The sequence below is a fragment of the Bufo gargarizans genome, chromosome 1 (genome assembly GCF_014858855.1).
Source record: "Bufo gargarizans isolate SCDJY-AF-19 chromosome 1, ASM1485885v1, whole genome shotgun sequence".
NCBI lineage: Eukaryota > Metazoa > Chordata > Amphibia > Anura > Bufonidae > Bufo > Bufo gargarizans.
Window position 1 is genome coordinate 190,349,075 of NC_058080.1, and position 144,179 is coordinate 190,493,253.

Here is a 144,179-nt window from a genome sequence, read left to right on the forward strand (position 1 = left end):
ATATATTTGCTGTTTACTGGTGCAGTTATATGTTCTAAAGCCTTTTGTGCAGTGTATAAGTGGAAAAAAGAAAAATATATTTGCCGTTTAGTGGTGCAGTTATATTTTCTAAAGCCTTTTGTGGAGTGTATAAGTGGAAAAAAGAAAAATATTTTTTCTGTTCAGCGGTGCAGTTTTATGTTCTAAAGCCTTTTGTGGAGTGTATAAGTGGAAAAATGAAAAATATATTTACCGTTCAGTGGTGCAGTTATAGTTTCTAAAGCATTTTGTAGAGTGTATGAGTGAAAAAAAGAAAAATATATTTTCCTTTCAGCAGTGCAGTTATATGTTCTAAAGCCTTTTGCGGAGTATATAAGTGGAAAAAAATTAAGGGCCAATTTGTCGTTCAGCGGTGCAGTTATATGTTCTAAAGCCCTTTTTGTCGTGTATTAGTGGCAAAAGAATAATATATTTGCCTTTTACTGATGCAGTTATATGTTCTAAAGCCTTTTGTGCAGTGTATAAGTGGAAAAAACATAAATATATTTGCTGTTCAGTGGTGCAGTTATATTTTCTAAAGCCTTTTGTGGAGTGTATAAGTGGAAAAAAGAAAAATATTTTATCGGTTCAGCTGTGCAGTTTTATGTTCTAAAGCAGTGTTTCCCAACCAGTGCGCCTCCAGCTGTTGCAAAACTACACCTCCCAGCATGCCCACACAGCCAAAGTTGTAGTTTTATAACAGCTGGAGGCACGCTGGTTGGGAAACACTGTTCTAAAGCCTTTTGTGGAGTGTATAAGTGGAAAAAAGAAAAATATATTTGCCGTTCAGTGGTGCAGTTATATTTTCTAAAGCATTTTGTGGAGTGTATAAGTGGAGCGGTGCAGTTATATGTTCTAAAACCTTTTGTGGAGTGTATAAGTGGAAAAAATAAATATATATTTGCCGTTCAGCGGTGCAGTCATATATTCAAAAGCTCTTCTTGTCGTGTATTAGTGGCAAACGAAATATATATTTGCCGTTCAGCGGTGCAATTATATGTTCTAAAGCCCTTTTTGTTTTGTCATGTATTAGTGGCAAAATAAAAATATATTTGCCGTTGAGCGGTGCAGTTATATGTTCTAAAGCCCTTTTTGTCATGTATTAGTGGCAAAAGAAAAATATGTTTGCCGTTCAGCGGTGCAGTTATATGTTCTAAAGACCTTTTTGTCGTGTATGAGTGGCAAAAGAAAAATATATTTGCTGTTCAGTGGTACAGTTATATGTTCTAAAGCCTGTTGTGGAGTGTGTAAGTGGAAAAAAGAAAAATATATTTGCCTTTCAATGGTGCAGTAATATGTTCTAAGGCCTTTTTTGTCATGTATTAGTGGCAAAAGAAATATATATTTGCCGTTCAGCAGTGCAGTTATATGTTCTAAAGCCTTTTTTTTGCGTGTATTAGTGGCACAAAAATTTATTTACCGTTGTGTGGTGAAGTTAGAAAAGTATAGCCCTTTTTGGCATGTATTAGTGGAGAAAAAATGGCTTATTAGCCATTGTGTGGTGAAATGAAAAAATTATAGACTTTTTTGGGGTGCTTTAATTTCCTTTTTATTTTTTTATCTGATCTAACAGTATGTCAGACAGAGAAGTGACAGGCTCTTCACAGGGGAGTGGTACAGGCCTTAATGTTTCTGGCGCAGACACTGGTCACAGAAGAGTAAGGGGGCGTGGCAGGAGGAGTCTCAGTGAGAGACCTGAGCTCCCTGTATCATCTAGCGGTCGTGTCTTGACCAGCACCCAGCGGTTCTTGAATGGTTGACTCGGTCATCCACTTCATCCCAAGTGACATCAGACACTCCCAGCCAAGAGGTTGGTTTGACAGACACAACCCTTAGTTGCCATGGCCCGGGATCAGGCCCTGTGCCCTCACCTGAGCCAGAGAAGTACCATATGCTGTGTGCTTACATCCACTATATAGCAAGGACGAGCTACTAGAGGACAGTCAGCAGCTACTGCCCAGCCAAGATTTGTAGGAGACATCTGCTGCTTACTCTGGAAGGCGGGCAAGTAGTGGTGAGGCTCCTGACCCAGAGACCGTTGAGGAGGATATCATTGACGTACAGACAGTACTCGATTATGATGATGTAGCTGATTGCACTTGGGAACCGGGTGACATACTAAAAATAGCCCTGAAACTTTGCATGCACTTCGGCAACTCGTACACAGCAAAGAACAACCTTCTGGAGCTGCAGCCGCAGAAGGGTATCCCCCAACATAGGCTGATATGTGAAGTTTCCATCTGTTGGAATTCCACCCTCCATATGTTGGACCGACTATACAAACAGAGAACGGCCATAAATGATTTTGTTATGATCCAAGTGGACAGGAGTACTCCCCTGTGTAACTTCGATGTCAGCCAGTGGCAGCTCATGCGTTTTCTCAGGCCCTTTGAGGAGGCCATGTTATTTGTCAGTCGCCAGGGATGAACAACGTCATTCCACTGCTTTATGTTCTGGAACAGAGGCTGGTAAATCTGGATGGTCAGGGGACTGGAGACATGGCGCCTAGATCTCATGGCCACATGAGGCCTGTGGGGCTGAAATGGAGGAGGAGGACATTGAAGCACTAACAATGTGTAGCGAAATTGGTGGTTTTTCTACACAGGTGACAGGAGAGGAGGAGCAGGAGCAGCTGGAGGAGCAAGAGGAAGATGAGGAAGATGATGCAGGTGACCCAGGCACACCGTGGCAGTATGCAGTGTCGATGGAGGCAAGGAATCCCTCAGAGTCACTTGCACAAATGGCCTGATGCATGCTGCTGCCACCTTCACACTATGTCACCTTGCCACTTTGTGGTCTCCTGATGCTGCTGTTACCTCCACACTATGTCACCTTGCAGTTCTGTGGTCTCATGATGCTGCTGCCACCTCCCCACACTCTGTCACGGGTCACTCTGTGGTCTCCTGATGCTGCTCCTACCTCCACACTATGTACACTATGTCACCTTGCCACTCTGTGGTCTCCTGATGCTTCTGTCACCTCCACACTATGTCACCTTTCCACTCTATGGTCTCTTGATGCTGCTGCTGCTGCCACCTCCACACTGTCATTGTGCCACTCTGTGGCCTCCTGATGCTGCGGCCACCTCTACACTCTTACATTGTTCCGCTCTGTGGCCTCCTGATTCTGCCACCACGTCCACACTGTCATTGTGGCACTCTGATGCTGCCACAACCTCCAAACTCTGTCATTAGGCCACTTTGTGGTCTCCTCATGCTGCTTTTACCTCACCATTATGTCATAGGGCCACTCTGTTCGCACCCTCCCCACTTCATGACTGGGCCACTATTTTGCCTTTCTGCCTGGCTGACATCATCATTTATTTGGCCCTTATTATGATCTGTCAGAGGGAAGGAAAAATGAGACACACAATGGATCCTGTCTGTGTAGCAGCTCTAAGGCCTGTATGTTTCCATCAGAATTGGCTTATGATTTGGTTGCCAAAATCAGGAGTGGGTACAAAACACAAAAGACATGCAAATATTCTATTCATGTGTCATCTCTGTTTTGGATCCACTCCAGTTTTTTTTGGGCATTAGCAATACTGATGGATGACTGACCAAATGCTGACCGAGTGAAGGCAGATGCTCAACAGACAGGATCCGTTTTTTGGGAGTTATTGTTTTGACGGAAAATAGGAAGGGCAAAATAATCAGTGACGTCAACACAAACTTACTGCTGACACCCTCTCCACTCTGTTGAGGGGCTCTACTTCTATAAGCGTTTAATAGGACAGGTTCTGTAGACATCTATGTGGAGTCAGCTGATGACGGTGTAAAAGGAGTGCGCTTCTTCTTGACGCTAACATCAACCTATAAGGCTGAGTTCATAGTTATTTGGTCAGTTTTGGCCCATTACTGCCCAAATAAGTGAAGTGTGCAGTGATTCTAAGAGCGACGCCTGTCATCTGCATGTCATACTGACTCTTAGTATTATTTTACTACTATAGCAGACTCCATATCCGTGTTACTGCAATGCACAGTGTTATACAACACTATAAAGGATCTCTGCAGCCTGGAAATAGCCATTTTTTTATGCGATTCGCTGCAAATAAATTTGGATCAGAACAAATTTTTTAGAGAAGTATGGAGAACCATCCGGGTCGAATTTTTGAGAAATTCGCTCATTTCTAGTAACAATCAAGTAAAATTTTGCAGCAAACAATTGTTTTAACCAATCATCGATAAACCATCATAATTTGAAAATAAGTGACAACAAAACATTTTTTTAAAGAAAAATCTCAGAAATATATTTTGCCCTGTGTTATTGAACATGTAAAGACAACTTGAACATTTGTAATGGACAATATGGACTAAAATTTGTGTGACTGTGAAACAAAGGTTCATCGGGTTGTTCAACCATTCACCTATTTCTATCTAATATGTTTGACCACCCTATAAGGTTGCCGAACGCTCATTTGACAGAAAGCTATTACTTCTCATCCCCTAATACTTAAGCCTGCTTGGCAATGGCTTTTCTCCTGGAGAAGAAAAGGACCTGGCAGTTGAAATCCAACATCTGCTGCTCAGGGAGAGTTGGAAAGACCCCATACACATTAAATGGTCATCAGGTCAGTCCTAAATTGGTGAGTTTGGATGGCATGAATCTAATGTGTATGGCCAACTTAGAATGACAAAACAGTACAGTGAATTTTATCAGGAAAATTCATATACTGTATATAATGCAAGTCATACCTTGGACAGTACAAAATAAAGTAATGTAGGACATGTTTATTTCCAGGATTTCTATTCATGCAATGCACATTTCCTGTCATTTCTCTAAAATGGTAGAAGCATCAGCTGTAAGGAAGAGGCAGACTTGTAGACTACATAAATCTGTCAGAGAAGTTTATCCACTGTGAGTTTGTCTGGTGATGAAAATGCTGGCTTTACACATAAATAAATCCCATGACAGTGCTGAACTGAGCACTAGCAGCTCACTTGTATATTTGTTCATGTCTCTCTGAGATAAAAGCGGCAGTGTCAGAGACAGGAGGTTACCCTGTATACACATTTCACTTAACAACTAGGAATCATGGATGTACAGAACACTGGTGACTGCGGTGCAACACACAGCTAAATTTGTCATTATGACAAATCAGAGCAATTTTATTAAGTTATCTTTGCATTAATGCAGTATATATGCAGTATATAGAGCTAGGAAACATAAGCATACAAAATAAAGGGCTGTCAACAGCTAAATAATACTATTTGCAGCTTTAATCCCACAACAGGAAAAGTATAGGGAAAGGCAAGATAACAGAGGTGTGTGATTTTAGAAATGACCACAAAAAAACTAAACACATTGTTGTAGAAAAATATGCCTGTGCTTTATTTGGCCACAATCAAGTAACAGTCATGATTAAAAGCAATTAAAAAGTACACAAGGGGACACAATATATAAACAAGAGCATTGAGTACCATGATTAGACCCAAAAGCCCAATTTCCCCACTCTACCAGACAAAATAATGAGTCCCTGTGCCGATACGCGTGAAATCTCATTCCCATTCACTGTGGACTATTTTGGTGAATATCCGTCCACCCACTACACTGATATCTCTGCCCTGTGCCAGTCACTTCACTGGTTGCCCATCCACAACAGAATGCACTGCCCGGATAATCAGGTTACTTCCCAACTCCCTTAGCTTTTAATGTGCCTTAAAAACACAGCTTTTTATGCAGGCTTGTCATGTTCCTAAACTGACTCTTCCCCATTTACCCTCCTGACCCCATTCTTCAGAACTGAATGCCATTTTCTGACAGTAATCTCCACACTCTGTCATGGACTGTCATGCAGCACAATCTGTACTACTCTATTCAGTATTAGGATGGCTGAACCCTTTAAAAAACAATTTGTGTCACCCCCATTTCTTCACAGATTGTAAACTCTTGCTTACAACACTCCTAGTGCTTCATTTGTGTATTAGCCTGTAATGATGTCCATTTTGATGTGTCATCAGAATTGTAGAGTGCTGCAAAATCCTGAATGATCATGATCACTGATCACTTAAATGTTTGGTGAAATCAAATCGAAAAAAAAAAAACAACAGTAGAACTCAGGGCTATGTTAAATAGTGAAAGTAATAGTTTCCACACTCACAATGCAAAGGGAACTCAAGGGATTGGGACTGAACAGCTGTGTACCCGTAAGAAAAACACTAATCAGTGAGGCAAACCAGAAAAAAAGGTTTTGATTTGCTAGGGAGATTAGACTCTGGAGCAATGGAAGAAGATCATGTGGTCTGATGAGTCCAGATTTACCCTGTTCCAGAGTGATGGGCGCATCAGGGTAAGAAGAAAGGCAGATGAAATTATGTACCCATCATGCCTAGTGCCTACTGTACAAGCCTGTGGGGGCAGTGCTATGATCTGGGGTTGCTGCAGTTGGTCAGGTCTAGGTTCAGCAACAGTATGTGCTCCAAGAATAAAGGCCAGCTGACTACCTGAACATACTGAAGGACCAGGTTATTCCATCAATGGATTTTTTCTTCCCTGATGGCATGGGTATATTCCAAGATGACAATGACAGGATTCATCTGGCTCAAATTGTGAAATAGTGGTTTAGGGAGCATGAGACATAATTTTCACACATGGATTGACCACCACAGAGTCCAGACCTTAACCCCATTGAGAATCTTCGGGATGTGCTGGAGAAGGCTTTGCGCAGCAGTCGGACTCTACAATCATCAATGTAAGAGCTTGGTGAAAAATTAATGCAACACTGGATGGAAAAACATCTTGTGGCATTGCAGAAGCTTATCGAAAAACAATGCCACTGGGAATCTGTGCCGTAATCAAAGCAAAAGGCGGTCCAACTAAATATTTAATATTTTTTGGGACAGGCAGTGTATCTGTGTCAACATCAATGGATGCACCATTACTTTTCCACTAGTGCAATGATAAACAGGAACGTTAAAGGGGTTGTCTGAGAGAATAAAAAAATCTCAGACAGGCCCCCCAATTGACAAGAAAAATGAAAAAAATTAAAATCATGTTATACTTACCCTTTTCTACATTGTTCTCTATATCAGTGGTGTGGTCCTCTTGACATGCACAATGATGCGTGGGTGTGTGACACACATGACCACTGCAGCCAATCAGTGATTGGTTGCAGCAGTCATATAAGGAATACGAGCATGTCACTACTGCAGTTTGTAAACAAGCAGCTGGAGAAGAACTGGAGAACCCTGTAGAGAACAACACTAGAGAGTGAGGTAAGTGTAAGATGATTTTCTTAGCTCAGGCTAGTGGGGGCATGTCCGAGACATTTTTTAATCTCTTTTATCACTTTAAGCATGAAGCAACTTCTCTTTCACAGTGTCTTTGCATTGTCACATGCTCCTAAGGGTCATTTAACACTTGGATACTTATTATGCATGAGAGTTTGTAGAAATGTTTATTTCCAAAAATTTTCCAGTCTAAATGTGCCGCTGATCATCCAATGAATGAGCAAATGATTGTTAGTCACATGGTTGTATCCTTCCACCATCACCCAAAATCATTGTTTCTGGTCAACACGTTTTTAAGTGTAAATAGGGATTTGCTGCCCAGAAGCAATGAATGTGTATGGGAATGGTTGATCACAGTAGCCATCACTTCCCCTTATACCGATCACATGATTGCTGCATGTAAATGCAGTTTTGAACTTCTCTGATGAGCAGGCAATTATCAGGAATGAATGGGTCATTCCCGATAATTGCCTTTAAAATTATCCAGTGTAAAAGAACCTTAAGAGAAGTGATCAAGTCTTCAATTTGTCTTCCTCTCCATAAAGGATCAGTTTATGGAAACTTTTACAGACTGACAATAATACGCACCAAACCGAAGATAAAATCGATTTTAGAGAAAAAATTGTTAGGAAACATTCTATCCTGTATATTTAGTTGTATATAAAGTGCAAGTGATGACATAAATTACAAGGGCCTGCTGATCTGAACATCTAAAACATTACGGGCAAGGGCCTGCTGCCGCTTTGGTGAGTCTAGATAACCTGGGGCCAATCACACGTCCCCGTAATGGCGACTGTGGCAGGCGCAGCACTATAAACTGCCTTTTGTGCTGTGGCATTAGAAGAATTTTGGATATTTCTAACTTTTTAGTCCAACCAGACTGTCTGTTACTCTGCTTTAATTCTTCTAGAGCCGTTCTATGGAAACAGTAGGTTTAAAGAGCACGCCAAATGCTTGAAATAACATCTTTATTAACTTCAACTTTTCTTCATATATAACACTTCCACCTCCGCAGCAGATAGTCCATGTACAAAACAAGTGTTGAATAAAGTATTACAAAATGACAGTATGCATAAGATGGTGGTTCAACTGTTTAATCTTGTCATTCAACACAACATGGTGGACATATTTCTCTCTTCAGCATCTGTCCTCTCACTTTAAGTTATTTAAGCGCTTTATGATCTCTCTATCTGAGGTCTACATAATAGTTACCTAGCTGAATTTGATCACAATTTGCTATATGCAGTTTAGCAATAACTATTTGCTAGAGTATAATCTTGTATGGTTGTATGCAATTTGGATTACAATATGGAACTTGAATTTGGATTGTGAACTTTGTAGCAATTGGTGGAACTGTAAGTAAACACACATATAACTGGTTCAGCATACAGTTCTTATCACTATATTAACAGTAGGAACATTATATAACTGTTTTAAATACAAATTTTTGCCTCTCTGCTTCCATAAAACACAGCTGTTAGTGGGGTGAATGTCTGTTCAGCTTCTATCTCTGGTGAATTATAATTTCTAACAGCTCCTGCTAGGGAATTTCCCACACAGGCTGTGTATGAGGCTGGCTGTCATTGGCCAAGACTCCTGCTGTGTGTGAGGCTGGCTGTGATTGGTCTAGACTCCTGCCTAGCAACAACAATTTAACTTTATGCTTTCTGTTGTTTCTGCTGTGTCATTGAGCTTACCTCACATCCATGTAATGAATCTTAAAGGCATATTATGTTTTCTGCTTCTGTGAACACAATATTTATAACAGTTATATGACATCCAAACATGAAGTCACTGTAAACAACTCTGTTTTTGTCTTTAACATGCAAACATAGGAACTGTATTAAGGTTATTGGTAGGTCTAGCTGTATAAACATATAAGCTATGTTAGTAACCTAGGACAAGTCTTAGCTTGCCAGCTACAGCGACGATCCATTCAGATGTCTGCCCTTTCAACTTTTAATGTTATTTGCAGCCCAAACGATGTAGACCATGGGTAACTGGGGAATTATGGTTCGATTCTGGAGATGGAGCCTGAGAAACAGCTACCACATCCAAGCAAGGCAGCCTACGCGCAAATTACCTATTAGGTATAATTAGGTCAGGGCCTGTAGGTGAGATAACCTGTAAAATATTGTAGGTGAAGGTCTGCTGGTGACCCTCAAAAACATTTGGAGCAAGAGCCTACTAATCTGTCCACCTAAAACATTATGGGAAAGAGCCTGCTACCGCTTTGGTGACTCTAGATAACCTGGGGCCGATCGCACGTCCCCCTGACGGCAACGATCCATTCGGATGTCTGCCCTATCAACCTTCAATGTTATTTTCAGTGCAAACCACAGAGACCACAGGTAACGGGGGAATCATGGTTCGATTCCGGAGAGGGAGCCTGAGAAACAGCTACGGCTACCACATCAAAGAAAGGCAGCATGCGTGCAAATTACCTATTAGGTATAATTAGGTGAGGGCCTGCAGGTGAGCTGACCCTGTAAAAGATTTTAGGTGCGGGTCTGCAGATGAGCTGACCCTGTAAAAGATTTTAGGTGCGGGCCTGCTGGTGAGCCGACCCTGTAAAAGATTATAGGTGCGGGCCTGCTGATGAGCTGACCCTCTAAAAGGTTGTAGATGAGGGCCTGCAGGTGAGCTGACCCTCTAAAACATTATATGCAAGAGCCTTTAGGTGAGCTGACCCTGTAAAAGAGTGTAGGTGAAGGCCTGCTGGTGAGCTGACCCTCTAAAAAATTATAAGCGAGGGCCTGCTGGTGAGTTGACCCTGTAAAACATTGTAGGTAAGGGCCTGCTGGTGTCACACCGGTGACAGGTTTGAGAAGGTCTGAAAGATTATCTGCACATTAGTGATCTGACAGCCTCTTTTGGTTTCACTTTGTCTGTGTGTTGCTGGTATGTCCACACCTCCTGTTTAAGTGTGGATCATGTGACCTTTACCTCCCCCTATTTAGTTTGACTTTACCCATCACTCCTTGCTCTGGATAGCTTAATTTGTTTTTTGTTTTTTTTGTAAATTCTTTATTTATGAATATTTTTCATAACAAGAAAAAGGGATGACAAGTACATATGACAAGAGTACAAATATGTATAAGGCACTGAATTAGATAGCATGAAAACTGAGTGAGCAGTCTCGATACTAATGGACCTAAGCATAAAATAAAAGGAGAAAGAGGAGGTCGCACACAATATATGTATAACCCCTCACCTCTCCGGTCTAGACACAGAGGCACATATTAGAGAAGTCAGATGCCTGTTAATTACTAGGATCAAGAGTACTGTCAGAACAGTAAAGGACAATATAAATCAGAAAACGGGAAAAGAAACACAATAAACACAATAACCGGATGGGTCTGCGATGGAGTAAGTGATCCGGGAGCATCTTTATAATGCAGATAGCATATTGAGTGGGTGAGATGAGAGATCTGCTGGAAACTAAAGTAACCTTGACAAGAGCCTGGTATTATAGTAAATGGACACTGAAAGTAATAAGTGAAAAGGGAGTGTAAGAGGGTTATAATCTTCTCTATAAGGACGATCCTTATGGGCTAGGTCAGGAGGAAGCGAGCGAGCACTATAGCATACCTTCTTTAACAAAGGCGCGTGGATTTTAAGTTCTCAGGTAATTTCCATGAAAGTCCAACCATGGTTGCCAAATCTTTAGGAATGTATGTCTATTACTCTTATCCCAACCCAACATTTCTTCCATAAGACATATCTGGTGAGTTTTCTCTATCCATTCTTTAATGGTAGGGGGGTCTGGGTTCCTCCACTTGGTAGGGATAATATATTTAGCTGCCGCTATCATGTGTGTGGCCAAATTATTAGCAGAGGGCTTGAACTTCTTCTGGGGCAGCCATAGTAGAATAAGGGCAGGGGACAGGGCAATCCGTAACTTGCACACTTTATTAATAATTGCCTCCACCTCAGACCAAAAACTCAAGACTTTCCTACATGACCACCAAATATGAGTAATGGAGCCTCTATCTTCTTGGCATCTCCAGCACTCATCAGAAGGCGAGAGGTGGGCTCTGTAAAGAAAGTCTGGGGTCCTGTACCACCTTGACAATATTTTATAGGAGTTTTCCTGAATGCGTATGCATCTGGAGAAACCATGGGAGTGTTGTAATATAGTTTTAATCTCATCGTCTGCCAGGGAGACCTGAAGTTCCTTCTCCCATACCCTCAAGTATGTGGGTATTTCCGTGGAAGAGTTCAAGATTAGTTGGGAATAAAGTTTTGAGAGGATTTTAGGGGGAGGATTGGGCAGAAGAGTATAATTTTCTAGCCATGTGGGATCATTATAGGGCACTACACAGGTCTTCTTAAATTTTTTGCAACATAAGTCGAAATCTAATTCCATTAAGGTGGACCATAGATGACTAGGTATATGGGTTTGGGCTAATCTCAAGAGTTCTGATATGTCAGTGGCTTTAATCAGGTCAGCTACCTTGAGCACATTTAGGTATCTCCAAGCTCCATGAAAGTCACCTCCATCTCTATTGAGGTAAAACGGGAGAACAGACAAGGGAGCTATGGGGGAAAGTCTGTTTGTGGACATTGAGAGGGCTGCGGTACTGTCACAGACCTGAAGCATACCTCGTGTTAGGGCACTTAGAGAGGTTTTCCCTTTTTTGATAGGTGCTTGAACCCATAGTCGGTGAAGGGCATTGTCCCCAAGTAAAGCTTTCTCCAAATCAACGTGTAGGGCTTTATTGTGAGGTCTGGACATTTCTATCCACCTCTCTAGCTGTATAGCGTGAAGGTAAGTTTTTAAGTCTGGAAGGGACAGTCCACCTTTGTTATGCTTCCTGATAAGAAGGGAGTAGGCTAGGCGTGGTTTTTTGTTGGACCATAAAAAACTACTGAATAAACTCCTGAATTCAGAAATGTATTTGTTTGACAGTGGTATAGGCAGACTTCTCAAGGTATATAGGATTCGCGGTAGTACATATGTGGAGAGTAGGTTTTTCTTACCTAACCAGGAAAGGAAGGGGAGCTTAATGGATGTCAAATAAGATTTAATCTTGCCAAATAAGGGGACATAATTAAGTTTAAATAGGGATGAGGGGTCTGCTGGGATCATGATCCCCAAATGTTTGATAGCCTCTCTCGGCCATTGAAAGGAGGTGCTAGTTTTGATGGCTGACATGTGTTTCTCTGAGGCAGTGATATTAAGAATTTCAGATTTGTCATAGTTGACTTTGAAATTTGAAACCTCTCCAAAGTCCGAAAATATCTTAATCACCTCTGGGATTGCAACTTTAGGATTCGTTATAATAAGGAGCAGGTCATCCGCAAAGGCTGCCAGTGAGTGGGTTCTTCCATTCACTTTCAAACCCTTAATAGCCTCTGATGTTCTCAGTTTACAAAGGAGCATTTCCAAAGATAAAATGAACAATGCAGGAGAGAGAGGGCAGCCCTGTCTCGTTCCATTGGAGATGTGGAAAGGAGGAGATAAAGTTCCATTAATCAGGACCCTAGCTGAGGGACTTGCATAAAGAGAAAAAATGGCTGAAATAAACATGGGCGGAAATCCAAAGTGGCGTAAAGCATTCTCTATAAAAACCCAGTTAACCCTATCGAACGCTTTTTCCGCATCCGTTCCCAAGAGCGTCAGTGGGACTTTGTGTTGTTTAGCGTAATATATGGCATGTAGAACTCTGCTAACGTTGTGCTTACCCTCTCGCCCCTTCACAAAGCCTACCTGCTCCTCACCTATGAGCTTAGGGAGTAATTTTGCTATCCTAAAGCTTAAGAGCTTGGCCCAGAGTTTGACACCCACGTTAAGCAGAGAGATAGGCCTGTAGCTGCTACATTTAGTGGGATCTTTCCCTTCTTTAGGGATAACTGTTATGTGGGCGATTAGTGATTGTGGCGGAAGGGAGCTACCATTTAGTAAAGAGTTACATAAATTAACTAGCTGCGGGGCCAGGGTATTTTTAAATTTTTTATAGTATATTATGGGTAGGCCATCTGGTCCTGGGCATTTCCCTGAAGGAGTACTCGCTAAAACATTTAAAATTTCATCTAAAGTCACCGGGGAGAGTAACATGTCCCTATCCTCAATTGTTAAAGTTGGGACTTTGACCGTCTCTAGGAAATTGTTAATTTTGTTAATCGTAAGAGCAGGGTCATCAGATTTTAGATTATAAAGGGCGGAATAAAATCCAGCAAATTCCTCTGCTATGGCAGGAGTATTAGTAAGATGCAGACCTTTGTCAGATTTAATGTTATCAATAAAAGCTTTTTCTCTTTGGCCTTTAATCATTTGCGAGAGTAGTCTGGATCCCCTATCCCCATGAATATAAAGCTTATATTTGGCTGACCTAAGGGCTTTAGCTGATTTGATATTTAATAAATCTTTCAATTGGCATCTCAGTTTAACAATATCATTGTACTGGGTGTCTGAAGGGTTACTTTTGTTGATGCTTTCCAAAGTAGAAATTTGAGCTAATATGGAATCTACTTTAAATGACCTTTGCTTCCGAACCCATGATCCCAGGGAGATGAGCTCGCCTCTAATGAAAGCCTTATGGGCTTCCCAAATCATGGCCTTGTCCATAAGAGGGGTGTTATTCAAATCAAAAAAGGCTACTAGCTTTTCCTCCAATCTAGTCCTGTCCCTATCATTTTCCAACAGGGTTTCATTTAATCGCCAGGACCAAGCTTTAGGGGGGAGACCTTTCAGCTGAATCACCAGAGAGACAGGGGCATGGTCTGAGATAGTAATCTGACCAATGGTGGAGGCTATTATCTTATCCAGTGCATGATTGGACATAAACAGGTAATCCAAGCGCTGGTAGGATCCGTGAACAGCGGAGAAGAAGGTAAAGTCTCTGTCCCTGGGGTGAGCCAGTCTCCGGGTGTCTGATATCTGGTGCGCAGCTAAAGCTCTACGTAACTTACACATTTGTGCAGCGGAGTATTTCGGGGTATTAGAGGTAGAGTCCATGGGGTGATCAAGGGTAAGGTTCAGGTCACCTCCCAGGATTAACACTCCTTCTTTAAAGTCTTGTAGTGAACTTAACAACTTAATTAGCCAGGGTATTTGTCCAGAGTTGGGAGCATAGACGTTGGCAAGGGTCAGCTTAGTGCCATAGAGTGTACCTTTAAGGAACAAGTACCTACTCTCAGGGTCAGTATATTGTGCTTGTAGTTGAAAGGGGGTATTGGCCTTAATCCCGATGGAAACACCTCTAGAGGCGGAAGAGTGGGAACTGTGGAACCATTTAGTATAATGTTTATTGAAGAGGGCCGGAATGCGGTTATGTCTAAAGTGTGTCTCCTGTAGAAACAAAAGGTCTGCCCTCTCCCTCCTTAGCATATGGAAGACCTGACTCCTTTTTTGGGGGACATTAAATCCATTTACATTTAGTGATGTTACCTTTATAGGATCCATAGGTGAAAGAAGTTTGTATAGCAGAATAAGACGTTGCATCCCGGTGAAGCAGATGTTTTCGAATGTAGGACCCATTTTGACAAACTATATACAGGGTACATAATAACACAATTGAGCATGTTAATATACAATTAAAAGCAACAAGGTAGAACCTCCTGTGAAGGAGGATATAACTGAGAGAAGGGAAGAGTAAGGTCGGGGGACCTCAGGAGTAGAGCAAAACATAGGAAGGGAATAGAGAGGAAGAGAAGAGGGGGGGGAGGGAAAAAAGTATCTTGTGAAAGACGAAAAGAACAGAAATATGAATGGGAGTGAGAGTAGGGTAGAGGGAGGAGAAGACTGTGGAGTACACCAAGCCTAAGCGAGCCCCCACAGCCCACCTCAGAAAGGCTGGCCCGGAGAGGGGAGGGGGGACGCTGAAAACACGCAATACCATATCTCAGGACAATGCCCCCCCCCCTCTCCTAGTACCAGAAACCGTGAGTTCCCACCTTAGTGGCAACTGGGATAGCCCATTTCTCGCATGGGACATCCCACAGAAATCCAATAACGGGGAAGAAAAACATGGGAATCAATTAATAAAATCATAACACATATAAATTCCTCTGCACATGGAGAGTAGGGATGAGCGAACTCGAACTGTATAGTTCGGGTTCGTACCGAATTTTGGGGTGTCCGTGACACGGACCCGAACCCGGACATTTTCGTAAAAGTCCGGGTTCGGGTTCGGTGTTCGTCGCTTTCTTGGCGCTTTTGTGACGCTTTCTTGGCGCTTTTTAAAAGGCTGCAAAGCAGCCAATCAACAAGCGTCATACTACTTGCCCCAAGAGGCCGTCACAGCCATGCCTACTATTGGCATGGCTGTGATTGGCCAGAGCACCATGTGACCCAGCCTCTATTTAAGCTGGAGTCACATAGCGCCGCCCGTCACTCTGCTCTGATTAGCGTAGGGAGAGGTTGCGGATGCGACAGTAGGGCGAGATTAGGCAGATTAACTCCTCCAAAGGACTTCACTTGATTAATCGATCGATCTGCAGCTGTGCATCATTGAGCTGCTGAAATTCAAATGCTCACTCACTGTTTTTAGGCTGCCCAGACCGTTTGTCAGTCACTTTTTTCTGGGGTGATCGGCGGCCATTTTGTGTCTTGTGCGGTGCTGCGACCAAGTGCATCCAAGCTGCGACCAAGTGCATTTAACCCTCAATGGTGTGGTTGTTTTTTGGCTAAAGCCTACATCAGGGTGAAGCTGTCACACCAAGTGCATTTAACCAGCAATAGTCTGTTCATTTTTTGGCCATATACTAAATCAGGGGCAAGCTGCGCCTGTCACCAAGTGCATTTAACCCTCAATGGTGTGGTTGTTTTTTGGCTAAAGCCTACATCAGGGTGAAGCTGTCACACCAAGTGCATTTAACCAGCAATAGTCTGTTTATTTTTTGGCCATATACTACATCAGGGGCAAGCTGCGCCCGTCACCAAGTGCATTTAACCCTCAGTAGTGTGGTTCGTCAAGCTGTGACACCAAGTGCATTTAACCAGCAATAGTCTGTTCATTTTTTGGCCATATACTACATCAGGGGCAAGCTGCGCCCGTCACCAAGTGCATTTAACCCTCAGTAGTGTGGTTGGTCAAGCTATCACACCAAGTGCATTTAACCAGCAATAGTCTGTTCATTTTTTGGCCATATACTAAATCAGGGGCAAGCTGCGCCCGTCACCAAGTGCATTTAACCAGCAATAGTCTGTTCATTTTTTGGCCATATACTACATCAGGGGCAAGCTGCGCCCGTCACCAAGTGCATTTAACCCTCAGTAGTGTGGTTGGTCAAGCTATCACACCAAGTGCATTTAACCAGCAATAGTCTGTTCATTTTTTGGCCATATACTAAATCAGGGGCAAGCTGCGCCCGTCACCAAGTGCATTTAACCAGCAATAGTCTGTTCATTTTTTGGCCATATACTACATCAGGGGCAAGCTGCGCCTGTCACCAAGTGCATTTAACCCTCAGTAGTGTGGTTCGTCAAGCTGTGACACCAAGTGCATTTAACCAGCAATATTCTGTTCATTTTTTGGCCATATACTACATCAGGGGCAAGCTGCGCCCGTCACCAAGTGCATTTAACCAGCAATAGTGTGGTTATTTTTTGGCCATATCCCAGTCTAATTCTGTCACTAAATCCATACCGGTCACCCAGCGCCGTAATACTAGGCCTCAAATTTATATCCCGCTAAATCTCTCGTTACCGCTGTCCTGTTGTGGCTGGGAAAGTTATTTAGTGTCCGTCAAAGCACATTTTTTGTTCTGGGTTGAAGTACAATTCCCAATTTAGCAATTTCATAATTTAGTGGTTCCTGCTATATCAGAGCTATTTGAAATCTATCCCTAAAAGGGTATATAATATTCAAGGTGCACATAGGGTCATTCAGAATAACTTCACACACACGCTACTGTGCATTTCCAAGTCTAATTCTGTCGCTAAATCCATACCGGTCACCCAGCGCCTAAATACTAGGCCTCAAATTTATATCCCGCTAAATCTCTCGTTACCGCTGTCCTGTTGTGGCTGGGAAAGTAATTTAGTGTCCGTCAAAGCACATTTTTTGTTCTGGGTTGAAATACAATTCCCAATTTAGCAATTTCATAATTTAGTGGTTTCTGCTATATCAGAGCTATTTGAAATCTATCCCTAAAAGGGTATATAATATTCAAGGTGCACATAGGGTCATTCAGAATAACTTCACACACACGCTACTGTGCATTTCCAAGTCTAATTCTGTCGCTAAATCCATACCGGTCACCCAGCGCCTAAATACTAGGCCTCAAATTTATATCCCGCTAAATCTCTCGTTACCGCTGTCCTGTTGTGGCTGGGAAAGTTATTTAGTGTCCGTCAAAGCACATTTTTTGTTCTGGGTTGAAGTACAATTCCCAATTTAGCAATTTCATAATTTAGTGGTTCCTGCTATATCAGAGCTATTTGAAATCTATCCCTAAAAGGGTATATAATATTCAAGGTGCACATAGGGTCATTCAGAATAACTTCACACACACGCTACTGTGCATTTCCAAGTCTAATTCTGTCACTAAATCCATACCGGTCACCCAGCGCCTAAATACTAGGCCTCAAATTTATATCCCGCTAAATCTCTCGTTACCGCTGTCCTGTTGTGGCTGGGAAAGTTATTTAGTGTCCGTCAAAGCACATTTTTTGTTCTGGGTTGAAATACAATTCCCAATTTAGCAATTTCATAATTTAGTGGTTTCTGCTATATCAGAGCTATTTGAAATCTATCCCTAAAAGGGTATATAATATTCAAGGTGCACATAGGGTCATTCAGAATAACTTCACACACACGCTACTGTGCATTTCCAAGTCTAATTCTGTCACTAAATCCATACCGGTCACCCAGCGCCTAAATACTAGGCCTCAAATTTATATCCCGCTAAATCTCTCGTTACCGCTGTCCTGTTGTGGCTGGGAAAGTTATTTAGTGTCCGTCAAAGCACATTTTTTGTTCTGGGTTGAAATACAATTCCCAATTTAGCAATTTCATAATTTAGTGGTTTCTGCTATATCAGAGCTATTTGAAATCTATCCCTAAAAGGGTATATAATATTCAAGGTGCACATAGGGTCATTCAGAATAACTTCACACACACGCTACTGTGCATTTCCAAGTCTAATTCTGTCACTAAATCCATACCGGTCACCCAGCGCCTAAATACTAGGCCTCAAATTCATATCCCGCTAAATCTCTCGTTACCGCTGTCCTGTTGTGGCTGGGAAAGTTATTTAGTGTCCGTCAAAGCACATTTTTTGTTCTGGGTTGAAGTACAATTCCCAATTTAGCAATTTCATAATTTAGTGGTTCCTGCTATATCAGAGCTATTTGAAATCTATCCCTAAAAGGGTATATAATATTCAAGGTGCACATAGGGTCATTCAGAATAACTTCACACACACGCTACTGTGCATTTCCAAGTCTAATTCTGTCACTAAATCCATACCGGTCACCCAGCGCCTAAATACTAGGCCTCAAATTTATATCCCGCTAAATCTCTCGTTACCGCTGTCCTGTTGTGGCTGGGAAAGTTATTTAGTGTCCGTCAAAGCACTTTTTTTGTTCTGGGTTGAAATACAATTCCCAATTTAGCAATTTCATAATTTAGTGGTTTCTGCTATATCAGAGCTATTTGAAATCTATTCCTAAAAGGGTATATAATATTCAAGGTGCACATAGGGTCATTCAGAATAACTTCACACACGCGCTACTGTGCATTTCCAAGTCTAATTCTGTTAGTAAATCCATACCGGTCACCCAGCGCCTAAATACTAGGCCTCAAATTTATATCCCGCTGAATTTGAATACAATACATTGGGCCAAATAATATTTTTGTTGTTGTGGTGAACCATAACAATGAGAAAAACATCTAGTAAGGGACGCGGACGTGGACATGGTCGTGGTGGTGTTAGTGGACCCTCTGGTGCTGGGAGAGGACGTGGCCGTTCTGCCACATCCACACGTCCTAGTGTACCAACTACCTCAGGTCCCAGTAGCCGCCAGAATTTACAGCGATATATGGTGGGGCCCAATGCCGTTCTAAGGATGGTAAGGCCTGAGCAGGTACAGGCATTAGTCAATTGGGTGGCCGACAGTGGATCCAGCACGTTCACATTATCTCCCACCCAGTCTTCTGCAGAAAGCGCACAGATGGCGCCTGAAAACCAACCCCATCAGTCTGTCACATCACCCCCATGCATACCAGGGAAACTGTCTCAGCCTCAAGTTATGCAGCAGTCTCTTATGCTGTTTGAAGACTCCGCTGGCAGGGTTTCCCAAGGGCATCCACCTAGCCCTTCCCCAGCGGTGAAAGATATAGAATGCACTGACGCACAACCACTTATGTTTCCTGATGATGAGGACATGGGAATACCACCTCAGCATGTCTCTGATGATGACGAAACACAGGTGCCAACTGCTGCGTCTTTCTGCAGTGTGCAGACTGAACAGGAGGTCAGGGATCAAGACTGGGTGGAAGACGATGCAGGGGATGATGAGGTCCTAGACCCCACATGGAATGAAGGTCGTGCCACTGACTTTCACAGTTCGGAGGAAGAGGCAGTGGTGAGACCGAGCCAACAGCGTAGCAAAAGAGGGAGCAGTGGGCAAAAGCAGAACACCCGCCGCCAAGAGACTCCGCCTGCTACTGCCCGCCGCCATCTGGGACCGAGCACCCCAAAGGCAGCTTCAAGGAGTTCCCTGGCATGGCACTTCTTCAAACAATGTGCTGACGACAAGACCCGAGTGGTTTGCACGCTGTGCCATCAGAGCCTTAAGCGAGGCATTAACGTTCTGAACCTGAGCACAACCTGCATGACCAGGCACCTGCATGCAAAGCATGAACTGCAGTGGAGTAAACACCTTAAAACCAAGGAAGTCACTCAGGCTCCCCCTGCTACCTCTTCTGCTGCTGCCGCCTCGGCCTCTTCTGCTGCTGCCGCCTCGGCCTCTTCCTCCGCCTCTGGAGGAACGTTGGCACCTGCCGCCCAGCAAACAGGGGATGTACCACCAACACCACCACCACCACCTCCGTCACCAAGCGTCTCAACCATGTCACACGGCAGCGTTCAGCTCTCCATCTCACAAACATTTGAGAGAAAGCGTAAATTCCCACCTAGCCACCCTCGATCCCTGGCCCTGAATGCCAGCATTTCTAAACTACTGGCCTATGAAATGCTGTCATTTAGGCTGGTGGACACAGACAGCTTCAAACAGCTCATGTCGCTTGCTGTCCCACAGTATGTTGTTCCCAGCCGCCACTACTTCTCCAAGAGAGCCGTGCCTTCCCTGCACAACCAAGTATCCGATAAAATCAAGTGTGCACTGCGCAACGCCATCTGTGGCAAGGTCCACCTAACCACAGATACGTGGACCAGTAAGCACGGCCAGGGACGCTATATCTCCCTAACTGCACACTGGGTAAATGTAGTGGCAGCTGGGCCCCAGGCGGAGAGCTGTTTGGCGCACGTCCTTCCGCCGCCAAGGATCGCAGGGCAACATTCTTTGCCTCCTGTTGCCACCTCCTCCTTCTCGGCTTCCTCCTCCTCTTCTTCCACCTGCTCATCCAGTCAGCCACACACCTTCACCACCAACTTCAGCACAGCCCGGGGTAAACGTCAGCAGGCCATTCTGAAACTCATATATTTGGGGGACAGGCCCCACACCGCACAGGAGTTGTGGCGGGGTATAAAACAACAGACCGACGAGTGGTTGCTGCCGGTGAGCCTCAAGCCCGGCCTGGTGGTGTGCGATAATGGGCGAAATCTCGTTGCAGCTCTGGGACTAGCCAATTTGACGCACATCCCTTGCTTGGCGCATGTGCTGAATTTGGTGGTGCAGAAGTTCATTCACAACTACCCCGACATGTCAGAGCTGCTGCATAAAGTGCGGGCCGTCTGTTCGCGCTTCCGGCGTTCACATCCTGCTGCTGCTCGCCTGTCTGCGCTACAGCGTAACTTCGGCCTTCCCGCTCACCGCCTCATATGCGACGTGCCCACCAGGTGGAACTCCACCTTGCACATGCTGGACAGACTGTGCGAGCAGCAGCAGGCCATAGTGGAGTTTCAGCTGCAGCACGCACGGGTCAGTCGCACTACAGAACAGCACCACTTCACCACCAATGACTGGGCCTCCATGCGAGACCTGTGTGCCCTGTTGCGCTGTTTCGAGTACTCCACCAACATGGCCAGTGGCGATGACGCCGTTATCAGCGTTACAATACCACTTCTATGTCTCCTTGAGAAAACACTTAGGGCGATGATGCAAGAGGAGGTGGCCCAGGAGGAGGAGGAGGAGGAGGAGGAGGAGGAGGAAGAGGGGTCATTTTTAGCACTTTCAGGCCAGTCTCTTCGAAGTGACTCAGAGGGAGGTTTTTGGCAACAGCAGAGGCCAGGTACAAATGTGGCCAGACAGGGCCCACTACTGGAGGACGAGGAGGACGAGGATGAGGAGGAGGTGGAGGAGGATGAGGATGAAGCATGGTCACAGCGGGGTGGCACCCAACGCAGCTCGAGTCCATCACTGGTGCGTGGCTGGGGGGAAAGGCAGGACGATGACGATACGCCTCCCACAGAGGACAGCTTGTCCTTACCCCTGGGCAGCCTGGCACACATGAGCGACTACATGCTGCAGTGCCTGCACAACGACAGCAGAGTTGCCCACATTTTAACCTGTGCGGACTACTGGGTTGCCACCCTGCTGGATCCACGCTACAAAGACAATGTGCCCACCTTACTTCCTGCACTGGAGCGTGATAGGAAGATGCGCGAGTACAAGCGCACGTTGGTAGACGCGCTATTGAGAGCATTCCCAAATGTCACAGGGGAACAAGTGGAAGCCCAAGGCCAAGGCAGAGGAGGAGCAAGAGGTCGCCAAGGCAGCTGTGTCAATGCCAGCTCCTTTGAGGGCAGGGTTAGCATGGCAGAGATGTGGAAAACTTTTGTCAACACGCCACAGCTAACTGCACCACCACCTGATACGCAACGTGTTAGCAGGAGGCAACATTTCACTAACATGGTGGAACAGTACGTGTGCACACCCCTCCACGTACTGACTGATGGTTCGGCCCCATTCAACTTCTGGGTCTCTAAATTGTCCACGTGGCCAGAGCTAGCCTTTTATGCCTTGGAGGTGCTGGCCTGCCCGGCGGCCAGCGTTTTGTCTGAACGTGTATTCAGCACGGCAGGGGGCGTCATTACAGACAAACGCAGCAACCTGTCTACAGCCAATGTGGACAAGCTGACGTTCTTAAAAATGAACCAGGCATGGATCCCACAGGATCTGTCCGTCCCTTGTCCAGATTAGACATTAACTACCTCCCCTTAACCATATATTATTGGACTCCAGGGCACTTCCTCATTCAATCCTATTTTTATTTTCATTTTACCATTATATTGCGAGGCTACCCAAAGTTGAATGAACCTCTCCTGTGTCTGGGTGCCGGGGCCTAAATATATGCCAATGGACTGTTCCAATGTTGGGTGACGTGAAGCCTGATTCTCTGCTATGACATGCAGAATGATTCTCTGCTAACATGAAGCCAGATTGTCTGTTACGGGACCTATCTCCTCTGCCTGTGTGCTGGGCCTAAATATATGCCAATGGACTGTTGCAGTGGTGGCTGACGTGAAGCCTCATTCTCTGCTATGACATGCAGACTAATTCTCTGCTGACATGAAGACAGATTCTCTGTTACGGGACCTCTCTCCTCTGCCTGTGTGCTGGGCCTAAATATATGCCAATGGACTGTTGCAGTGGTGGCTGACGTGAAGCCTCATTCTCTGCTATGACATGCAGACTGATTCTCTGCTGACATGAAGCCAGATTCTCTGTTACGGGACCTCCCTCCTCTGCCTGGGTGCTGGGCCTAAATATATGCCAATGGACTGTTCCAATGTTGGGTGACGTGAAGCCTGATTCTCTGCTATGACATGCAGAATGATTCTCTGCTGACATGAAGCCAGATTGTCTGTTACGGGACCTCTCTCCTCTGCCTGTGTGCTGGGCCTAAATATATGCCAATGGACTGTTGCAGTGGTGGCTGACTTGAAGCCTCATTCTCTGCTATGACATGCAGACTAATTCTCTGCTGACATGAAGCCAGATTGTCTGTTACGGGACCTCTCTCCTCTGCCTGTGTGCTGGGCCTAAATATATGCCAATGGACTGTTGCAGTGGTGGCTGACGTGAAGCCTCATTCTCTGCTATGACATGCAGACTGATTCTCTGCTGACATGAAGCCAGATTCTCTGTTACGAGACCTCCCTCCTCTGCCTGGGTGCTGGGCCTAAATATATGCCAATGGACTGTTGCAGTGGTGGCTGACGTGAAGCCTCATTCTCTGCTATGACATGCAGACTGATTCTCTGCTGACATGAAGCCAGATTCTCTGTTACGGGACCTCTCTCCTCTGCCTGTGTGTGTGCTGGGCCTAAATATATGCCAATGGACTGTTGCAGTGGTGGCTGACGTGAAGCCTCATTCTCTGCTATGACATGCAGATTAATTCTCTGCTGACATGAAGACAGATTCTCTGTTACAGGACCTCTCTCCTCTGCCTGTGTGTGTGCTGGGCCTAAATATATGCCAATGGACTGTTGCAGTGGTGGCTGACGTGAAGCCTCATTCTCTGCTATGACATGCAGACTGATTCTCTGCTGACATGAAGCCAGATTCTCTGTTACGGGACCTCCCTCCTCTGCCTGGGTGCTGGGCCTAAATATATGCCAATGGACTGTTGCAGTGGTGGCTGACGTGAAGCCTCATTCTCTGCTATGACATGCAGACTAATTCTCTGCTGACATGAAGACAGATTCTCTGTTACGGGACCTCTCTCCTCTGCCTGTGTGTGTGCTGGGCCTAAATATATGCCAATGGACTGTTGCAGTGGTGGCTGACGTGAAGCCTCATTCTCTGCTATGACATGCAGACTAATTCTCTGCTGACATGAAGCCAGATTCTCTGTTACGGGACCTCCCTCCTCTGCCTGGGTGCTGGGCCTAAATATATGCCAATGGACTGTTGCAGTGGTGGCTGACGTGAAGCCTCATTCTCTGCTATGACATGCAGACTAATTCTCTGCTGACATGAAGACAGATTCTCTGTTACGGGACCTCTCTCCTCTGCCTGTGTGTGTGCTTGGCCTAAATATATGCCAATGGACTGTTGCAGTGGTGGCTGACGTGAAGCCTCATTCTCTGCTATGACATGCAGACTAATTCTCTGCTGACATGAAGACAGATTCTCTGTTACGGGACCTCTCTCCTCTGCCTGTGTGCTGGGCCTAAATATATGCCAATGGACTGTTGCAGTGGTGGCTGACGTGAAGCCTCATTCTCTGCTATGACATGCAGACTGATTCTCTGCTGACATGAAGCCAGATTCTCTGTTACGGGACCTCCCTCCTCTGCCTGGGTGCTGGGCCTAAATATATGCCAATGGACTGTTGCAGTGGTGGCTGACGTGAAGCCTCATTCTCTGCTATGACATGCAGACTGATTCTCTGCTGACATGAAGCCAGATTCTCTGTTACGGGACCTCCCTCCTCTGCCTGGGTGCTGGGCCTAAATATATGCCAATGGACTGTTGCAGTGGTGGCTGACGTGAAGCCTCATTCTCTGCTATGACATGCAGACTAATTCTCTGCTGACATGAAGACAGATTCTCTGTTACGGGACCTCTCTCCTCTGCCTGTGTGTGTGCTGGGCCTAAATATATGCCAATGGACTGTTGCAGTGGTGGCTGACGTGAAGCCTCATTCTCTGCTATGACATGCAGACTAATTCTCTGCTGACATGAAGACAGATTCTCTGTTACGGGACCTCTCTCCTCTGCCTGTGTGCTGGGCCTAAATATATGCCAATGGACTGTTGCAGTGGTGGCTGACGTGAAGCCTCATTCTCTGCTATGACATGCAGACTGATTCTCTGCTGACATGAAGCCAGATTCTCTGTTACGGGACCTCCCTCCTCTGCCTGGGTGCTGGGCCTAAATATATGCCAATGGACTGTTGCAGTGGTGGCTGACGTGAAGCCTCATTCTCTGCTATGACATGCAGACTGATTCTCTGCTGACATGAAGCCAGATTCTCTGTTACGGGACCTCCCTCCTCTGCCTGGGTGCTGGGCCTAAATATATGCCAATGGACTGTTGCAGTGGTGGCTGACGTGAAGCCTCATTCTCTGCTATGACATGCAGACTAATTCTCTGCTGACATGAAGACAGATTCTCTGTTACGGGACCTCTCTCCTCTGCCTGTGTGTGTGCTGGGCCTAAATATATGCCAATGGACTGTTGCAGTGGTGGCTGACGTGAAGCCTCATTCTCTGCTATGACATGCAGACTGATTCTCTGCTGACATGAAGACAGATTCTCTGTTACGGGACCTCCCTCCTCTGCCTGGGTGCTGGGCCTAAATATATGCCAATGGACTGTTGCAGTGGTGGCTGACGTGAAGCCTCATTCTCTGCTATGACATGCAGACTGATTCTCTGCTGACATGAAGACAGATTCTCTGTTACAGGACCTCCCTCCTCTGCCTGGGTGCTGGGCCTAAATATATGCCAATGGACTGTTGCAGTGGTGGCTGACGTGAAGCCTCATTCTCTGCTATGACATGCAGACTAATTCTCTGCTGACATGAAGCCAGATTCTCTGTTACGGGACCTCTCTCCTCTGCCTGGGTGCTGGGCCTAAATTTATGAAAATGGACTCTTACAGTGGTGGGTGACGTGAAGCCAGATTCTCTGCTATGGGACCTCTCTCCAATTGATTTTGGTTAATTTTTATTTATTTAATTTTTATTTTAATTCATTTCCCTATCCACATTTGTTTGCAGGGGATTTACCTACATGTTGCTGCATTTTGCAGCCCTCTAGCTCTTTCCTGGGCTGTTTTACAGCCTTTTTAGTGCCGAAAAGTTCGGGTCCCTATTGACTTCAATGGGGTTCGGGTTCGGGTTCGGGACGAAGTTCGGATCGGGTTCGGATCCCGAACCCGAACATTTCCGGGATGTTCGGCCGAACTTCTCGAACCCGAACATCCAGGTGTTCGCTCAACTCTAATGGAGAGAAAGAAAAATGTGGCCATCACCCCACCACCACCACGCCCACAACCAAGTACCTTCTGTTAAACCTATATATCAAACAGGCTACCAGGGCAATGGCGTCGGCGGAGCGAAACGACCATGACAAGTATGCGGTCAAGACATGTAAGTTAATACAATAGATGCGTTGAGACATATTAACACCAGGTATAGTTCAATTTGAGAAGAAGTCCAGCACAGTAGCGTTGCAGGTTGATTTCAAGTGTCCTGGAGTTCTGCCTGGCGCTTCTTCGTCTGAGGTGATTTAAACTTCTTGACTACCCGCCAATCTTCAGCAGAAGGTAAGGGTGGCATCTTCATGTCACCGGACATCGGCAACCACGAGGGGATGTCCAGGGGCTCAATTTGCAAGGCAGACCACATTTTAGTAAGCTCCTCTGGATGGCGGACAATGATCTGTTTTCCGTTAATAGTAGCGCAAAGGCCGAATGGAAAGAGCCAGTGCAAGGGATGGCGTCTCTCCCTGAGCAGGTCCGTCAGAGGCTTGAGTTGTCTCCTTTTAGCTAGGGTGCTAGCTGCTAGGTCTTGGAACAGCTGGATTTTACAGCCGTCCAGCGTTACATCGCCCTTGTGTCTGGCGGCTGTTAAGATGGCGGACGAGTCCACATAACTGAGCAAGCCGCATATAATGTCCCGCGGCGGGGCTTCCGGTGGCGGTTTGGGCCTGAGGGCCCTGTGGGCTCTTTCTATAATTACAGACTGTGCCTGCTCTGGGCCAATAAGGGAGGAGAAAATTTGGCTGACCGTATCAAGAATGTCATCTCTCTGCACACTCTCCGGTACACCTCTTATGCGGATGTTCTTCCTCCGGCTTCTGTTTTCCTGGTCTTCCAGGTGCAGGAAAGCCATGTTCATCTGTTCTCGTACCTCCTCCACTTTAGATTGTAGTGCCCGGCTATGTTTAGTTATGGCAGCCTGAGAGTCTTCCAGGGCCGCCACTCTGTGTCCCGTCTGCCTTATCTCCGTTTTAATGACAGAGAGCTCTTTCATGACGGGGTCGAAAGCGAGGGCAAGGGCTTCTTTGAGGAAGGCTCTGGTGATGGGATTCGAGCCTCGCTCACTGTGTGTCTCTGACAAGGCACAGGAGCCCTCATCATCTGAATCTTCTGTGCAGGTCAAAGCGGCGGCAGCGCCCTGCGCCATCTTGGATCGTGCTGCTGGGGAGGATAACTTCTTTTTCAGGTATTTATCCAGGTCGGATTGTCCCCTGGCATGTCTAGGAGTCATCAGGGTCTCCTTAGGCTTGTCTTTGTTAGGTTTCCCCATCATGGAGCTGGGTGGGAACCCGTTATTAAGCTATTTACTGGTGGTGCTGTGAGGAGCTCTCGGTTCAAGCAGCCATTTCCTGATGCGGCTAGCTCCGCCCCCCCTTAATTTGGTTTTTGGAAGAGCTGGAGTGTGGTTCTTGGTGAAGTCCTGTTCATCCATCGTCCATCAGCCTCAGAAGTTAAGTGTTCCCCTTGTTGTGTTTTGTATTCCCCCCACCTTTGTTGTTTACTAGGCCTCAGCGAGATGCTGGTTCCTTCACCAGGAAAGGATCGGGTTGTCTCTGCCCTATCATTACCATTAGAGCATCTGAGGGCCACCAGGGTTTTCTAGGTTCCTGTGTATGGGCATCTCTACCATTGAGAGGTGCCCATACGGATAGGAGTTAGGGCCAGGAGCAGGGTTTTATATGTAGTGACTCTTTTCCTTCCCTAGCGGTGAGGCCTAGTGTCTTTTCCCTTCCTTCTTGTTGTCTTTTGGTGTTCTCCCCTACTACATCCGTGACAGCTGGTGAGCTGACCCTGCAAAACATTATATGCGAGGGACTGCTGGTGAGCTGTACCTGTAAAACATTGTAGATAAGGGCCTGCTGGTGAGCTGACCCTCTAAAAAATTATATACAAGGGCCTGTAGCTGAGCTGACCCTGTAAAACATTATATGCAAAGGGCATATATGCAAGGGCATAAGCATGTGTTGAAATGATGGAAGAGGAGAAGGAGGATGAGAAAAGGAAGAGTCAACCATATACCCTTGTTTGTGGTGGAAGGGGTGCATGGGAATACAGTGTATTCAGTACATTATAAACAACACATTTAAAGTGCCTTTATGTTCATCACCAGCTTTCCTCTGATGGAGTCGAGAAGTCATGGTCAATCCAGGCCTTGTTCAAGAGCCAACCTGTAAGCATTTTCAGTTGACCGACAGATGCGCTTATCAGTTATTATGCCTACAGCAACACTATATACCTGCTCAGACAAAACTTTGGCGGCAGGGCAGGCCAGCACCTCCAAGGCGTAGAGCGCCAGTGATTAGCTTGGACACCCAGTAGTTGTAAGGCACTGAGGGATCATTGAGGACACTGACAGGGTCTGCTATGTACTCTGTCACCGCCAGCTCTCTGAGAAGGTCTGGCAGACGTTCTTCTGTACCTCTTGCATGATGTTCTTTGTTTTGGTTTCACTTTGTCATCTCTTTTCCTTCTCCCAGCTGTCACCTATTCCCACTAATTGCCTCCCTTTATATTCCCTCCCATACTGCCTCACTTTGCGGTTTATACTACTTCCTGGATTGAAGTGATCACTGCTGGAGACTTCTGTTACTGCTTGTTCAGATAAGTCCTTTCTTGTATTGTGTTTCTTTGCTGGCTTGATTCTAGGTGACCCTGACTCCCTCCGTATTAAGTGCAGGGAGCCGGTGGTCGTGTTCCCTCACTATTATAGGGTTTTCAGGTGTCACACAGTCTAGGTACGAGGCCATGCAATTGTCTACCTCTGAGACCCTTGTATGTGCTTAGCAGTCAGGGTGAGCTCTTAGGGTTTTACAGGGGTCACCTTTATGCTCCTTAGTTTGGGATCAAGCCAGTCGGATGTTTATCCATAACTTCCAGCTATCTGCAATATCATCCGTGACATACTCCTTCACCATCTTCCAAAATGTGGAAGTTTCCCTCCTTGTGACACTAGGTCGCACATCAGGGTGAGGGTGCTGGCTGGGTGTCATGAAACTGTCCCAGGCTTTGAAGAGTGTGGCCCTGCCTCTGTTGGAACTGCTGTGTGTTCCCCTTGTCTCCCCTCTTTGGTTGGCCAAGGAACTATGACTCAGCTGCCAGCGTTGTCAGATGGAAATTTTTGGAGCAATATTTTAACAGGGATCTTCTGGTATTGCACCATTTTGCTCATCCTCTCCCCCAGAGGAATCAGAGATAAGAAGTTCTCTTTGTAGCGGGGGTCGAGAAGGGTGAACAACCAGTAATTCATGTTGTCTAAAATGCGTATAATGTGTGGGTCGCGGGAAAGGCAGCCTAACATGAAGTCAGCCATGTGTGCCACAGTACTAACAGGCAAGACTTTGCTGTTGTCATCAGGAGGATCACTCTTAATCTCCTCATTCTCTTTCTTCTCATCTGCCCACCTACGCTGTACAGATGGAATTAAACTTCCATAGGTACTACCCTCTGTAGCGTAGGCAACCGTCTCCTGCTCCTCCTCTTCCTCCTCCCCTTCATTGTCCAATTTGCGCTGAGAAGACGAACTGAGGGTGGTCTGGCTAACACTCTGTATAATGTCTAGCCCCATTTCCACCTCTTCCACATGCAAAGCATAGTCCTTAATTGTGAACAGTGAGCGTTTGAGTAGACACAGAAGTGGGATGGTTATGCTGATAATAGCGATATTGCCGCTCACCATCTGTGTTGATTCCTCAAAGCTTCTTAAAACCTCACTGAGGTCAAACATTCTGCTATTGAGAATAGCGGAAGCTGACTGGAAAGGCGACGACCATGTTGCAGATGCTATTCCACTACTGCCCTCAGCTGCTCACAAAGCCTGGCCAAAATGTGGAACGTGGAGTTCCAGCGCGTGCTCACATTGCACAACAGCCAGTTATCTGGCAATTTCAAGCGCTGCTGCATCGTTGATAGACTAGCTGAAGCTGTTGATGACCTGCGGAAATGTGCACACATGCTGCGCACCTTCACCAGTAGCTCAGGCAAATTGGGGTAGGTTTTGAGAAACCGCTGAACCACAAGGTTGAACATGTGGGCTAGGAATAGGATGTGTCTGAGCTTGCTGAGCTCCAAAGCGGCCACCAAGTTGCGGCCATTATCAGACACAATCATGCCAGGTTCTAGGTTGAGTGGCAAGAGCCACAGCTCATTCTGGTCTCTTATCCCCTGCCATAGCTCTGTGGCGATGTGCTGTTTATCCCCAAAGCATATCAACTTCAGCACGGCCTGTTGACGCTTCCCCACTGCAGTTCTACACTGCTTCCAGCTACTGACTGATGACTGACTGGTGCTGCACGTGGATAATTCGAAGGTGGAAGGAGGAGGTGGAGGTGGAGAAGTGGGGGTTTGGAGCCACTAAAGTAGGTGCTGGCGGAAACCCTGATCAACGTAGGGCCCGCAATCCTTGGTGTAGTTGGCACCTGTGCCATCCCAGGGTACGACTGGCTCCAGCCTCCACAACTCCCGGCCTGTGGGTGGATGGCTGGTTATTTTCGCTTGCAATCAAAGGCCTGGGGTAAGGACATTTGGACTCTGCACTGGGACACGGAAGTGGATGTGGTCGCTTATGGTGCTTGCGAAGGTCCAGGTGCAGGGCGGGAGGCATCTGGGCCTGCGCCTTCGACAGGGGTTTGACCAGCATGTAACATAGGGGAAGAGGAGGCAGTGGTGTGACCCGCAGACACAGATTGTGGACCCAGGCATTCATCCCACTTATTACAGTGCTTGCATGCCATGGGGCGGATCATGCCGGTGTTGGTGAGGTTGCTATTGTTCACGCCCCGGCTCATTTTCGTATGGCACAGGTTGCAAACTTCTATTCTTTTGTCGTCTGCACTTTCCTCAAAAAAGCACCATACTGTGGAACATCTACCCTTTGGCAAAGGAGATTTCTGCAAGGTGGTGCTCCATGGAACAGTTGCGGGCCTATTTGGTGTGGCCCGCCTTCTCCCTTTTGGTACCCCACTGCCTCTTTCAGCCTGTTGTGGGGCTGCATATCCCAGATCCCTCCCCCTCTGTACTGCTGTCCTCGCTCGGCTTTCCACCTTGTCAGGTTGGGTCAGTGACCTCATCGTCCACCACCTCCTCTTCCACTTCCTCACTCTGATCATCCTCCTGATTTGTTGACCTAACCACAACCTCAGTGATTGACAACTGTGTCTTATCCTCTTCATCAACCTCTTGAGACAGTAATTGCAGTTGACTGATTGGCAACTGTGTCTCATCATCATACATCTCATTAAATACTAATTGCCATTCCCCACCATCATATTATTGTGACTGTGGATGCTCAAGAGGTTGGGAATATGGGCACAAGATCTCATGCACCTCTTTAAGTGTGCTGGGCGAGAGGGCCAAATCAAGTAAGGGCGATGAATAGAGGTCCCCAGACTATCCAAGTGTGGGATCACTTGTTAGGCCAGACTGTACATGGTGGGAGGAAGGAGGATCAGGGTGAGGATTGTGTTGACCAGACTCCTGGCTACTGAGACTGGACTTGGTGGAAGACAGGGTGATGCTTAACTGACTTGAAGCATTATCTGCTGCAATCCAACCGACCACCTGCTCGCACTGGGCTGACTTCGTGAGCGTTGTCCTGTGCCACCCTGCAAACTGGGACATGATGCTAGGTATCGTGGATGATTGTTTTTCTCTTGCTCTGGCAGCAGTCACAGTTTCTCTGCGCCCAGGGCCATGGCCTCTGCGTGCACCATCAGCATCACAGCCACTTCCCCATCACTTACTGCTCGCCATCTTCATTTTAAATGTGATATATGCTTGAAAGTATGTCAAACGTACAGTAGTGTAGGATTTTGAAGTGTATGCGCAAAAAAAATTTGAAACGGTATTTGTGATGAGGAAACGTTATACAGGACAGGTACCACAGGCAATGTCACTGTTCGCAGTGTCTATGGAAAAAGTACACTGGATGTCACTGATATTTTAGGGATGCGCACAGTTTAAACAGAAGATGTGGCGTGGAAAATTTAACTGTCCGCAGCGGACACCGTCTACAGAAAAAGTACACTGGATGTTGCTGATATTTTAGGGATGCACACACTTTAAACAAGAGATGTGGCGCGGATAATTTAACTGTCCACAGCGGAAACCGTCTAAGGAAAAAGTACACTGGATTTCACTGATATTTTAGGGATTGCACATTTTAAACAGGAGATGTGGCGCAAATAATTTAACTGCCTGCAGCGGCCTATTACATGGTATTTAGTGCGTGATGCATTAAAAATATATATTGCCGTTGTTACACACAATAGTCCTTAAAAGGACTTTTGGGTCTCTGAATAGTTTTTTGTATAAAAATCTTCTTATTACACTCCCTACACTGTCTGTCCCTTCCTATGCACAGCTCTCCATAACACTCAGCAATTTAGCGCAGGTTGAGCTACAAACATACAGTTGCATGAAAAAGTATGTGAACCCTTAGGAATGATATGGATTTCTGCACAAATTGGTCATAAAATGTGATCTGATCTTCATCTAAGTCACAACAATAGACAATCACAGTCTGCTTAAACTAATAACACACAAAGAATTAAATGTTACCATGTTTTTATTGAACACACCATGTAAACATTCACAGTGCAGGTAGAAAAAGTATGTGAGCCCTTGGATTTAATAACTGGTTGAACCTCCTTTGGCAGCAATAACTTCACCCAAACATTTCCTGTAGTTGCAGATCAGACAAGCACAACGGACAGGAGTAATTCTTGACCATTCCTCTTTACAGAACTGTTTCAGTTCAGCAATATTCTTGGGATGTCTGGTGTGAATCGCTTTCATGCCACAGCATCTCAATCGGGTTGAGGTCAGGACTCTAACTGGGCCACTCCAGAAGGCATATTTTCTTCTGTTTAAGCCATTCTGTTGTTGATTTACTTCTATGCTTTGGGTCGTTGTCCTGTTGCAGCACCCATCTTCTGTGGAGCTTCAGCTGGTGGACAGATGGCCTTAAGTTCTCCTGCAAAGTGTCTTGATAAACTTGGGAATTCATTTTTCCTTCGATGATAGCAATCCATCCAGGCCCTGACGCAGCAGAGCATCCCCAAACCATGATGCCCCCACCACCATACTTCACAGTTGGGATGAGGTTTTGTCCAAACAACTCAACTTTGGTTTCATCTGTCCACAGAATATTTTGCCAGTACTGCCGTAGAACATCCAGGAGCTCTTGTGCAAACTGTAAACGTGCAGCAATGGTTTTTTTGGACAGCAGTGGCTTCCTCTGTGGTATCCTCCCATGAAATCCATTCTTGTTTAGTGTTTTACGTATCGTAGATTTGCTAACAGGGATGTTAGCATATGCCAGAGACTTTTGTAAGTCTTTAGCTGACACTCTATGTTTCTTCTTCACCTCATTGAGCAGTCTGCGCTGTGCTCTTGCAGTCATCTTTACAGGACGGCCACTCCTAGGGAGAGTAGCAGCAGTGCTGAACTTTCTCCATTTATAGACAATTTGTCTTACCGTGGACTGATGAACAGCAAGGCTTTTGGAGATACTTTTATAACCATTTACAGCTTTATGCAAGTAAATAATTCTTAATCGTAGGTCTTCTGAGAGCTCTTTTGTGCGAGGCATCGTTCACATCAGGCAATGCTTCTTGTGAAAAGAAAACCCAGAAATGGTGTGTGTTTTTTATAGGGCAGGACAGCTGTAACCAACACCTCCAATCTCATCTCATTGATTGGACTCCAGTTAGCTGACACCTCACTCCAATTAGCTCTTGGAGATGTCATTAGTCTAGGGGTTCACATACTTTTTCCACCTGCGCTGTGAATGTTTACATGGTGTGTTCAATAAAAACATGGTAACATTTTATTCTTTGTGTGTTATTAGTTTAAGCAGACTGTGATTGTCTATTGTTGTGACTTAGATGAAGATCAGATCAAATTTTATGACCAATTTGTTCATAAATCCATATTATTCCAAAGGGTTCACATACTTTTTCTTGCAACTGTATATTGCTGCTGTCACATACAATAGTCCTTCCAACGACTTTTGGGTCTCTGAAACATTTTTGTACAAAAACATAATTCAATTATACTCCCTACACTCTCTGTCCCTTCCTATGTTCAGCTCTACCTGACTACGAATGAGCCGAACATGCGTCATCAGGTGCTATATTGCACCCGATGATGCGTTCCGGCCAGCCAATCACTGTAATGCCAGTAGCCAACATGGCTACTGGCATTACAGTGAGGGAAGTGCCTACCTGCACGTTTATTGGCTGAGTACCGCCATGTGCCGAGTATCGAGATGCTCGAGCCGAACAGGTGTTCGGCCGAGCATGCTCGATCAACACTAATAATTATTAAGGGATCTCATCTTTCATCATACTATTATTTTTTACATCCAACAGAAAAGACATTACCATTGCTAGTAAGTAGTTATAGGATATATATACATACACACACATATACACACATTTCTCAGTTCTCTCTTTTTTGCCTATCCTGCACTTAAAAAAAAATGTATCTGCCAGTTAAAACCAGATGGCAAAACATAACCTTTTTTCAAATATATTTTAATTTTCTGATTGCAGATTTATTTTATTTCCTGAACAAAATTATGGGGGTGGTCATATTGCCTGATCTGCTCTTAATAGACACAATGGTCAGGAGGGGACCCTATTGACTTCTATGGGAAAGTTTTCTAGGCATGCTCTGTGCCCTGTACAGATGTCATTGTACAAGGAAAGAATAGATAAGCTTTGACAGCTACTGGATCCTTATCTATAAACAGAGGTAATATCTTTAAAGTCAGGATGAATGACAGGTAAGCAGAAAACTGCAGTAAAGTGATTTATACAGACCAACAAGGCTTATGTCACGCTCGTGTGTGTCACGCTCATGTTGGTAAGGAAGATGGACTCCTCCTAGAGAAAACCCTAACTCCAGTCCTCAAAGACTACCAGTATGAACAGGCCCCAAGGTAGGCAAGTTCATATACCAGATACCTAGAGCTTCTAAATCAAAAATTGATAGATAGTATTGAATAGCACAGTCCTTCTAACAGGAAGGGGACTTTACCAACAAAGAGAAACAGCTTCAGAATATCTTGGAAAAATTCCATTACCATCTTAAGGAAAGGAAGCATCGCCAATTTGTGAGGGATCTAGCTGATTTCAAAGAGAATATAATGTATTCCTTCGTATCTAATACTAAGGAATCCACATCTCGTCATACTGGCCTATCTTCAGCAGAAACAGATCTTTCAGATTCAGACAGGGAAGGATCTAGAACCAATAAACATCCTACGTGGGGAGGATCACATCGGGGTCGGCAGCGATGTGCTTTTAGGGGGTGTGAGCAATGTTTTTTAGGACAACTCAACCCGGGACAAATAGGCCTACTCAATCAAGGGCAATTCAGCCAGGCACCATCATTACCTCCGCAGCCGGGCTCCACCTCCACAGAGTTAGTCTTAGGCCCCTAGGTTGTCAATTTGTCAGCCCGTCTATTGAGTAAGATTGAAACCGAGGTTCTCGAGCTAGGTCTCTCTTTTGTGCCCACACCAAATTTTGATAGGTTCAACTTTGAACCAAAATTTGAACCAATTTTTTCACAAGCTTTGGTGGCACAAACATTTTCGGCATCAGGAGAGAAAGCAGTGTCAAGAACGAGGGATACCGATATAAATTTTACCGGATGTCCATCTTTTGCATGCCCTTGAATCAGAAACATACCGTAGTGAGGGAACGGGACCATTCACTAGGCTGAAAATAAAAAGTAGCAGGATGCCACCCCAGACAGGAGAAGTTTCATGCATTGATGTCTTTTTAGATCTGGTAACGAAACAGATTGAGGGGATGCGACTTCAACCCTCTGTACCAAACTGTGTTCCTGCCATGAAGGCTGCTATTGCTGATTTGGAGAATGATAAGTCAGTGGTTATTAAACCGTCAGATAAGGGCGGCAAAATGGTCATCATGGATGTGGATCAATATTGTACAGTCGTGGCCAAAAGTTTTGAGAATGACACAAATATTAGTTTTCACAAAGTTTGCTGCTAAACTGCTTTTAGATCTTTGTTTCAGTTGTTTCTGTGATGTAGTGAAATATAATTACACGGACTTCATACGTTTCAAAGGCTTTTATCGACAATTACATGACATTTATGCAAAGAGTCAGTATTTTCAGTGTTGGCCCTTCTTTATCAGGACCTCTGCAATTCGACTGGGCATGCTCTCAATCAACTTCTGGGCCAATTTCTGACTGATAGCAACCCATTCTTTCATAATCACTTCTTGGAGTTTGTCAGAATTAGTGGGGTTTTGTTTGTCCACCCGCCTCTTGAGGATTGACCACAATTTCTCAATGGGATTAGGATCTGGGGAGTTTCCAGGCCATGGACCCAAAATGTCAACGTTTTGGTCCCCAAGCCACTTAGTTATCACTTTTGCCTTATGGCATGGTGCTCCATCGTGCTGGAAAATGCATTGTTCTTCACCAAACTGTTGTTGGATTGTTGGAAGAAGTTGCTGTTGGAGGGTGTTTTGGTACCATTCTTTATTCATGGCTGTGTTTTTGGGCAAAATTGTGAGTGAGCCCACTCCCTTGGATTAGAAGCAACCCCACACATGAATGGTCTCAGGATGCTTTACTGTTGGCATGACACAGGACTGATGGTAGCGCTCACCTTTTCTTCTCCGGACAAGCCTTTTTCCTGATGCCCCAAAAAATTGGAAAGAGAATATGACTTTGCCCCAATCCTCAGCAGTCCATTCACCATATTTTCTGCAGAAGATCAATCTGTCCCTGATGTTTTTTGGGGAGAGAAGTGGCTTCTTTGCGGCCCTTCTTGACACCAGGCCATCTTCCAAAAGTCTTCGCCTCATTGTGCGTGCAGATGCGCTCACACCTGCCTGCTGCCATTCCTGAGCAAGCTCTGCACTGGTGGCACTCCGATCCAGCAGCTGAATCCTCTTTAGGAGACGATCCTGGCGCTTGCTGGACTTTCTTGGACGCCCTGAAGCCTTCTTAACAAGAATTGAACCTCTTTCCTTGAAGTTCTTGATGATCCTATAAATTGTTGATTGAGGTGCAATCTTAGTAGCCACAATTTCCTTGCCTGTGAAGCTATTTTTACGGCTGTTTTTTTGATGGCTGCACGCGTTTCTTTGCAGGTCACCATGGTTAACAATGGAAGAGCAATGATTTCAAGCATCACCCTCCTTTTAACAGGTCAAGTCTGCCATTTTAACCCAATCAGCCTGACATAATGATCTCCAGCCTTGTGCTCGTCAACATTCTCACCTGAGTTAACAAGACGATTACTGAAATGATCTCAGCAGGTTCTTTAATGACAGCAATAAAATGCACTGGAAAGGTTTGTTGGGGATTAAGTTAATTTTCATAGCAAAGAAGGACTATGCAATTCATCTGATCACTCTTCATAACATTCTGGAGTATATGCAAATTGCTATTATAAAAACTTAAGCAGCAACTTTTCCAATTTCCAATATTTATGTAATTCTCAAAACTTTTGGCCACGACTGTACAATGTGTGAGTCCCTCCTGAGCGATTGTGATACATATCAGGTACTTGGTCAAGACCCCAGTCAAAGGTTTAGGAGTTAACTTAAGGGCATTTTGGATGAGGCCAAACAATCTGAGGTCATCACACAAGATGAATATAACTTTTTTCTACCGACACATCCACGTATGTCGACATTTTACTGTCTTCCCAAACTACACAAGGGTGTCTTGCCTCTTAAGGGCAGACCGATTGTTTCAGGTGTGGATAATTGATGTCAGAATCTGGACATCGGTATCGATCAGATATTGGCCCCTTTTGTGTCTGCCATACCGTTCTATACGTGGGACACGATTGACTGACGCATTGAGGGGTACATGTTGATGAGGGTAGTTGGCTCTGCTCGATTGATGTTGAAGCATTGTATTACAGTATTCCACATTCTCTGGGGCTCCAAGTAGTGGAGCATTTTCTAAGGTCACGGGGCTGTCAATACTGCGCCCATAGCCGCTTTGTCCTCCACATTTTGGAGTTTACCTTATCTCATAACATCTTCTCCTTTAATAACAAATTGTACCACCAGCTCAGGGGCACCACAATGGGCAGTTCATGTGCCCCATCGTATGCCAATCTGTTCCTGGGCTGGCGGGAGGAGGTGTTTATGGAGGACAGGGGTAATCTTTGTGACTCAATAGGACTATGGGCGCAGTACATTGATGACATCTTTATCATCTGGAATGGGCAAAAAACTGCTTTTGAATCCTTTGTTCAGGGGTTGAATCAAAGTCAGATCAGCCTACATTTCACTTATGAATCTGATAGGCAGTCATTACCATTCTTGGATGTTTTGATCACCAGGAACGTGGGAGGGAAACTTGATACCATGGTATATTGAAAGTCCAATTCTACCAATTCTTTTCTGAGATGCGAAAGTAGCCAACCATTACCACTCAGAAGAGGAATTCCCAAGGGACAGTACCTGCACCTTCGCAGGAACTGTTCCACCAAACGGGAGTTCATATTTCAGGCCTTGGACCTAAGAGCCAGATTCCAAAAGCGGGGCTATCCTGATAAGGTTCTTAGATCTGCATTTCGGTCAGTCCTACAGGAGGAAAGTCTGATTCATCTGGTCACCACATTTGCCAGAGTGGTACCACAGATACAGCAGATAATGACCCAACACTGGGGAATTATCACTATGGATCCAGATCTGCAACCCATGGTGGGGGTATATTTACATATTACCTACCATCGGGGCGGAGTTTACGTGACAGATTGATCCATAGTGAATTTATTCCACCAACTCCCCTGGGCTGCTTGTGGTTAAATCAGCAGACACGGACAAGGGGCTGCTTTAAGTGTAGGGGGAGTGTGGCCTGTAGATACATCAACACAGGTCAACAGTTTACAAGCCATAACACGGGAAAAATGTACTCCATACAACATTACATTAGTTGTAAAACCAGAGGAGTGATTTATATCCTTACTTGTGAGTGTGGCATGGAGTATGTTGGTAAAACCATTCACGAATTCCAGCGCAGAGTAGGAGAACATCTGAATGATATTGCAAATGGAAGTGATACACCAGTAGCCCAACATATTTTATGCCATCATCAGGGCAGGGCAAGGGTATAATTCAAGGGCATTAACAGGGTCATACCCCCCCATAGAGGTGGTAACTGGGACCGCTTAATTCTTCAAAAAGAGGCTAGTTGGATCTATTATCTGAAGACTATGGCCCCGCTTGGTTTGAACGAACAACTTAATTGCAGCTGTTATAAACATATTTTTGAGTATTTTGCTTACCATCAGTTCTAGTGTGTTTATTTTATTGATCTTACACAGTCATAGAAATAGTTGTATTTTGCTATGGGAATATTTTTCTGCATTTTTTTATGTGAAAATATCTTTACCTACTGGGGCTCCCCTTGCCTTTATGTTGACCTTTCTTGGGGGATCTTGCAAAAAATAAAAGTTATCGATGCAGTTATCGATGCCTCAGCCCCCTAGCCAGAATGTCCTTTCCTCCAGTTTCGGGCACAACCTCGGGCACAACCGACTGGGGAGCGGCGCTGCCGCTGTCCCCACTGTTTCATTTCCACATCATGTAATTGTCGCCTGCGTTCCACTGGACGCATGACGTATTATGTTGGCATGCCTGTGGTCGCAGCTCTGGCATCACATGACCGAATCACCTGACTTGTCATACTGATTTTACATACTGATTATAATACATAAGGCCGCGCAGCAGCGCCATTACCGGGCCACCTAGCGTCAGAATGGACGTGGAGTGATGCGGCCCATGCCGACTGGTGGTCAGGCTATTTTAGCTTATAATAGTAAAAAGATACTGGGCACTCTCTGACTAATGGAACCTAATAGTTTAATTAAAATACAACATATACACTTCAATAAATTAAGATAAGCATAATATTACATACAATTACAATAAAAATAGATTCCTCAACCTGTTGGTACCAATTCAGGTCAAATTGATAAAAATGAATAGCCTCTGGGTGTTCAGGGTAAGCAAAGTCCTTGAAAAAAAAAGTCCTTTAGGGGAGAAAAACCTTATGATAAAATCTCTGCAGAACAGGTTGTTTCAATCAGATAGTGGTGCAGTGGTTTTATAGAGCGGCGTCCCGCTATTACTCACTGTTTTGCTACAGCACTAAGCTCCGCTGCTGTATTGGTCCTTTGGTTTTCAGGGATTTTTCCGGCTATCCGCGGTTCCCTGGCTGTCTTTCCGGCGCCGCTCCGTAGATGTAAGAGCCGGCGCTTGGATAATTTTGCAGCCTCCTTTTCTCGCGCTAAGCTCGCTGTGCAGATGAGCGTGTTCAGCTCTTGCAGTCCGTTCTCAGCGAGTGCGCGTCGGGTCTATTGTTGAAACAGAAAAGGTTCCAATGCCAGCGGTATTTTAGTGCATGGCGTCCAAGTATATCAAGGGGTCCTGGCACCAAACGCGTTTCGGGGTCTATTGTTACCCCTTCCTCAGTGGTAATGCCTCCCCTTTCTGAATCTCCTTAAATAGTCTTTGGTGATTAGGTTACAATCATCAGCTGGGTGGGTTGGTTTCTTTTTTCAAAACCTGGTGTGGACCCGAAAAACACCTATTTTGTAAAGCGTATGTCTGTATTCGCCATAAGTCATTTGTTCTCATATATATTCTCATATCAACCTTTATGGCATATTGACTATACTACTTGCTGACCAAAAAATGTTTGGTTTGTGTCGAACATACTCCAAAATCTGTGCAAGTCTAGTACAACCTGTCAGGCTTTGTATGGTATTTTCTCTCTACCGCAATCTGACCTGCGGTATTCATGCGGTTTTGGTAAAGGTTGTAGTTGTCCCCACCTGACTATGTCATTATGAAATTCCACCCGAACTTTCTTTATACCCAATAAATTCCATATATATGTACATCAAGAGTATTTATATGTAAATAAGAACTTTTGTTAAAAATAAAAATAGAAATAAATATAGACAGATAATAAAAAAAATCTTTTTAAATACAATATTTTTATTAAACTTTATTTCATCCCTAAGGTGTCAATTTTTTCTTGTTTGTATTGTTTTCTCATATATTATCCACTTTGTATTTTCTTTACATCTATTACTTGGTGTAATCTTATATAATTTTGTATGGAGTGGGGCAGATTATTGATTCTGTTGTTGTACGAATCTATATTAATATCAGCATGGTCAAACTTTCATAGAGACAGGGCAAAGTTGTGGATCCACAGAGCGCACATGGGATGTGTCGGATAATATGACCGAATGACCGGTGGAGGACCGCCGCGGAGGACCGGACCCCCCCAGAAATAAAATCACTGGGAAGGATCCCAACCCCCGCCGCGGCCCCCCCCTATCTCATAAGAATCCGAATAATTCAAATTCTGAATTCAGTCCTCCCGGCACAAGGGTGTTTAACTCATATATTCTCTGTGTCTCCACCCTCGACATCCTACCTATATGATCCCCTCCCCTCCATTCTCTGGTCACCTTATCTATTGCAGCATATTTCATCCCTGATGGGTCTTGGTTGTGTGTCGTTTTAAAGTGTTTGGACAGTACGTGTGTTTCCAATCCTTTTTTGATGTTAGCTACATGTTCAGATACACGTTTTCTCAGAGTCCTTTTTGTCCTACCGACATATTGTTTCCCACAGGGACATTCTATAATGTAAATTACACTTTCGGAACTGCAGGTTAAAAAGTCCTTTATGACATGTTTGTGTTGATTAACAAAGGAAATTATTTCTCCTGTTTTACGGGGGAATGTTGTTAATTTGCAATTACTGCATTGCCCACACCTATAGAATCCCTCCATATGAATCCAATTTTGTATGGAGGGTTCAGTTTTTTTTTTACTTTTTTTATAGTTGGTGCCACCAAATTGGCCAAATTAGGGGCTTTAGTGAATGTAATACATGGTTTTAATGGAATTAAGGCACCTATAGTTTTTTCTTTCTTTAATATATGCCAATGCTTGCGTATGATTCCTTGGATTTTTCTATATTCATTATTGAACGGTAACATAATCCTAATTTGTTCAATTGCTCCTTCTTTATCTTCCATTTTTTTTGTCTCAAAAAAAATCTTTCCTTTGCATTCCTCTTACTTTGTCTAGGGATCTCTTAACTAATTTCTCTGGATATTCTTTTTCTTTAAACGCTTCTACCATTACTGCTGCTTCCTTTTCAAATTGTTCTTCCATAGTGCAATTCCGCTTAATTCGTTGAAATTGTCCCTGTGGGATGTTCATCAACCAATTGGGGAGATGACAGCTGCTGTATAAGATGTAACTGTTCCTAGTGGCAGGTTTGATGTATGTGCAATTTTTTATACAGCTATTTTCTACATATATTTTTAGATCTAAAAATTCTAAAATTTCCTGACTAATATTATGAGTAAATTTAAGGTTAAAATCGTTCACATTAATATTAGTTAAAAAATCTTCCAAACTGCTTTTGCCCGATTTCCAAATAAAAAACACGTTGTCTATATATCTTTTCCAGAGCACCAGGTCCGTCCCCAGTTCATTTTATTTTAGCTTATAGTTACCTTTTAAGTCCCTTATTACTATAGGACACCTTACGGATTACTCCCGTGTCCCGGCCACTTGCATCTGTAGCACGGGATCTTGCCTAGATTGGTGGTAATCCCTTATTCTTGGTTGGAGCTATCCCCTGTTATATTCAGCAATATTTAGTGCTTAGCATTTCATGCAATTAGCAATTTGTGTATTCAGCAATTTGTGTATTCAGCAATTAGAAATTTCTGTATTCAGCAATTAGTGTACTCAGCATATTCAACCTAGACTGCATATCCCCTGATGAGTTACTGCAACAAAACGTGGCACGTCGGGAACTTCTTTCTAGGGTGCATTAGGGATTCTGCCCGGGCCTAGGGACAGGTATCTGGGTGGGGTTGCCCCTTTCTCGGTGGGTGCTCTGCATAGGTAGGTAGGGTTTTTCCATCTCCTTTTCCTTCATAGGGCATTAGAGGGATAGGTGTTTCTACTGCCACCTCTGCATAAACGTTCAAGAGTTACCCTGCTTCGTTTGTGTGATATTGGAGTACTCCTATTTTTCGCTTGGCGGTATATGGACTACGCACCTGAGCTGGCACTGTTGGCAACCTAGAGGCCTTTGAATGATCCACATCCGAAGTAACCATTCATCGCGTCCAGACCAGTGAGATTCCTATGGTCCAAACTCTGCCTGGTGGCGTATTTTACAAAGTTGTAGCCAAAGTGTGGCTTGTTGCACAGAAGTTATTTATATCCATTGTATGTCTCTAAGGTGTTGAGATATTTTAAATAATTACCAGTAAAGGTTATGTTTTAAATTTCCCTCTAATTTTCAGTATGAACAAGCCCCAAAGGTAGGCAAATTCACATACCGGATACCTAGAAACCTATCATGCCCTATAGGACCATGAAACGAATGTCAGGACTAAGTCTACCTGTTCCTCCAAAGGGAAGAAAGAACAGGAGTCTCCCTCAGGCCTAATGACAAACAACAGGGAAAGGCAATACACAAATATATATAAACAAAATACAGTAACATCAAGAACTCAGTCGAGAACTGAACACAAGCTAACCACAAGTCCAAGCCATAAACCGCATAGCATAGTGGGAGAAAAAAACTATAAATAAAGGTTAATAAGCACAATAGCCACACCTGGGGAAAGAAGGTGTTTGGTAAGCACCAGAAACAACACAGACGTCATTTGATCCAAAAGTAAAACGTGTCAGATCAAACCACATGATGCCAGTCTCACAGATCTCCTGTCACCTGTCGTGGGGACGTCCGTATGTCTCGGTACGTCGTTGCCAGCTTAGTAGCCAGTGCCAAAACTGCAGAATTGTATTTGTTGTTATTGTTTAATTATAGATATTGACACATAAAATTTTTAATAACCTCATAAAAAATTATTGGAAAATATGTTTAACATGTTTCTGTCATCCAAGAACAGAAGGCCCCCTTCTCCACAGGTATTCATTGGTACTTGATTCACTTACTGCAGTACCACACACAGTCCATGATCATTTGTAGTGCTGTTTATGAAAAACTTTCTTTATTCACAATTTCTACGATACCCTAGAATATTTAAGCCCAGCTTCTGGGACTGCTGTGCCCCAGAACCACATCAAAAAGCCAGGAAACTCCCATTAACCAACCGCTTCGGAGTAAATTTGCTAAATCTCTACCCCTCCCTTTGTGGTCGGCCCCACCCTTTTCCCAGGACATTCCCAGTATATTCATCATTTTTTTCCATCTGAACATATGATTCCTGTAACGCTCCAACGGGTGTGGACCCGCTGTGCCACTTACTGGTTTGGCTTTGGGCCAAACTTGGGAGCGGAATCTAAGTGTTCCCCTGGTTTTTACCATTTATCGCGCTCCAAGATGCGGAAGCTGGTCTTAGCTGGAGGGGAGACACCAGGTCGCTACTCCACAAGTGGTCCCGGTTAAGCGGCAGCTGGCCGAGCAGGCCAGAACTCCCCAGTGCAAGCACTGGGGATACAGGCAGGTGGAGCGAGCTGACACTGGATGGAAGGAGTGCAGCAGCAGAGTCAGATGAAGCAGTGCTGAGTTAGTGATTTAGCAGAGCTGGAACTGTTAGAACAGTAGAGCTGAATAGCTCAGGTGCAGCAAGTGTAACAAGCTGAACAGCAGACAGAGGCGTGGTCGACAATCCGAATCATACACTTGAGAGCAGCGAGGTACAGGAAGATCATGCAGAGACGAGGTCAGTATACAGGCTAAGGTGGGAAGCAGGATAACAACACAGGAACAACAAGCTGGAACCTTTGCTGTAGAAAACTACAATATTGCTCAGGTATCACAGGAAGGGGGAAGCACCCTTATGAAGGTGTTGCCTGGCTCGGATTGGAGAGAAGGCGGAATCAGGGGCACGCACGAACCCTTAAAGAAACAGGACGCGTGCGGCTCCTACAAGGTGCAACTGAAGCTGTCGCCACCCGCGACAGTGCAGGAAAGCGGGTCCGGAGCCTGCACTGGAGAAGAGGAGCCTTGTGTGCAGTAGAAATGTCGCGAACATAAAATTTTCTGTTCGCGAACGGCGAACGCAAATTTCTGCAAATGTTCGCGAACGGGCGAACCGGCCGAACCGCCATTGACTTCAATAGGCAGGCGAATTTTAAAACCCACAGGGACTCTTTCTAGCCTGTCACGGCTGAGGATGGGGAAAACCCTTAGCCGTGCGATGCCAGATGATGTTAGGCTGCTCGGCTAGGAAGACAGGATTAGGGAGCAGGTCACCTCCTAACGCGTCCCTAACCTGACCCTAACTCCTAGCTGCATGGGCCGACCTTTAAGGTAGGAGGACCCATGCTCCGGAACCTCGGATCCCTAACTCACCCTCCGTCCGGTCCCTGGACTAGGAGTCAGGGTATAACGATCTACTCCTCCTAGGCACGGAGGAGCAGGAGTCTCAATGGCCAAGCTGCTGGGAAAAGGGGAACACAAACAGACTTACGGATATGGCAGGCGAACTAAGTAGTTCCACCAACCTGCCACAGCCTTGCTGACTGGATCCCTGTGCACACAGGAATCCAGAACCATAAGCTGCACAAAATAATAAAGGAAGGTCCCAACAGAACATCACATGGACATCACACACAACAAGACATAAACATAATGTGACAATATCTTTATGACCACAGGGGTGGCTCTCACTGGCAGGTAGAAAACATAGGAGGCTGCTCCAGCTAAGCATGGCTGAAGCAACCCTCAGACCTGTGCTAACAGTGAGGCTTTATAGGCCAAGAAGCCACACCCCACAGTCGGACACACCCAGTGACACACACACACACTGGGAAGGGAGTTAACCCTTCCAGCACCAGGGAAGGGAAAACATAACTTAAAAGGAGAAGTGTCCAAAACACGAAACACACTGTGGCTGTTGCCGCAGGCAACGACATGGGTGGCACTCATGTCCTGGGAGTCAGCCCGAAGGCCGGGACACTGCCACTACATGTACACACAACGACCAAACGTTGCCACGGGCAACCACAGTGAGGGGAAGATGTAAGTGCACATAACACAGAGTGCACACAGACATACGAAAGTGCATACAAACGCGCACACAACTCCAAGGGAACCGCACACATAACTGATGACCGCGGCAACCGCACCTGAGGCAAACAGCAAAATGCCTCCAGCTGCGGTTGACACAACAACCCAAAAACCACGGGCAACTGTATGCGGCTCCCAAGGAGTCACGGTCGTGACATAGCCACAGTAGTGATGAAAAAGTTGTTTTAAGGGGACTAACACCTGGACTGTGGCATTCCGGAGGGGGATCCATGGCAAAACTCCCATGGAAAATTACATAGTTGACGCAGAGTTGGATTTTAATCCATAAAGTGCATAAATCACCTAACAATCCTAAATTTTTTTGAACAACGTGGTTTAAAACAAAAAATGATGGCTCCCTCACCTTTGTTTGAATCCACACCATGGTCACTACGTCTGCGCCGTGCAATTTACTGTCACACCCGATATGAGTGGTATTTTCTGTAGTACTATTCTCATCAGTTTAATCCCTGTTACGTGACATCCCCAATCTGGGGTCCATTTATTAAATAGATTTTTCGAACTGGAGATGGTTAAAAAAACGCTGGCTCCCTCCCCTTTGTGTGAATCCATGCCACGGTCACTGCGTCTGCGCCGTGCAATGTACTGTCACACCCGATATGAGTGGAATTTTCTGTAGTACTATTCTCATCAGTTTAATCCCTGTTACGTGACGTCCCCAATCTGGGGTCCATTTATTAAACAGATTTTTCGAACGGGGAGATGGTTAAAAAAACGCTGGCTCCCTCTGCTTTGTTTGAATCCACACCACGGTCACTGCGTCTGCGCCGTGCAATTTACTGTCACACCCGATATGAGTGGTATTTTCTGCAGTACTATTCTCATCAGTTTAATCCCTGTTACGTTCCATATCAGGGATTGCCTTTTGTAAAAAATAAATTTTGGCCGGGTACCTTCGACTGCCTTCACAGTGACAGACCAAACTCTGATACACCAAACTGAATTGATTTTAGGAACTGGGAGATGGAAAAAGCAGCTTGGTCAGTCCTTTTACTCCCAAGTTGGGGCACTGCGTGTGCACGGAGCAATGTGCTGTGACACCCTATATGAGTGGAGTCTTAACTAGTACTTGTTACGCTGAGCGCTCCGGGTCCCCTGCTGGCCTCAAAGCGCTCACACCGTATGCCCCCAGGCAGCACTCCAGTGTCTCGGCGTGTGCGTCCTCGCTCTCTAGGGCGCGTGCGCGCCGGGACTCTTAGATTCAAAGGGCCAGTGCACCAGTGATTGGTGCCTGGTCCAAAGGGGTTATTAAGGGTTAAGGTTTGTGAGAGGCAGTACAGACTTAATTAGGCTGCACCTGTGCACTGCCCATGTATACCTTCTCCTCCCACAGCTTCCTGCCGGATCTTTGTGCCTTGTGCCTCAGAGAAAGCGTTCCACTGTGTTAGTTTGCCTTGCCTGTTGCCGAACCCGTTGCTACCGTCTACTCGCCTTTGAACCTTGCCGCCTGCCCTGACCTCTGCTACGTCCGACTACGCTCTTGCCTTCTCCCTGTGTACCACGCCTTATCAGCTGCCAGAGAGGTCGAGTTGTTACTAGGGGACACGACCTGGTAGTTACCACCGCAGCAAATCCATCCCGCCTTGCGGCGGGCTCTGGTGAAGACCAGTAAGGCCTCTTTCACACGGGCGGCAGTTTTTTTGCCCGGATAAGAGCCGGGTGCGTTGCGGGAAAATGCGCGATTTTCCCGCGCGAGTGCAAAACATTGTCATGCGTTGCACTCGCGTGAGAAAAATCGCGCATGTTTGGTACCCAAACCCGAACTTCTTCATAGAAGTTCGGGCTTGGGATTGATGTTCTGAAGATTGTATTATTTTCCCTTATAACGTGGTTATAAGGGAAAATAATAGCATTCTGAATACAGAATGCATAGTAAACCAGCGCTAGAGGGGTTAAAAAAAAAAAAAAAAAATTTAACTCACCTTAGTCCAATTGATCGCGAAGCTGGCATCTCCTTGTGTCTCCTCTGCGCTGAACGGCTGAACAGGACCTGGGGTGAGCTGCTCCATTAAATACAGGTTAAGGACCTTCAATGACGTCACTCCGGTCATCACATGGTACGTAACATGATCTTTTACCATGGTGATTCACCATGGTAAAAGACCATGTGATGACCGGAGTGACGTCATCGAAGGTCCTTAAGCGATATTTAATGCAGCAGCTCACCCCAGCAGAGGAGACACAAGGAGATGCCAGCTTCGCGATCAAGTGGACTAAGGTGAGTTAAATTTTTTTTTATTTTTTTTTAACCCCTCTAGCGCTGGTTTACTATGCATTCTGTATTCAGAATGCTATTATTTTCCCTTATAACCATGTTATAAGGGAAAATAATAATGATCGGGTCTCCATCCCGATCGTCCCCTAGCAACCGTGCGTGCAAATCGCATGGCATCCGTACTTGCTTGCGGATGCCATCCGATTTTCACACACCCCATTCATTTCTATGGGGCCTGCGTCACGTCGAAATCGGACAATATAGAGCATGCTGCGATTTCAACTGAACGCACAAGTGATGCGTTAAAAACAACGCTCATGTGCACAGCCCCATAGAAATGAATGGGTCAGGATTTAGTGCGGGTGCCATACGTTCGCCGAACGGATCGCACCCGCACGGAAAACTCGCCCGTGTGAAAGGGGCCTAACTGCTTAGAATCGGTCCTTTAGTACAACCCGCGCCATCGCCTCTCTGGTCCAGAGGATCCACTACCTGTCCTGCCGGTACATGACAGTAAGATCCGGCCATGGATCCCGCTGATGTTCCCCTGCCAAGCCTAGCGGACCTCACCACTATTGTGGCCCAGCAGGGTCAACAGCTGGCCCAGTTGACCGCTATGTTGCAGTAGCTCCTGCCTTCTCAGCAACAGCCAGCTCCTCCGTCTGCTCCTGCTGCATCACGTCCGCCTGCAGTTGCCACCGGTTCCAGAATCCGTTTGTCCCTACCAGACAAATATGACGGAGATCCTAAGCAGTGCCGTGGGTTCTTGTCGCAGTGCTCTCTCCACCTCGAGCTTCTGTCCGACCAGTTTCCTTCTGAGCGAGCCAAGGTAGCATTTATTCTCAGTTTACTGTCCGGGAAGGCCCTGGCCTGGGCTACATCACTATGGGACCGCGCAGATCCTGCCACCGCTTCCGTCCAGAGCTTCTGCCTAGAGTTCCGGAATGTTTTTGAGGAGCCTGCCCGGGTTACCTCTGCAGAGACTGCCTTACTAAATTTGACCCAAGGAGGTTCTTCGTGGGTGACTATGCCATTCAGTTCCGCACCCTGGCCTCTGAGCTGAACTGGAACAATGAAGCCCTTTGCGCCACCTTCAAGAAGAGACTTAACAGTGAAGTAAAGGACGTTCTGGCTGCACGTGAGCTTCCTTCCACTCTTAGTGACCTCATCTTGCTGGCCACTAGGATAGACAAACGTTTCGCCGAAACACAAGAGAACCTCCTTGAAAAGGAAAAAGCTCGTCCTAGACGCTTTCCTCGTCTGGCTCCCGTTTTTCTGCGTCCACCTCAACCCGCTACTGGGTTTTCCGCTGTGGAAGCCATGCAGGCTCACGCCTGACTCCGCAAGAACGAAGCCGCCGCAGAAACGAGAACCTGTGTCTGTACTGTGCCAGTACCGAGCACTTCGTTAGAGATTGTCCTCTCCGTCCACCGCGTTCGGGAAACGCTCGCACCTAGTAAACGTGGGAGAGGCGTTGCTAGGTGTGGATTCTTCCTCTCCACGTCTCATCATACCCGTGCAGTTGATCATCTCTTCCAAGTCCTCTTTCTCCGCAGCCGCCTTCTTGGATTCCGGTTCAGCTGGCAACTTCATTCACTCCTCCTTGGTTGACAAGTACCGTATTCAAGTAATCCGTCTACCCAAGCCATTTTTCATCTCTACTGTTAACGGTGAGAAACTCTCTGCCACCATGCAGTTCCATACCCAGCCTCTGCAGATGGACATCGGAATATTTCATACCGAGACTATAGAGTTCTTTGTCCTTCCCTTCTGTTCCTCCGAACTCCTCCTGGGTCTGCCGTGGCTTCAACGTCATAGTCCTGTCCTGAATTGGTCCACCAGTGAGATCCTGCGTTAGGGTTCCTCCTGTTCGGACCGCTGTCTCAAGCCTGCTCTGGTCAAACAGAACCCACAAGTTTCTCCGCCTTCTGGGCTGCCAAAGCCATACCATTCCTTCGCGGATGTCTTCTGCAAGAAACAAGCTGAGGTCCTTCCTCCTCACCGATCCTATGATTGCCCGATCGACCTGATACCTGGTTCTACTCCACCTCGGGGCAGAATTTATCCTCTCTCACCTCCTGAGACTCTTGCCATGTCCGACTATATACGTGAGAACCTACAGAGAGGATTCATAAGAAAATCTTCTTCTCCTGCTGGGGCCGTTTTTTTCTGACAAAAAAAGACGGCTCCCTCCGCCCCTGCATTGACTACAGAGGTCTTAATAAAATTACCATCAAGAACCGTTACCCTCTGCCTCTAATCTCTGAGCTATTTGATCGTCTCCGAGGGGCTAAGATCTTCACTAAATTGGACCTTCGAGGGGCCTATAATCTGATCCGTATCCGTGAGGGAGACGAATGGAAGACTGCCTTTAACACAAGGGACGGCCATTTTGAGTATTTGGTGATGCCCTTCGGCCTCTGCAACGCACCTGCTGTCTTCCAGAAATTCGTCAATGATATTTTCAGGGACTTACTTTACACCTGCGTGGTCGTATACCTGGATGATATCCTCATCTTTTCCTCCAATTTGGATCAACACAGGGTCCATGTCCATGTCCAAATTCTTACTCGTCTTAGGAGAAATCGCCTGTACGCTAAACTTGAAAAATGTATTTTTGAACGGACCTCCCTGCCTTTCCTGGGATACATTATCTCAGCCCAAGGACTTCAAATGGACCCAGCCAAGCTCTCGGCGGTTCTGGATTGGCCATGCCCCTCTGGTCTCCGAGCCATACAAAGATTTCTGGGCTTTGCGAATTACTACAGGCAATTCATCCCTCACTATTCCACTCTGGTAGCTCCTATCGTGGCCCTCACAAGAAAAGGAGCTAACCCCAAATCCTGGCCTTCCCAAGCCGAGGAAGCCTTCCAGTCCCTGAAATCCGCCTTTGCCTCTGCACCCGTTCTCTCTAGACCAGATTCCACCAAGCCTTTCTCTCTTGAAGTGGATGCCTCCTCGGTGGGAGCCGGAGCTGTCCTCACCCAGAAGTCTTCCCTTTTTAAAAACATTTTCTTCCGCAGAGAGAAATTACTCCATTGGGAACAGGGAACTGCTGGCTATTAAATTGGCACTGGAGGAATGGAGACATTTACTCGAGGGCGCCACACATCCTGTGTACATCTTCACGGACCACAAGAACCTGGCTTATCTCCAGTCTGCTCAGAGATTAAATCCCCGTCAGGCTCGTTGGTCTCTGTTCTTCGCCCGCTTTAATTTTGAAATCCATTTCCGTCCGGCTTGTAAGAACATTAGGGCAGATGCTCCGTCTCGCTCCTCTGATGTGGTGGGCGACGAGTTAACACCTCGATATATTATCCCTCCAGAACGCCTTATTACAGTCGCTCCCATGGACCTGCGCCTTCTTCCTCCTGGCAAATCCTACGTACCTCCACGTCAGCGGCTGCGAATTCTCAAGTGGGGCCACGCCTCCCCTTTTTCCGGTCATCCAGGGGTGCAAAAGTCTCTCCAACTAATCTCCCAAAGGTACTGGTGGTCTTCTCTGGAGAAAGATGTCTTGGACTTCGTCCAGGCCTGTATGATTTGCGCCCTGGATAAATCGCCTCGCCAGAAACCAGCGGGTCTCCTCTTGCCTCTACCTGTTCCTGAAGTTCCCTGGTCTCACATCGCCATGGACTTTATTACAGATCTTCCCTCCTCCCATGGCAAGTCCGTTATTTGGGTCGTGGTGGATCGCTTCTCCAAGATGGCTCACTTTGTACCCCTGCCCGGTCTACCCTCTGCACCCATGTTGGCCAAACAATTTTTCCAACACATCTTCCGTCTCCATGGCCTTCCCAAACATATTGTCTCGGATCGTGGGGTACAATTCGTCTCCAAATTCTGGAGGGCTCTATGTGGTCAGCTTGGGATCAAATTGGACTTTTCTTCTTCGTACTATCCTCAGTCTAACGGCGAACGGGTGAACCAAATTTTGGGTGACTATCTGCGTCACTTTGTATCCTCACGCCAGCTCCCTCTAGTCAACTCCCACCTGGACTATGGTAATGCAATGTATGCGGGGCTGCCAGAGAAAGATCTGGGAGCTCTGCAACACTGTCAAAACAGAGCCATCCGGCTCATCAAGAAACTAGACTGGACAGATTCTGTCACAAAAGCACGCAGGGAACTCCACTGGCTCCCAGTGAAAGAGAGAGTGCAGTTTAAGCTGTGCTGCTTAACACACAAAGCTCTCTACAAAACAGGTCCCATCTACCTGCAAAAAAAGATAACACGTCACCATCCTCCTAGAGAACTGAGATCCACCTCAGCCTCCCTTCTGTCGGTGCCAAGAACCCGCCTCAAGACAAGGGGGGACAGACGTTTCTCAGTATTGGCCCCCAAGATCTGGAACTCCCTCCCAGAACACATTAGAACAACATCAAATTACCTGGAATTTAAGAAGTTGGTTAAGACCTGGCTTTTTGTGTAGGATGATGTAGTGGCCCACCAATATAGCCGTCGACAAGCGCTTCGATCGGATTGAGTTCCTCTAGAGCGCTATACAAGGACTTAGTAACATAACATAACATAACATGATGACTGGGCTGATTTACTTCCCTGGGCGGAGTTCTCCTACAACTACAAACAGTCCTCTGCCTCTAACAAGTCTCCTTTCTTTGTAGTTTTTGGCCGTCATCCACTTCCACCTCTGCCGCAGTCTCCCACTCCTTCTTCTGTACCTGCCGTTGACAGTCTTGTACAGGAATTTTCCTCCATCTGGCGAGAAACCCACGCTGCTCTCCTCAAGGCTTCCGCCCGTATGAAGGTTCAAGCTGACAAGAGAAGCAGATCTCCTCCGGAATTTCGCCCGGGTGACAAGGTGTGGCTCTCCTCTAGATACATCCGATTTAGTGTCCCAAGTTACAAGTTGGGCCCTCGTTTCTTGGGACCCTATAAAATCAAAAGTCGTATCAATCAAGTTTCTTATCAGCTCCATCTTCCTCCTTCCCTCCGAATCCATAACTCCTTCCATGTCTCCCTTCTTAAACCTGCTGTCTTTAACCGTTTTTCTCCCAAGCTTGTTTCTCCCACCCCTGTCGCCGGTACCTCCGATATATTCCCTGTCAAGGAGATCTTGGCGATCAAGATCTCCCGGGGGAAAATATTTTTTTGGGTCGACTGGGAGGGCTGCGGTCCTGAGGAGCGGTCATGGGAGCCGGAGGAGAACATCCTGGACCGCAGTCTCATCCGCAAGTTCTTCGGTACCAAAAAGGGAGGGAGACCAAAGGGGGGGTACTGTTACGCTGAGCACTCCGGGTCCCCTGCTGGCCTCAAAGCGCTCACAGCGTATGCCCCCAGGCAGCACTCCAGTGTCTCGGCATGTGCATCCTCGCTCTCTAGGGCGCGCGCGCGCCAGGACTCTTAGATTCAAAGGGCCAGTGCACCAGTGATTGGTGCCTGGTCCAAAGGGGTTATTAAGGGTTAAGGTTTGTGAGAGGCAGTGCTGACTTAATTAGGCTGCACCTGTGCACTGCCCATGTATACCTTCTCCTCCCACAGCTTCCTGCCGGATCTTTGTGCCTTGTGCCTCAGAGAAAGCGTTCCACTGTGTTAGTTTGCCTTGCCTGTTGCTGAACCCGTTGCTACCGTCTACTCGCCTTTGAACCTTGCCGCCTGCCCTGACCTCTGCTACGTTCGACTACGCTCTTGCCTTCTCCCTGTGTACCACGCCTTATCAGCTGCCAGAGAGGTCGAGTTGTTACTAGGGGACACGATGTGAGATCATGTGCCTTTGCAAAGCAGTTGTACCGAGGTGGGTGTTGGACTTCCCACGACTCAGTTTCTTTTGGCACAGGTTGCAAATGGCATCCCTGCTATCAGAGGCAGACACACAAAAAAAAATCCACACTGCTGAGCTTTGCAATGACGGCATTCTGGTGGTGGCAACAGTATGCGTTCATTGGCGTGCTGTCTGACTGATCCCGGGTGCCGATACATGCTGTCTGACTGTGCCACTAGCTCCTTGCGACGACCTTCCCCTGCTTCCAACTCGTCTCCATCTTCTCTCTGTCTCCCCATCTGAACTTTCGCCCTCTTCTTCTTCTCTTTGAGCAGGCACCCACGTGGCATCCATGGACACATCGTCATCATCAACCACTTCACTTGTATCTGACACCTTAGCAAAGGAAGCAGCAGCGGGTACAACATTATCATCATCATCACACTGTATGTCCATGTGTGTAATGCTGCCTGACTGAGACATATCCCTGTTATCTACATCCCCTGGCAATAATGGTTGCGCATCACTAATTTCATCCAACTGATGTGTAAATAACTCCTCTGAGGGATCAAGTGAAGCGGCTGTGGTGGCTGTGGTGGTAGTGGTGGTGGTGGCAGCGGGCGGGAGAGTGGTAACTTGAGAGCAGGTGACCAAAGCTGAGCTGGAGGAGGATGGTGTGTCAAGGTTCTTAGCGGAAGCTGTTGAAGATTTGGTGTCCTGTGTAAGCCAGTCAACTATTTTCTCCGAATTTTTTGGGTTCAAGGTACGTGGCCTCTGAACACTGGGCATTATTCCAGGGCAAGTGGAAATCACAGCACCACGACCAGGACGGCCCCTGCGGGGTGGCCTGCCTCTGTCTGTCATTTTTTTTTTTAGATAAGTGTTACTATGCGCGCAAGGTACTGTGCCACCCTATATAAGTGGTGGGCAGTGGGCACAGTACAGTCTGTGTGGGCCTGACACACACGGGCTTGCAACTGTGATTATATCACAGAAAAATTTCAAATTGAATTTTTTTTATCTGCAAGGTATTTGAGTGAGTGACACCATGTAACGGTATGAGTGGACGCCTAGCCACTAGCCAGTGGCCACAATACAGTCTGTGTGGGCCTGACATACACGGGCTTGCAAATGTGATTATATCACAGAAAAATATTAAATAGAATTTTTTTTATTTGCAAGGTATTTGAGTGAGTGACACCCTGTAACGGTATGAGTGGAGGCCTAGCCACTAGCCAGTGACCACAATACAGTCTGTGTGGGCCTGACACACGGGCTTGCAAATGTGATTATATCACAGAAAAAATTTAAATATAATTTTTTTTTTATCTGCAAGGTATTTGAGTGAGTGACACCCTGTAACGGTATGAGTGGAGGCCTAGCCACTAGCCAGTGGCCACAATACAGTCTGTGTGGGCCTCACACACATGGGCTTGCAAATGTGATAATATCACAGAAAAATATTAAATATAATTTTTTTTATCTGCAAGGTATTTTCTATCACACCCTGTATGAATGGTGTGCACACTGTGCTGTCTGTGACTGAGCCTGCAGCCTCTCACACACGGGCAGCCAGGCAACTTCAATATATATATATATATATAAAAAAAAAAAAGCAGACTGATGTACCAGCCCTGGAACTGCTTTTCCTATTGAATCAGCAGCAGCAGCACTGTCCCTCCTCTCACTGAGAATGCAGCTTTCGAATGAATCTAAAATGGATGCTGTCCAGGAGGTGGGAGGGTCTGGGAGGGAGGGTCTGCTGCTGATTGGCTTGGATGTGTCTGCTGACTGTGAGGTACAGGGTCAAAGTTTACTCAATGATGATGTATAGGAGGCGGACCGAACATCGCATATGTTCACCCACCGCGGCGAACGGGAACAAGCTATGTTCGCTGGGAACTGTTCGCTGGCGAATAGTTCGGGACATCACTAGTATGCAGTTCAACTGAGGTACATAGCAGGATGCCAGCTGCCATTGTTACAATTCCTCTCTGCTTCTTGCTTGTGGGCCAATGGGAAGGAAGCAATGTCAAGTTCACAACAAAAGTGACGTAGTGCGAAAAAATATTCTAATCACTGCCGATTTGCGCAATTGCAAATATATTGGAGCACTTGACTCTATTTGCATATAAAGCTATTCTAATGTTTTGCTGTCTCAGGAAACCTATACTAGCTTGAAAAATGTAGTCACAGTAACCCACGTCTGTATTTTGTGTTAGGAATTCGGATAACGCGATTATTACATTGCCGATTTTTTGCATTCAATAAAATAATCTCGAATTCTCTAAATTTGCGGATATATGATGAATATTCTACAAAATATTTGTGAAATATTGAAAATTCGAATATAGCCCCTGCCGCTCATCACTACTGCCCAAATGTCCAGTTTACTGATTGTTGCACAGAAAAAAGTCTTGCCTAGTCCTGCATTTGAAGATGAATGGCCTTGCTATATAATATTTTACTATATAATTTTATAAAATCTACATGCATGCTTTTCTGCAGTCCAGTGTGAATCTGAATTTGTAATGCAAGTTGAATTTAGTGTTGCAGAGTAATTATAGTCTGTGCTAGTGACACATTGTTTACACTTTAACTTTATGAATGTCTTCTCCTTTAATTGAATGCATTGCTCAAACAGGAAAAGCGCAGGAGATTAATGAGCAAATCCAAATGCTCATACGGCAGAAAGATAATCCCAACCTTTCTTTCCGTGTCTAGGAAGGCTTAGAATAAATGACAACGACAAAACATTTATCATGAGTCTAATGTTTCATTAACAGCTGACAGCCAGGCTTCGCAATAAAATGACAGGTTGTCTCATAAATCAATAGCAATAAAGTTATAGGTTTAAAAAAAGTGCTTAATGACTTGTCTTCCAAGATGTCTCTTTTATATTAGAGATGAGCGAATCGAAGTTGACGAAGTGAAATTCGATCCGAATTTCAGGAAAAATTTGTACCGAATCCGAATTTCCTCACGCTTTGTGGTAACGAATCACATATTTTCAAATGGCTGCTGTATGTGTTTAGACATGGAGCAAAGAACTCTGGGAACGAGGGATCACCCACGATGCCATGCATGCAGCCAATCAGCAGACAGCCAACCCTGTGATGTCACAGTCCTACAAAATAGCCTCAGCCATCTTGGATTCAGCCATTTTCCAGTGTACTTAGTGCAGGGAGAGATGTCACCAGGCGCTAGTGCTAGTGGTAATAAAGACTTTAAAACTTGTATTTTGTGTATAGAAGTTCAGGGAAAGGACAGGAGGGAGTCATTCCACAGTATTGAAGCAGAACAGGGTTCAGTAGGGGAGGTTACAGCCTGGGTAATAGTGTTGGGCATGAATATTCGAATAGCGAAATTTTATTGCGAATATCGCCACTTCGAGAATTTGCAAATATTTAGAATATAGCAGTATATATTTGAATATATTTAGAATACAGCAGTATATTTTCGTAATGACAAATATTTTATTTATTTTTTTACACTGATGTGTACAGTGCAAAAAATATGTGATTATCCCTCCCTGCTTCTAGCTTGTGGTGACAGAAGGCTCCATTACAATACATAGAAACATAGAATGTGTCGGCAGATAAGAGCCATTTGGCTCATCTAGTCTGCCCAATATACTGAATACTATGAATAGCCCCTGAACCTATCTTATATGAAGGATGTCCTTATGCCTATCCCATGCATGCTTAAACTCCTCCACTGTATTTGCTGCTACCACTTCTGCATGAAGGCTATTCCATGCATCCACTACTCTCTCAGTAAAGTAATACTTCCTGATATTACTTTTAAACCTTTGCCCCTCTAATTTAAAACTATGTCCTCTTGTAGCAGTTTTTCTTCTTTTAAATATTCTCTCCTCTTTTACCTTGTTGATTTCTTTTATGTATTTAAAAGTTTCTATCATATCCCCTCTGTCTCGTCTTTCTTCCAAGCTATACATGTTAAGGTCCTTTAATATTTCCTGGTAAGTTTTATGCTGCAATCCATGTACTAGTTTAGTAGCTCTTCTCTGAACTCTCTCCAAAGTATCAATATCCTTCTGGAGATATGGTCTCCAGTACCTAGCACAATACTCCAAATGAGGTCTCACTAGTGCTCTGTAGAGCGGCATGATGCTCTATGACATTGTCTGCCTACCTTTAGGTCTTCTGAAATAATGACCCCTAAATCCCTTTCCTCAGATACTGAGGTTAGGACTGTATCACTGATGATTTTATATTCTGCTTTTGGGTTTTTACGCCCCAGGTGCATTATCTTGCACTTATCAACATAAAATTTTAGTTGTCAGATTTTTGACCATTCCTCTAGTTTCTCTAAATCCTTTTCCATTTGGTGTATCCCTCCAGGAACAGCAACCCTGTTACAAATCTTTGTGTCATCAACAAAAAGACACACCTTACCATCGAGGCCTTCTGCAATTTCGCTGATAAAGATATTAAACAATATGGGTCCCAGAACAGATCCCTGAGGTACCCCACTGGTAACCAGACTATGGTCTGAATATACTCCATTGACTACAACCCTCTGTTGTCTGTCCCTCAGCCACTACCTAATCCATTCAACAATATGGGAGTCCAAGCCCAAAGACTGCAATTTATTGATAAGCCTTCTTTGTGGGACAGTATCAAAAGCCTATATAAGCGATGTCTACTGCACCTCCTCCATCTATTATTTTAGTCACCCAATCAAAAAAATCTATAAGATTAGTTTGACATGATCTCCCTGAAGTAAACCCATGCTGTTTTTCATCTTTCAATCCATGGGATTTTAGATGTTCCACAATCCTCTCCTTAAAGGGACACTGACAGGCCAAATCAGCATATTTAGTTATATATGTGACATTACAGGTCTTATAAAGTCTATTAAAAGCATCTAAGTATCCCCCCGTCCACCTTATAAATACCGAAAACTAAACTTTTATAACCTGCTTGTCTCGTCACCAATCTGCCCAAAGGGGCAGCGTTTAATCTCAAATTGCGCCCAGCCAGCCGCTTCCAACTGCCGTTCTGAAGCCCCGCCCAGCTCATCAATATTCTCTTGGCTGGGCGGCGGCTACAACTCTCCCCAGTCAAGATCCTGCGCATGGCCAATTGAATCCTCTGGGCATCGTCCTCGTCTAATCTTCTGCGCTTGCGCCCGGCCGGGGTTACATCGCGCCTGCGTACAGACCCAGCCTGCGTCTTCGAGGCCGCTGCAGCCTCTGCTTCATGCGCATGTGCCGGGCACTGTTCAGATCCTTACATCTCGCAGGATCTTGAGTCGGGGAGAGTTGTAGCCGCCGCCCAGCGAAGTGAATATTGATGAGCTGGGTGGGGCTTCAGAACGGCAGTTGGGAGCGGCTGGCTGGGCGCAATTTGAGATTAAACGCCGCCCCTTGGGCAGATTGGTGACGAGACAAGCAGGTTATAAAACTTTAGTTTTCGGTACTTATAAGGTGGACAGGGGGGATACTTAGATGCTTTTAATAGACTTTATAAGACCTGTAATGTCATATATATAACTAAATATGCTGATTTGGCCTGTCAGTGTCCCTATGGTTTCCATTAATTTCCCTACTATTAATGTCAGGCTTACTGGCCTATAGTTGCCCGATTCCTCCCTACTACCTTTCTTGTGAATGGGCACAACATTTTCAATTTTTCAATCTTCTGGGACGACTCCTGTTGCCAGTGATTGTTTAAATAAATCTGTTAATGGTTTTGCTTGTTCACCGCTGAGCTCTTTTAATAGCTTTGGGTGTATCTCATCAGGCCCCTGTGACTTATTTGCATTAATTTTAGACAGCTGATTTAGAACCTCTTCCTCTGTAAAGACACATGCATCAAAAGAATCATTAGTATTCTTTCCTAACTGAGGTCATTTTCCTTTGTAAAAACTGAATTCATTGAGGCAGTCAGCTAGTTCTTTATCGTCTTCCATATACCTTCCTTCTTTTGTTTTAATTTGGTAATTCCTTGTTTTAGTTTCCTTTTTTCATTTATGTATCTAAAAAAAATGCCTTATCGCCTTTTTTCCCTGACTGAGCTAATTTCTCTTCTGCCTGTGCTTCAGAAGCTCTTATAACTTGTTTGGCCTCTCTCTGCCTAATCTTATAAATTTGCCTGTCATCCTCACTTTTATTTATTTTTTATAATTCCTAAATGCTATCTTTTTGTTTTTAATGATTTTGGCCACTTCTGCTGAGTACCACAGTGGTTTCTTCCTTTTTTTGCTTTTACTGACAAGCCTAATGCAATTTTCTGTTGCCTTCAATAGTGCCACTTTTAAGTAGTCCCATTTCTCCTGGACTCCAATGAAACTGTTCCAATCTGATAGGGACTCGTATACCACTAATCTAATTTTCAAAAAGTCAGTTTTTCTAAAATCTAAAACTTTTGTTTTTGTGTGGTGTGACTCAGTCGCTGTACTTATAGTAAACCACACTGACTAGGGATCACTAGATCCCAAGCTTTCCCCTACAGTAATATCAGATACCAAATTCCCATGTGTGAATACTAAATCTAAAATGGTCTCCTTCCGGGTTGGCTCCTCAACTACTTGCTGTAGAGATAATCCCAGTAGGGAATTTAGAATATCTGTACTCCCATAGTCTCCCATAATGATAACTAACCCCTTCAAGGTCATTTTAGATCATCTAATTCTTTGACTTGTCTAGGTGGTCTATATATCACACCTACACGAGTTACCTTATGATTATCAAGCTGCAAGGTAACCCAAACTGACTCTAAATTGTTCTCGCTAACTTGTATCAAATTAGATTTTATGCTATCTTTAACATACAGGGCCACCCCTCCCCCTTCTTGCCTTCTCTGTCTTTTCTGTATAGAGAGAACTCTGGTATTGTTATACCCCAGTCATTACTCCCATTGAACCACGTCTCAGTAACAGCCACTACATCTATATTCTCAGATGCCATTATAGCCTCAAGTTCATTGATCTTATTCCCTAAACTGCGAGAATTTGTAGACAAGAATCTGAGCTTGTCATTTCTTAACCTTTGTGCTACTGGCATCTTCTGGCATTGTTCTAGGGGGCAGTTGGACTGCTGGATTATCACTCTTTTGCCCCCCTTTCCTAGTTTAAATGCTCCTTAGCAAATACTTGGAACTGTTCACCGAGGACATTCGTTCCCTTGAGAGAAAGATGCAAACCATCTTTCTTGTACAGTTCTTTTCCATTCCAACAAGAGCTAACACTTACAGACTTAGTGAGTCAGTGACAGCGAGTGGAGTGCGACTATTAGTAACGCAAATATTTATCGTGATAGGAATATCACCACTGATGAGTCCCTCCCTTCTTTAGTTTGTGGGCGAATATGTAGAATATAGTGGTATTCTTTTTTTTTCACAGTACACATCAGTCATCACAATACAAAATGTTAAAAAAAAATGTGATCATCCCTCCTTGCTTCTAGCTTGTGGTCCAAATGAGAATGAGAAGGCTCAATTAATTACAGTGAGTCATTGTGTATAATTTTTTTTTTTACTATTGTTTTGGTTGAAATTTTTTAAACTTGTCACTCATACTGTTAGTCCAGTTATTATTCTCTTTTTTTTATATAATTTTTTTTATACTTGTATATTATGTACATTATTTTTAACAGAGTAATTACTTTATAGACATAGTACGAATCTGGAAATTTGTTGTAAATGACCGTCATAATATTTTTTGATGAAAAATCTAAAGATTTGTTATTTTGCTTTGTAGTTGCCACTATTCTGTTTTGGCACTGCTTGAGAACAGATGCTTGTGTTGATCAAAAAGTATTTTTTTTTATTAATAAACACAAAAAAAAAACATGCTGATGATGGAGTTGTATTACTTCATTTTACTAGATTCCCCGGTATGGCAGTGGCACATTCCTTGGAAAACTTTCCTGCTGCAAAATAAGAACATGCTGCTGTCTGTTCCTGCTGAGTTAGGCCGAGCTCTGTGTAGGACTTAAACTGTACCATAAACTTAAAGGGGACCTGTCATCAACGTTATGCAGTCCATACTAACAACAACAGCATAAAGTAGAGACAGGTGAGTTGATTTCAGCAGTCTCTCATTTTAAAGTTAAAAGTAAGTGGTTGCCGAGAACCAACATCACAATAATTGTAGACTGGGCCTGGAAAAGAGTCACGGCCACCTGAGAAGAGTCCTGGTTATTCATGAATTCCTGCTCTCCCTGCCCACCTGCTGATGATTGACCGCTGATCTTCTACCTAGTTTTATCTCTTTCTCTGCCATCAGCAGATGGGCAGGAGAGCATGAATAACCATGACTCTTCTCAAGTCGATTTTACTCTTTTCAAGGCCTGTGCTACAATGATTATGATGTTGGTTATCAGCAACCACTTAATTTTAGCTCATGAGTGACACACCGCTGAAATCAGCATTTCTGTCACTATTTAATGCTGCCTTCAGTGAGGTCAGCATAAAGTTGATGACAGGTTCCCTTCAACATCTCCCTGCTGCTGCTGTTGTCATCATGATCCTTCGTAGCTATGTGAAGGCCTCATACACCATTACCTTTAGCTGCTGCTGCAGCTGTCCTGATTAGGCAGAGTTATTATGTGTAGGCCTCATAATACACCATTACCTTTACCGGCTACTGCTGTCTTTATCAAGCTGAGTTATTATGTGTAGGCCTTATACTACAAAGTTACCATTACCTGCTGCAGCTGTCCTGATCAAGATGAGTTATTATTTGTAGTTATGTGTAGACCTTAGACACCACCATTACTATTGACTGCTGCTCTTGTAACAAGAGTCTTGTCCTGATCCTTCTGAGTTATGTGTAGGCCTTAGACTCCACCTTTACTATTGACTGCTGCTCTTGTCCTGATCCTTCAGAGCTATGTGTATGCCTTATATAACCACCATTACCATGAACTGCTGCAGTTATACTTATCCTTCAAAGTTAGGTTTAGGTCTTATACTAAACCATTACCATATTATTGCTGCTGTTTTCCTAATCCTTCTGTTTTTTGGGTATGCCTTTTAATACACCATTACCTATAACTGCTGCTGATGTATAGATAATGATAAATGTTCCCCTGGACAAAAGGTTCCTTACAGAAAAGTTAACGTTTAAATTTACACCATAACATAACTTTATAAATAAAGACAAAACACAAGTATGAACGCCCCAAAAAATATATATTTAGAAAATATCAACCAAAACAATGTTGCTCTATGGCAGTTTTGACAGGAGCTCCTGTAGGTCCATTAATTCTTGCAGTTCTGTCTGCTGCCTCTCCTCCGGCTGCTGCAGTTTTTGGTTATAACACCGCAGCAGCGCCATTATGTTAGTAACGGCCTTTTGATTTTTCCTCATGTTTTTCAATTTTAATGATTACTGACTAAAAGGAATAGCGTGGTATTAGCAGGAGGTGCTTAAACCCACATGCAGTTGTGCATATATATAGGGGAGCAAATCCTGCACTTGTGGCCCGCTGCTAATCACGATCCCCAGCAAATATGCTTACGGTGGAGGATGCCCGCAGCGAACCACAAGTATCACAATAGACATCCCACACAAGATAGCAATTATGTGGATGTGATAATCAATATAACAATATAACAAAATAATAGCAAAGACAGGTGCACTCTGCGGTCTTACTTAACCCTCAAACTGATTTTAAAATTGAGAGATGGTGTAGGACATGTCTGAGCCCAGGCACCGCGCCAAGGTTTCTCAAGTAGCCCGGGACCAAACACTTTCCTACCTGAGCCATATGGGCAATACCAGGAGCCAGTGGGCAAATTACAGGAGCATGAGGCCAACTAACAAACAACTCACCAGTTACCTCCAGCATGTAACCATGCTTGCAATGGGAGGAGGGGGGAGTCTGCGAGTCCCACTCAAGACTGGCTGATATGGCCCAGGCCTCACAGGTGCACCTAAATGTGGCCTGTAGATGGAAAGCAGGCACATTTAAATTGGAGTTTATACACCTCCAGACAATTCTATGTATACAAACTAAAAAGAATAGCGTGGTATTAGCAGGAGGGTTTAGGGTTTAGTAAGGAGGGTTTAGTTAGACCGCAGAGTGCACCTGTCTTTGCTATTATTTTGTTATTGTGTTTTAATGATTACTGTAATAAAAAATTTAAAAAAATGAACTGCTAATTACACGAAAATGAGTGCATTGTGTAGTATTTGCCTAATCAATGCCAATTGATATCGCAATTAGTAAACAATATTGATTATAGTTATACAGCTTGATTAGTTTATGATAGTTCAGTAGTGTCTAATGTTATTAATTTAGTTAGTTAATGTTTTTTCTGTAGATTAAAGAGTTTTTTTGTCGGGTTGTTCTTTTCTTTTACTGTAGTTTGTATAGTTACAAATATAGTTGCACATATGCGGTGTTGCTGTATTTGCATGGACATGGGGAACTAAATCTGTGGTGTATTTACTCCAGTTACTCATTGTGAAATGTAATAATGTGTTTTGATAGAAACTTTTTCTGGATTTTTCTTCTTTTTTTTTTTGTTAAAAGCATTTACAAATTTTGTGAAATGCCTAATGGGTCAAAGTGCTCAGTACACAGCTTTAACCCTGGGTTCAGACCTGAGCGTTCTGAAAGGAGCGCTCTGTATGCGCGATTGTACGGGCGTTTACAATCGCGCATACAGAGACAAGCGAACACACATTGTCGCGCGTTCCCGAAAGTCTATGTACGGGAACGCGCGACAAAACGCCTCAAAGAAGCTCAAGAACTTTTTTGAGCGTCGGGCGTTTTACAGCGCGTTCGTACGCGCTGTAAAACCCCCAGGTGAGAACCATTCCCATAGGGAATCATTAGTCTCTCGTTGTTGAGCGTTTTACAGCGCGTAGGAACGCGCTGTAAAACGCTCAGGTCTGAACAAAGGGTAACGCCATATGTTGCGCCTTCCACTCTGAAGCCTGCTGTGCACACATACTTCAGTTATTGAGTACACATGTGGTGTGTTTATAAACCCCAGATTCAGGGAAATTTAGATTTAGAGCTTAGATTTGCTGTTAACCCTTGATGAGTTAAAAAATTGCTAAGAATCTAAATTCTGCTATAATTTTTATTTTTATTTTCATTTCCTTTTCCATTGAATTCTTGTTAGTAACGTTAAGGGTTAACAATGGTTGTAAAATCAGATTTCAATAGTTTGAGGGGTGTATTTTCAAAAATTGGGTGTTTTATGGGTGATTTACACTATGTATGTTACTTATAGCCTTGACAGGAGGATGAAAAATGAAATGGGTTAGAAAGGGTTAGAGATTTAGTTTGCTGTGTAAACATAAATATATATACTGGTTTGTGTGTTGTTGTAGACATATATGACATTACATACAGTACATCCCAAATGTAATATTATATTTTTTCACAATTCTGAATATTTTATGATTACAGATGTTCCCGTTCCCATCGTCCGCCGCCGAGCTTCAAAGCGGGCTCTACTGCCGGTGGAGGTCTCGGAGGAGGAGGGGGAAGACGAGGAAGGAGAGCAGCTTGGACACCCTGACAGCAGGATGCTTCTCCGCCACCAGATGTGGATGAAGTTGTGGATGTGGCGGCAGAACCCTCCCATCCGCCGGTTTCCACCACCATATGTGCAGCTGATGAAGAGGAGGAGGTTACCACCCCACGCCAGGAGGGTAATTATGTTTACACAGCAAACTAAATCTCTAACCCTTTCTAACCCATTTCATCCACAACTTCACCCACATCTGGTGGCGGAGAAGCATCCTGCTGTCAGGGTGTCCAGGCTGCTCTCCTTCCTCGTCTTCCCCCTCCTCCTCCGAGACCTCCACCGGCAGTAGAGCCCGTTTTGAAGCTCGGTGGCGGACGATGGGAACATCTGTAATCATAAAATATTCAGAATTGTGAAAAAATAAAATATTACATTCGGGGATGTACTGTATGTAATGTCATATATGTATACAACAACACACAAACCAGTATATATATATCTATATATATCTATACGCATGAAATCGGACAGCAGCTGAAACGTTGCTACTGTTCCACATGGGTGAATAAAGACATCACGGTTTTTCAAGTCTTAGAGTGCTGTCCGATTTCATGCGTATGTTAAGGCTGAGAAGCTAATTCCCTTGGACTTTGTACCTGAGCCAGCTTACTGGTGCCGCCGAATTCCCTTTTTTTCTTAAACTTGGTGTCCTGAAGATATCTGAGAATGACCCCCGAAAGAGAGCTGATCTCCTACAATATATATATATATATATATATATATATATATACATACACTCACAGCCAGGTAGAGATATATGATGTAAACTGCTGATTTGCTACATGTCACACCATGTACTGCTAAGTAATCATTAGTAATTGTATAAAATACTTATTTGCATTTCTATATACAGTTGCAAGAAAAAGTATGTGAACCCTTTGGAATGATAAGGATTTCTGCACAAATTGGTCATAAAATGTGATCTGATCTTGATCTAAGTCACAACAATAGACAATCACAGTCTGCTTAAACTAATAACACACAAAGAATTAAATGTTACTATGTTTTTATTGAACACACCATGTAAACATTCACAGTGCAGGTGGAAAAAGTATGTGAACCCTTGGATTTAATAACTGGTTGAACCTCCTTTGGCAGCAATAACTTCAACCAAGCGTTTCCTGTAGTTGCAGATCAGACGTGCACAACGGTCAGGAGTAATTCTTGACCATTCCTCTTTACAGAACTGTTTCAGTTCAGTAATATTCTTGGGATGTCTGGTGTGAATCGCTTTCTTGAGGTCATGTCACAGCATCTCAATCGGGTTGAGGTCAGGACTCTGACTGGGCCACACCAGAAGGTGCATTTTTATATAGTTTAAGCCATTCTGTTGTTGTTTTTCTTCTATGCTTTGGGTTGTTGTCCTGTTGCAACACCTATCTTCTGTTGAGCTTCAGCTCGTGGTCAGATGACCTTAAGTTCTCCTGCAAAATGTCTTGATAAACTTGGGAATTCATTTTTCCTTCGATGATAGCAATCTGTCCAGGCCCTGACGCAGCAAAGCAGCTCCAAACCATGATGCCCCCACCACCATACTTCACAGTTGGGATGAGGTTTTGATGTTGGTGTGCTGTGCCTCTTTTTCTCCACACATAGTGTTGTGTGTTTCTTCCAAACAACTCAACGTTGGTTTCATCTGTCCACAGAATATTTTGCCAGTACTGCTGTGGAACATCCAGGTGCTTTTGTGCAAACTGTAAACGTGCAGCAATGTTTATTTTGGGACAGCAGTGGCTTCCTCTGTGGTATCCTCCCATGAAATCCATTCTTGTTTAGTGTTTTACGTATCGTAGCTTCGCTAACAGGGGTGTTCGCATATGCCAGAGACTTTTGTTTCTTTAGCTGGCACTCTAGGATTCTTCTTCACCTCATTGAGCAGTCTGCGCTGTGCTTTTGCAGTCATCTTTACAGGATGGACACTCCTAGGGAGAGTAGCAGCATTGCTGAACTTTCTCCATTTATAGACAATTTGTCTTACCGTGGACTGATGAACAGCAAGGCTTTTGGAGATACTTTTATAACCCTTTCCAGCTTTATGCAAGTCAACAATTCTTAATCTTTGGTCTTTTGAGAGCTCTTTTGGGCGAGGCATCATTCACATCAGGCAATTCTTCTTGTGAAAAGCAAACCCAGAACTGGTATGTGTTTTTTATAGGGCAGGGCAGCTGTAACGAACACCTCCAATCTCATCTCATTGATTGGACTCCAGTTGGCTGACACCTCCCTCCAATTAGCTCTTGGAGATGTCATTAGTCTAGGGGTTCACATACTTTTTCCACCTGCACTGTGAATGTTTACATGGTGTGTTCAATAAAAACATGGTAACATTTAATTCTTTGTGTGTTATTAGTTTAAGCAGACTGTGATTGTCTATTGTTGTGACTTAGATGAAGATCAGATCACATTTTATGACCAATTTGTGTAGAAATCCTTATCATTCCAAAGGGTTCACATACTTTTTCTTGCAACTGTATATATCTTACAGAGTGTTGTCGAAAGATACAATTGTAATGTGAGCATTGTACCTGGGAATTTTTTATCATGGATGTCTTTAATCCGCTTACTGTGCCTCCTTTTAAAATCGGACTACAAAACAAGAAATGGGGGGGTCAGCACATTCTAATGCGCAGATGCACGTTGCTATGGCTGAAAATACATATAGAACACATAGTGCAACAGCACTCTACAAACCAAATAAAGTACAAAGGTATATTGTATTGCAGATGCTATGCTAATAAATTAGAGATGCTTAGAAAATACATTTTGTACAAAATACAATATATGTATTTTCAGCCATAGCAATGTGCACCTGCGCATTGGGATGTGCTGACCCCTCCCCCCTTTTCTTGTTTTGTAGTTTGTATGGGTGGGAGTAGTGGCTGACTCCTACTTGGTCGTGCACTCCTGTGGCCTGTTTTGCATCATGGGCTGATTTTAATCAGCATGAGTACATAGTTTGCTCAGCATGCATACTGGTATTTGTAGTCCCTGGATTCATTGGAGGCCATTTTGGCACCATAGAGATATAAACCAAAAGGGGCCCAGCATGCATGTGGGACCTACACTTCCTGAATTTCATGGTCACTGTTATGGCACCCAACAGGTGAGGTTTAGTGTTAGGACCCGTCTTTTAGAGATCGCCTTGGCGTGCGGCAGGCGGGCTCAACTAATTTTGTACAAATTGTATTTGCTAAGCATCTCTAATTTATTAGCATAGCATCTGCAATACAATATACCTTTGTACTTTATTTGGTTTGTAGAGTGCTGTTGCACTATGTGTTCTATATCCTTTTAATATCTGACCATTTTTTCACAATGGCCTCCTTATGGTGGGTGGTATCAAATTTCCTCCACAGTTAATTGCAGGTCCCACAATGTGGCGTTTCTTCTCCTGGGAACAGGTATCATCATAGCCCTGTTCCAACATGCACTGCAGGATAAAGATGCAAGCATAAAATCACAAATTTTTCACAGACACAATTGAAAAAAATGTCATTAACAACAACACAGCAAAAGATGTTTTAGTCTTTAACACGTTAAGTACCTATGACGAGTATACTCGTCATGGAGCACTGCTACTTAGCGCTCCATGGCGAGTATACTTGTCATGGAATTAAACTGTCACCATGTCTGCAGACATGGTGACAGGGCTGAGTGCCCGGCTGTTACACACAGCCAGGCACCCAGGGTCAATGCCTAGGGGGGTCCTGTGACTCCCCCCCCCCCCGGTATCGGCGATCGCTGCAAACCGCAGGTCAATCCAGACCTGTGGTTTGCAGCGCTTTCTGTGGTTTCTGATCCCGGCGGTCCAAAGTAAAATATGGCCAAAGTAAAATATTTTTAACCCCCCCCCTGCACCCTTGAATGATTTTATGTCGGCGGGGTGCAGGGGGGGGTTGCAGGCGGTACGGGCGTTGCGGGAGGCGGGCGGTGCGGCAGGCGGGATTGCGATCCCCCGCCCGCCTCCTCTTGAATTTTCATTGATGGTCAGTGGTTTATGCCAGAGTGTCAGCACATTGCTGACACTCTGGTATAAACGGCTGACATCGCTGCGATGTCAGCAGTTTCACCCTTTCCATACAGCGGTCCGTATGGACCGCTGTATGGAAAGGGTTAAGTAAGGGAGCTCCCTCCCTCTGCCATCGGGGGGCTGCTGTGCCTTTGCAGCCCCCAGATGGATAGAGTGACAGAGGGAGGGAGCTCCCCTCCTTCCCCTTCCCCGTCTGCTCAGTTGTGGCAGACGCGGAAGGTTCCCATGGCAACAGGATGCCTTCTCAGACATCCTGCTGTCCATGGTGCTGAAAGATCTATGCTAAAGGCATAGATCTGTTCAGACAAAGTGTAAGTAAAATACAGGACAATACACTATATAGAGTATTGTACTGTATTATACAGACATCAGACCCACTGGATCTTTAAGAACCATGGGTCTGGGTAAAAAAAAAAAGTGGAAAAAAAGATAAAAAAAGACACATTTATCACTGAATAAAAAAAAAATAATACACTACACATATTAGGTATCGGGGCATCCGTAACGACCTAATCTATAAAATGGTTGTGTTACTTACCCCGCAGGGTGAATGCCATAAAAATAAAAAAATAAAAACTATCAGGAAATTGAAATTTTGCCCACCTTACTTCCCAAAAAAGGTAATAAAAGTGATCAAAAATGTTGTATGTACGCCAAAATAGTACCAATCAAACCATCACCTCATCCCACAAAAAGTTAGCCCCTACATGAGACAATGGCCCAAAAAAAACTGAAATCAAAATGAAATCATTGTGTAAAACTTACATAAATAAATAAAAAGTATACATATTAGGTATTGCCGCATCCGTATCGACCGGCTCTATAAAATTATCACATGACCTAACCCCTCAGGTGAACACCGTAAAAAAATAAAAATAAAAACGATGTAAAAAAAGCCATTTTTGTCATCTTATGTCACAAAAAGTGTAATAGCAAGTGATCAAAAATTCATATGCACCCCAAAATAGTGCCAATCAAACCGTCATGTCATCCCATAAAAAATGAGACCCTACCTAAGATATTCACCCAAAAACTGAAAAAAATATGTCTCTTAGTCTATGGAAACACCAAAACATTAATTTTGTTTCAAAAATGAAATCAATGTGTAAAACTTACATAAATAAAAAAAAATGTATACATATTAGGTATTTCCGCATCCGTGACAACCTGCTCTATAAAAATACCACAAGATCTAACTTGTCAGATGAATGTTGTAAATAACAAAAAAAAGTGCCAAAAAAGCTATTTCTTGTTACCTTACCTCACAAAAAGTGTAATATAAAGCAACCAAAAATCATATGTACCCTAAACTAGTACCAACAAAACTTCCACCCTATCCCGTAGTTTCTAAAATAGGGTCAATTTTTTGGAGTTTCTACTCTAGAGGTGCATCAGGGGGGCTTCAAATGGGACATGGTGTCCCAAAAAACTGTCTAGCAAAATCTGCCTTCCAAAAACTGCATGGCATTCCTTTCCTTCTGCGCCCTGCCATGTGCCCGTACAGCAGTTTACGACCACATATGGGGTGTTTCTGTAAACTACGGAATCAGGGCCATAAATAATGAGTTTTGTTTGGCTGTTAACCCTTGCTTTGTAACTGGAAAAAAATAGTAAAATGGAAAATTAGCAAAAAAAATTGAAATTCTGAAATGTCATCTCTATTTGCCAATAACTCTTGTGGAACATCTAAAGGGTTAACGACGTTTGTAAAATCAGTTTTGAATACCTTGAGGGGTGTAGTTTCTTAGATTGGATCACTTTTATGGAGTTTATACTCTAGGGGTGCATCAGGGGGGCTTCATATGGGACATGGTGTCCAAAAAAAACTGTCTAGCAAAATCTGCCTTTCAAAAATCGTATGGCATTCCTTTCCTTCTGCGTCCTACGCCCGTACAGTGGTTTACGACCACATATGGGGTGTTTCTGTAAACTACAGAATCAGAGCCATAAATATTGAGTTTTGTTTGGCTGTTAACCCTTGCTTTATAACTGGAAAAAAATTATTAAAATGGAAAATCTGCCAAAAAAGTGAAATTTTGAAATTGTATCTCTATTTTCCATGAATTCTTTTGGAACACCTAAAGGGTTAACAAAGTTTGTAAAATCAGTTTTGAATAACTTGAGGGGTGTAGTTTCTAGAATGGGGTCACTATTATGTAAGCCTCACAAAGTGACTTCAGACCTGAACTGGTCCTTGAAAAGTGGATTTTTGAAAATTTCTTAAAAATTTCTAGATTTGCTTCTAAACTTCTAAGCCTTGTAACATCCCCACAAAATAAAATGTCATTCCCAAAATGATCCAAACATGAAGTAGACATATGGGGAATGTAAAGTAATAACAATTTTTGTAGGTATTACTATGTATTATAAAAGTAGAGAAATTGAAACTTGGAAATTTGCAATTTTTTACACATTTTTTGTAAATTTGGTATTTTTTTATAAATAAAAATTTATTTTTTTTACTTCATTTTACCAGTGTCATGAAGTACAATATGTGCTGAAACAACAATCTCAGAATAGCCTGTATAAGTCAAAGGTCAGATTTGCAAAAAATGGCCTGGTCCTTAAGGTGAAAATGAGCTTGGTCCTTAAGGGGTTAAAAGTAAAATATTAGATTTAGGGGTTCTGCACACGAACGTGTGCAGGCCGTTCTATGCACTGGGGACCACAATTGCAGTCCACAATGCACAGACAACATCTGTGCGTCTGCTGCAGAGAGATCCCAGACCCATTCACTTGAAAGGGTCCGTCATCTGTCCGTTCTGAAAATAAGTAGTGCATGCACTATTTTGTGGTTCAGAGGCACAGCAAGAAACGCCATGGAAGCACTCAGAGGTGCTTCCATGGGGTTCCACTCTGTGGGTCCTCATTCCTCAACACATCTCGCGGATCGCTGGCCCATTGAAGTGAATGGGTACGTGATCCGTGATGCAGCTTGCACACGACCGGTGGCTGTGTATTGCGGACCCGCTGTGTGCGGCCCACAATACGGCCACAGGCGGCACACATTAAGAATGTTACCGTTAGAAGATGTTATTGTATTGCTTTTGTATGTGTGTGGGGTCTGATCAATCAGATATTGGCCAGCTGAGCATATGTACCTGACTAGTGAAGTGACTGTACGGTATGGGGTATACAGCTGTTTCGCCTCCCAGTGGTGCACCCTGGGTAACACTAAATGAAACAGAAAATTATGGCGGTAGAAGAAAAAAAAGAAAGCTTCTTCTGACCAACTGTACAAAAACTTTAATCTATAGACTATGTATGTGTGTGGTATATAGAGTATGATATTATACGGTGGATATAGTGTGTTGCAGGAAAATTGGTAGGGACAACATTTAGCTTTTTATCTGAGCACCTGTGAATAGGTTTCTTTAGCACCCTTTAATCAGTACGGATAGGGGTTTATCTCTTCACTATTGTCTGATACACCATACACTATCACATAGATGATTAAGGGGCGATGTGTTTGAGGATACAAAACAACTGGAGCCAAATTCAACTGTGTGTGAGGACGTGATTTATTTGGTGTGGATGCTGGTTCTGTCCACCTTTACCTACACATCTATCTGGGTAAGCGGTGTATATATTACAGTATACCTATCTATATACTTGTGTCTGACATGGAATTTGTGATGCTTATGACCTAATCAGTGTGACTTCATGGTTACAATTTGGGCTATTTTGACTTTTTAGATTTATTATTAAAAGTTATATTTTACTACTGCCCTTTTAGATTTTGGTTTTTGTATCTGGTGGTAGCCTTGTAGGACTATATTTCTGACTTATGAGCAGTAACAGCTCCAGTGGTGGCTGTATTGATTTTTTTTTTTTTAGGAAAATTGGTGTCCTCCTCAGCGGACATAACAACCACCTGCCGGCGCTTGCTGGGGGCCCTGTTGCGGATGGAACACAATATTCAGAATTTAGACAAACAACTGACTAATCATAACTAGGGTTGAGACAACCCAAACTTTAAAATCTTTGGACCCTGGACCAGAACACGAACATTTCAGTAAAGGTTCGGGTTTGGTGTTCAGTGATTTCTTGGCGCTTTTTGAAAGCCAATCAACAAGCGTTTAACTCTGTGCCCTTAGAAGCCATCACAGCCATGCCTACTAATGGAATGGCTGTGATTGGCCAGTGCAGCATGTGACCCAGCCTCTATATAAGCTGGAGTCATGTAGCACTGCACGTCACTTTGCTGTTACTAGTGTAGGGAGAGGATGCTGCTGCTGGTGATTTCAGGGAGAGAATAGGAAAGAATCTGTGATCAGAACTCGAATCAAACTCAGTGATCTACATACATTTAGTTGTGTGGGTGCAGTGCACAATCTTTTTACCCTGCCCTGAGCCCAGTGACAGAGAAAAATAACTTTAATCCGTCTGTTAGTTAGGTGGCCGATGGCTGCCATTTTATGCAATCTCAGTGCACCAGCACTGCATATGTGCTTTTATGACATTAAAATCCAAGCTTGAAATACTGCAATAAAAATCTGGGTTTAAAAAAACACCAATTTTTTACAATATCCTACATCTGGTGCCTTTGCAGCATTAGTCAGTGTGCAATTTAAGCTAGAAATACAGCTATAATTTTCTGGGTTTTAAAAAAACTGAATTTGGGGGTGCAGAGATTCCTTAAAAATTACACCGATATGTCAGAGCTGCTACATAAAGTCCGGGCCATCTGTGCGCGCTTTCGGCTTTCTCACTCTGCTGTTGCTCGCCTGTGCAGCGTAACTTCGGCCTTCCTGCTCACTGCCTCATATGCGACATGCCGACAAGGTAGAACTCCACCTTGCACATGCTGGCCAGACTGTGCGAGCAGCAGCAGGCGATAGGGGAGTTTCAGCTGCAGCACACACGGGTGAGTCGCTCTGCGGAACAGCACCACTTCACCACCAATGACTGGGCCTCCATGCGAGACGCTGTTCCTTGTTGCGCAGTTTCGAGTACTCCATCAAAATGGCCAGTGCCGATAACACCGTTCTCAGCGTTACTATCCCACTACTATGCCTCCTTGAAAAAGTGCTGCTGGCGATGATGGAAGAGGATGTGGCACAAGAGGAGGAGGAGGAAGAGGGATCTTTTCATAGGGTTTCCGGCCAGTCATTCACAATAACAGGGCATCTTAAGAGTCCTGTATTGTTATTTATCGTGACTACCTCCCCATGTCGGGAGTGGGTAATTGCCGCGTGCCCCCTCCTTTCCTTCAATCCTTCCATTTTAATAGCTTCTCCCACATCAATCGCAATTAAATTTCATCCATTGATCTCCCTTGGATGTGGTCTCTCTTTCTCACGCTCCCTCTCTGGCATGGAACTCTGATTTGCCGCTAACCGTGATCAACATGGTAGGCGCAGAAAAGAACATCGAAAGTTGATAGAGCATATATCCAATTGGATCGTGAACATCATGGGGACGTGCAACATGGTGGGGCAATATGTTTGCACACGCCTACACGAACTGACTGATGGTTCTGCCCTCTGCAACTTCTGGGTCTCCAAATTGGGCACATGGCCTGAGCTTGCCCTTTACGCCTTGGAGGTGCTGGCCTGCCCTGCAGCGAGTGTATTGTCTGAACATGTGTTTAGCATGACTGGAGGGGGTTATCACAGGTTAGATTTCCCAATGTTTTGGGGTGTACCCTAATTTAAAAAAATAAAAATACATTTCAAACCAAAAAGCAGTGTAGGCTACATCCTCCTCCACCGCCGCTTCCACCTATACCGCCACATCCACCGCCTCTTCAACCTCCTACTCCATATGGACTTTGTCCTCCTAGATCAAGATTATTATTTTTTATTTTTACGTATTTTATGTTATTTAAAGTAATTTCCCTATTCACATTTGTTTGCAGAGCACTAGCCATTTGCAGCCCTCTAGCCCTTTCCATTACATTTTTAGAGCCATTTTGGTGCTCAAAAGTTCGGGTCCTCATTGACTTCAATGGGGTTCGGGTTCGGGGTAAAGTTCGGGTCCAGAACTCTAACTTTGTTGTGAAGTTCAGTCGAACCCGAACATCCAGGTGTCTGCTCAACTCCAATCATAACAAATGCCAATTAAGTGTTGGATGTACAGTACAGACCAAAAGTTTGGACACACCTTCTCATTGAAAGAGTTTTCTTTATTTTCATGACTATGTGTAGATTCACACTTAAGGCATCAAAACTATAAATTAACACATGTGGAATTATATACATAACAAAAAAGTGTGAAACAACTGAAAATATGTCATATTCTAGGTTCTTCAAAGTAGCCACCTTTTGCTTTGATTACTGCTTTGCACACTCTTGGCATTCTCTTGATGAGCTTCAAGAGGTAGTCACCTGAAATGGTATTCCATTTCCTGTCTTGAAGGAGTTCCCAGAGATGCTTAGCACTTGTTGGCCCCTTTGCCTTCACTCTGCGGTTCAGCTCACCTCAAACCATCTCGATTGGGTTCAGGTCCGGTGACTGTGGAGGCCAGGTCATCTGGCACAGCACCCCATCACTCTCCTTCCTGGTCAAATAGCCCTTACACATCCTGGAGGTGTGTTTGGGGTCATTGTCCTGTTGAAAAATAAATGATGGTCCAACTAAATGCAAACCAGATGGAATAGCATGCCGCTGTAAGATGCTGTGGTAGCCATGCTGGTTCAGCATGCCTTCAATTTTGAATAAATCCCCAACAGTGTCACCAGCAAAGCACCCCCACACCATCACACCTCCTCCTCCATGCTTCATGGTGGGAACCAGGCATGTAGAGTCCATCCGTTCACCTTTTCTGCGTCGTACAAAGACGCGGTGGTTGGAACCAAAGATCTCAAATTTAGACTTATCAGACCAAAGCACAGATTTCCACTGGTCTAATGTCCATTCCTTGTGTTCTTTAGCCCAAACAAGTCTCTTCTGCTTGTTGCCTGTCCTTAGCAGTGGTTTCCTAGCAGATATTCTACCATGAAGGCCTGATTCACACAGTCTCCTCTTAACAGTTGTTCTAGAGATGTGTCTGCTGCTAGAACTCTGTGTGGCATTGACCTGGTCTCTAATCTGAGCTGCTGTTAACCTACGATTTCTGAGGCTGGTGACTCAGATGAACTTATCCTCCACAGCAGGGGTGACTCTTGGTCTTCCTTTCCTGGGGCGATCCGCTTGTGAGACAGTTTCTTTGTAGCGCTTGATGGTTTTTGTGACTGCACTTGGGGACACTTTCAAAGTTTTCCCAATTTTTTGGACTGACTGACCTTTATTTCTTAAAGTAATGATGGCCACTCGTTTTTCTTTACTTAGCTGCTTTTTCTTGCCATAATACAAATTCTAACAGTCTATTCAGTAGGACTATCAGCTGTGTATCCACCTGACTTCTCCACAATGCAACTGATGGTCCCAACCCCATTTATAAGGCAAGAAATCCCACTTATTAAACCTGACAGGGCACACCTGTGAAAACCATTTCAGGTGACTACCTCTTGAAGCTCATCAAGAGAATGCCAAGAGTGTGCAAAAGCAGTAATCAAAGCAAAAAGTGGCTACTTTGAAGAACCTAGAATATGACATATTTTCAGTTGTTTCACACTTTTTTGTTATGTATATAATGCCACATGTGTTAATTCATAGTTTTGATGCATTCAGTGTGACTCTACAATTTTCATAGTCATGAAAATAAAGAAAACTCTTTGAATGAGAAGGTGTGTCCTGTATGTAATGTAATGATAGATGGGTCCTTTTACTGGAATACTGAATGATGATTGCAGTTTATGTATATGAACATCTCTATACTTAAAACACCCAACTATACACTTCATCCCCTGACATTACCTCTGTTTTACTCCAAAACACCAGCAATTGTCTGGCAGCAGGCTCTAACATCATGTTCTCTCTGTATCTTAAACTGAACTTCTTGTTTTTCCCCTATCCTAACCCAACTAAACTTGATATTTCAATTTGGGTATGCATCACTATCAGAACTGTGGTGCAACATGCCGGCTGACTTTAGGTCGCATTTGACTCTGATCTTTCCCTTCTTCCATATATTGAATCAATATCACGATCTTGTCGTCTGCACCTAAAAATTTCACCACAATCCACCCTTTTCTTATGGTGGAAACCGCAAAAACTGTGGTTGCTGCCTTGATTAATTCTCGTCTGGAAAACTGCAACGCATTACTAATCAGTCTCCCTCTTTCTAAACTCTCCACCATTCAGTCTGTCCTAAATGCTGCAGCCAGGCATCTATCAATCCAACCACTACACTGATGCAACTTGCCTGTGCCAGTCACTTTAATAGGTTCCCATCCACCAGAGAATACAGTTCAAACATCTCACCCTCACCCAAAAAGTTCTCCACAGTGCTGCACCTACATACATCTCCTCCCTCATCTCCATCTACCACCCTACTTGTGCTCTCTGTTCTGTTAGCGACCTCCTTTATTTGTACCTCTCCCGTCTTCAAGACTTTTCTAGAGCTGCACCTACTCTATGGAATACTCTGCCCCGGAATATAAGGTCAATTCACAAATTCTACACCTTCAAACATGCATTAAAAACACATATTTTTACCATCTTGCAACATTTTATAATTTTACTATGTAACATCATACCATTATAGTATATAACAAAACGTTTCTACAAACATATTTTATCTATTTATATTTTACATGAAGTTTTATTATATATATTCATTGTTTTAGTCATTATTTGTGCATTTTTATTAAATTAAATAAGCTGCAATATTTATTTCCTACTGGGCGAATTAAGTTAAACATTATATATGATATATCAAAAAAACTCAACATTAGCGGAAATGACGCATTGAAACCGCATACAAAACCTCCCACAAATGACTGGACATTCATTGGGAATTTTGAATCCAGGTCGGTTTTTGGATCTCTCTAATGGACCTATATAAAGCTAATCTAAAACTGGGAGATCAGCTGCCACTGAAGAAGGGGAAGAGGTCCCCGAAACGCGTTTGGCGTAACCAGCTGATAGCTCACATCTCATTCAAAGGCCTGTCCACAGATGATACAGAGTCTGTGACTTTTTCGTCAAAAATTGGAGCGCTCCAGTAAGAAAATTTCTTCACCGAAGAATTTACCGATCACAGTTATCGCGATACCTGGACACAGTCACGGACTAGAGGTACGTCACACACCACGTGAGACGCGGCGTTCTGGGATACGAACAGTCCAACCACCAGCCTTTACGACACCTTGCTGTGGACCAAACCAGGAGTACGCCACCGACCACGCTACCTCAGCGTCTGCCGAGACATACAAGAAAAGACCGTACACAATCAGGTATACGGCATTTACCCTTACCTTGAAAACCATCTGGGCTAAGGTAAGACGAATTGCTAACTTACAGCATACAGCACTTTATCTATAACCAACGAAAAAGTTATTTTGGGAACCTGCTCCTTTTAAAGTCCCTTCTGAGTACGGACATTACTCACTACTGCACATTCAATGCAACATTTTTCTTCATTTGAAAGGAAAGACATACTATCTGCATTTTTTTGTTCCACTACAAGACCTATATATGCAGGAATTTTATATTGGTTCTAAAGATTTATCAGCTTTATGATCATTTTTACGATTGTTATTGCAATCTTATTTTGCTGCGCAGCGTCTATTTTTAGCCAAATCTATTTTAGTCATATCATTTGATTTTATTGTCATTTGAATTAAATTGTGTGATCACCTTATATTGTATTTCACATTATTTTATTGTATTTTTTATATTTTTATCCGTATTATTTCAAACATACAGAGTGCCAGCCCAGTTCATTTACCTATCCTTGTATTTTTAATTGTATGTGTGTAGGGTCGGAGCAATCGGATATTGGCCAGCTGAGCAGAAATATACCTGTCTAGTAAAGGTACGGTATGGTGTGTAAAACTGGTTCACCTACCCATGGTGCACCCTGGGTAATGCTAAATGAACCTGCAAATAATGACAGTCAGACAATGAAAGATTCTCCAGAGTGCTGATATTGAGTGACCAACAGGACACAAAATGTAATCTATATACTGAGTTTGTGTGTGCGTGTGTGTGTTTTTGGAGTGGGGGGGGGGCGGCGTGGGCAGTGTGTTTGGTTGGGGGGGAAGTGTGGAGGAAAATTTATGTGCATATGAGAGATATTTCGATGCTGTGCATAATTACATGCTACAGACACATTGTGTTTTAATTTTCTTTTTATTTATTTATTTGATCTAACAGTATGTCAGACAGAGAAGTGCCAGGCCCTGTACAGTCGCAGCAGAGTAAAGGGGACATAGCAGCAGGAGTTGCAACAAGAGGCCTGAGCTTCCAAAGACCTCTAGCGGTCGTGTCTTGACTAGCAACCCAGCGGTTCTTGAATGGTTGCCTCGGTCATCCACTTCATCTAAAGTGACATCAGACACCCCCAGCCAAAAGTCGATGGGTTTATCAGACACAACCCTTAGTTGGCATGGCCTGGGAGCAGGCCCTCTGCCTTCACCTGTCCTCAATCTGCCTCTGTTATTTTCTGTTCTCTCAGCCCCACTTTACAGCGAGGAAGAGCTATTAGATGACAGTCAGCAGCTACTGGCCAGCCAAGATGTGGAGGAGACATCCACCACTTCCTCCGGTAGGCGGGCAAGTAGTGATGAGGAGAGTGGCGTTTGAGCTGGTGTTGCATACTCCTGACCCAGAGACCGTTGAGGAGGATATCAGTGATGTGCAGACAGAACTCGATGCTGATGATGATGATGTAGCTGATCACACTTGGGAGCCGAGTGAATTAGGGGCTTCATCATCATCGGGAGAAGAGGGTGGCAGCTTTCCCGTAAGGCAGTGGCAGAGCCAGCAATTTGCTAGCATGGTCGGGAGTCAGCAGGGTGGCAGCAGTGGGAGGTCAGGAGCCAAATGTGCACAGGGTAGAGCCACCCGCTTCGCAGGAACCTACCCTGTGGGAAAGTAGTGGTGCAGGGGTTCACGGAAGCAGCGGCGGTAGCAGTCACTCAGTGCAGAGTGTTGGGGTAAAATCACCTACTTGGTGGTATGGCAGTTTTTTGTTAAGCCACCAGAGGAGGTGAACATTGCCATATGTAGAATCTGTGGGCAGAAGGTGAAGCGTGGCCAGGCTGCCAATGTTGGCACCATGGCCCTGCGTCAACATGTGCAGCGTCACCATAAAGGGGCCTGGGAGAACCGTGGCACCGATTCTGTGGTCCAGCCTTCAGTAGCAACCGCTGCATCACCCAGTGGCACGCATCCGATTTAAGGCAGTCAAGGCTCAATCACCTTAGCCGAAGAGAGCTGTCTGTCCTTCCCATCATCTACTGGTCCTGATTCTCCTGCTTCTCCTTCTACTCCTCGTCAGTCATTCCATCAGCCATTGATCACAGAAGCGATTGCCAAGAGACAACAGTATGCGTACACTCATCCAACGGCGCAGAAGCTGAATGTGCTCCCGGCCAAGTTGCTGGTGCTGCAGTCCCTTCCTTTCCAAGTGGTGGCCTCTGCACCTTTCATAGAACTGATGGCTTGTGCCGAGCCATTGTGGAGAGTCCCAAGTCGTCATTTATTTGCGAAAAAGGCAGTACCAGCCCTGCACACACATGTAGAACAGTCCCTGAACCTGTCGGTGTTTGCCAAAGTCAAAGTATACGGCAGCGCAGATGTGTGGAGCTGTAACTACGGTCAGGGACAATACATGTCCTTTACGGCCCACTGGGTGAATGTGGTTCCTGCAGAGCCACACCAGCAACTTGGCCAGGTGATGCCGCTTCCACCTCCACATTCTCATGCTGTTGGTCCTGCGACAATGTCCGCCTCTGCTGCCTCATCCTTCACCGTGTCCTCAGTCTTCACTGCAGAGACAATTTACAGTGCCCCTGCAGCATACCACATGTGCAGGGCACGGCCGTGTCACACTGTTATGCACCTCGTTTGTCACACAGGAGAGGAACTGCTCAGTGTCCTTCATCAAGAAATCGAATCCTGGCTTTCTCCGTGACAACTCAAAATCGGAACCATGGTGATCGACAACAGGAAGAACATGGTGCCAGCGCTGCATTAAGGAGGGTACAAAACACAGAAGACATGCAAATATTCTATTCACGTGTCATCTCTGTTTTGGATCCACTCCTATTTTTTTTGGCTTTAGCAATACTGATGGATTACCGACTGATGGATTACCGACTGAGCTGACTGAGCGAAGGTTGATGCTCCACAGACAGGATCAGTTTTTTTGGTGGTTATTGTTCTGATGGATCAGAGGATGGACAAAATAATCAAGGACATCAACACAAATTTACAGCTGACACCCTGTCCACTCTGTCAGGGGCTCTTGTTGTAAAAGCGTTTAATAGAACAGGTTCTGTAGACATCTATGTGGAATCAGCTGCCGACGGTGTGAAAGGAGTGCGCTTCTCCTTGATGCTATCATTAACCTGTAAGGCTGAGTTCACATTTAAGTTATTTGGTCAGTTTTGGCCCCATAACTGCCCAAATAAGTGAAGTGTGCAGTGATTCTAAGAGTGACGCTTGTCATCGGCATGTCATACTGACTCTCAGTATTGTTTCACTACCACAGGAGACTCCCTCTGCGTGTTACTGCAAGGCACAGTGTTCTACACTACTATAAAGTAGTACTGCAGGCAGGAAATGGCAGTTTTTTTTAACACGATTCGCCTTTAATAAATTCAGAACAAACCAAATTTGTTTAGAAAAATTCGGCAAACCGGCCGAATCGAATTTTTGAGAAATTTTCTCATCTCTATTTTATATGAATGAAAAGCACATCATGTGGCATTTATTTGATTTTTTTTAATGAAATGATACAGGCCTTCTGAGATTATTATGCACTGCCGGGTTTTGTGCAATGCAACCAGTTCTGGACATTACTTTCTAGGAGTGTGCCACCAATGCTGGAAGGTGCAGATGTTCTCTAAGTACAAAATATTACAAGGCAAGGATAGTCATCTTAATGATCTTTGCTTCAGCGGCACAGATACACTGCCTGTATAGCTATGGTTTCTGAGGAATATTCTACTGTGGAACAAACACAATGCTATTGCCGGAGGCATGTCATTTATGACAGGTCTGTAGTGTAATCAATTCTAAAGGTTCCTGAAGGATTTTATTGACTTCTACGGTTGCCCTTTTTCTACTGGAAAAAAAAAGGCAGACAATGTTACCTGACAGAATAGAATAAGGCAATGTGAACAGAATCGAATGTAGTAATAGACATCTGGATTTCATAACGTGCAAATATCAGTTTTGAAATTGAGTTTGAGCCATTATTAGGTAACTTGATTCCATATTAATTCTAAACATAAAGTATACTTAGCATTTATTTTTCCTTCGCTTCACATGGATTATCCCACAAAAACTATTTATCACCTAACTACAAGATAGTTCGGATCCAGCCACAAGCATCAGGAGAACGAAAAGTCCCCGAATCAAGGGTCAGTGAAGCTCCGAGTGGTGAGATCTACAGCTAGCAGATATTTATCATCTATTATTTTTGTTGGATAACCCATTAACGTCTGAAAATTTCCATTTCCCCTTCACACAATCACAGTAAAAAAAAAAAAACTGGATGCAGGGAGCTTCTACTAAGGAGAATTTAGTGAAGACAGATTGATATAGCTACTAATGAACGTGATAATGAATGTGTATATGGTAAGTGTAGGGTGCAGACAGACAGAACATTAAGGCCTCTTTCACACAGGGAAGGGAGGCAATTGCCCCCCAGGCCGCCCTTAAAGCATGTTAAAAACGGCCGCTGGGCCGTTTTTAACGCTTTTAAATTCCTCAGGTTCTAGTTCCCAGCAGCGGTGAGGGGGCAGTAGGAGATGAGCACTTCCATTGTGGAAGCACTCATCTCTATATTCATCTGTATCGCCGTCCTCAGGACAGCGATACAGATGCCTGTGCTGCGGCAGGGCAGGAGAGGGAGAGGCGTCTTCCTTCCCTGTTCTTCTGATAGGCCACAGGCCTAATCCCTGCAGCCTATCATTATCATCACACCGCCTGAGCCGGGCAGCACACAGCGGGGGACACAGGCCGGAAGAGGCCTGCATCACATCACTGCTGATGGAGGTAAGTATTAGTGTTTTTGTTTTTTTCTTTGCGGGAGGACTGTTTCTGTAGTATAGTATTGTGGGTGGCAGGAAACGGTGTTGAGAAGATGTGAAGATGATGGAAATGTGGGAAACTAATGTCTGTTTGTCAATATCTGCAGAGACGGGGGATGGCTGAAAAATCATCATGGCGGTCTGGTCTGAATGGAGAAGATAAAGAAAGAGAACGTCTACAACATAGGTGACATCACTGGATGTAAGAGGTATGTGGCGCTATGTAGGAGAGGAGATGCTCCGGCTCATCCCCCTGCCATTTGCAGAAGGAGGATTCAGAGCTGGGTGAGGACGACGAAAGGGGGCAGCAGGCCACGGGCGGGTGGCAGATGGTGGGGGGAACAACAGGCCTTGAGCAGGATCTGGGGGGGGAGCAGAGCGGAGGAGCTTCCTGGCTGTAGCCTGCTGTCTATTGTATGATGTAAAGCAGCCAGGACAGGTCTCCCCTCTCCGTATGATGTGTAGAGACAGGCCGCAACTATAGAATGTCAGCGGTACAGTGTTTGTTGGGAGTGGCCTATTATATGTAGGAGGGGCTTTTAATAATGGGCAGGGCTAAAAATGGGCCACTTGACTAGATTTGCCCCACAGGACTAAGGCTGCCAGCCCTCCCCTGCTTTCACATGAGTGAGTTTTTCGCGCGGGTGCAATGCGTGACGTGAACGCATAGCACCCGCACTGAATCCTGACCCATTCATTTCAATGGGTCTGTGTACATGAGCATTTTCTATAACGCAACATGTTCTATATTCTGCATTTTTCATGGAGCTCTGGCCCCATAGAAGTCAATGGGGCTTCAGTGAAAAACCCATTGCATCCGCAAGCAAGTGCGGATGCAATGCGTTTTTCACTGAGAGTCGCTAAGAGATGTTGTTTGTAAACCTTTTTTTTATCATACGCGTGAAAAACGCATTGCACCCGGTCGGAATAAACTGGACAAATTAGCGCAATCGCAGACAAAACTAACTGAACTTGCATGCAAAATGGTGCGAGTTTCACTGAACACACCCTGAACACATCTGGAGCTAATCCGTCATGCTCGTGTGAAAGGGGCCTAAAGGAAATTTATCGAGCCCTGCACTTCCAAATTTCTGACAAAGTCGCAAATTTAGGACTCTGAGACATTTTGGGGTTACACAAAACTTTTGTGACTTATTGCATGTTCACACCACTCAATCCAGTTTTCAAAAGTGTGCAGGAAAGTGGGTGTGGTTTGTTATGCTAATTTGTTTCACTCCAGATTCTTCACTGTGACTTTAAAAAAATTAATGTTGCAAAAAGAAGCAGTTTCAGTCCAATGGCTTAAAAACTGAAGTAGTATTTCTAGACAAAAATTTTAGTTTTAAAGAGACTCCAAATTTAACAAATGTGTGCTGTTTGATAAATTTGCCACAAACATAGACTCAAATTTGACTTCAAATATTACCCTCATGGTAAGAAGAAAATGTATTCATTTGCAAGATAATTATTAAAGGGGTTTGCCACCATACACATAAAAAAAATAATGGTCCAGATATACTGTGTATGTACAGTCCTGATCAAAAGTTTAAGACCACTTGAAAAATGGCAAAAAATCATATTTAGCATGGCTGGATCTAAACAAGGTTCCAAGTAGAACTTCAACATTCAAAAAGAAATGGGAGTGAGACAAAACATTTTTTTGAGCATTCAATTTAATGAAAACAACGAATAAACTGAAACGGGCTGTTTTTCAGCTGATCAAAAGTTTAGGACCACACCTCCAAAAAAAAACTAAACCCCCTGTAGTAGCCCAGAGGGGAGAATCGTGGATGGTCAGTACGTCTCGCTGAGAATGTATGCCTCAGTGGTATAATTCCCGGAAATAAGTATACCAGTAACATTAGGTTGCTGGGAGGTTTTTATTAAAGTGGATTTTGGGTCCGGGTTTTAGGAGTGACCAGAGAGCTTCGGTGGGACAGGTCACTCCCGTACTCCATCCAGGGTTTTCCTACTGTGTAGTTAAAAAGGATGTGGGAATCTCAGCTGAGGAGATCACAATTCTGCACAGGCTAACTGAAAGCTGAACAAGCTAAGAGGGAGGATTTGGTCTCTGAAAGACACCAGAGAGTGGTGAGATCATATTGTTGTTTTCTGATTTGGACTGAACAAAAAATGTGGGACTTTATGTTATGCAATATTTGTGGGCTGAAGTAAGCTTAAAGCTAAAGTTTGGACATGTTTACTGCTATTTTCTGAAATAAACACTGCCTGTGGTGAAGAGTAAACTGACACGCGTGTATGTGTGCACAGTGACGGAGTTAAAACCCCCACACCCCCCAAAACAGAAATCCAACTTCAAAACATGAACTCAGTAATGAGTAGCTCTGCCATTATTGTTTATCACTTCAAAAATTCATTTCTGCATGCTTGATGCAAGCATTTCCATGAGTTGAGTGGGAACATTTCTCCAAGTGGTGAAGACGGCCGCACGAAGGCCATCTACTGTTTGGAACTGTTGTCCATTTTTGTAAACTTCCATTACCATCCAACCCCAAAGGTTCTCAATTGGATTTAGATCAGGGGAACACGCAGGATGGGCCAAAAGAGTGATGTTATTCTCCTGGAAGAAGTCCCTTGTCCTGCGGGCATTGTGTGCTGTAGCGTTGTCCTGTTGAAAAACCCAGTCGTTACCACACAGACGAGGGCCCTCAGTCATTATGAATGCTCTCTGCAACATCTGGACATAGCCAGCGGCCGTTTGACGCCCCTGCAACTCCCTGAAGCTCAATTGTTCCACTGAAGGAAAAAGCACCCCAGACCATTATGGCGCCCCCTCCACTGTGGCACGTAGAAAACATCTCAGGTGGGATCTGCTTGTCATGCCAGTAAAGTTGGAAACCATCAGGACCATCAAGGTTACATTTTTTCTCATCAGAGAATAAAACTTTATTCCACCTTTGAATGTCCCATGTTTGGTGCTCTCTTGCAAAGTCCAAATGAGCAGTTCTGTGCAGTTCAAGGAGACGAGGTCTTTGAAGACATTTTTTGTTTTTGAATCACTGCAGTCTCAGATGCCGTCTGATGGTTATGGGGCTGCAGTCAGCACCAGTAAGGGCCTTAATTTGGGTCGAGGATTGTCCAGTGTCTTGACGGACAGCCAATTGGATCCTCCGACTCAGTGCTGATGAAATTTTTTTGGGTCTTCCACTTGACTTTTTTGTTCCATAACCCTCAGGATCATTTAAGAAATTCCAAATGACTGTCTTACTGCGTCCCACCTCAGCAGCGATGGCGCGCTGTGAGAGACCCTGCTTATGCAGTTCAACAACCCGACTACGTTAAAAAAGGGAGAGTTTTTTTGCCTTTGCCATCACAACGTGTGACAACCTGACAGAAAATGACAATGAATCCACATCTTTGCACAGATTTGGCCTTTTAAAGGCATGTGGTCCTAAAATTTGGATCAGCTGAAAAACTGCCTGTTTCAGTTTGATCGTTATTTTCAATTAATTGAATGCTCAAATTTTTTGGGGTCTCACTCTTATTTCTTGTTGTTGCATGTTGAAGCTCTACTTGGAACCTTGTTAAGCTTCAACTATGTAAAATATGATTTTTAGCCATTTTTTAAGTGGTCTTAAAACTTTTGATCAGGCTAGTATACTTTTTATAATGTGTTCAGCATAGTATGCTTAAATACAAGCAGTCTCTAATCTTTGTGGTTACTTATCAGCGCTGCAGATCCACCAAGCAACATGGGTAAAGTTCGCTTCACAGTCAAAGTTCCAATAAATGTTGATCGTGCTGCCTTATAAGATTGGAGTTCCAATCCTTATTCTAAATGCGCAGTTGTTTCACCTTGTAGCCAAACAATCGGTTACCAGAGGCTGGTGCACTCACGGACACCTGCACCCCAGTGGGAAGTTATAACACAAATAGTAAAGTTACAGGTAGTTCTGCAGTTAGCAGGTTTTATTCTACTTACAAAAGGACATAACATTTCAGCATTAAAATCAATATGTTTTCATGGTGGACTTTTGATGACAGCATAGTATGCTCCCATAGATGACAGGCTGTGTGGGCAGAGCAGCTGCAAAGTGAAATAAAAAAAATCCCAGCATGCATCACTGCAAGCATCTTCAGAGGAGTGGTCACAAGCAGGGAGTAATCATGAATTCAGACGGAAAAAAATGTTGAATATTCTAAAAAACAAATATATGGCACTATATCGAATATAGTGCTATACAGGTCCTTCTAAAAAAATTAGCAGCCTGGTTCATTACTCAAAACCACAATCATGGGTAAGACTGCCGACCTGACTGCTGTCCAGAAGGCCATCATTGACACCCTCAAGCAAGAGGGTAAGACACAGAAAGAAATTTCTGAACGAATAGGCTGTTCCCAGAGTGCTGTATCAAGGCACCTCAGTGGGAAGTCTGTGGGAAGGAAAAAGTGTGGCAGAAAACGCTGCACAACGAGAAGAGGTGACCGGACCCTGAGGAAGATTGTGGAGAAGGACCGATTCCAGACCTTGAGGGACCTGCGGAAGCAGTGGACTGAGTCTGGAGTAGAAACATCGAGAGCCACCGTGTACAGGCATGTGCAGGAAATGGGCTACAGGTGCCGCATTCCCCAGGTCAAGCCACTTTTGAAACAGAAACAGCGGCAGAAGCGCCTGACCTGGGCTACAGAGAAGCAGCACTGGACTGTTGCTCAGTGGTCCAAAGTGCTTTTTTCGGATGAAAGCAAATTTTGCATGTCATTCGGAAATCAAGGTGCTAGAGTCTGGAGGAAGACTGGGGAGAGGGAAATGCCAAAATGCCTGAAGTCCAGTGTCAAGTACCCACAGTCAGTGATGGTCTGGGGTGCCATGTCAGCTGCTGGTGTTGGTCCACTGTGTTTTATCAAGGGCAGGGTCAATGCAGCTAGCTATCAGGAGATTTTGGAGCACTTCATGCTTCCATCTGCTGAAAAGCTTTATGGAGATGAAGATTTCATTTTTAAGCACGACCTGCACCTGCTCACAGTGCCAAAACCATTGGTAAATGGTTTAATGACCATGGTATTACTGTGCTCAATTGGCCTGCCAACTCTCCTGACCTGAACCCCATAGAGAATCTGTGGGATATTGGGAAGATTAAGTTGAGAGATGCAAGACCCAACACTCTGGATGAGCTTAAGGCCGCTATCGAAGCATCCTGGGCCTCCATAACACCTCAGCAGTGCCACAGGCTGATTGCCTCCATGCCACGCCGCAATGAAGCAGTCATTTCTGCAAAAGGATTCCCGACCAAGTATTGAGCGCATAACTAAACAGAATTATTTGAAGGTTGACTTTTTTTGTATTAAAAACACTTTTCTTTTATTGGTCGGATGAAATATGCTAATTTTTTTAGATAGGAAATTTGGGTTTTCATGAGCTGTATGCCAAAATCATCAATATTAAAACAATAAAAGGCTTAATACTACTTCAGTTGGTGTGTAATGAATCTAAAATATATGAAAGTCTAATGTTTATCAGTACATTACAGAAAATAATGAACTTTATCACAATATGCTAATTTTTTTAGAAGGACCTGTATATTCTTTTTTAGAATATTCGTCATTTTTTTCCATCTGAAGTGAACAGTATTCAGTGTTTACTTCAGATAGAAAAAAATGACGAATATTCAAAAAAAACAAATATATTACTATATTCTATAGTGCTATATATTCCTTTTTGACCCACACCTGTATTGATAGTGTAATATTTGCATATTACGTGATCATTACATTGCCGATTTTTTGAGTCAAAATTAAATGACAAATTTTCTAAAAGACGAATTTATAGCACTATATTCGATATAGTGCTATATATTAGTTTTTTAAAATATTGGTCATTTTCCATCTGAAGTCATGATTCCTCCCTGCTTAAGTTGCTTGACAATATACCGTATTGCACTATATTCAATATAGTGCTATCTATTCCTTTTTGAACCACGTCTGTATTGATCGCGTAATATTTGCATATTACGCGATCATTACATTGCCAATTTTTCGAGTAAAAAAAATGTTGAGTATAATGAATAGTCAAAATCGTGAATGTTCGATGAATATTCTAAAAAATATTCACGAAATATTGAGAATTCGAATATGACCCAGGCTGAAAAAAGGACATCTGTCCATCTAGTTCAGCCTGGTATCCTGCAAGCTGATCCAGAGGAAGGCAAAACTGAGGTAGAAGCCAACCCTCCTCACCCTAGGGGACTCCAATCAGGCAATCAGAATTACTTCCTGGATCAACAACCCATCTCTAGTAGCTATAGCCTAAATAATATTATTACACTCCAGAAATACATCTAGGCCTCTTTTGAACTCCTTTAGTGAATTCACCATCACCACCTCCTCAGCCAGAGAGTTCCATAGTCTCACTGCTCTTACCGTAAATAATCCTCTTCTATGTTTGTGTACAAACCTTCTTTCCTCGAGAGGCAGTGGATGTCCCTTTGTCACAGTCACAGTCCCTGGGATAAATAGATGATGAGAGAGATCTCTGTACTGACACCTGATATATTTATACATAGTTATTACATCGCCTTTTAGTCATTTTTTTTTTCTAAAATGAATAATCCTAATTTTGATATCCTTAAGGTGTACTGTAGTCCCCCCATTCCAGTTATTTCTTTAGTTGCCCTCCTCTGAACCCTCTCCAGCTCTGCTATGTCTGCTTTGTTGAAAGGAGCCCAGAACTGTACACAGTACTTCATGTGTGGGTTGACTAGTGATGTGTAAAGTGGCAGGACTATGTTCTCATCACAGACATTTATTCCCCTTTTGATGTATCCCATTATCTTCTTGGCTTTGGCAGCAGCTGCCGGACACTGGTTTCTACAGCTTAGTTTGCTGTTCACTAAAGTTCTTTTCCATCTCAGTGTTACCCAGTGTTTTACCATTCAGTATGTATTGGTGACTTGCATTATTCCTTCCTATGTGCATAACCTTACATTTGTCAGTATTAAACCTTATCTGCCACTCTCTGCCCAAGCCTCCAATCTATCCAGATCTCTCTGTAGCTGTATACTGTCCTCTTCCGTGTTAATTACTTTACACAGTTTACTGTCATGTGCAAAAATTTGTCTATTTATATCTTTTTAAGGAATAGCTCCACTTCTTCCTGGATCAGACAGGGCACTTTTAATGGGGAATTTACTTTTACATTCTGCATTTCATCTGAGAGTTAATTTTCCTCATTGACTACAGTGGGGAAAAATGTAATAGCTCTGCTTTCTTCTCATCACTGTCTGCAACTCTCCTCTCATCACTCCTCGCGCTCTATTGAAAGGGTGGTATTGATAAATACCACGCTTTTCCCCTGCAGTGGCAACTGCTAAAACTTTGATGACCATTAAGAACTTGTCTGTACTTTAGCTAATTAATGGATACCAGGCAGAGGACACACTTACATAAGATCCATATGCCCTAGAAAAGCATGTGAACAAGAGTTCTGTTCTTGAGGAAAACGCTTTAATGATGGACTGTCTTTCATTGACATTCTGGAAAACCATACTCAGTAACTTAATAAAAAATAACATTTGTATCCTTAAAATGTAGGTGACTCCAAATATTCATGCCTGTTGGGACCATTTCCTTTTTGGGTGACATTCAGATGCTAAGTAAACTAATCTAAGTGTACTGTTAGATTTTGCATGTTTTGCAGTAAAAAGTTATGTTGATGCTAAGGTTACTGATTGTCTTTTTCATAATAAATGTGTTTCCTCGTATCTCATCAGGCAAAGTGGCTGGCTGCTGGACACTGCCTGCAGACAGCACAGATCAGTAAAACATGGAGACCTTTAGCAAGTTAACGTTTCCTGATACATTTCAGCAAATGCCACCTAATAATAAATTGTTCTTGCTCGTGTCTAAGTAGAGATACCATGCAGTCATTGAATAATAGGCCTTAAGGAACTGCGTGACTGGGGAATGAATAGTGTAACAAATGAATGTCTTGCACTTATGTAATGGGGGCTCCCTGGCTGGTATCCAACATGAATAGGATTTTTACAAGGCAGTTTTTTTGTCCATTCTTTAAATTGCACGAACAGGTATATTTATTACACTGTAGGCTTTCCCTCACAGAAAGAAAGATATAACTTTTTAATTAGATGTAACCTCTACTAATTGGATAACCTGGGTTTAAAACATAGTTCATAATTTTTCTTTAGACATGTTCAGCTAATGGAAAAACTCACTATCAGCAAATTAGCATTCTAGCACACTATGTAATTTTACATAACAAACATTTCTTAAATTTATATTATATTTAGCAAAATATATATTTCATGAGACTAAAGATAATCATTGATACTTTTTATTCTTTGAATATTGCTTGAAGATTTTCTATTGTCTTTTAAAATTTCCCTCTACCCATCCCTTCATGTTAAAAGGGTTGTCCGGGCTACAGATATTGATGAGCTTTTTATAGTATAAGTCATCAATATCAGATTGCAGTACCCCAGAATAGCGTACCTGCAAAAATAGTTTACTGCTACTTAATGTTATTGGGGTGTATGTAATGTTCTAAGGTTAGGGAACTCAGGTTAGGCAATCCTGACTTTGCCTTTCTATGAAGATTGGAGATGGACCTAGGTCCGCCAATCGTTCATTCTGGGGTTAGCTGACGAACCAGAAAAGTAGTTACAGAACTATAGTAATACCCCAGTAAAGAGCCGACTCACATACAACAATAAGACCTACGCAAAAAATGCAGTCACCAAAGCTCATATGAAACACACTGGGGGAGATTTATCAAACTGGTGTAAAGTAGAACTGGTTTAGTTGCCCATAGCAACCAATCAGGTTCCACCTTTCAGTGTTCACAGCTCCTTTGGAAAATTAATGGTAGAATTTCATTGGTTGCTATGGGCAACTAAGCCAGTTGGTAAATCTCCCCCACTATTTTATTGAGACACAATCTATGAACACTTAAAAAGGATGAATTACTACAACAGAAGGTACGGTTTTCCTGAGGGATTGGAGAATGAAGTTTGTAGTAACTAAATATAGACGGGTCAAAAAGCTATAAAAAAAATAGCTGTTTAGTAAAATAAAAATAGAAGAAAGTGTATGAGAAAAAGTGTCAGCCAAGGTATAATAGAAATAGTTTAGAATCCTACCAACATACCAGTTACTAATCTTTCAGGGCTATGATAATAAATAACCACAATTTTCCCACACTAATACAGGTGTAAATATATGCACTGCAATAAAAATTAGATGAGGACAAGCTCCATATATATCCTTACCCATAATTAGAATTCACCTCAGGAGAACCGCACACCCCAATACACGTTTCGACACACCTTCCTATGGGGGCACCGTTCTCCTTGTTAATGTGCAGTACTTATATGGAAGCCTACCAATCAGAAAGTTAATTATTAAAGTGAGTGTGCATAGACTGCCCCCATAGCAGTCTCCTGGAGCTATAGGTTGAAGGGACCATTAAAGGTGAAAAAATGAGAAAATTGTGAGATAATACTAATGTAATCCAGCTATCCATATCACTCATGACAGAAAAAAAGAGACAGCCTTAATCCCGTATTCATGTTTAATGCTGGTGTATAGCGACTCCACATCACATGTCACCAGAATCTTTCCAGGTTTTAGATGGAATTCATATAGTTTTTGTAGCAAGTCAGCCATATACGGAATGTACAATGGGAGGCTCTCCACAAGAGGTTTAAGCATATGGTCTAAAAATGTACATACATTCTCAAATGATCCCCCACATACTGATATTATTAGCCTACTAAACCTGGTGGTGTAATGTCATTCTTATGTATTTTTGGTCATAGATATGAAGTTGGAATAGAAGGTTGTCGTACCAGCAGGGCATCTTGTAACGTTTGTGAGATAATTCCTTCATTCTTGGCCACATCAAGTAAACCACATTTTTTTGCTATGAGAAAAAAAGGATTAAAAGTAAGTTTTTGTAGCAGGTTTTATCCCTCATTTGTCTGTAGGCCTCTTTTTCACACATATTGCGTGGCCAGGCCACCACATTACCACCCTTATCAGCTGGTTTAGAAACTACATCACAGAGAGATTTTAATTTCATCAGGCTTTTTGACATTGGCTATCCTGCTTATTTTTGGTTGATATCCTACATCACAGAGAGATTTTAATTTCATCAGGCTTTCACATTGGCTATCCTGCTTATTTTTGGTTGATATCCCCTTAAATTCCTTATGATTTAATAAAAAAGGTCAACTGCCGGGCAAATTGATAAAGGAAATTTTTGTGATCCCTTCCTAATAACCTCAACCTCATCCATTGTTTGTTCTTTAACTAAAATATGCAATACTTCCCTTTCAACCGGTGTATCTAAATTTTCCACATTAGGTCTATCAAACCACTTCCTAAACATCAATGCTCATCCAAAAAGGTGAAGATCTTTCACCGTTCAATAGACCTCAAAAGATGCACTTGGTGAGAATGTTAATTACCTTAAGATTATTATCTCCCAAGTCTCCATCACTAGTACTTTCTTGTTTACATTTGTACTGGTGTCCTTTATGGTTTCATTGTCTCTTACTCTTGCCACGCCATCTGGTGGTCATTCCTTGACTGGTAGGGCCAGTTTTGTTACTGGTCAATGACAGTGACGAAATAGATGATGTTCAACTAATCTGTGTAGGTTGATGGATTCTTGTTCTCGATACATTTTTTTGGACTGTACGTCACTCAAATCCGTAGAAAATGTATTTGTCTTACTCGTCTGAATCTCCTTCTCCCATATCTCAAATTGCTGTTCTAGTTTCTGATTGAATGTATTCCTTTCCTCACCTGGAATGGCATTCTTCAGTTCATTCTGTGTAGTCACAATCTCTTTATCCAAATCTTGTAATGTCTAGAGATTTAAATTAATCAATAGTTCCATCAATTCTTCCCATTTTCCACGAATATATCATCTGAGATAAGGAAAGGTGGAAAAACCTGAATATGTAAGTCTCTAAGAATTAGTCCTCATTGTATATACTTTAGTTCTCCAAAAAGGCCTTATTCCACCATATTTTCATTCTACAATGGAGTTGCGATTTTAATGTGTTCAGACGTTCGCTCACATTTCTCCGGGCATTACAATCATCAGTTGAGGATTTATCTCTAAAAACTTGTGCAGTTCCCTGGCCTTTAAATCGATGGGGTCTGCAACCTGGGAATCTGTGAAAAGCAAAAAATAATAACTAGAAAAATAGTTACAGAACAGAATAGTAATATAGAACTGACTCACATACAACAATAAGACCTACACAAAAATTTAGTCACCAAAGTACAAATGGAACACTATTTTATTGAGACACGATCTATGAAAACTTAAAAAGGATGAATCACAACAAAAGAAAAAACGACAGACAATACATGGCATATGGAGCATGAAATTTGTAGTAACTGGATATAGAGGGGTCAAAAAGTAATTACATTTTTTTGATAAATAGCGAAAATAAAAAAACAAGAAAGTGTATGAGAACAAGTGTCGGAGCCCACTGCTCCTGCAGCTGTGTCCTGGTCTTTATTAAACTGCCTGTTCTGAATTCTAGGGCAGCTTACCCCAGCAATGCAGATCATTTTTGCGGAGTGCACTGCTGGGATGGGTGGCCCCAGGACTCAGAACAGGGTAGATTAAGTTTTCGAATGGGCTAAAGGACCTTCCTGATGTCATCCGCCCATGTGGCCTGTGGGGAGGAGCTGGAGAAGCAGAGAGTTGTGTTCCTGTATGAAGAGTAGCCTGGCTGCAGTGTGGTGAGGCCTAGCTGTGTGTGTGTGTGTCTATGTACATATGTGTATGTACCTGTGTGTGTGTTTAAGAGGCATTGCTTAGACTCGATACCACAGTCTAGCCAGTGCATAATGGGTTACAGTTTAGACCACCTTCTGGTACATGTTGATAATTCCTTTTTAAACCCCAGTCCATGACCCCTCAGTACTGGGAATCGGTGGGAATTATATTAGAAGGTAACAAAAGGTTGGAGCATAACTAAAGGTGGAATTCCCTTTTAATGCCACCTTAAGGTGGCCACACACATTAGATACAAGTTGGTTAACGATCTCCCCATCGCACAGGTGTCTGTTCCTGTGTGTGTGTCTGTCCATCCCTGTGTGTATGTGTGTCCCTGTGTTGTATCTGTCCCTATGTGTATTTGACCGTCCCAGTGTGTGTGTCTGTCCCAGTGTGTGTGTCTGCCCAGTGTGTATGTCTTTCCCTGTGTGTGTCTGTCCCTGTGTGTATTTTACCATCCCTGTGTGTGTCTGTCCCTGTGTGTCCACCCCTGTGTGTGTGTGTGTGTGTGTGTGTGTCTGTCTGTCCAAATGTATGTGTGTGTCTGTCTGTGTGTGTATCTGTCCCTATGTGTATTTGACAGTCCCTGTGTGTGTGTGTCCCTTTGTATGTGTCTGTCCCTTTGTGTGTGTCCCTCTGTGTGTCTATGTGTGTCACCATCACCATGCCCACAGTGTTCCTATGTCTTGATGAAGCTGCATTAGGATGTTCTGTGTGGGGCAAGAAGAAGAAGATGGAAGAGGAGGCACCGCCGCCAGCATGGAGTCCGCGGGAAAGGCACAGGGAGGCACACTAAGGACGTAGGTAACACTACCACATTATCAGCACTAGTGTTATGTTTGGTTTTACATAGGACTGCAGGTAACACTACCACATTATCAGCTCTAGTGTTATCTGTGGTTTTACATGAGACTGCAGGTAACACTACCACATTATCAGGACTAGTATTACCTGTGGCTTTACATAGGACTGCAGGTAACACTAACACATTATCGCACCAGTGTTATCTGTGGTTTTACATAGGATTGCAGGTAACACTACTACATTTTCTGTACTCAGATCGCCATCACTGTGTTATCTGTGCTGTTACATAGGACTGCAGGGGACATCTACTATATTATTTGTACTCACAGAGTTATCACTGTGTAAGGGGGCCCACTGAGACATTATCACCAAAGGGCCCACATGAGCCTGGAGCTGGCCCTGCAGCTAAGGTATAATAGAAATGGCTTATAATCCTACTAACATACCAGTTACTAATCTTGCAGGGCTACAATAATAAATAACCAGAATTTTCCCACACTAATACATGTGTAAATATATGCACTGCAATAGAGTACAAGTGCCATATATATGCTTACCCAAAATTAGAGGAGTAGAGATGTCCCGAACTATTCGCCGGCGAACATAGCTTGTTCGAGTTCGCCGCAGCGGGCGAACATATGCGATGTTCAGTCTGCCCCCTATACATCATCATTGAATAAACTTTGACTCTGTACCTCACAGTCAGCAGACACATTCCAGCCAATCAGCAGCAGACTCTCCCTCCCAGACCCTCCCACCTCCTGGACAGCATCCATTTTAGATTCATTCGGAAGCTGCATTCTCAGTGAGAGGAGGGACAGTGCTGCTGCTGCTGATTTTATAGGGAAATCGATAGCTAGGCCAGTGTATTCAGTGTCCACTGCAGTCCTAAAGAACTCATCTGATCTCTGCTGTAAGGACAGCACCCCAAAAAGCCCTTTTTAGGGCTATAACATCAGTCTGCTTTTTTTTTTTCCCTGCGTAATCAAATTGCAGTTGCCTGCCTGCCAGCGTGTGTCAGGCTCACAGCCCTGCAAGTGCATAGTGTCACCAGCGCAACTCATGTCTGGTGTCACATTCGATTACATTTAAAGAAAAACAACAATTTTGACTGTAAATAACTAGCAGTGAGTTGCACACACGTGTTTGTGTGTTTAAGGCCCAGTGCAGTGCATAGTGTCACTTCAGCGCCATTCATATCTGGTGTCACATTCGATTCCATTTAAATAAAAAAATCTATTTTGACTGAATAAATAGCAGTCAGTTACACACGTGTTTGTGTGTTTAAGGCACAGTGCAGTGCATAGTGTCACTCCAGCGCCATTCATATCTGGTGTCACATTCGATTCCATTTAAAGAAAAACTATTTTGACTGAATAAATAGCAGTCAGTTACACACGTGTTTGTGTGTTTAAGGCCCAGTGCAGTGCATAGTGTCACTTCAGCGCAACATAGTACAACTTAACTAATCTAAAAAAAAAAAACAGGCAGAGGCAGGCCACCCCGCAGGGGCCGTCCTGGTGGTGGTGCTGTGATTCCCTTTGGCCCTAGACTAATGCCCAGTGTTCAGAGGCCACGTACTCTGAACTCGAAAAGTCCTGAGGACATAGTTGTCTGGCTAACACAGGACACCCAATCTTCTAAAGCTTCTGCTCGGAACCTTGACGCACCATCCTCCTCCAGCTCAGCTTCGGGCACCTCTCAAGTTACCACTCGCCCGCCTGCCGCCACCACCAACACTAGCACCACAGCCGCTTCACTTGATCTGTCAGAGGAGTTATTTACACATCAGTTAGAAGAAATGAGTGATGCACAACCATTATTGCCAGAGGATGTAGATAACAGGGATATGTCTCAGTCAGCCAGCATTACACACAGGGTTGTACGGTGTGATGATGATGATGTTGTACCCGCTGCTGCTTCCTTTGCTGAGTTATCAGATACAAGTGAAGCGGTTGATGATGACGATGTGTCCGTGGATGTCACGTGGGTGCCCGCTTGAAGAGAAGAAGAACAGGGGGAAAGTTCAGATGGGGAGACAGAGAGGAGGAGGAGACAAGTTGGAAGCAGGGGGAGGTCATCGCAAGGAGCTAGTGGCACAGTCAGACAGCATATATCGGCACCCGTGGTCAGCCAGATAGCACACCAATCAACGCTTGCTGTTGCCACCACCAGAATGTCGTCATTGCAAAGCTCAGAAGTGTGTCTGAGTGCATTTTTTTATTGTGTGTCTGCCTCTGATAACAGCAATGCCATTTGCAACCTGTGCCAAAAGAACCCGAGTCTTGGGAAGTCTAACACCCACCTAGGTACAACTGCTTTGCGAAGGCACATGATCTCACATCACAAACGCCAATGGGATCAACATATGAGTAAAAGCAGCACACAAACTCAAAGCCACCATCCTCCTCCTGGTCCACCATCTTCAGCCACATCATCCACTGCTGTCCTCCTTGCCCCCTTTCAACCACCCGCCACTCCGCCTCTCGCCTTGAGCAGTTCCTGCTCATCTGCCCACAGTCAGGTGTCTGTCAAGGACATGTTTGAGCGTAAGAAGCCAATGTCACAAAGTCACCCCCTTGCCCGCGTCTGACAGCTGACTTGTCTGAACTCTTAGCCCGCCAGCTTTTACCATACAAGCTGGTGGAGTCTGAGGCCTTCAAAAAATTTGTCGCTATTGGGACACCACAGTGGAAGGTACCCGGCCGAAATTTCTTTGCACAAAAGGCAATCCCAACCTGTACTCGATTGTGCAAAAGGAAGTCATGGCATGTCTGGCACACAGTGTTGGGGCAAGGGTCCATCTGATCACTGATACCTGGTCTGCAAAGCACGGTCAGGGCAGGTATATCACCTACACTGCGCATTGGGTAAACCTGCTCACGGCAGCCAAGCATGGAATGCGTGGCTCTGCAGAGGAGTTGGTGACACCGCCACGACTTGCAGGCAGGCCTGCTGCCACCTCCTCTACTCCTCCTACTCCATCCTCTTCCATAACCTCCTCGGCTGAGTCCTCTTCTGCTGCTGCGTCTTGCTCCACATCAACAGCACCCCCCCAGCTCCCCAGGGGCTATTCCACATCCCGGATACGACAGTGTCACGCCATCTTGGGGTTGACTTGCCTGAAAGCAGAGAGTCACACCGGACCAGCAGTCCTGTCCGCCCTGAACGCACAGGTGGATCAGTGGCTGACTCCGCACCAACTGGAGATCAGTTGCCATATACACGTCCCCTGATAGGGGACGTAACAGGGATTAAACTGATAAGAATAGTACTACTTAACACGCCGATCATATCTGGTGGCACATTCAATTGCACGCACAGTGCCCCAAATTTGAAGTAGGAGGACCGACCAAGCATCTTTTTCCATCTCCCGATGCCTAAAATCGATGCCATATACACGTCCCCTAGGGACGTAACAGGGATTAAACTGATAAGAATAGTACTACTTAACACGCCGCTCATATCTGGGGGCACATTCGATTGCACGCACAATGCCCCAAATTTGAAGTAGGAGGACCGACCAAGCATCTTTTTCCATCTCCCGGTTCCTAAAATCGATGCCATATACATGTCCCCTGATAGGGGACGTAACAGGGATTAAACTGATAGGAATAGTACTATTTAACACACCTTATAATAATATTAATAATAAAAATACTAGTGGACATAACAGGGTTTAAACTGATAGGAATAGTACTACTTAACACACCTTATAATAACGCAGAGAGAGGCAACGCAGAGAGAGGAGTCTGAAGAAGAGGAGTCAGAGGAGGAAGATGGCTTTTAGGAGGTGGAAGACTAAACACAGCAGGCGTCCCAGGGGGCTTGTTGTCACCTTTCAGGGACCCTTGGTGTTGTATGTGGCTGGGTGGAGGAAGAGACCTTCAATGACATCAGTGAGGACAAGGAACGGGACATGGCTAGCTTGGTATCCAAACTTGCAAATGGGGAGTTTGCGGTTTTGCAAATGGACTGTTTGCGGTTGTTTGCTGTGCGTTAAACAGGGAGTTTGGTCTGTCACTGTGAAGCGGGCGTAACCGTTACACTACCTGATCGATACAACATCATACCTGATGTTTTAAAGCACGTTATTCCAAACAATTTAGGAATGTTAGGTGATTTATGCCCTTTATGGATTAAAACCCGACTCTGCGTCAACTACGTAATTTTCCATGGGAGTTTTGCCATGGATCCCCCTCCAGCATGCCACAGTCCAGGTGTTAGTCCCCTTGAAACAACTTTTCCATCACTATTGTGGCCAGAAAGAGTCCCTGTGAGTTTTAAAATTCGCCTACCCATTGAAATCAATGGCGGTCCGCCCGTTCGCGAACATTTGCGAAAAATTTATGTTCGCGACATCTCTACTCAGGAGTACCACACATTCCAACACGTGTTTTGGCACACCTTCCTATGGGGGCACAGTTCTCCGCCGTCCGCGAACGGAAAATTTTATGTTCGCGACATCTCTACTCAGGAGTACCACACATTCCAACACGTGTTTTGGCACACCTTCCTATGGGGGCACAGTTCTCCTTGTAAATCTGCAGTATTTATATGGAAGCCCACCAATTAGAATGTTATTTATTAAAGTAGATACCAATGTGTACTGGCGTCATAGTGGGCCCTGAAACCCTTGTCATCCGAAGTGCCCCCTGCTAGAAGTGCGCGGCGATTACGTGATGGCCAGTCCCGTGGCAGCTCACATCACCCGATTACTAAGATGCGTGCATTGGGGAAATAAACAAAACATGCCCACCATGTGCTCCATAAGCATAATACAGGGTATGAAAGGAAAGAAAAGAAAAGAGGGGGGATTTTACTCATAGACAAAATACTGGGAGATAAACACCATATGTTATTAATAATCAAAATAATAAATTTTATTATTTATGTGCATATATAATCATGTGTGCCATAATTCAAGTGTAACCCAAATATGTAATACATAGAGTTGAGCGGACACCTGGATGTTCGGGTTCGACAAGTTCGGCCGAACTTCGGAAAAAAGTTTGAGTTCGGGACCCGAACTTGAACCGAACTTGACCCCGAATCCGAACCCCATTGAAGTCAATGCGGAACCGAACTTTTGAGCACTAAAATGGCTGTAAAAATGTAGTGGAAAGGGCTAGAGGGCTGCAAATGGCGTCAAAATGTGGTTAAGAGCATGGCAAGTGCTCTGCAAACAAATGTGGATAGGGAAATGACTTTAAATAACAACATAAAATACGTAAAAAAAATATAAATATCTTGATCTAGGAGGACCAGGTCCATATGGATTAGGAGGTTGAGGAGGCGGTGGTTTTGGCGGTGTCGGTGGAAGTGGAAGTAGCCTACACTGGTTTTTGGTTTTTAAAGTTTATTTTTAAAATTAGGGTACACCCCAAAACATTGGGAAATATAACCTGTAATAACCCCCTCCAGTCATGCTAAACACACGTTCAGACAATACACTGGCTGCAGAGCAGACCAGCACCTCCAAGGGGCAAAGGGCAAGCTCAAGCCATGTGCCCAATTTGGAGATCCAGAAGTTGCAGGGGCTGACCCCTGTCAGTCAGTTCGTGTAGGCCACACTTACTGCCCCACCATGTCGCACGTCCCCGTGATGTTAACGATCCAATTTGATATCTTCTCTATCAACTTTCGATGTTCTTTTATGCGCCTACCATGGTGATCACGGGTGGTGGGGAATCAGGGTTCCAGGCCAGAGAGGGAGCGTGAGAAATAGAGACCACATCCAAGGGAGTTGAAATTTGGGAGAAATTATTAAAGTGTGGGTAGGTATAGGAGTGGTACATCACACCCAAAAATTGGTGAATTTCACCAGAATATATAACTGACAATTTTTTTTATTTGTTTTTACCGATCCACTAGGTATAGCAGTGGTACTATACACACCAAAATTGGTGAATTTCACCCTAAAATGTAAATTACAATTTATTTATTTTTTAACCTGTCTATTAGGTATAGCAGTAATACTATACACCCAAAAATTGGTTAATTTAAACCGAAAAAGTAAATGACAATTATTTTTTTTTGTTTAACCTGTCTATTAGGTATAGCAGTGCTACTATACACCCAAAAATGTGTTAATTTCACCATAAAAAGTAACTGACAATTTATTTTTTTACCGGTCTACTAGGTATAGCAGTGGTACTATACACGCAAAAATTGGTGAATTTCAACCGAAAATATAAATGACAAAGTAGTGAAATTATATAAAATAAAACACGTACAAAAAAAATTATATGGATTTATGAGGTGGAGTTCCATATCGTGTAGGATTTTGAGGAAGCGGTGGACGTAGCGGAGTAGGTGGAAGCGGCGGTGGAGGAGGATGAGATAGTCAACACAGGTTTTTGGTTTTAATTTTATTTTGTAAAATTAAGGTACACTACAAAAGAGTGTGAAATATCCGAAATACAAACATGACCAATTGCGCTGCAGTATAACAATGGCTGCTTAGTGACGGTATACATGTCTATTCTGCACAAGGTACGGACAAGTCCTGAGGGATCCATGCCTGGTTCATTTTAATGAACGTGAGCTTGTCCACATTGGCTGTGGACAGGCAGCTGCGCTTGTCTGTGATGACGCCCCCTGCCGTGCTAAACACACGTTCAGATAATACACTGGCTGCAGGGCAGGCCAGCACCTCCAAGGCGTAAAGGGCAAGCTCAGGCCATGTGCCCAATTTGGAGACCCAGAAGTTGAAGGTGGCAGACCCGTCATTCAGTACGTGTAGGCGCGTGCACACATAATGCTCCACCATGTTGGTGAAATGCTGCTTCTTGCTAACATGTTACTTATCAGCTGGTGGTGCTGGTTGTTGAGGAGTGCTGACAAAGCTTTTCCACATGTTGGCCATGCTAACCCTGCCTTCTGAGGTGCTGGCGGTGCCCCAGCTGTGTTGGCGACCTCTTCCTTGTCCTCTGCCTTTGCCTTGTGCTTTTACTGTGCCCCCGCTGTCAGGTGGGAATGCCACCAGCAGCGCATCTACCAGCGTGCGCTTGTACTCGAGCATCTTACGATCATGCTCCAGTGAGGGAATTAAGGACGGTACGTTGTCCTTGTAACGGGGATCCAGCAGCGTAGCCACCCAGTAATCAGCACAAGTTAGAATGTGGGCAACTCGGCGGTCGTTGCAGAGACACTGCAGCATGTAATCGCTTATGTGTGCCAGGTTGCCCAGAGGCAACGAAAAGCTGTCCTATATGGGAGGTGAATCGTCTGTGTCCTCTGTATCCCCCCATCCACGCACCAGTGATGACCATGAGCTGGTCTAGGTGCCACCCTGCTGTGTACATGGTTTCTCCTCCTCCTCATCCTCTACCTCGTCATGCTCCAGAACTGTTGCCTGGCTGGACAATTGTGTAACTTGGGTTTGTGGGTGTAGGAACCCACCTTCGGAGCCACTTGGGAGTGACTGGCCGGAAACCCTACAAAATGATCCCTCTTCCTCTTCCTCCTCCTGTGCCACATCCTCTTCCATCATCGCCACCAGCATTTTTTCAAGGAGCATAGAAGTAGGATAGTAATGCTGAGAACGGCGTTATCTGTGCTGGCCATGTTGGTGGAGTACTCGAAACAGCGCAACAAGGAACACAGGTCTCGCATGGAGGTCCAGTCATTGGTGGTGAAGTGGTGCTGTTCCGCCGAGCGACTCACCCGTGCGTGCTGCAGCTGAAACTCCACTATCGCCTGCTGCTGCTCGCACAGTTTGGCTAGCATGTGCAAGGTGGAGTTCCACCTTGTGGGCACGTCGCATATGAGGCGGTGAGCGGGAAGGCCGAAGTTACGCTGCGGCACTGACAGGCGAGCAGCAGCAGGGTGAGAACGCCTAAAGCGCGCACAGATGTCCTGCACTTTATGCAGCAGCTCTGACATGTCGGGGTAATTTTTAAGGAATCTCTGCACCCCCAAATTTAGCACATGCGCCAGGCAAGGGATGTGCATCAAACCGGCTAGTCCCAGAGCTGCTACGAGATTTCGCCCATTATCGCACACCACCAGGCCGGGCTTGAGTCTGACTGGCACAAACCACTCATCAGTCTGTTGTTCAAGGCCCGTCCACAGCTACTGCGCGGTGTGGGGTTTGTCCCCCAAACAGATAAGTTTTAAAACTGCCTGTTGTCGTTTACCCCTGGCTGTGCTGAAGTTGGTAGTGAAGGTGTTACTCTGACCGGATGAGGATCTGGTAGAGGATGAGGAAGCAGAGTAGGGGGAGGAAGCAACAGGAGGCAAACTGAAGCGCCCTGCAATCCTCGGTGGTGGAAGGACATGCGCCAAACTGCCATCTGCCTTAGGCCCAGCCGCCACTGCATTTACCCAGTGTGCTGTTATGGAGATATAATGACCCTGACCATGCTTACTGGTCCACGTATCCGTAGTCAGGTGCACCTTGCCAAAGATAGCGTTGCGCAGTGCACACCTGATTTTGTCCCCTACTTGGTTGTAAAGGGATGGCTTGCCTTGAAAAGTATTGATGGCTGGGCACGACGTACTGTGGGATAGCCACCGCCATAAGGCTATTAAAACTATCCGTCTCCACCAGACGGAATGACAGCATTTCAAGTAACAGGCAAGTAATTTAGAAATGCTGGCATTTAGGGCTAGGTATCGTGGGTGGGTAGGGGGGTACTTTCTCTTCATCTCCAGTGTTTGGGATATGGAGAGCTGAACGCTTCCGTGGGACATTGTGAAGATGCATGGTGCCCCAGGTGTTGGTGTTGCTGGCAGATCCTCTGTTTGTGGGGTGCCAGGTGGCACTGTCACTCCAGAGGTGGATAAAGAGGCTGCGACTGCAGCAGAAGAGGAAGCAGGAGGAGCCAGAGACCTTTCTTGGTTTTTGAGGTGTCTACTCCACTGCAGCTCGTGCTTTGCACTTAAATGCCTGATCATGCAGGTTGTGCTCAGGTTGAGAACGTTTATGCCTCGCTTCAGGCTCTGATTGCACAGCGTGCAAACCACTCGTGTCTTGTCGTCAGCACATTGTCTGAAGAACTGCCACGCCAGTGAACTCCTTGCAGCTGGTTTTGGTGTGCTCGGTCCCGTACTGTCTAGAGGATGGCCGCTCCGCTTTTGCACCCTTATACCTCTTCTGCTGTGCTAGTGGATCTGTGCGACCACCGCCTGTTCCTCCGAACTACATTGGTCACTCGCATGACCTTGATTCCATGTGGGGTTGAGGACCTCATCGTCCTCCACATCATCTTCCACCCAGTCTTCACCCCTGACTTCCGTGTCAGTCTGCACACTTTCAAAAGCCCCAGCAGTTGGCACCTGTGTTTCGTCATCATCCGAGACGTGCTGCGATGGTCCTCCCATGTACTCATCTTGAAAAATAAGTGGTTGGGCATCGGTGCACTCAATCTCTTCCACTTCTGGGGCAGGGCTATGTGGATGGCCCTGGGAAGCCCTGCTAACAGAGTCATCAAAAAGCAGAAGAGACTGCTGCATGACTTGAGGCTCAGACTGCTTGGCTGATTTGCAAGGGGGTGAGGTGAAAGACTGATGGACATCGGCTGCAGGTGCCAACTGTGGTCTTTCAGCAGGAGACTGGGTGGGAGACAATGTAAAGGAACTGGATCCACTGTCAGCAACCAAATCTACTATCGCCTGTACTTTTTCAGGCCTCACCATTCGTAGAGCAGCATTAGGCCCGACCAAATACTGCTGCAGGTTTTGTCGCCTACTTGTACCTGAGGAAGGGGTTTCACTTGTGCGTGTAGCTGGAACAGATTGACTACGTACTCTTCTGCAACAGGGGCTCCACCAGCAGCACCACAACCTGGGCCACGTCCCTTACTTGACGCTCTCCTCATATTTTTTGAATTTAGGATCTTGCCCTAAATGGGTGTTTAATAGTAGAAAAGAACGACAGTATGTAAAGGGTATATCTCACACGTCCTGAACCAGACTAGGCCTGAATTAAAGATTTCTTAGCACAAAATAGCTGTATTTCAAATGGCTGTATTTCTAATGCCAAATTCAAACCCCTGTATGTATAGGGGGGATCACACACGCCATGAACCAGTGTAGGCCTAAAGTAAATATATCTTTGCACAAAAAGGCTGTATTTCAAATGCCTGATTCAAACACCTGTATGTATAGGGGGGATCACACACGCCCGGAACCACTGTAGGCCTAAAGTAAATATATATATTTGCACAAAATGGCTGTATTTTAAATGACTAATTCAAACCCCTATATGTATAGGTGGGATCACACATGCCCTGAATCAGTGTAGGCCTGCAGTAAATATATCTTTGCACAAAATGGCTGTATTTCAAATGGCTGTATTTTAAATGCCTAATTCAAACCCCTGTATGTAGAGGGGGTAGCTCACAGGGCCTGAACCAGTGTAGGCCTGAATTCAATATTGGTGCACCAAATGGCCGTAATTAAAATCTCTGAATGTAACCCAAATGTATTAAGAGTGTATCTCACAATGACATCTGCATCAAACGCTGCCAACTAATTTTTTTGTGCCAAAATGAGTGTTTGTTTTAAAACTGAATTTGACAGCAGTATATAAGCCTGTGCTGATGCTGCAAGGCCTGAAAATAGTGTTTTTTGTCAAAAGAGTGTGTTTTTCAAACCCCATAAAATGATGGGTGTATTTCTACCTTAAATTGCACACTGACTAATACAGATGTTGTAGATTGCCTAAAAAATATTTTTTTGCTAACAGAATATGAAAGCTGTATATATTAAACTTGAATTTAACACTTGCAGATCTGGAAAATACAGTTTTTTGAAAAAAAAAAAAGTGTGTTTTTCAAACCCCAGAAAATGATGGGTGTATTTCTACCTTAAATTGCACACTGACTAATACAGATGTTGTAGTTTGCCCCTAAAAAATTGTGATTTGCAATGTCCCAAAGCTCAGATGCAGTGCTGGTGCACTGAGCATGCATAAAATGGCCCCCGCCGCCACCCACCTAACTAACAGAATTCTAAAAGTTAGTATTTTTTGGTCAATGAGCTCAGGGCAGGGTAAAACAATAGTGCCCTGCACCCACACAACTATTTCTATGTAGATCGCTGAGTTAGATTCTCTCCTATTCTCTCCCTGAAATCACCAGTCCAGCAGCATCCTCTCCCTACACTTGTAACAGCAGAGTGGCGTGCAGCGCTACATGACTCAAGCTTATTTAGAGCCTGGGTCACATGCTGCTCTGGCCAATCACAGCCATGCCATTAGTAGGCATGGCTGTTATGGCCTCTTGGGGCAAGTAGTATGACGCTCGTTGATTGGCTGCTGTGCAGCATTTCAAAAAGCGCCAAGAAAGCGCCAAACACCGAACCCGAACTTTTACAGAAATGTTCGGGTCCGGGGTCCCAAAATCCTAAAGTTCAGTACGAACCCGAACTTTACAGTTAGTTTCCCTCAAACTTAGTAAAAAAAACTCTTATGTCTAAGATAATTAACACCACACATGATTAGTTTAAATAAATACCGAATGTATGTCTAAAATATGTTAGCAAGATACATAATTGGTGTAATAAATACCACGTGTTATATAAAATACATAATGACCTATCAGTTTGTGGAACCCTTAACTTTAATGAGTCCTTATTATAAATGGAAATGACTGTGTGCATTTAGTTTACATATGTTCGCATGGACGATCTGCAAAAAAGATAGAACATGTCCTATTCTTGTCTGATTTGCGGGCAAGGATAGGCATAGTTACAATGGATCTACAAAAAAAACAAACGGATGCAATATTGATGTCACACGGACATCATCTGTATTTTTTGCAGATCTGTGTTTTAAGGACCCCAATATACTACAGTATTGGCAGGAAATATATTTATCAATCACTGGTTTGCAACATTTTGCAATTTCTTTCATGTGCATGAGTCCTTACACTTACACTAAGCCTGATCAGACCCTTGGGGTCTGTCAGGCGTAGATACATGGCAGCCCGATAGGGGAGAGAGGAAGCTCCCTCTGTTAATCCCATGGATGCCTCGGGTGGCTACTGACCGCGCCATCTAAGGGGCTAAATGGCCGTTGCAGCAGAGTGTCAGCTGTATGTTATAGCTGACACTGACTGCTTATGGCAGCAGCTTCGGAACTGAGCCGCTGCCATAAAAAAATTCTGCCGCCCATAGGGGGGTGGAAAAATGGGGAGAGGGGAGTTGAGGCATGGATGCACAGAGGGGGCACAGAGGGGCTCAGAGCCAGGCTTGGACTAGCCCACAGGGGTACAGGTTAATCCCCCGGTGGGCCCCTGACCAAGGTGGGCCCCCTGTTTTCCACCCCATGCACAAGTGGCACATAACACAGTAGACTAACTGCACTGCATATAGATAGACAGTGTACAGCACCTCAAACAACCCAAGTTCATATAAAAAACTGGGTGGAATATTTAAGAAACTACCCAGTTTATTAATATAGACCCATTCATGTGGCTGAGAGGACTTAGATTGGGTACACATTACTTTTATGTCATAGTTTTAATGTTTATAAAAAAGTATACGTTAACGATTAACGATTCTGTGGAATCCGTCACCATAGAGGATAAAGTATACGTTAATGTATATATTTTTTTTTTTTGCTGGACTTTGCAGGATGGCAAAATGTGGTACACTACGCTTTCCAATACTTTCCCATACTGCAGACTCCTGCAAATAAAATGTACATTTTAATGTATATGGGTTTTTTACAATGGTACTCTATGGTATGTCCAAAGTATAGCATCTGTCTGAGGTATCCGTTAACATATAGTTTTTTTTGTGTATGTTAGATGTATGATAAAAACGTGATGTGACCCCCAGCCTAATAGTTACAGAACAGAAAAAAACTGGAGTGAGACGCAATGGGTAGGGAGTAAACTGGGGGGAAAGATGATGGTGGAAGTTGGAGGGCAAGGGGTGATAGAGGGCGCCAATGGAACACCTAGGTGAAGCAGTCAGAGATTAAAGGTAAAAGAGAGAGAGCAGTGATAGGCTGCAACACACATAACCAAAAAAATGGCACAGACTTACCAAAGTTGATAAACCGTATATCTATTAGGAATAAAGCTAATTTTTAGTTTAAGTCCTCTGGGTCATCATCTCTTTGGATGCAGTGCTTTTAACATACTATAGGCAGTCTCGGCGAGGGAGAAAAGGGTGTCAAGTGTCTTGAGCTTATCTTCTACACTCCCCTCCCTAGTGAAGTAAGTGGATTATGCACTGTTGTGCCCCGCACACTTGTTGTTCTAATAGTTACAATTGCCAGAAAGCCAGTATCCTCTTTTCCCAAATACTATCTAAATCCACGGCACACTCAGATAGTGATATATTTGAAAATAATATTTTATTGTTGTGTCCAACACCAACTTGGTTATAATGTAACAAAGAAGCAGGGCCAACGTTTCGGTCCAAACCGGACCTTGATCACGGCCTGTAGACAATACAGAGATATTTGTATAACATCAGTGGGTTGTTGGGTCACAATAGTCGAATAAAGTATATAACAAAAAAGGCAGAGAAAGTCCACATTTAGAGAAAGACTCATATGTAGTAAGAAACAGCTGAATAGGTATTAGTCTAACCAATAGTGGAGAGGATGAACCAAAAAGCGAGAGCTGGTCAAATCCATGTCATATATCGATATTTTTAGTAGAAAGTTATTGACAACAGAAAGAAAATTTATGCAGGTATATACATTGTTTGTTTAATTTTAAACATGGCATAAAAAGGCATGGATGACCAGCTATCACCCGTGTAGTTCAAGCTATCCACCATGGAAGTGTCAGACAATCAATATATTATTTCTATAAGGATAACAAGCAGTCTATAGATATCTTATACTATAGAAAGAGCAGTGCTATGCAGCGAAAAGATATATGCAAAAATTCAAGCAATATTAACATTCAGAATAAGGCCCAAAATATAAGTCAAAAAGGGGTTAGGAAACTAATCATGTCCTTACCTATGTGCTATGGAGACAATGTGTAATCGTTGGTGGTATAGGAAAGACTGTCACTGTGCAGTCAATTTATAGTGGGCAGCCTCGTGGAGATCGGCGTCTGACGTCATCGGTCAGCGTCTGGTTTGTATGTGGAACGCAGAGCGCACAGTTAAGGCGTCATGACTAGGGTCTGGTTATGTATTGAAGCGCAGAGCGCCCTAACTGCGAGTTGCGCATGCGTTAGTTTGTCTCTAATATCGCCCGCGAGAACACACAACTCCAAAGCACCAGGTATATTGATGAAGATTTAAAACAAATTATGACATCATGATGTTAATAGCGACAATACAAACGGGAAATGAACAATCACGTCCAATATTGAAAATCATGAAAGAAACATTCATGGATTATTGTCAAACCAATCAAGATCGACATATAGTTAAATTTGATAATGTTATTCATCGCGAGCTGTTCGTTTCGAAGTGTAGGTCATCGCCAATCTTGTGTCTTGAATTTTTTATAATATAGATCATCATCAATCTAAATTTCCAGTCTCGATCCTCATAAATCACATTGGATGTCTGGATTAGTTACAGTGCTTTACAGTGCTGGATTAGTTATGTTAGAACAAGATAATGAATTTATGAGAATACAGAGACCATTAGATAAGTGTTAAAAAATTATAATAGACAAATTGATACAATTACTACAAACAGTAGCATTCATCAATTATGAAATTTATCAGGGTTTCATAGTGACGGTCATCATAATTCTGTTTAGATGGCGTTCATAGAGTTCCATCGAATCATCGTAAAACAATATTTTGTGGTGTCAATTAACATCAATTGGTTATAGAATAGGATACAACAAGAATTAGTATATATTGGAAACAAAATAATGAATTTATGAGCCTACCTAGACCTATGTATCAGCGCGTCTAGATAGGAAAGAGATGGAAAAAGCCATATGGTTATTACAGACAGTTGCAATAAAGGGCCTAATTCAAAAACATATCAATGTGCATATTATATTGATTATACTTGATTAATCATATTAATAGGTCAAACTCGCGATTAAGTCCGTGCGGTGTAACCGTCTTGAGTTCATAGATCCAGAAGGACTCCCTTTTCCGTAATAAAAGTTTACGGTTGCCCCCACGTCTTGGCATTGGTACATGGTCTATAATCTGAAATTGTAGCTGACTTACCATGTGTTGTAACTGCAGAAAGTGATGGGGAATGGGAAGTTCTGCCTTTTTACACCTAATATCAGACTTGTGTTTGCTGATCCTATCGCGAATGGATTGGGAGGTTTCGCCAATATATGCCTGGCCACACGGGCATTTGATCATACAGACTTCATAGGACGTTGCGCAAGTGTAATAGCCTTTAATGTTATAGGTTTTACCAGAATGAGGATGAGAAAAAGTGTTACCTTTTTTCACGTTGGTACATTGGGCACAGTTTAAACAAGGAAACGTACCATTTTTGGAGGGAGCCAAAGTGGGCTGTATGAATTTAGGTTTCAATGGACCAATGTCAGCATGAACCAGGGAATCTCTGAGGTTACGTGGGCGCTTATAACACATTCTCATGGGATATGAGAATTCTGAAATCTCTGGATGAAATTTTTTGAGTAATGGCCAGTGTTTACGAATGATTTGGTGTATCTTGGGTACAAATGAATGATAAGTAGTAATGAATGGTATACGTGGAGCAGGAATCGATTTATTAGATGGCGTAGTATTCAAGACTATTTTTTTAAGCTCAGTGTCTAGGAGTGATTGGGGATAACCGCGTTCCCGAAATCTTTGGGACATTTCCTGTAGACGAATCTCCCTGGTGTGGGGCTCAGTCACGATTCGTCCAACTCGCATGAATTGAGATTTTGGTAACGATGTTTTGGTGTTATGGGGATGGTTACTAGAAAAAAGAAGAAGGGTATTTCTGTCGGTGGGTTTTTTATAGAGATCCACCGTTAGTTTGCCATCCGTTTTTACTATTAACGTATCTAAAAAGTGAACAGAATGTTCACTAATAGTAACCGTAAATTGTAGATCCGATGAGATGTTATTAAGAAAATGAAAAAATTGGTCAAACGAATCGCGAGTGCCATCCCACACCAGGAAGATATCGTCAATGTAACGACGCCATATTTTACAATGATGTTGAAAAGTAGAATAAGAATACACATGTACTGTCTCAAAGTTTGCCATGTAGGCGTTTGCATAAGGGGGGGCTACATTAGCCCCCATTGCTGTACCCTTCCATTGTACGTAGTATTCGTCACCAAACATGAAATAATTGCGTCGTAGCACTAATTTTAGTAGATCGATACAGAAATTCTGTTGTTCGATAGACAATGACGAAGTCTGAAGAATATTAGAAACAGCCTGCACACCCCCATCATGAGGTATGGATGTGTACAGGCTACACACGTCCAGTGTCACCAAAAAGGCATCTTGGTGCAGGGGACCGATATTAGAAATGATACTTAGAAAGTGACTAGTGTCTAGGAGGAATGAGTCGTTTTTTTTGATCAATGGAGTTAAGATTTTTTCCAGATAGATGGACAGAGGTGAGAGTAATGAATTGGTAGAGGCTACAATCGGCCGACCTGGTGGTTTTTCTAGATTTTTATGAATTTTAGGGAGTGTATACAGTACTGGCATCATCGGGTGTTCGTTATGTAAGAAGTTAAATGTAGCTTTATCGATTATGCCCTGTTGTAAGGCGGAGTCTAAACATGAATTAATTTCCTTTTGAATTTTATAGGTGGGATTAGATGAGATTAGCTCATATGTCTCTGTGTCTGAAAGTTGAGTTTGAATTTCGTGAATATAATATTTGGTATCCATAACAACTATGGCCCCGCCTTTATCGGCGGGTTTAATGGTAATGTTAGAATCATTCATCAAAGCTTTAAGAGCTGTATGTTCTATATTGGATAAATTCCCTGATGTTGGATATGTACCTCTTTTCTGAGCATCTAGTACCTGTCGTATTTCTTTATCAACAAGATCAATATATGCTTCAACACTATGGTCAGATTTAGGAGGCATGAAAATACTTCTGGATCTAAGGCCCAAGTGTGACACAGACAGATTATCTTGATTGGTAATTCTATCGCTAGAAGTTGATGATGCAAAATGCGCTTTTAACCGCAAGGAACGATAGAATCTATATAAATCTTGTGTTAAATCAAAATGGTGTAGAGAGGAAATAGGACAATAGGAGAGACCTTTAGAGAGAACCAATATCTCTGCAGGAGATAAGGTTCTGGAGGAAATATTGATTACTAGGTCACTACCTGGGACCTGGTCTGCATAGGTGGTGTCTCTGTTTCGACTGGAGTGTCGTCCCCTCCGTATCCTCTTTGTTTTGGCGGGAATGGTTCCCGCGCCGGTTGAAAAAACGCTGTCTGCGATAAGTCGGTTTCTCGCTCCCAGAGGAGGAAGACGCATAATCCGCATATGAGTAGTGGCCATACGTATTCTGTTCTTGCCATTGCCATCTATACACACGGTTCAGCTGGTAGTCCTCTATATCGCGGATATATTTGGATCTTTTGGTCTGTTCTATGTATTTACGATGATCTTCTAAGGTTTTTTCAATTTGATTTTTTAGGTCAGTGAGATCCTGGGGAGATGTGGTAGCTGAGAGCTAAGTCTCAATGGCAACAATCTTCTCTTTTGACTCAAGAATAGATTTCTGTAAAAAATCTATGCTAAGGACAATAATGTCCATAGATCATTTGTTAAGTATTGTTTCAAATTTGTCACAATAGTCCTTATTAGTCGAAAAAAGGTTAGGTCTTAAATGGATCTCAGTCCAGGGTATATACTCCTTTATTTTGGGACGGTGTGCCTTCCAATTGTTTGACTTCCTCTTTTCCCAAAGACCTGCCATCTCAAGTTGCTGCAGGGAATCCCATTCTCAATCATCCTGTAGCTTGCTGCTGTGTGAGCAGGTAATATTTGGATGTATCTGTATGGCGGGCCCCCAAAATAAATGTTACTGGTGGGCCATAGACAGCCCAGTCTGACACTGCTCAGTGCTATACCTACTTGTAGTCTCTGATCTCCAATGACAGGATCTGTGGAGATCAGAGCCTGCAAGCATATTTACGCTCTGATTGGTTGGTCTGTACAGACTAACCAATCAGAGTGATCTCTGACAAGGGACTGCTCTGATTGGACCCTTGTCAGCAGCTCCCTCGTCTCCTCTGTTGGGGAGAATGGAGGGTCCGGGGCTATGATGCTAGTGTCACAGCCTCCGGTAAAAATCGGGGCGTACCTTTACACCCAGGTGTGCAAAATTTGTGCTCATCTGTAGAGTTGAGCGGACACCTGGATGTTTGGGTTCGGCAGGTTCGGCCGAACTTGAAGAAAAAGTTCAGGTTCGGGACCTGAACTTGACCCAAACTTGAACCTGAACCCCACTGAAGTCAATCGGGACCCGAACTTTTGGACACTAAAATGGCTCTAAAATAGTCCTGGAAAGGCATCAAAATGTGTCTAAGAGCATGGCAACTGTTCTGCAAAAAAATATGGATAGGGAAATGACTTAAAAAAAAAAAAATAAAAAATTAAAAATAATATAGATCTAGGAGTGGGAGGTTGAGGAGGCGGTGGATGTGGCGGTGTAGATTGACGTGGCGGTGTAGGTGGAAGCGGCGGTGAAGGAGGAATAGGTAGCCAACACTGATTTGTGTTATTTTTATTTTTTTAAATGCCTATTCTGCACAAGGTACGGACAAGTCCTGTGGGATCCATGCCTGGTTCATTTTAATAAACGTAAGCTTGTCCACATTGGCTGCGGCCTGTGATAATGCTCTCTGCTGTGCTAAACACACGTTCACACTATACACTAGCTGCAGGGCAGGTCAGCACCTCCAAGGCTGACAAAGCTTTTCCACATTTTGGCCATGCTAACCCTGCCTTCTCAGGTGCTGGCGGTGCCCCAGCTGTGTTGGCGACCTCTTCCTCCTCCTCTGCCTTCGCCTTGTGCTTCCACTTGTCCCCCCTGTCAGGTGGGAATGACATCAGTAGCGTACGCTTGTAGTCGAGCATCTTCCGATCAGTAACAGATGTTTTCATTAAATTTAGTTCTAGTCAGCAATGCAGAGCAGGGGTTCATACACGGAAAAGTGGCTTCATGTCACCCAGCAATAGAACAGACAATTTTGAGAGGTTTAGGCCCCTGTCAGCAATGCAGAGCAGGGGATCATTCATGGCAAAAGGGGGTTCTTGTCACCCAGAAATAGAACAGAGGATTTTGAGAGATTTAGGCCCCTGTCACGGAGGCACAGCAGGGGTTCATTCACGGCAAAAGGGGGTTCATGTCACCCAGCAATAGAACAGAGGATTTTGAGAGGTTTAGGCCCCTGTCAGCAATGCAGAGCAGGGGATCATTCATGGCAAAAGGGGGTTCTTGTCACCCAGAAATAGAACAGAGGATTTTGAGAGATTTAGGCCCCTGTCACGGAGGCACAGCAGGGGTTCATTCACGGCAAAAGGGGGTTCATGTCACCCAGCAATAGAACAGAGGATTTTGAGAGATTTAGGACCCTGTCACCCAGGCACAGCATGGGTTCATTCACGGCAAAAGGGGGTTCATGTCACCCAGCAATACAACAGAGGATTTTGAGAGATTTAGGTCCCTGTCAGCAATGCAGAGCAGGGGTTCATTCACGGCAAAAGGGGGTTCATGTCACCCAGCAATACAACCGAGGATTTTGAGAGATATAGGCCTCTGTCACCGAGGCACAGCAGTGGTTTGTATACGCCAAAAATGGTAAAATGTCTCCCGACAATTGAAAATAAGATTTTTTTCAATTTAGGGCACTCAAATTGGCACTTTTTTGCATTAAAATGGCTCTAAAATAGTCATTGAAAAGGCTAGAGGGATGTAAAAGGCAGTAAAATGTGCTTAAGAGCATGGCAACTGCTCTGCAAACAAAGGTGGATAGGAAAATAACTTAAAATGAAATAAAATAACTAAACATTACAAATTATTAACCTGCAACTCAGAGAAGGAGGTGGAAATGGAGTCGGAGGTTGAGGAGGTGAATGTGGTGTTGTAGGTGAAGGCAGCAATGGAGGAGGAGGAGGTAGCCAACAATGTTTTTTTTTTTTTTTTTATTGGGGTAGGTAGCCCCCAAAATATTGTGAAAAATAAAAAAAATTAAAAAAACAAAGAAACATTGCACTTGAGTACAAGAATGTATGTTTGATGGTGGTATAAGTGTCTAGTCTGCACAAAGTACCGACAAGTCTTGTGGGATCCAAGCCTGGTTCATTTTAATGAACGTCTGTCTGTAATGACGCCTCCTGCCTGCAGGGCAGGCCAGCACCTCCAAGGCATACAGGGAAAGCTCTGGCCATGTGGACAATTTGGAGACCCAGAAGTTGAATGGTGCAGAACCATCAGTCAGTACGTGTAGTCGTGTGCACAGGTACTGTTCCACCATGTTGATCAAATGCTGCCTCCTGCTAACACGCTCCATATCAGCAGTTGGGGCCAGTTGTTGCGACAAGGTGACAAAGCTTTTCTTCATGTCAGCCATGCTAACCCTGCCTTCTAAGGTGCTGGCACTGACACAGCTGCGTTGGCGACCTTTTCCTCCTCCCCTGCCTTCGCCTTGTGCTTCCACTTGTCCCCCGGCGTCAGGAGCGCGTCTACCAGCGTGCGCCTGTAGTCGCGCATCTTCCGATCACGCTCCAGTGAGGGAATTAAGGACGGCACATTGTCTTTGTAACGGGGATCCAGCAGTGGGGCCACCCAGTAGTCAGCACACATTAAAATGTGGGCAACTCTGTTAAAATGTGGGCAACTCTGCAGTCGTTGCGCAGGCACTGCAGCATGTAGTCGCTCATGTGTGCCAGGCTGCCCAGAAGTAAGGACAAGCTGTTCTCTGTGGGAGGCGTATCGTCTGCGTCCTCCGTATCCCCCCAGCCTTGCACTAGTGATGTGCCCGAGCTGCGTTGGATGCCACCCTGCTGTGAACATGCTTAATCCCCATCCTCCTCCTCTTCATCCTCCTCCTCCTCGTCCTCCAGTAGTGGGCCCTGGCTGGGCAAATTTGTACCTGGCCTCTTCTGTTGCAAAAATCCTCTTTCTGAGCCACTTCTAAAAGACTGGCCTGAAAGTGTTAGAGATGACCCCTCTTCCTCCTCCTCGTCCTGGGCCACATCCTCTTCCATAATCGCCCTAAGTGTTTTCTCAAGGAGACATAGAAGTGGTATTGTAACGCTGATAACGGCGTCATCGCCACTGGCCATGTTGGTGGAGTACTCGAAACAGCGCAACAGGGCACACAGGTCTCGCATGGAGGCCCAGTCATTGGTGGTGAAGTGGTGCTGTTCCACAGTGCGACTGACCCGTGCGTGCTGCAGCTGAAACTCCACTATGGCCTGCTGCTGCTCGCACAGTCTGTCCAGCATGTGCAAGGTGGAGTTCCACCTGGTGGGCACGTCGCATATGAGGCGGTGAGCGGGAAGGCCGAAGTTACGCTGTAGCGCAGACAGGCGAGCAGTGGCAGGATGTGAACACCGGAAGCGCGCACAAACGGCCCGCACTTTATGCAGCAGCTCTGACATGTCGGGGTAGTTGTGAATGAATTTCTGTACCACCAAATTCAGTACATGCACCAGGCAAGGAATGTGCGTCAAACCGGCTAGTCCCAGAGCTGCAACGAGATTTCGCCCATTATCGCACACCACCAGGCCGGGCTTGAGGCCGACTGGCAGCAACGACTCGTCGGTCTGTTGCTCTATACCCCACCACAACTCCTGCGCGGTGTGGGGCCTGTCCCCCAAACACATCAGTTTCAGAATGGCCTGCTGACATTTACCCCTGGATGTGCTGAAGTTGGTGGCGAAGGTCTGTGGCTGACCGGATGAGGAGGTAGTAGAAGAGGAGGCAACAGGAGGCAAAGAATGATGCCCTGCGATCCTTGGTGGTGGAAGGACCTGCGCCAAACAGCTCTCCGCCTGGGGCCCAGCCGCCACTACATTTACCCAGTGTGCAGTTAGGGAGATATAGTGTCCCTGGCCGTGCTTACTGGTCCACGTATCTGTGGTTAGGTGTACCTTGCCAAGGATGGCATTGCGCAGTGCACACTTGATTTTATCCGATACTTGGTTGTGCAGGGAGGGCACGGCTCTCCTGGAGAAGTAGTGGCGGCTTGGAACGACGTACTGTGGGACAGCAAGTGACATGAGCTGTTTGAAGTTGTCCATCTCCACCAGCCTGAATGACAGCATTTCAAAAGCCAGCAGTTTAGAAATGCTGGCATTCAGGGCCAGGGATCGAGGGTGGCTAGGTGAGAATTTACGCTTTCTCTCAAAGGTTTGTGAGATGGAGAGCTGAACGCTTCCATGTGACATGGTGGAGATGCTTGGTGACGGAGGTGGTGCTGTTGGTGGCACATCCTCTGTTTGTTGGGCGGCAGGTGCCAACCTTCCTCCAGAGGCGCAGGAAGAAGCCGAGGCAGCAGCAGAAGAGGGAGCACGAGGGGCCTGAGCCCTTTCTTGGTTTTGAAGGTGCTTACTCCACTGCAGCCCGTGCCTCGCATGCCTGGTCATGCAGGTTGTGCTAAGGTTCAGAACGTTAATGCCTCGCTTCAGGCTCTGATGGCACAGCGTGCAAACCACTCGGGTCTTCTCGGCAGCACATTGTGTGAAGAAGTGCCATGCCAGGGAACTCCTTGAAGCTGCCTTTGGGGTGCTCGGTCCCAGATGGCGGTGGTCAGTAGCAGAGTCTCTTGGCGGCAGGTGTTCTGCTTTTGCCCACTGCCTGCCTTTGGTGTGCTCAGTCCCTGTTGACAGTGGCCAGTAGCAGGTGAACTGTTTTGGCGACGGCTGCTCAGCTTTTGCACCCTGCTCCCGCTTTTGCTAGGCTGTTGGCTCGGTCTCACCACTGCCTCTTCCTCCGAACTCTGAAAGTCAGTAACACAACCTTTATTCCATGTGGGGTCTAGGACCTCATCATCCCTTGCATCGTCCACTCAGTCTTCCTCCCTGACCTCCTTTTCGGTCTGCACACTGCAGAAAGACGCAGCAGTTGGCACCTGTGTTTCATCTTTATCAGAGACGTGCTGAGGTGGTATTCCCATGTCCTCATCAGGAAACATAAGGGGTTGTGCTTTAGTGCTTTCTATGTCTTCCACCCCTGGGGATGGGCTTGGTGGATGACCTTGGGAAACCCTGCCAGCAGAGTCTTCAAACAGCATAAGAGACTGCTGCATGACTTGAGGCTCAGACAGGTTCCCCGATATGCACGGGGGTGATGTGACAGACTGATGGGCATGGATTTCAGGCGCCACCTGTGCGCTTTCTGCAGAAGACTGGGTGGGAGATAATGTGAACGTGCTGGATCCACTGTCGGCCACCCAATTGACTAGCGCCTGTATTTGCTCAGGCCTTACCATCCTTAGAATGGCATTAGGCCCGACCAAATATCGCAGTAGATTCTGGCGGCTACTGGGACCTGAGTTCAGTAGGACGTGTAGCTGTGGCAGAACGGCCAAGTCCTCTCCCTGCACCAGAGGCTCCACCAACACCACCACCACGACCATGACCGGGTCCCTTATTAGATGTTTGCCTCATAGTTAGCGTTCACAAAGCAAAGTAAAAAGTGGTTAAGTATGTTAAAAATAATTAAGCATTAATATAAACCCTGATGTAGGGTATTGCACACTATATTCTTTTTTTTTTAATCTATATGACAGCGGTATTTGTGGCCTAAATGTGACACTCACTTATGCATGTCTTATCTCTGATGTGCAGTATATCAGAGGTTTTTTTCACCGCAGTAACCAAAAAGCCGTATTTATAGCCTAAATGTGACAGTCACTTATGCATGTTTAATCCCAGATGTGAAATATATTAGTAGTTTTTTTTTTACCCTAACCAAAAAGCTGTATTTCTGTCCTAAATGTGACAGTCACTTATGCTTGCCTAATCCCGGATGTGAAGTATATTAGAGGTTTTTTTTCACCCTAACCAAAAAGCTGTATTTTTGTCCTAAATGTGACAGTCACTTATGCACGTGTAATCCCAGATATGCAGTATATTAGAGGGTTTTTTCACCCTAACCAAAAAGCTGTATTTCTGTCCTAAATGTGACAGTCACTTATGCACGTGTAATCCCAGATGTGCAGTATATGAGAGGCTTTTTTCACCCCACTATGCCAAAGCCGTATTTATGACCTAAATGTGACAGTCACTTATACACGTGTAATCCCAGATATACAGTATATTAGAGGGTTTATTCACCCTAACCAAAAAGCTGTATTTCTGTCCTAAATGTGACAGTCACTTATGCATGTGTAATCCCAGATGCGCAGTATATTAGAGGGTTTTTTCACCCCAGTATGCCAAAGCCGTATTTATGGCCTAAATGTGACAGTCACTTATGCACGTGTTATCCCAGATGTGCGGTATATTAGAGTTTTTTCACCTTGACAAAAAAGCTGTATTTCTGTCCTAAATTTGACAGTCACTTATGCACGTGTAATCACAGATGTGCAGTATATTAGAGGGTTTTTTCACCCTGACCAAAAAGCTGTATTTCTGTCCTAAATGTGACAGTCACTTTTGCACGTGTAATCCCAGATGTGTAGGATATTTAAGGTTTTTTTCACCCTAACCAAAAAGCTGTATTTCTGCACTAAATGAGACAGTCACTTATGAACATGTAATCCCAGATGTGCAGTATATCACAGGCTTTTTTCACCCCAGTATGCTATAGCCGTATTTATGTCCTAAATGTGACAGTCATTTATGCATGTGTTATCCCAGATGTGCAGTATATTAGAGAGTTTTTTCACCCTAACCAAAAAGCTGTATTTCTGTCCTAAATGTGACAGTTGCTTATGCTTGTCTAATCCCAGATGTGCAGAATATAAGAGACTTTTTTCACCCTAACCAAAAAGCTGTATTGCTGTCCTAAACGTGACAGTCACTTTTGCACGTGTAATCCCAGATGTGCAGTATACAAGAGACTTTTTTCACCCCAGTATGCCAAAGCCGTATTTATGGCCTAAATGTAACAGTCACTTATGCTTGTCTAATCCCAGATGTGCAGTTTATTAGAGTTTTTTTTCACTCTAACCATAAAGCTTTATTTCTGTCCTAAATGTCACAGTCACTTATGAACGTGTAATTCCAGATGTGCTGTATATCAGAGGCTTGTTTCACCCCAGTATGCTAAAGCCGTATTTATGGCCTAAATGTGGCAGTCACTTATGCATGTGTAATCCCAGATGTGCAGTATATTAGAGGGTTTTTTCACCCTAACCAAAAAGCTTTATTTCTGTCCTAAATGTGACAGTCACTTATGCTTGTCTAATCCCAGATGTGCAGTATATTAGAGGGGTTTTCCACCCTAACCAAAAATCTGTATTTCTGTCCTAAATGTGACAGTCACTTATGCTTGTCTATTCCCAGATGTGCAGTATATTAGAGGGTTTTTTCACCCTGACCAAAAAGCTGTATTTCTGTCCTAAATGTGACAGTCACTTTTGCACGTGTAATCCCAGATGTGTAGGATATTTAAGGTTTTTTTCACCCTAACCAAAAAGCTGTATTTATGCACTAAATGAGACAGTCACTTATGAACATGTAATCCCAGATGTGCAGTATATCACAGGCTTTTTTCACCCCAGTATGCTATAGCCAAAGCCGTATTTATGGCCTAAATGTGACAGTCACTTATGCACATGTAATCCCAGATATGCAGTATATGAGAGGCTTTTTTCACCCCAGTATGCCAAAGCCGTATTTATGGCCTAAATGTGACAGTCACTTATGCACGTGTTATCCCAGATGTGCGGTATATTAGAGTTTTTTCACCTTGACAAAAAAGCTGTATTTCTGTCCTAAATTTGACAGTCACTTATGCACGTGTAATCACAGATGTGCAGTATATTAGAGGGTTTTTTCACCCTGACCAAAAAGCTGTATTTCTGTCCTAAATGTGACAGTCACTTTTGCACGTGTAATCCCAGATGTGTAGGATATTTAAGGTTTTTTTCACCCTAACCAAAAAGCTGTATTTATGCACTAAATGAGACAGTCACTTATGAACATGTAATCCCAGATGTGCAGTATATCACAGGCTTTTTTCACCCCAGTATGCTATAGCCGTATTTATGTCCTAAATGTGACAGTCACTTATGCAAGTGAAATCCCAGATGTGCAGTATATTAGAGGGTTTTTTCACCCTTACCCAAAAGCTGTATTTCTGTCCTAAATGTGACAGTCACTTATGCCCGTGTAATCCCAGATGTGCAATATATGAGAGGCTTTTTTTCACCCCAGTATGCCAAAGCTGTATTTCTGTCCTAAATGTGACAGTCACTTATGCTTGTCTAATCCCAGATGTGCAGTATATTAGAGGGATTTTTCACCCTAACCAAAAAGCTGTATTTCTGTCCTAAATGTGACAGTCACTTATAAACGTGTAATTCCAGATGTGCTGTATATCAGAGGATTGTTTCACCCCAGTATGCTAAAGCCGTATTTATGGCCTAAATGTGGCAGTCACTTATGCATGTGTAATCCCAGATGTGCAGTATATTAGAGGGTTTTTTCACCCTAACCAAAAAGCTTTATTTCTGTCCTAAATGTGACAGTCACTTATGCTTGTCTAATCCCAGATGTGCAGTATATTAGAGGGGTTTTCCACCCTAACCAAAAATCTGTATTTCTGTCCTAAATGTGACAGTCACTTATGCTTGTCTATTCCCAGATGCGCAGTATATGAGAGGGTTTTTTCCCCCTAACCAAAAAGCTGTATTTCTGTCCTAAATGTGACAGTCACTTATGCACTTGTAATCCCAGATGTGCAGTATACAAGAGACTTTTTTCACCCCAGTATGCCAAAGCCGTATTTATGGCCTAAATGTAACAGTCACTTATGCTTGTCTAATCCCAGATGTGCAGTATATTAGAGGGGTTTTTCCCCCTAACCAAAAAGCTGTATTTCTGTCCTGAATGTGACAGCCACTTATGTAGGTGTAATCCCAGATGTGCAGTATATCAGAGTTCTTTTCACCCCAGTATGCTGAAGCCGTATTTATGGCCTCAATGTGACAGTCACTTATGCATGTGTAATCCCAGATGAGCAGTATATTAGAGGTTTTTTTTCACCCTAACCAAAAATCTGTATTTCTGTCCTAAATGTGACAGTCACTTATGCATGTGTAATCCTAGATGTGCAGTATATGAGAGGCTTTTTTTACCCCCGTATACCAACGCCGTATTTATGGCCTAAATGTGACAGTCACTTATGCATGTGTAATACCAGATGTGCAGTATATCAGATGCTTTTTTCACCCTAGTATGCCAAAGCCGTATTTATGGCCTAAATGTGACAGTCACTTATGCACGTTTAATCCCAGATGTGCAATATATTAGAGGCTTTTTACACCCCAGTAATCAAAAAGCTGTATTTATGGCCTAAATGTGACAGTCACTTATGTATGTGTAATCCCAGATGTGGAGTATATTAGAAGGTTCTTTCACCCTAACCAAAAAGCTGTATTACTCTCCTAAATGTGACAGTCACTTATGCTTGTCTAATTCCAGATGTGCAGTATATCAGAGGCTTTTTGCACCCCAGTATGCCAAAGCCGTATATATGGCCTAAATGTGACAGTCACTTATGCATGTGTAATCCCAGATGTGCAGTATTTTAGAGGGTTTTTTCACCCTAACCAAAAAGCTGTATTTCTGTCCTAAATGTGACAGTCACTTATGCACGTGTAATCCCAGATGTGCAGTATATCAGAGGCTTTTTTCACCCCAGTATTTTAAAGCTGTATTTCTGGACTTGCAGATAGCCTGTGCTGGTGCACTATCGTTGTATAAAATTGCTGCCGATCATGTATTGATATTGACTAACTGAAGAAATAAAAGTTTGTTTTCAGCAGTAGTTGGCTCAGGGCAGGCTTAAAAAAATTGTGCACTGCACAAACAAAACCCTTTTTCTGTAGACCACTGAGTACATAAACGAGTTCTTGATAAGATTGCTTCCTGATCGCTCCCTCACAGCAGCTGCAGCCTCTCCCTACACTAATCTGAGCAGAGTGACGGGCAGCGCTACGTGACTCCAGCTTAAATAGAAGCTGGGTCACATGCTGCAGTTGGCCAATCACAGCCATGCTAATAGTAGGCATGGCTGTGATGGCCTTTTGGGGCAAGTAGTATGTCGCTTGTTGATTGGCTGCTGTGCAGCCTTTCAAAAAGCGCCAAGAAAGCTCCGAACACGAACCCAAAGTTTTACGTAAATGTTCAGGTCCGGGTGCCGAAAAACCTTAAGTTCGGTACGAACCTGAATTTTACAGTTCGGGTTCGCTCAACTCTACTCATCTGGACATACAGTTGAGCCTAGGTGAAAATAGTGGTTAAAGACTTGACTTCCACTACACATTTATTGTGGATATTTTTAACAGGTTAAAGTACGTGAATGTGCATTTAAGCATGTGAATCTATGCTACAGATTTCCACAGCAGATTTTACTCCAATCCAGAAGGTGAAATCCAGGGTAATGGCTCATTGACACAAACTTATTTTCTTTCTGCGTCCTTTTTTTTTTGCGGACTGTATGCGGAACCATTCATTTCAATGGGTTAGCAAAAAAAATAGAAGGTACTCCATGTGCATTCTGTTTCCATATGACTGTATTTCCGAAAAAAAAGAACATGTCCTATAATTGTCTGCATTACGGACAAGGATAGTACTGTTCTATTAGGGGCCAGCTGTTCTGTTCTGCAAAATATGTAATGCACACGGACGTCATCTGTATTTTTTTCTAGACCGTTTTTTGCGGACCACAAAATACATATGTTCATGTGCATGAGCCCTAAATCCACAGCAAATCTTCATGTAACTCATGTAGATTTTACAACAGATTTGTTGCAGCAATTTTTTTGCTGCAATTTATTTTCTGAGGGAATATACCCCTACTAATATAAAAATTTTAAATCCAATCAAAACCAGCAACCAACAACATTATCATAGAAAATGTTTAAATAATGAAAAAATAATAATTAAAGCTCCAAATGCAAATCTGATCTGCTGACTAAAATGTATCCACATACAAATATGGCTATTTTATAATTTAGCAATAACTGGTGTTTGCAACTTTTTGCAATTTCTGTATTTGTTTTTTTTCCCATCATAATACATGGGAATCCCCTAGTGCATACTTCTGCAATTATTAGAATGCATCATTGAATCCCTGCAATAATGAAATATTTATTAGACATAGCTTATTTTCCTTTACCTTTGAGCTTTTATTCTGATCACATATTGAGCAAAGTGTCAGTGAGCTGTGCTACAACAGTCCAGAAAGAACAATGTAGGGTGATAATAACAGTAGATTCATATTATTTTCACTTATAATATGTGGCAGGTTAATAAGGAAAAACATGTTTTGATATGAGAACATGTCTAGAATTAACACGTATTGCTACTTTTAATTAATATTTTCATTCAATCAAAATGCACTTGGCATCGATAATGAATGTAGCAGTCATGTATACATTTTATTCTTTTAACTTAATATAGAAGAATATACTGTACACACTAACATTTTTGTAATATATTTTTTGTAAAAATATTTTCAATGAATAATGGAATATAATACTACATGTAGAATTCATTTTAATTACATTCAGCGTATACTTAGTGTGCTTTTCTGCCATCTACTGGCAGAGTCTCTAAATGGGCAAGTTGCAACACTGAGAGGCATTGACAATTTGCAAAAGAGTTTGCTTCTCACGAGAAAGCACTCTTTGGGGTAGATGAGGGGGAGGGTGACAGAGAGGAGGCTGAGGAAAGTGAGGTAGCTAGCTGGGTAACAGTTAGAAAGCGGGGTAGAGGGAAGAGTGCCAGGGAGGCTAGCCCTGATCTGACACACCCCAACAAGTTTGCACGTTTGGCAGATGAGGGGGATGTCAGTCCAGGGATGGCACTGCTGCAGCCAGACACTTCCTCTGCCAGTCAGGGGAATGTCAGCTCCGGTAAGCAGGGTACCAGGAGAGCAGGGCAAGCCAGACAGGTGCTGGTAGTGGGAGACTCAATTATTAGGGGAACAGATAGGGAAATCTGTCACAAAGACCGTGATCACCGAACAGTGTGCTGTCTTCCTGGCGCTAGAGTTCGACACATCGCGGATCGGGTTGACAGATTACTGGGAGGGGCTGGAGAAGATCCAGCGGTCATGGTCCATATCGGAACCAATGACAAAGTTAGGGGTAGGTGGAGAGTCCTTAAAAATGATTTCAGGGATTTAGGTCAAAAGCTTAGGGCAAGGACCTCAAAGGTAGTATTTTCCGAAATACTACCTGTACCACGGGCCACACAGGAAAGGCAGGTTAGGGAGATTAACAAGTGGCTCAAAAACTGGTGTAGGAAGGAGGGGTTTGGTTTCCTGGAGAACTGGGCTGACTTTTCTATCGGCTACAGGCTCTATCGTAGGGACGGGCTGCACCTCAATGGGGAAGGGGCAGCTGTGTTGGGGAAGAAGATGGCTAGAAGGTTGGAGGAGTGTTTAAACTAGGGACTGAGGGGGAGGGTAATTATGTTATAGGATGGGAAGATAGTGCAGATAGAGACCGGGGGCAAGGTAATGGGACTGGGGGAGGAATGGAAGGAGGGACTAGAACAGTTCAGAAGGAAAGGTGTAGGGTAAAAAATATACATAAACCTCTCAAATGTATGTATACTAATGCCAGAAGCCTGACTAATAAAACTGGTGAACTGGAATTAGTGATGTGTGAGGAGGACTATGACATAGTGGGAATAACTGAGACATGGCTGGATGATAGCTTTGACTGGTCAGTTAATGTACAGGGTTACAGTCTGTTTAGAAAGGATCGTCAAAACCGGAGAGGGGGAGGGGTCTGTCTTTATGTAAAGTCAGGTCTAAAGCCCACACTCCGTGAAGATATAAGTGAGGGACATGAACATGTGGAGTCACTGTGGGTAGAGATACAAGGCGCGAAAAACAATAATAAATTACTAATAGGAGTTTACTATAAACCACCTAATATATCAGAGTCCACAGAAAATCTACTACTAAATGAGATTGACAAGGCGGCAAATCATAATGAGGTGGTTATTATGGGGGACTTCAACTACCCAGATATAGACTGGGAAACTGAAACTTGTATATCTCATAAAGGAAACAGGTTCTTGGCAATAATCAAAGACAATTACCTCTCCCAACTGGTTCAGGACCCGACTAGAGGGACGGCCATACTGGACTTAGTATTAACCAATAGGCCTATCAGAACAACAGACGTGCAGGTTGGGGGACACCTGGGAAATAGTGACCACAAAGTAATAACCTTCCAATTATCATTCAAAAGAGCGTTTCTACAGGGAGGAACAAAAATACCAAACTTCAAAAAAGCTAAATTTAGCCAACTAAGAGAGGCCATAGGCCTAATTAAATGGGATAAAGTCCTCACAAAGAAAAAAATACAGCCACAAAATGGGATATCTTTAAAAGCATCCTAAAATCTCATTGTGAGAGGTACATACCGTATGAGAATAAAAGGTTAAGGAACAAAAAGAAACCAATGTGGATAAACAGAACTGTAAAGAAAGCAATAAATGACAAAAAGAAAGCATATAAAACACTAAAACAGGAAGGTAGCATGGAAGCACTGAAAAACTATGAGGAAAAAAATAGAACATGTAAAAAACAAATAAAAGCGTCCAAACTAGAGACCGAGAGATTAATTGCCAAAGAGAGTAAAACTAACCCTAAAATATTCTTCAATTATATAAATGTTAAAAAGTATAAATCTGAAGGTGTTGGCCCTTTAAAGAGTAATGAGGGGGGAGTCGCAGAGAGCGACGAGGAGAAAGCAAAGCTGTTAAATATTTTTTTCTCCAATGTATTCACTGAGGAAAATAAACTGTCAGATGACTTGCTGAATGTTGACATAAATTCCCCATTAAAAGTGTCCTGTCTGACCCAGGAAGAAGTACAACAGCGACTTAAAAAGATTAAAATAGACAAATCGCCAGGACCGGATGGCATACACCCCTGTATCCTAAGGGAATTAAGTAATGTCATAGCCAGACCCTTATTTCTGATATTTGCAGATTCTATATTGACAGGGAATGTCCCACAGGATTGGCACATGGCAAATGTGGTGCCAATATTCAAAAAGGGTTCAAAAACAGAGCCTGGAAACTATAGGCCGGTAAGTTTACCATCTGTTGTGGGTAAACTGTTTGAAGGTTTTCTGAGAGATGCTATGTTAGAGCATCTTAACGGAAATAAGCAAATAACGCCATATCAGCATGGCTTCGTGAGGGATCGGACATGTCAAACTAATTTAATCAGTTTCTATGAGAAGGTAAGTTCTAGACTTGACAGCGGCGAATCAATGGATGTCGTGTATCTGGACTTCTCCAAAGCATTTGACACTGTACCACATAAAAGGTTAGTATATAAAATGAGAATGTCTGTAAGTGGGTAAGTAACTGGCTCAATGATAGAAAACAGAGTGTGGATATTAATTGGGTCACTGTCACTAGTGGAGTACCTCAGGGGTCTGTATTGGGCCAAATTCTCTTCAATATATTTATTAATAATCTTGTAGAAGGCTTGCATAGTAAAATATCAATTTTTCGCAGATGACACTAAACTGTGTAAAGTAATTAACACTGAAGAGGACAGTATACTATTACAGAGGGATCTGGATCGATTGGAGGCTTGGGCAGATAAGTGGCAGATGAGGTTTAACACTGACAAATGTAAAGTTATGAACATGGGAAGAAATAATGCAAGTCACATGTACATACTAAATGGTAAAACACTCAGTAACACTGACATGGAAAAGGATCTAGGAATTTTAATAAACAGCAAACTAAGCTGCAAAAAACAGTGTCAGGCAGCTGCTGCCAAGGCCAATAAGATAATGGGTTGCATCAAAAGGGGCATAGATGCCCGTGATGAGAACATAGTCCTACCACTTTACAAATCGCTAGTCAGACGACACATGGAGTACTGTGTACAGATCTGGGCTCCAGTGAACAAAGCAGACATAGCGGAGTTGGAGAGGGTCCAGAGGAGGGCAACTAAAGTAATAACTGGAATGGGGCAACTACAGTACCCTGAAAGATTATCAAAATTAGGGTTATTCACTTTAGAAAAAAGACGACTGAGAGGAGATCTAATTAATATGTATAAATATATCAGGGGACAGTACAGAGATCTATCCCATCATCTATTTATTCCCAGGACTGTGACTGTGACGAGGGGACATCCTCTGCGTCTGGAGGAAAGAAGGTTTGTACACAAACATAGAAAAGGATTCTTTACGGTAAAAGCAGTGAGACTATGGAACTCTCTGCCTGAGGAGGTGGGGATGGTGAGTACAATAAAGGAATTCAAGAGGGGTCTGGAAGTATTTCTGGAGCGTAATAATATTACAGGCTATAGCTACTAGAGAGGGGTCGTTGATCCAGGGAGTTATTCTGATTGCCTGATTGGAGTCGGGAAGGAATTTTTTATTCCCCTTAAGTGAGGAAAATTGGCTTCTACCTCACAGTTTTTTTTTGCCTTCCTCTGGATCAACTTGCAGGATGACAGGCCGAACTGGATGGACAAATGTCTTTTTTCGGCCTTATGTACTATGTTACTATGTTACTATAAGTTATCTATGGTTGTAATTAATTATGTCATTCATCTTATAACTCCTCCTCTTTTATGAGCTCATAAGTGATTCTTCTAGTACAAACCGGATTCCAAAATAGTTGGGACACTAAACAAATTGTGAATAAAAACTGAATGCAATGATGTGGAGATGGCAAGTGTCAATATTTTATTTGTAATAGAACGTAGATGACAGATCAAACGTTTAATCCGAGTAAATGTATCATTTTAAATGAAAAATACGTTGATTCAAATTTTCACGGTGTCAACAAATCCCAAAAAAGTTCGGACAAGTAGCAATAAGAGGCTGGAAAAAGTAAATTTGAGCATAACGAAGAGCTGGAAGACCAATCAACACAAATTAGGTTAATTGGCAACATGATTGGGTATAAAAAGAGCTTCTCAGAGTGGCAGTGTCTCTCAGAAGCCAAGATGGGTAGAGGATCACCAATTCCCATAATGTTGTGCAGAAAGATAGTGAAGCAATATCAGAAAGGTGTTACCCAGCGAAAAATTGCAAAGACTTTGCATTTATCATCATCAACTGTGCATAACATCATCCAAAGATTCAGAGAATCTGGAACAATCTCTGTGCGTAAGGGTCAAGGCTGTAAAACTATACTGGATGCCCGTGATCTCCGGGCCCTTAAACGACACTGCACCACAAACAGGAATGCTACTGTAAAGGAAATCACAGAATGGGCTCAGGAATACTTCCAGAAACCATTGTCAGTGAACACAATCCACCGTTCCATCCGCCGTTGCCAGCTGAAACTCTACAGTGCAAAGAAGAAGCCATTTCTAAGCAAGATCCACAAGCTCAGGCGTTTTCACTGGGCCTGGGATCATTTAAAATGGAGTGTGGCAAAATGGAAGACTGTTCTGTGGTCAGACGAGTCACGATTCGAAGTTCTTTTTGGAAATCTGGGACTCCATGTCATCCGGACCAAAGAGAACAAGGACAACCCAAGTTGATATCAACGCTCAGTTCAGAAGCCTGCATCTCTGATGGTATGGGGTTGCATGAGTGCGTGTGGCATGGGCAGCTTGCATGTCTGAAAAGGCACCATCAATGCAGAAAAATATATTCAGGTTCTAGAACAACATATGCTCCCATCCAGACATGATCTCTTTCAGGGAAGACCCTGCAAGATAATGCCAGACCACATTCTGCATCAATCACAACATCATGGCTGCGTAGGAGAAGGATCCGGGTACTGAAATGGCCAGTCTGCAGTCCAGATCTTTCACCTATAGAGAACATTTGGGGCATCATAAAGAGGAAGGCGCAACAAAGAAGGCCCAAGACGATTGAACAGTTAGAGGCCTGTATTAGGCAAGAATGGGAGAGCATTCCTATTTCTAAACTTGAGAAATTGGTCTCCTTGGTCCCCAGACGTCTGTTGAGTGTTGTAAGCAGAAGGGGAGATGCCACACAGTGGTGAAAATGGCCTTGTCCCAACTTTTTGGGGATTTGTTGACACCATGAAATTCTGATTCAACATATTTTTCCCTTAAAATGGTACATTTTCTCAGTTAAAACTTTTGTTCCGTGATTTATGTTCTATTCTGAATAAAATATTAGAAGTTGGCACTTCCACATCATTGCATTCAGTTTTTATTCACGATTTGTATAGTGTACCAACTTTTTTGGAATCCGGTTTGTATTTTCCTGTTTGTCAGCCATGCATTACAGAACTTTCAGAGAGGATTTTTCATTTGACTTGACATCAATTCTTAACCCCTTCAAGACACAGCCTTATTTCACCTTAAGGACCAGGTCATTTTTTGCAAATCTGACCAGTGTCACTTTAAGTGCTGATAACGTTAAAATACTTTGACTTATCCAGGCCGTTCTGAGATTGTTTTTTCGTCACATATTGTACTTCATGACACTGGAAAAATTAAGTCCCAAAATAAATTTTTTTTGCATAAAAAAATACCAAATTTACCCCAAATTTGGAAAAATTTGCAAATTTCAAAGTTTCAGTTTCTCTACTTCTGTAATACATAGTAATACCCCAAAAATTGTGATGACTTTACATTCCCCATATGTGTACTTCATGTTTGAATTATTTTGGGAATGATATTTTATTTTTTGGGGATGTTACAAGGCTTAGAAGTTTAGAAGCAAATCTTGAAATTTTTCAGAAATCCAATTTTTAGGGACCACTACAGGTCTGAAGTCACTTTGCGAGGCTTACATAATAGAAACCACCCAAAAATGACCCTATTCTATAAACTACACCCCTCAAGGTATTCAAAACTGATTTTACAAACTTTGTTAACCCTTTAGGTGTTGCACAGGAGTTATTGGCAAATGGGGATGAAATTTGAGAATTTCATTTTTTTGCCTAATTTTCCATTTTAACCAATTTTTTACACTAACAAAGCAAGGGTTAACATCCAAACAAGACTGTATCTTTATTGCCCTGACTCTGCCGTTTACAGAAACACCCCATATGTGGCCGTAAACTACTGTACGGGCACACAGCAGGGCGTAGAGTGAAAGGTGCGCCGTATGGTTTTTGGAAGGCAGGTTTTGCTGGACTGGTTTATTTACACCATGTGCCATTTGAAGCCCCCTGATGCACCCCTAGAGCAGAAACTCCCTAAAAGTGACCCCATCTAAGAAAGTTCACCCCTCAAGGTATTCAAAACTGATTTTACAAACTTCGTTAACCCTTTAGGTGTTGCACAAGAGTTATTGGCAAATGGGGATGAAATTTGAGAATTTCATTTTTTCGCCTAATTTTCAATTTTAACCCATTTTTTCCACTAACAAAGCAAGGGTTAACATCCAAACAAGACTGTATCTTTATTGCCCTGACTCTGCCGTTTACAGAAACACCCCATATGTGGCCGTAAACTACTGTACGGGCACACAGCGGGGCATAGAGTGAAAGGTGCGCCGTATGGTTTTTGGAAGCCAGATTTTGCTGGACAGTTTTTTTGACACCATGTCCCATTTGAAGCCCCCTGATGCACCCCTAGAGTAGAAACTCTCTAAAAGTGACGCCATCTAAGAAACTACACCCCTCAAGGTATTCAAAACTGATTTTACAAACTTTGTTAACCCTTTAGGTGTTGCACAAGAGTTATTGGCAAATGGGGATGAAATTTGAGAATTTCATTTTTTTGCCTAATTTTCAATTTTAACCCATTTTTTCCACTAACAAAGCAAGGGTTAACAGCCAAACAAGACTTTATCTTTATTGCCCTGACTCTGCTGTTTACAGAAACGCCCCATATGTGGCCGTAAACTACTGTACGGGCACACAGCGGGGCGTAGAGTGAAAGATGTGCCGTGTGGTTTTTGGAAGCCAGATTTTGCTGGACAGTTTTTTTGACACCATGTCCCATTTGAAGCCCCCTGATGTAGAAACTCCAAAAAAGTGATCCCATTTTAGAAACTACAGGATAGTGTGGCAGTTTTGTTGGTACTAGTTTAGGGTACATATGATTTTTGGTTGCTCTATATTACACTTTTTGTGCGGCAAGGTAACAAGAAATTGCTTTTTTGGCATCGTTTTTTTTTGTTATTTACACCATTCATCTGACAGGTTAGATCATGTGGTAATTTTATAGAGCAGGTTGTCACGGACGCGGCGATACCTAATATGTATACATTTTTTTTATTTATGTAAGTTTTATACAATGATTTCATTTTTAAAACAATTATTTTTTTTTCGTTTCTCCATAGTCTAAGAGCCATAGTTTTTACAGTTTTGGGGCGATTATCTTAAGGAGGGTCTCATTTTTTGCGAGATGAGATGACGGTTTGATTGGCACTATGTTGGGGTGCATATGACTTTTTGATCGCTTGCTATTACACTTTTTGTGACGTAAGATGACAAAAAATTGCTTTTTCTACACCGTTTTTATTTTTATTTTTTTACGGTGGTCATCTGAGGGGTTAGGTCATGTGATATTTTTATAGAGCCGGTCGATACGGACGCGGCGATACCTAATATGTATACTTTTTTTATTTATATAAGTTTTACACAATGATTTCATTTTTGAAACAAAAAAAATGATGTTTTAGTGTTTCCATAGTCTAAGAGCCATAGTTTTTTCAGTTTTTGGGCGATTATCTTAAGTAGGGTCTCATTTTTTGCGGGATGAGTTAACGGTTTGATTGTTACAATTTTGGAGTACATGCGACTTTTTTGATCACTTTTATTATCTTTTTTGGGGAAGTAAGGTGGGCAAAATTTCAATTTCATCATAGTTTTTTATTTTTTATTTTTATGGCGTTCACGGTTCGGGAAAAGTAACATGACCGTTTTATAGATCAGGTCGTTACGGACGCGGCGATACCAAACATGTGTAGGGAATTTTATTTTTCTCATGTTTAATCAGTGATAAATGTGTTTTTTGATTTTTACTTTTTTTTTTACTTTTTTCACATTTTTTTTTGACCCAGACCCACTTGGTTCTTGAAGATCCAGTGGGTCTGATGTCTGTATAATACAGTACAGTACAATATATATTGCACTGTACTATATTTTACTTACACTGAACAGATCTATGCTTTCAGCATAGATCTGTTCAGCACCATGGACAGCAGGACGCCTGAGAGGCGTCCTGTTGCCATGGGAACCTTCCCCGTCTGCTCAGTTATGTTCAGAACTGCGCAGACGGGGAAGGGTAAGGACGGGGCTCTGGGGGGGCTGTCTGGGAGCTCTCTCCCTCTCCATCGGGGGGCTGCAAAGGTACAGCAGCCCTCCGATGGGAGCGGGAGGGAGCTCCCTGAGCTGTTAACCTTTTCCATACCGCGGTCCGTACGGACCGCAGTATGGAAAGGGTTAAACGGCTGACATCGCATCACCGCCTGCCGCACCGCCCGCCTCCCGCAACTGCCACACCGCCCCGCACCGGCCCCGCACCGCCCACAAACCGCCCCCTGCACCCCGCCACATAAATGGAATTCAGGGGTGCAGGGGGGGTAAAAAAAAATCGATTTGGGGCAATTTTTAGGTTTCTGATCCCTGCGGTCAGGGACCGCAGGGATCAGAAACTACATAAAGCGATCGCCGATAGGGGGGGGGGCGAAACTACCCGATCGCCGATACGGGGGTCACAGGACCCCCCTCGGCATTGAGCCTGAGTGCCTGGCTGTGTGTAACAGCCGGCACTCAGCGCTGTCACCATGTCTGCAGACATGGTGACAGTTTTATGCCATGACGAGTATACTAGTCATGGAGCGCTAAGTAGCAGTGCTCCATGACTAGTATACATGTCATAGGTCGGGAAGGTACATCAGATTGTCACACTATCTCCTTCTCTGATCGCTTCCCTGACAGGAATGGGGACGATCAGAGAAGGAGAGGCACACAGTCCCTCCCTAACCCCCCTTACCTGCCCCGATGCGCTGCGATTGGTCCCTCTGCAGTATTGGACCAATCACAGCGATCGTGGGCGGGTCAGGGGTCTAATACAACTCCTTCCGGCTTCTAGGGTTGCCTAGCAACCCCAGCACGCCGGCTTCACTGAATCTTCAGCGCTCAGGTCCCTGCGCTGACAGTGAAGCCGATCACGTACATGCACGTGGGGATGCGGTGAGGCACCACATTCCCCCACGTACATGTACGTGATGTTGCGTGAAGGGGTTAAAGTGCTTTCAATAAATTACCTAAAGTCATATCCATTGCATCTCCCTCACTAGAATTGTACTTGCAGCTGGTGTCGCTAGGGGAAAGATTATAGCAAGTTTACTATATTCTATTTACTACTTATATTCTACAGAGACATCTCATGTACATCAGTACGCAGAATAGCAACAGCTGACCACATATACTGTACAAATATTTTATGCAAATACCAAATGGATGAGCGCAAACAGTAAAAATTCAGCCTTCTTCAGATTATGTGATGTGCTGTACCCCCACTGCCTGGCAAAAGGATAAAGCCACAACAAAGATCAAGTCACCTTTTAAGGTACTCTCATCCTCTCTGAAGGACATTTCTTTATATTTCATTCTTACCAATAAATACCTTGGGTGTTCTAGACACCCAAAATCCAATTTAATGTTGGAACAATACCTAAAGTGAGATTTCCGTGCAAGAAAGCCAAGTAACAGTGATGTGTTGCGTTCTTCCAAGTAGAGGGACTGATTAATAATCAATATTCATTAAAATGTTTAATCTTTTAGTTTCATTTTCTGTTGGGTAATTGTAGTCAATATTTGAATGAAAAAACAATATTCTATATTTTATGTCAAATTTATGAATTAAATTGAAAAAACTCTAGGATTCACAAAAGATATACGTTGCACTATCTGTCCTGTTGCGTAAAATGTGAAAACACAATTTACTATGAACTTATGTTGCTTGAAGGGGTTATCCAATGTTTAATTTAAACAATGAAAATCATACATAATCTAGTACATGACAGTCTCTATCTAACAAAGCTAGAGCCAGCATTGCAACTCACATGGATCCAGAGATCTCCTCATTCATTGCTCCAATTGTTCAGCTAAATGTATTTAAAGCTGGCAGTTTAGGGGGCTTGTCCTTTCTCAGAGGGTGTGCCTTATCTGCTACATCTCGTGGCAGTTCAAGGATAGAACTAAGCATGCGCTTCAATCTCAGTGAGGAGGACAGAGAAATGAGAAAAATAGCAAACAGCAGGTGGTGCTATACAGATTTCATTGAATAACTCAGTAGCTATAATCCAAATTTTAATTCCATGCAATTACAAAAGTATTCAGATCCAGGTGCTGGTTTTAAAACAGTAGAATATTATTCCTGGGACAACCCCTTTAACTATAACTTGTGTCCGGCATGTAAGCCAACTCTTACTTTCATGACTTCCTACTGCAGCATCTGCCTAAAATACATGAGGACAGGTGGCACAAATCATTGGATGCATTAATTAGTGCTCTCTTACAAATGTAATAAATTACTTTTAGAAATCATTAGCGCAACCGGTTCTAATTTCTTTCAGGTAAAAGAAAATTGATGTTGCTGTCAAAACTAATAGTAAGAAAACATGTTGCATATGTTAATTTTCCTAAGTTTAGGCTTGGTTTCCACTTTCAGGTTGATATCGTTTTTGAAGCCAATGCCAGGACTGAATTCAAAAATAAAATATTCAATATTTCCTTTATATTTGTGTTCCATTTATGATATGTTCCTGGCTTTTTCTTTGAATACTGCATAAAAAAACCTGAACCTGGAAACCCAGCCTTACAGTACAGTTGATTCACGTTTTTAATGCATTTTATAATGTTCTAGGGCTTTGCAGTTGCAGCTCCATATTTAAAAAATGTTCTTGCTTCACACAGGCACAGGAATTAATGAAATTGATGACCAAAAGATGTGACATTAAAGGCAGAGGAAGATGCCATAGTGATTGCTAAAGCTCCACAGCTACTTGTAATAGCTGATTGGCAGGAGTGCCGGGAGTGAGACCCAGGGGCATAACGATTGTGGTTGCAGGGGGCCTGCAGCACAGCACATCTCGATCATGCTGGCAGCAGCAAAGATGCCTAACTGAAGTGCACAGGCACAGTGCCATGCATCTAATTAAACTTGCTTCAATTAGTGGCCGGCTGCTGGTTGAATTAGTTCCAGTGCTCTATAGTGTGTTATTGACAGCAGTACAGAACACCTTAGATTTTCCTTCTCACTGATTCTGTCTTGGGCTGCATCCCTTCTCTCTACACTCTCTAGTAGCTGCAGTTACGTGGGAGTCGGACATATAAATAATTGCCCAAATCTTGTATTAAATTAGGGCAGGATGATTATACAGCAAAACAGCATCTGAAGACTGAAGGCATCTCCTTTGCTGAGTGTTAAATGGTGCATCCTCCCCTCTAACAGCAAACAGTTTATGAGTAGTGTTGATCGTGAAAATTCTAATCGTCAATTTTTATCGTGAATGTTGGCACTTCGAGAATTCGCGAATATCTAGAATATAGTGCTATATCTTTGTAATTGTGAATATTCTAGATTTTATTTCATCAGTACCCATAATCCCTCACTGCTTCCTGCTTGTGGGACAATGAGATGGCTGCAATATCTTTGACTTTACGAGTAGTGATGATTGCTAATTTTTGTATCGCAAATTTTTTGTATTGCTAATTTTCTGATTGGTGATTTTCACAATCAAGAAAATAATGACTGGAGATCACGAATTCTAGAATTTACGAATTTATGGTGAATATTAGGCCAAAAATTTGGGCTATATCGCGAATATGAATATTGCCTATGCTGCTCATGACCATTTATGAGGTGTTATATATATATATATATATATATACTGTAGAATGTATGTGTATATGTGTGTGTATAGCTTATTTAATGTTATATCAGTATATTTGCAGTTTATATATGGTGTATGTGTATATACTGTAGTTATGCCTATAAATTTGTGTAGTGTATATGGTGCATGTGTATATATACACACAGTGTAAAAAATATATATATATACACACACTATGTGCGTGTGTAGTATATGTGTTGAAACACCACATGTCTATTATCTCCCATTGAGTAGGGAAGTGGTTAAATTCTACACTTAACTGTATGTCAGTGTCCGGCTGTGGTTAATGACGACTATTCTAGATGACTGACTGTATGCTGCACCTTTGTGTAACCGTGTGCTATCTGGGTGCTGGCTGACTTTATGCTTCAGACCAGGGGCGGACACAGGCAGCAAATGGCCCCTGTGCAAAGGATGTACCTGCGCGCACCCCCCCCCCCCCCCATCCACACATACAAATATAAACGTATATGTGCAACAACAAAAAAAACATCTTGTGAATATGTTTACAATATGTGTACATCTTATTTTAATACTAGGTCACTCCTCTTACTCTCAAAGCATAATTATACACACTCAGTACCCTTAATGCCCCCACATAGTAATTATTCCCCCTTTGTGCCAGTACATAGAAGTTATGTCCAGATATGTGCCCCCCTCACAGTAGTAATGGTCAGATATGTGCCCCCTTCACAGGAAGTTAAAAAAATATAGTTCCTCATGATCACAGTTCAGCCGCTGGTGCTCCACAGCAGTAGAAGGATATAGTGTCACACACTGCTCTGCTGGTCTGTGTAGGAGGGGAGCACAGCAGATTCCCTGCCGCACAGCTCCTCCTCTTGCTGAGAAAAATAATGTTTTGTTATGTCCAAACGGGGGCGTTACCATTACACCTAGAGGCTCCTCTCTCTCTGTAACTGCCGCGCCCTCTGCACTTTAACATGGCCCGGTGGGATGATATTTTCACTTCCAGGCCCTGTCAAAGTAGACAGGGAGCGGCAGTTGCAGAGACAGCAGAGCCTCTAGGTGTTATGGTAATGCCCCTGGTGCTCCTAGAGGATCATTTGCATATATTCAAATATTATTATTTTTTTCTCAATAATGCAGGCATATATGAACATGGGCCCAACACAGAGCGGCACTGATGGGTAACTTTAGCGCTTCCCTAGCCATTTTACAGGCTAAGGCAGCGCTAAAGCATGTCCATTAGAGCCAGTGTCATCACCGGTCTCACTGCCAGGCGGAAGCCACCCCCAAATATTATCCTCAGTGGGAATAAGGCTCCCTACAGTGCTCTCAGTACTAATGAGGCCTCCCTATAGGGCACCTCTTATAATCTATAAGGCACTTCTATAGAGCCCTCAGTAGTAGTAATGTCCTCCACCACTGCCCACAGTATTTAGAATGTCCCCTGCAGTGCCCCCTGTAATTATAATGCCCGTCCTCTCCCTCCAGTCTTCTATACCATGCAGTCCCATGTAAATAACACCAGTCGGCTCCCACCTGTCTTCTATATGATACAGTCCTTGCAGTCTTCCATACCATGCAGTCCCATGTAAATAACGCCACTTCTCTCCCTTCAGTCTTCTATACCATGCAGTCCAATGTATATAACACCAGCCCTCTCCCTCCAGTCCCATGTAAATAACGTCTCTTCTTTACAGTTCTCTATAATATACTCTCCCATGTAAATAAATTAAATCCCCTCCTTCACTCCCCTCCAACACACAGTCCCATATAAATAACATCACTGCTTACCCTCCAGTCTTCTAAAATATCCAGTCCCATGTAAATAACATCAGTCATCTACCTCCAATCTTCTTTAACATACAGTCCCGTGTAAAAAACATATCTTTTTTATAGTCTTCTATAACATACAGTCCAATGTAACTGACACCCCTCCCTTTAGCCCCTCTAACATACAGTCCCAGTTAAATAACTTATTTCCCTCCCACTAAGTAGGGAGGAGGTATAATGGGGAGAACTATATCTCCCAGCATTTCTCTGACACTTACATTCATTCCATGGCATCACAGGTCTCCACTGCTGAGCTGCCTCTTTCTGCACTGGTCACATGACGGTGACCTCATCACAGGTCCTACCACCACTTCCATTGCTGAAAAGATTACATGACTATGATGTCATCAAAGGTCCTTCAGCTAAGGAGTGTAGACACAAACCGCAGCAGATTCGCAGTAAGTGCTAATCAGATGCCCCCCCCACAAAAAAAAAACTCTGTCCCCCTCCTGACCTCCACACCAAGGGGCCAGGTTATCCTGTTGGCAGAGGTAGGGAATGAAAAATATGCTGCTGGCACTGGAATGGGCCCCCTCCCTTGCTGGGCCCCCAGCTGCTCAGGCGGTATGTCTGCCCCTGCTTCAGACTGTGGTATAGTAACTGTAGTTAATCTGGCCTTTGCAGGTCAGCATGAGAAGCATAAAGTATATTATTGTGCAAAATATACAGTGATGTGACAATGACAATTCATTGGAAGACTTTTTAATTTGCTGTCTTGCACAGCCTACCCGCAAAAGCATAGGGAAAGAATGAATGCAGGGCAAAATACTTTTGGGCATAAAGCAATGTCTATGGGGGGGCCCAGTCCAAAGTTTGCCCTGGGGCCCATCAGATGCCACTTGCCAGACTCGCACATCTTATATTGATAACCTATCCTGAGCATTGGTCATCAATATTTATGCTATGGACAACCCCTGTAAATAAATCCATATGAAGTGTTAATTATGCATAATTTATATCACTTAACCCCTTAAAGAGGACCTTTCACCAGAATAAAACTTCTAAACTTACTATACAGACATGTAGAGCGGCGCCCAGGGACCCCCCTGCACTTACTGTTATACCTGGGCGCCGCTCCGTTCTCCCGTTATAGCCTCCGGTATCTTCATAGTTAGGCTCCACCCAGGGGAACCTGCCGTCGCCTCATTCTCCCATGCTGCAGCGCTGGCCAATCGCAGCGCTCAGCTCATAGCCTGAGAGAGAAAAAAGCCTCTCAGGCTATGAGCTGGGCGCTGTGATTGGCCAGCGCTGCAGCATGGGAGAAGGAGGCGCTGGCAGGTTCCCCTGGGTGGAGCGTAACTATGAAGATACCGGAGGCTATACCGGGAGAACAGAGCGGCGCCCAGGTATAACAGTAAGTGCAGGGGGGTCCCTGGGCGCCGCTCTACATGTCTGTATAGTTAGTTTAGAAGTTTTATTCTGGTGAAAGGTCCTCTTTAAGGCTTGGGCCATTTTTCACCTTAAGGACCAGACTGATTTTTGCAAATCTGACATGTGTCACTTTATGTGGTGATAACTTTAAAACGCTTTTACTTATCTATGCCATTCTGAGATTTTTTTCTCGTGACATATTGTACTTCATGACAGTGGTAAATTTGAATCAAAATATTTCATTTTTATTTATAAAAAAAATAATAGTTATTACTTTACATTTCCCATAGGTCTAATTCATGTTTGGATCATTTTGTGAATGCCATTTTATTTTTGGGGGACGCTAGAAGGATTAGAAGTTTAGAAGCAAATCTTGAAATTTTTCAGAGAATTTCTAAAACCCACAATTAAGGACCAGTTCAGGTCTGAAGTCACTTTGTGAGGCTTACATAATATAAACCGCTCAAAAATGACCCCATTTTAGAAACAATACCCCTCAAGGTATTAAAAAATGATTTTACAAACTTTGTTTACCCTTTAGGTGTTCCACAAGAATTAATGGAAAATGGAGATTAAATTTCACTTTTTTGGGCAGATTTTCCATTTTAATCATATTTTATTTCCGCTAACAAAGCAAAGGTTAACAGCCAAACAAAACTCAATATTTATTGCCCTTATTCTGTAGTTTACAGAAACACCCCATATGTGATCATAAACTGCGTACGGGCACATGGCAGGGCGTAGAAGGAAAGGAACGCCATATGGTTTTCAAAGGGCAGATTTCACTGGGATAAGTAGAAACTCCCAAAAATTGACCCTATTTTGGAAGCTAGGGGATAAGGTGGCAGTTTTGTTGGTACTATTTTAGGGTATAGATGATTTTTGGTTGCTGTATATTACACTTTTTGTGAGGCAAGGAAACAAAAATATAGCTGTTTTGGCACCGCTTTTATTTTTTGTTATTTGCAACGTTCATCAGACAGGTTAGCTCATAAGCTATTACATAGAACAGGTTGTTACGGATGCAACAATACCAAATATGACTACTTTTTTGTTTGTTTCAGTTTTACATAATAAAGAATTTTTGAAAAAAAAAAGATTTTTGTGTCTCCATATTCTCAAAGCCATAGTTTATTTTTTGGCGCTGTAGGTTTGATTGGTACTATTTTAGGGTGAATATGACTTTTTGATCTCTTGATATTACTCTTTTTGTGATGTAAGGTGACCAAAAAATTGCTTTTTTGACAGTTTTTTTTTATTTTTTTACAGTGTTCACCTGAGGGGTTTTATCATGTGATATTTTTATAGAGCAGGTCGCTACAGACCTGGAAATATCCAATATGTATACTTTTTTTTATTTATTTAAGTTTTACACAATAACAGCATTTTTGAAACAAAAAAAATCATGTTTTAGTGTCTCTATATTCTGATAGCCATATTTTTTTTTGGGGGGGGCAATTGTCTTAGGTAGGGCTAAATTTTTGCAGGATGAGATGACGGTTGAATTGGTAAGATTTTGGGGTGCTTATGACTTTTTGATTGCTTGGTATTACACTTTTTGTGATGTAAGGTGACAAAAAAATTTAATTTTTTTTACGGTGTTCATCTGAGGGGTTAGGTCATGTGATATTTTTATAGAGCAGGTTGTTACGGACGTGGCAATACCAAATATTTATACTTTATTTATTTATGCTTTACGCAATAATATCTTTTTTGAAACAAACAAAAAAGTCATGTTTTAGTGTCTCCATAGTCTGAGAGACATAGTTTTTTAATTTTTTGAGAGATTGTCTTAGGTAGGGTATTATTTTTGAGGGATTAGGTGATGGCTTAATTGGCACTATTTTGGGGCGCGTATGACTTTTTAATCGCTTGCTATTGCACTTTTTGTGATGTAAGGTGACAAAATGGCTCTTTGACAGCATTTCTATTTGTTCTTTTCACGGTGTTCACCTGAGGGGTTAAAACATGTGATATTTTTATAGAGCAGGTCATTACGGACATGGCTATACCTAACATGTATATATTTTTGTAAAAAATCATGCTTTAGTGTCTCGTCTGAGAGCCATAATTTTTTTTTTGGGGTGATTGTCTTAGGTAGGGTATAATTTTTGCAGGATGAGATTACGGCTTGATTGGTACAATTTTGGGGTGCATATGACGTTTTGATCGCTTGCTATTACACTTTTTATGTAAGATGACAAAAAGGCTTTTTTTTTTTTACGGTGTTCATCTGAGGGGTTAGGCCATGTGGTATTTTTATAGAGCAGGTTGTTACGGACACGGCAATACCTAATATGTATAATATTTTTTAATTTTTTTTTACATTTAACACAATAAAAGCATTGTTGAAACAAACAAACAAAAAAAAACATGTTTTAGTGTATCTGTCTGAGAGCCATAGTTTTTAATTTTTTTGGGGTGATTGTCCTATGTAGGGGCTAATTTTTAGCTGGATGAGGTGATGGCTAGATTGGTACTATTTTAGGGGACATACGCCTTTTTGATTGCATGGTGTTGCACTTTTAGTGATGTAAGGTGACAAAAATGGCTTTTTTGGCACAGTTT